Consider the following 144,179-nt stretch of genomic DNA (forward strand, 5'->3'; position numbering starts at 1 on the left):
CGTGTCTGCGCTGTCACTTGTCCACGTGCTGCTGCTGGAAATCAAAGATTTAGCTGCTCAAAGAAGCTTCTTGGCAGGTAACTGCTAATGGCACTGCAGAGGAAATCAAGGTACTGAAGCACATTAATGCAGTTCGTATTGTATTTGGGCAAGGGGCAAATATATCCCTCTACAGCCTTGATCCTTAGCTGGCATTTCCCATAAAGATTCTCTGTCTCGAGGCAAGAAGCTTGACCTTGAATCTGCCCAGACAGGGCTTGTAATTACATGTTTTGAATGATGAATACTTCATTTCTAAGTGTTTTTTACCTCCTCAGCCCCTGCACAGTAGAGATCACCATGCCCTAGGATTGCTCAGTGGAGTCCAAAAAGAGTCAGCAAATTCCACAAGAGAAATTCCCTATAATGAGAAAAGAACATTTCCTAATCAATCCTTTCATTTCAAGATCTTCTTTTACACAAACAAACACTGAACTGTATCTATTTACGCACATACAATTTTACTTCAAAATGAGATTTTAGAGATGCCTAAGCTAATAACGCATGGGTGCTGTTTTGGGCCATGCACTGAGATCCATGCAAACCTGAGCATAAAGATGGACATAGTTTGTTCCCTAAGTGGGATTTCTGGTTGAAGTTGGAGGATTTTTGTTTCAAAATAAGCACTTAGGAAGAAATGACCTCCGAGAACGGAGCTGCAGTAAGAGGCAATATTGCCCATCTGCACAAATCTTCTCAAGGGCCTCCAGGTAGAGGGTAGATGCAGGTTATTACTCCTAGCATAACTCTACAGCATCTGTCAAACTAACAGACCACGATACTCCATCTTCCTTACAAAGCTGATGCTAGAGGGATAAAAACTGTATCCTCAGAAAGATACCCACAAGAAATGTGGGTTTAGAAAAGTACCCCCGGGAGCCTATGAATGAGCCCAAACCTGCCCTATGTGGGCCACTGAAAATGACTTCTCACTTTCCAGTCATTTTGGAGCATTACAAGTGATGCTCTTTTGGCTGGATCCCTCAACGCAGATGAGATGCTGTTATTTGGCTGGCCCCTACTTAAACCCAAGCTCGCAATATCCCAGGGGATGCTATAAAGAAATTACATTGTGCAGCCAGAGCCTTCTTTAATGAATTTGATCTCTATAAATAATTAAATCTACTTTCCCATCTCCCCACTCCCATGAGCAAGCTTTGTGCTGCAACTCAGGGGACCAAAGCTCTTTGGAACCTCATGTTGGTCGATAGAGCCCAGAGCTGCTCAAAAACACTGACAGAAACCTGAAGTAACTCTAGCAAGGCTACACATCAGATCTGGGGGACTTAAACTGGATCTAAACTGGTGAACAGAGAGGATCAGGCTGTATAAATTGAGGATCAAGTCCCATATCGTTAAGTCCTTGCCACATCAAGGCATTAACTTCCCTATGCTGCAGGCTGGACAGATCACTGTCAGTAACTAAGAGGAGTGTGCTAGTACTCACATGGCTCTCACAGCCACGGTATGCAAGAGCCTATGGACACCTCTTTGACAGCCTTGGTTTCATCCAGTACGAAACCACGTGTTTTAAAACACATGCAAACCTTTTTAAACCCCCTCAGTGCCATGGGTTAGTGGTGGCCTTGGCAGTGCTGGGGTAAAGGTTGGGCTTGATGATTGTGAAGGTCTTTTCCAGCCTCACTGATTCCATTCAAAGGGAATTGCTGGTACTCTCAGGGAAAAGGGTGATCATGTCAGAGCTTCGGAAGAGGGAGGACTCTCTTAGGTTCAATGCCAGCTCAAGCAGTGTCTTTCTGCTCCCTGAGTTTTCACGCAGTCTGATGACTGTGTTGCTTCTACGCTTGAGCAGCTGTGCCACCCCACGTTTACCTGTCATAACACAGCAGTGCAGCCCCTGCCAGGATCTGACAAAACACGGGGAGCATCTCCCCACCCACCACAGACAGATGAGACCTACAAGCCCCAGCAGGCTCATCCCTGGAGGAAGGCCAGTTTCTGTGCTCCCCTTTTGACAGCGCTTCCTTCCCACCAGCTGAACAAGTAATACTGGATGTGCTGTTTGTTAACCTTCCTATGCTCTTCTCCTACAAAGTGTGGTTGGTAGAGGTTTACTCTTACCGTTCTTACCGATGCCACATCGACTCCTGCTCTGTGCCCATCCTGTAAGTCCTTCTCTTTGTTAGGGTGAAGTACCAGCTGAGCAAGCCCTGACCCATTCCCAGTGTGAGAGCTGAACTGCTGATCAAAGAGCTCTCAAGCTTTGTTGGTATATACCTGCTGATGGCCAGACAAAAGGCCAAATTATAGGTGATGAATACTGCTGCTTCAGCAACTTACTTTCTCATGGATTAGTTAACTTTTTCCTAGTCTTCTTCATGATCTCTCGTCCTCGTGATTTCTTCCTTGGTTTATGTGTTCTTGAGGTTATGTTTAGATCCGCTCCAGAAGTTCAAGCATCATCTATTTGAATGTTTCCAGAGGTGCTAAGGCACGTGCAGAAGTCAATCATTGACATGAAATGGTACCAAAGTAAAATGAAGTCAAACTAATCAAAAGCAAGGACTGGGCTTCCTGTGTCCTGTAGGTTTTTCTACATGTTTGTTTTTTCCCCTGGTCTTAAATAACACTTTCCGGGGTTCATTTTCCCCTCATCTCACTGTTATTACCATAGCCCACCACCAGATACGTTCTTCTACAATGAAGCCTATGTCTGCTCATCAAAATACTCTCATAATTGGTGTGTTTGGGACCACGATCTGCTATGCCCTACCTTTTCCATTAGATTCGGTAACCTTTCAGGCAGTGAAATGCTCTGCATCTTTCCCAAACTGTATCGTTGGAAAACCCACTATAAATACCATAAACCAGGCTACTGCCAAGGATAAATACAGACAGCTGAGCTAAAAAATGAGTTATCTGGTTACCATTAAAGTTAAGGGAATGGAAAGCTATGTAAGTCCTGCTAGTCATAGATGATCCGTGGTCACAGTAAACACTGAATCATGTTATTTAATGCACATTAAAAAGACGTGTTTTCTAACAGTGCACTTTGCCTGGTATTGAGAAGGTCCCTAACATGATCAGAAAATTCAGCACGTACAAAGCATCACGGATACAAAGCCAAACCTTTTATGAAGGCTTCTTCCAGTTAATTTATAAGCTCACTGTGGCACCATCGCCTGCCCAAGAGTTGGTAAAACACCTCGTGTGTCTGGGGTGCAGTATGCTTCATTGGTTGTAGAAGCCCCTGCACAGACAGTGGTGAGTTCTGTGAATGAAGGAGAGGTTGTTTGGAGGGGAATCTGGGTTTGTGGATTTCCCATCCATAGATGCACACTTTGTCACATATGTGCATGCAGCTAGAGAGAGGTGTTATGTCTTGTGCCCAGTACTGTGGCTTATGCTGTACATACACCATAACTTACCACCACTGACCGCCACTTATCAAGGCAGATGGAATTCAATACCAAGTAGAAGCTTGGCTATTGACAAGTCACATTTTTCCTTTCAAGAGCTAATAAAGTCCCTCTGAAAACAAGAGAACTTGTGGTCACGAATAGGACCACGGAATGGTTTGGGTTGGAAGGGACCTTCAGAGCTCATCCAGTCCAGCCCCTGCAATGAGCAGGGACATCTTCAACCAGATCAGGCTGCCCAGAACCGCATCCAGCCTGGCCTGGAATAGCTGTTTGCTGCACATAGAAACAGACTTCCAGTGCTGCTGACAGGCAGAGGTTTCACAGCTTTCCTCTGTTTGGAGCTCCCTGTCCCAGGTCTTCAGACAGCTGCCTGTAAGTGTCACAGAACCCACCAAGCCCTCTTAGAAAGCTGTCCCAGCGTGCTGAGCCTGTCACACAAGCAACATGTTTGTAAAGAGCAGTGTGTACTGCAGCAAACATCCTTGTCACAAAGGTTGAACTGAGGCAGTGATAGTGCTGTGATATAACCGAGAAGGAAACTCTGAATGCGAGGAGACACAGGGTCTACTCAAAGCTCTGCTGACTGGCTGCATTTTCTGCTGCATATGAAAGCAGCCAGGGACTGCTGCACAAACTCCATGGCAGCCCCTGCTCAGCCTCCAGTCTCCCAGGGTGAAAAATGCCACTCCTCGTCTCCAAACCAAGTGCTGTCATCTGCTAATGCATAACACCAGCCTGGTTGTTGAGTTAGACAGGGCACTAAGATGAGACCTGAACTATAGCCCTCTGTGAGACAGCCAGCCTGCTATACCCAAAGAGTCTCAGCATGCAAAGAATTGAGAAGTCAGCCAAGCCACACAGAGACATTTTTTGAGGTATTAAATCACAGGGCAGGACCTTGCCTTGGCAGAGCAGCAGGGGCAGGTTGCTTTCAGCAAGCGCAGCTACTCCTGGAAAAGGATGGCAAGAGCATAAAATGATTAGCATAGGAGACTGTTCAAGGGCAAATCACATTCACTAATGACAGCTCTGGTGTATTAGTCTGCCTCTGGGTCTGCACCAGCCAAAACCAATCTGTTAAAGGGTAAAATTATGGAGACCAGGAAGGCACAGCAGCCTGTTGGAACAGGATAAAATAGAACAGAAACACCCTTTGAACCGTATCTCACAGTGAGCACCTGCTTCTGACTTCCAGGGTTTCCAACAGGAATCAAGGAGCTGTTTCAGTTCTCTTCTGGGCTGGGCTGCATTCTGGTAGCACGGTTTTGGCAATATTCCATTACTGCTGTGGCTGGTTGCACTTGTTATTTTGCATGGACATCTATAAAGCAAAAAAAGGCTGTTGAAAGCCTTTGGGTGTTTTTTCCCCTCCACCCCGACATTTATTTTACCAAATGACCAACCCTCACTTTAGGCAGATTCTGACTTCAGATCTCACCTACAGCTGTGCAAGGAGTAGTCCATGTTCAACAATGGCTCTCCTTCCCCATGAGCTTTCTCACCATTCTCCCCATCTGCCACATGGGAAGCAGGAAATAACGCAGTGGAGCAGGATTGATTTTCCTGATTTACACAAACTCATTCACACTTCATCTAGGCTCGTAATTAGGCAGCGAAAAGACAAAGTGCTTACACTCACATTTCATTACTCACGCCACCAAAATAATGGTAAATCCAGTCCCCATTTGAAAATCACTGCTTCTGCATTAAAGAAGACACCTTAAAATGTACCAAGTTCCAAAAAGCAGGTTGCAAGCAAGTGCATTCAGCAGCTGTTACCGCAAAGCTGTTCTGTAACTGCTCCAGTAGGACTGTAGATGCTAATACAACACTAACAGCTGCCTGCCAAACCCACCACCTACCTGTGACAAACAGCAAGTTCTCATGGGATCGATGTTTCAAACATTTCTTCAGGTAATGTCAAAAGTCAGAAGAAAATTGACAATAAATATTAGTAAGGAATATGGCTTCATTGTTCTGAAATCAGTGTTTTCAGTTATCCAACAAGACATTTGTTTCTTGATTAACTTTACTCGTCTTCATCCATCTAATACTGATTCCATTACTAACTCTAATTTAAAAAGTGGTAAAGAGTTGAATATATTGTTTAGGTATAAATATTAGTGGTGTTTAGTTTAAGGGAAGAGTCTTACTCCCACCAGCACTCTGAATTGTGTCTGAGAGCCATCAGGAAACTTCGTCTTCAGAGAAGAACATGGAAGCGTCTCATTCAGACTAAACAGTGCTGTCTGAGATAGAAAAGAGAGCTTGGGTGTTCTCATAACCTGAAACCTGTGGAAGAGCAAAGAGTGTTTCAGATAGCTGGGATGATGGAATGGCTGGGACAAGGGAATACCAGCCCTATATCACGGGTTTTTGGTACCTTTATGGCTGTAAATGCCCAAACCAGTACTAATAAGTTTGGCTGAGCCTTGATTAAGCCCCTTTAATATCATCTAATTTGTCACTTTGTCCTGAAGATGCTAAGAAATATGTCAGCTTTTGTCATAGGTTTCATCATTTTGCTTTTGCCACTGCTCCAGTATTACCGTCCATTCATTAAAAGGCCAAAGGAATCTGCTGGTTTGAGTCTGCAGCAATGGAGACTGCGCTCAGACCTTGTCACAGTCACTGCCTAATATCCATGTTAAAAAGCTGCTGCTATGCAGAAATTCCCACTTGCAACACCCGATCACTGAATTTTGTTATCATTTTGCTAAAGCAAGAGGCCTTTCACTGTCAAATTTCTGCTTCTTTACGGTGTTCCTGAAGAACCACTTAACTTCCTATGGAATAAGTTAAGCTCCTTTTGCAGAATAGAGTTTCTATTAAACCCTTCTATCATTCTTCTCGTAACATTCCAGTCAGATTTTAGCATCTTTCTTGATACATTGCCAGCAAAATTGGACGACGCATTCCCCACAACAGCTGTACTCACTCCCAAATACAGAGGAACTTCCATTCTTGTTGGAACATTAACTGCTTTAGTTACAAGTTTGCTATCATCAGTTAATATCGATGCGATTATCCAGAATGACTCCCAAGATCTCCTCAGCACCATGAGGTTTCAGGGCAGTTCCTTAATTTGAGGAATTTCATCCTTCCGAAAGAGATGACTGCTTTTGATATGGATGTTGGTTATGAGCATGCAGTGTTCCAGATCACCCTGTGCCTGCAAACTGTCACCTTTACTTCTTAGCTCTCACCTCTCTGTTCCTGACTTGGCTTGATGTCAGTTTGGTTCCTAATGAAGGTATCGATGAAAATGACGTATGTACTCTATTGCCTTTCCCAGAAGGAACATCAGATGAGTGTCAGGATTTATTTCCCGTCTATTGGTACTCACTATCTCACTTTAATGCATTATTAGGTCTTGTACGAGCCTACCCAACACTTGGCCTGGAATTGATGATGTTAGCCAGAAATTATCTGGGTTATTCTATCTACATCTTTAAACAGCAATGCCTGTTTCTGTAAGGAGTTTTGAACTGCAGTACGTGCTACAGGTTAAAGCAGTAACTTCTGTGGCACAACACACCTGTGCTGATTGTACTCAAGAACGGTTAAGAAAATAACTACTCTTCATTCAAGAGAAAATGACACCTTGCAAAGGAGAGAAACCACAGCCAGGGCTTTGAGGCTTTGTGGAAGCAGCTGTTACTGCCTTCAAGTGTCACAGCAGTTCAGATGGCTTCTTAGGACTCACTAGGAACTGTCATACTCCAATATGATGTGTACGCATATACACTGTTTCTGGACTGTGTAGCATTGCTTGGCTTTCATTTACTGCAGGGCTATGAACACTAATTCCGACCCCTCATGGCGCTGAGGGGTGAGAAAATGCACAATGAACTGATGGTGGTGATCAACTTGTCTTCAGAATTTTATCAGTTTCTTCTCCTGTATCACAGATCTCTCCTGCACAGAGTTTTTACGTAGCAATGAAGAGAAGCTGTAAGTTGCTAGCTTTTTTGCACTCATTTTTAAAGGAACAAAGAGCTTCAATGATTACCTCATTTCCCAGCCACTGTGTTAATCTTCAAGCAAGAACTGATCGAGACACCTACCAGGAAGACAGTACCGGTTGACCTGTATTTAGGTTTTAGATACAGTTGCTCTCAGTCTCTTCCTGTTTTTAAATGAGTGCCACAGATCAACACACTGAGAAGTACCAGAGGCCACGTACAGTTATATTTCACAAGCACAGCCTTCCTACTGCCAAATAGTGCATCAAAATCTCAACTGCTGTGAACACTGTAGAGTGGGTTTAGCTCTAAGCAGTACCGGTTCTGAATTATAACCATCGTGAATTACATCATGGCTCCTATACAGGTCAGCCTTGAGGAAGAAAAATGAGAATCACTTTCTCCACAGTACAAACCACACGTGGAGCAGCCTGTGATCTCTGAACTGCAGAGGGTCGCTGCTCAGGGTCTGTTTGCCCCGTGGAGGCTTTATTGTCAGAGGAAAAATGAGAGACACTGATAATCATAGAATCACAGAGCCCCAGACTGGTTTGGGTTCAAAAGGACCTTAAAGCTCATCCAGCTCCAACCCCTGCCATGGGCAGGGACACCTGACACTAGAGCAGGTTGTTCCAGGCCCCATCCGTCTGGCCTTGAACACTGCCAGGGATGGGGCAGCCACAGTTTCTCTGGGCACCCTGGGCCAGCGCCTCAGCACCCTCACAGGGAAGAGCTTCTGCCTTAGATCTAACCTGAACTTCCGCTATTTCAGTTTGAACCCATCACCCCTTGTCCTATCGCTACAGTCCCTGAGTCTTCTATCTATATATATATTCTATCTATATATATATATATTCTATCTATATATATATATATATCTATATCTATATATATATTCTATCTATACAGTCCCCAGCATCCTTGGAGCCCCCTTCAGATACTGGAAGGCTGCTCTGAGGTCTCCACGCAGCTTCTCTTCTCCAGGCTGAACAGCCCCAATGTTCCCAACCTGTCTCCATACAGGAGGTGCTCCAGCCCCTGCTCATCCTCATGGCCTCCTCTGGACTTGCTCCAACAGCTCCATGTCCTTCGTACATTTGGGACACCAGGAATGCACACATGAAGTACTAATGAAGAATCCTTATGATGTGTCCAGATAACCTTGTACGGGTAGATATAACTCCAAAGGAAAATAGAGAACTTCAACTATTCCTAGATAACTCTTTGTAATTGATATGAGCCTTGGAAACCAGAGTTTGCAAGGAAAAAACCAAAAGCCTGATTAGGCAAATCTAACTGGTTTGCAATTAAGCAGATTGGAGGCAGATGCCACTGAAGACCCCTTGTAAACTTCCAAAGTACTGAGATTAACCCAGGCAGACTACTACTGCAGCCTACAGATAAAGCAGAATGCCTGACATCTCCAACTGCTTGAGTTTATTTATCCCACATCCACATGGCAAGAGGAGGCACCTTGGTCATGAATTGTAATCCTTGCCCTCACTTGGGAGCATCCAGTTATTTAGAACGACTAAATGACAAAGTAATTGAGCAATCAAAGATGTACAAACTAAAGAATTGAGATCGTTCTTATCCCACTTAGAGGTCTGAGGGTGTCTAGATAACAGAGGTAACTAAATTAGATACCTTCTCACTAGTTAGGAGCGTTCCTGTAAATCAGACGGGTTTGCTGGCTCATTACTCTGAAGATTAAGTAAGTAAATTAAAGGCAAAACTAGATAAAAAATGCAACCAAGAGGTTAATCCAGAATAATCGATTGTAGGCTCTAGTGAATGTATGATTCAGTCACAGGATGCACATAACAGGATATGGAGGGGGGGAGAACCGGGACAGAAAGAGGATTTGTGGTAGTGCCTTTCATACCAAATGTTTCTGATAAGCTGTATTACGCACAGCTTTCCCCTAAAGAACTAGAAGATCACAAGTGGATCATTCCTTCCAATGGAAGGTTAACCAGAGGATTTAAAGTCATTTCCTAGAAGAGAAAAAAGCAGGAGAATCAAGAAGCCAAGATGTTTTGCTGATTCACATTCCTCTTGGGAAGCTCTGTGTAACCAGAGTAAAACCCCACTTGCTTCAGTCATGTTCAGAGTCTGTCCTACACATCTATTCTCATACTGTTCGTGGTGTTCTCGAAACTGGCATTTACATTTCACTCCGTCCCACACAACGAGCACCTCGTACCCAACCTAAGGGATCAGGATGAAAGGAGTCTTTCCAGAATGTCCTACAAGTGCTTGAAGCTGCTCTGAGGGTTTCAGAATGGCTTAGGTGAGGGATTCAAGCTGGGGTCAGTTTTGCCCGCAGCCTGTCAGAGCAGACTGTGCACCCTGAGAGCTGTCACTATGGACCCACAGGGGTAGACAGATCTGCTCAGGGTTTATAGGATTAATATAAGATAGGAAAAAGACTGGGGATTAGGATAATGGTGAGCAGAAGTGGGAGGAGGAGGTGGAAGGGGCTGAGGCTGACCCAAGGGTTTTTGGACAGCAGATGTTAGCAGGCTGGAGAAAGTACAAGCCAGCAGCTCAGGTGTTGCTGTTAGCTTTGCTGAAGCTCTCATAATGGTAAGGAAATGTAAGGCACAAGGCTGCAGTCAAAGGAATGAGAGCTTGGAAGAAGAGTTGCTTCTAATCCCACTTGCAGCACTGTGTGCAGTGCTGGTGTCCCCAGCATAAGAAGGACATGGAGCTACTGGAGCAAGTCCTGAGGAGGCCATAAGGATGGTGAGGGGCTGGAGCACCGGTGTTACTGTGATAGATGGTACACATCTTCATACAGCTGGAGAAGGGGTATTTACCTAAAGAACATTCTTGAATCTCAGAAGGAAGACATATACATATAAAGAAATCCATTATTAACTTTTACTGGTGTTTGAAGTGTAAACTACATGAAAAAGTGTTGACACGGATGCTGACACGTGGTGCTCCTTCAGGGAAGGGACAGATTACTGTGTGTGGTGCTCATTCCTAGCTTCTTCTCCCATTGCTGACAGTCCACTGGAAACTGAGGGTGTAGAACTTGTCATACAAGCACTGAGCAGCCATAAGATAATGTCAACTTTCATCACAAGCCTGAGCTGCGCTGGCCAAAAGAAGAGAACAGACCCACTAAGTTAAAGGCTGCTAACGGTGAACTGGAACTGCTGGAGTGCTCCTGATTTTTCCTTCGAACTCCAGAACTCATGGTGTCCAATCCAGTGACGATGATGAACAAGAAATGTGGGTTACGGTTCTAATCCAAACCCCAAGGACCAGCTTCTTCAAGTCTCCTCACTGCCCTGGCTCACTGATTGCTCTTTGCACTATCCACAGAGGATGATAAAATAGGAACCTTTGATCTGCCAGCAGGGTTTGAAAGGCCCATTCAGCCTCCAGGGGCAAGAAAAGAGTTTCCCCACATCCCATTAACCTGCTTGTACAGGTAAATTTGTGTTCAACAGCTTAGTTTATCTAACAGTTTACCACCACTTCCCTTTCTTCCTACTCCTCCCTTCCCTTCTCCTGCTCTTTCCTCCTCCTTTGCACTTTCCAGTAGCCACAGTTCCACCCTCTGCCCTCCTCCTTTACCACATTTAAGCACCTCTCAATGATTTGACCCATTAGCTCACCAACAGCCACCGTGTTACTTGGTTAGCTCCCTGCCAGCTTAGTGAGTGGATTCAGTGAGCACTGAACAGCCAAGTAAACTGTGGGCATACACATCCAGGAGTGGGAGAGGGAGGCGGGATGCTTTTCCTCAGCTCCACACAGCCATTATAAACTTCTCATGTAGTATCACCCTAACTGAACACCAAGTAAAGGGTATACCATCACCCAGAGGATCCACTTCAGATTCGGGTGAAAAGGAGGAAGATAGCTACATTTTCTCACCAGAAGGGTAATACTATGAAACAAGTGTAAAATCCCCACAATCAAAACAAACCTTACAAGAAAAATAAAGGAAATCACATTATACCAGGGGTTTTTTTTTGCTCCTAGTTAATAATCACCCCTCTAAGGTAAGGGGTTAAGTAAATATATGCTGCTATGAGAACCAGAAGGGCAATGTTTGAATCTGTTGCAAAATACAAGTAGGTGACATACTCTCACAGGCATCTGGATGACGGCTCAGCTTCAGCTGCTTGCGCTGCATCACTTGGAGCTCCACACAGCAGGCGTCAGCCTGTCAGAGCCCCGGTGTTATTCAGATGACCTGCAGACGAACAGGGGACAGCTGAGATCAGCCTGAACGACAAGTGAAGAGCTTCTCTGAGCCCCTGTTTCCAGATAACAAACTCCTCACCAAAAGAAATAGGTCTTCTTCACTGAACAAAACACATTTGCAACATGTGTTATCTGCCATAAGTAATCCGATCAGCTCTGCTAACAATAGTTTTTGCATAATCTTATCACGGTTTATTTTTTCCCATTAATAGCTGGAAGGGCTTGCGCCAAACAAATTGTATATGGGATATTTTTTGCCCACTCACAGCACAGGAAGGATTGCCAGGGTCTGAGGTCATCGTGTTTTCACAGCAGCTTCAAGTTTCAGATAGATAGCTAAGCACACATGCTCATAATACACGTCAGCATAAGATCTCTCATGGTCCCTGGACCACTGTAGTAAGGTAAGCCTGAGCCTGCAAGATAGCTGAGTTCATCATGCAACTCACGGCTGCCAGAAGAGTCACAATTCCTCCATCAACTTTCTCCTCCCACTGCTGCTCTCCCAGCCAGAATCCCATTCCTTCTTACTCCCTAATCATGGAATCACTCAGGTTGGAAAAGCCCTTTAAGCTCATCCAGTCCAACCCTTACCCCAGCACTGCCAAGGCCACCACTAACCCATGGCACTGAGGCCTCGTCTCCACGGGGTGTGAACCCTTGCAGGGACGGTGCCTGCAGCCCTGCCCTGGGCAGCCTGTTCCAATGCCTGAGCACCCTCTGGGGCAGGAATTGTTCCTCAGCTCCATCTAAACCTGCCCTGGTGCAGCTTGAGGCCGGTTCCTCTTGTCCCATCCCTTGTTCCTTGGGAGCAGAGCCCAGCCCCCTCCTGGCTCCATCCTCCTCTCAGGCAGTTGTAGGGAGCGATCAGGTCCCCCCTGAGCCTTCTCTTCTCCAGACTGAACCCCCCAGGTCCCTCAGCCGTTCCCCATCACACTGTGCTGCAGGACCTGCACCAGCTCTGGTGCCCTTCTCTGGACCCATTCCAGCCCCTCAATGTCTTTGCTCCTCTCATCTCCCATCAAGCCTATCCAGCTCACTGGCACAGTGGGCACTCACGGATTGGGGGGTTAGGTTTTGTTTTGGGTTTTCAATTGCTTTCCTGGCAGATGAGTGAATTCAATCAGTTCAAAGGAGTCAAGGGAAGGAAAGTGGCTGGAAAACGTGGCTGGAAGTGTGGGAGGAGAAAGCCGTAATTTCTCTTTGCTCTGCTGAGAGCTATCAGATAAGGTTCATCTCTTCTTGCAAAACACCTGAGCTCCAGCGCTCAGGGTAGAGCTTGCTACAGGCACAGGCTGGTTAGGCAGCTTCCCAGAGGAGCAATGCCCACGCCTCGGGAGATGGGAATCAGCTGATGTAACCCACACAGCTTCCATTCTTCAGCCTGCAAACAAGAGGCTGGGCATTAGGGAAACTTGCTGAATGGTTTCACCACCTCCAGCCTCGTCCCTGGCTCTTCTGCCCCACCACGCTCCCAGCCCCGCCTGCAGGATGGCTTTCTCCTAAGGAATTCCTACTTCAGCTCTGTGCTCTAGTTTAAATCATCTGTACATTCAAGGCTTCCACCAGCAGCACCTGTACTCAGAGAAACCACTCCTGGCACTAAATGGTCACATAAATACATCTGCAAGGCCTTGGTTTTGCTCTGCAATCCTACTGAGGCTTATGAGACCCAAACACCACCACTGTTCTCTTTGTGTCCTCCAAGAGCATCAGAAGAACATGTCACATAGCGTACCTTACTATGGACAGCACAGTACGCATGTTACGCGCCCCAGGATTTGGCCCTGGCCGTGGGGTATTCACCGACTGAAACACAACCAAACTACACAACAACTAAAGGTGGTTCTCAGAGCCCTGCTAAGAATTCCCCATGCAGTTGGGCTGGGTAGGATTTAACTCTGCACTATTCTTGGAAGCATGCAGCACAGCAGTTGGAAACTGCCAGGTCGCAAGCAATGCATTCCACAACATGCTCAAGGCTCTGAGCCTGAGCACTTCAGGCTCTCTGTGGCTGCCTTTGTTTCAGTTTACGTTTTGGAAAGCAAACCAACACAATCCCCTCGCATCTCTCAGCACCCAAACGCATTCTGTTCGGCACCTCACGTGTAGCCTCACCACAGTAGTTACACTTTAAACTACTCACTGAGGGGTGGTTTCAAATGAGAGACAACAGCTTGTGAAAGCTGCCTTGTGGAGCCTCTCGCTTTCAGGGTTTCACAAACCGTTCCCAAAATACACGAGGCCAAGAACTGACAAGTGTCTGGGAACGTGGAAACGGCTATGAAAACCATGCTTAACTGATTAAAATATATAGTGTGTGTATATATATACACTATATACAATCAATAGACTTTGTCTAATCTGCAGGATTATCTGTATTTAGCACAATTTAGTGTTTATAGCTCCACTGTGCACATAGGAGACACACTTACCATGGAACAGAAGGTTTTCTACAATATTGAAAGATATCTGACCGTTAGATTTATGATAAAATACTATTAAAATAATCAACGTTTTAAAACGAATTGAAGGCAACAACCAACGGCTCTTTCTTTAGTTTGATTTTGAAGACTTAATATATTCATGGCTATGAATAGCAACAGGAAGGGAGTTGTACCAACAGAAACATAATAGTCCAAGGTTTTTCCTCCCAGGGTGTGCCTCTACTCAAGCTAGTAAAGAAGATAGAATTTAACTTCATAAAACTGTATAAAACAGATACCTGGATGTTGTTTTGTTTCAGCGAGAGGACCCAATAAATGCATTATGTTAAAGGACCTGCCTAGGAGGGAGTTACTTCTCCAGACCTGGCCTTCAGACAGAATGTCAATCCCTGCTGAGAGCTGGCAGGGGTTTGTTGGGAACTTCCTCTAAGAGCCTAAAAATACACCTTTTTTTTATCATTTCCAATATTGTGTAATTGATGGAGGAACCTGTGGCTTCTCCCTTCCCTACGATTTATCACGTATCTTTAAGCATACTGGCTTCATACAATCTGTACTCTGACTAAACTATAACAGAAAGCACCTTAAGTTGTATTCACCTGATAGCGGTCAGGCAATCCCACATGCCATTAGACTCTCAGCATTAGATTAAAGATTTGGTGACCAACAGAAACTGAGAGGCTATACAGCTGTAGACATACGAGCCATGGAAGGAAAGCAAGCCATGCAAATGTCTCCCACAGACATGCTATGCACAAGTAGTCTGGTAGCTACGTGTACCCCTAGATGCAATATTTAAACATGAACAAGTACCCACAAAGACACCCAATACCTTTACTAATTACTAATAACTTCATATATGTTTGCATTATAAATTATCAGGTATTATATATTGTATAAATATTATACACACGTTATATTTATGTATATAAAATAATATTTTGGGACAGTTGCTTTAACTTTGTCTCTCTAGGTTATCCACACTTTAAAGCCTTTTCCCCCCATTATTAACATACATTTTTCATGAAACAGCTTCCAGTTTAGCTTAGAATTTATGACTTGATGGATACATGAAAACGTCAGTTATAATATGAGAGAAATGAGGTCAAAGTAAAACAAATTCCATGTGATAGGAGCTGCTTCTGGCTGGCAGTCTTCCCCTGGACTTCAAGTCTTTTATTTACTGAGGGCTAAGTTTTCTGCCACTGAGAAGTGTAACTGTCTGAAGCTTTTTAGGGAAAGACACCAAGTAATGCTCCATGATGAACCCCAGAAAAGTTCTTTGCCCAGACAAAAGCTGTTTGCTGCTTGTTGAGCAACATTAATGCACTGTTGACTGAAACAGCTGGAAGTACTTTGCAGATTAATGGTGGAATGGCCTTTGAAACCAACCTTTGAGACAGACAAACCTTGTTTCTTTGCGGAAATAACATACAGCTAAAGAGAAAGTCTCCAAAAGAATTTGGGTGAGCAACTGCCTCAAGGCTTTAGTTGCCTATTGCCCATGGCAGGGGGGTTGGAACTAGATGATGTTAAGGTCCTTTCCAACCCTAACTATTCTATGATTCTATTTGTGTGCATTTCACCTGGAATAAACAGAAGTGGTTAGATCTTCAAATTTCTGTTCTTGTTGGTTTATTTTTCACCTTGAAAATTCCAAACCTTGGTTCTGGTTGGAGAAGAGACCATTTCTCAGTCAGTCGAGGCATCCCAGGCATAAGACCTCTCAATTGTCAAGATGCTGCAATAGACATTGTTAGTGAGGGGCCTTCAATAGAATTTCTCTCCTCTCCGTTCCTCTGCTGTCAGAGATTCAAAGGCTATGTGCAGACAGATGCGGAGTGGCAGTTCATTTACTTACTGTAAGAATACACAATCTACTTTGATATCGAGTCCAAACCACCCTTCTCCTGATTCAAACACAGCTACAGAAGGCAGCTCCTCACAAAGTGAAATAATCAGGCTCAAGATGCTCAAAAAAGTGATTCATGAACACGGTAACCACCCTTTCCAGAAAGTACAGGCCATATTTCCAACTGGTCACAATCTGGCCAACTCCATCCTCTTCAAACTCACTTTTTTGAGAAGTGAAAGCTTCTTGCTCCTTACCTTTAATGAGATGTTTCTTCTCAGAAGCAACTGTTCGCTACTACAACAATCTCTAACTCACCGCACATGTATTACCTGAAGTTAATGGCTTCTTTCAAAAGAAATCCCAGTGAAATGAGTCAGAGTAGAACTGAGGATGGCTCTGTTTGTAGAGAAGGGCCAGGGACAGCCACTACGGTCCTCGATGCCAATACTAAGACTTTGCTCTGGAAATGGGCAATGGGACTTGCATCTCCAGCTGTGCAAGCGCTTCTGTGGTCTTCCTTCTAGATTCTGGCTCAGGATATTGCATCCTTCTGAATTCCCACCCACTTTTCTGTAGGAGTTCAGAACACAACTTGTGCTTTAGATTCTCATTATTGCTCCTACATTAGGCACCCAGTGCAAAATGGAAAGGAACAGAGGAAGAAGTGAAGCCGAAAAGAATCCAACCTGCTTGATTCAGCTTGTGATACCACAAACAGTTTCTGCTGCTTAACTCAGAGAATCTGTTCAACCAAAAGAGACACAGTTGCCTGTCACAGAAACACAAGCTAACGCCTTGTTCTCCCTAAAGTATTTTAGGTTTGGGTTTGGGTTTTTTTCTTAAACTCACAGAATAGGGAGGAAATTTCCTGGTTCTATTTCTGCCAGGCATAAAGTTCTGGAAACCCTTGCTCTGCGAATCCTGCAGGCTGGAAACACAGCTGCTCAGATTCACCGATCTAACCCCTAACACTGCGGGAACTCCAGGCTTAAGGGGCAGACAAAATGACAGCTGGTCCACTTCTTCTCTTGCACGTAAATCCCATGTAAAATAGGATTAAGAGAACTGCAAAACAACCTACTGAGCGAACAGCAAATCCTGCCGAGCAAGGGGATATGTATGATTTAAACAATTTAAAATGGGCTTTAAATGCCTTCCTTAATAATGGTCACTTAAAAGGTAAGCAACATTGCAGAAACTGTCTGGGGGTTTAGGTTCGGGAACAGTACAATAACTACTTCGTGGGTCTGTGAGGATGTAACATCCGCAGTAAGGTTTGTAAAAGCATTTAAATCATTTTGGAGCATAAAGTTGGGAAAACATTTGAGATCGTAAAAATTCAAGGCGATGCGATCCCATTGGCTCTATTTTGAACTTGAAAGACTGATCTCATTTCACTCATTGAGAATGGAATCCCATTTATATCAGAGGACAGGTTCTGACCCAAAAGACACTTCCTTATTTCTGATGTAATCCTTTGCTGCTTTAAGTATTTTTAAGCATTTTGAAGTCCGCAGACACTCTTAAATTTTAAGATTAACTTCACTGAAAACAAAGACAAAATAAATTTGGGGTTTTGGGGGGGTTGGGGGGGGTGTCTATGTCAAAAATGCAATAAGGCAGGCTATACCGACTGATGAAACATTAAACAGAAAGACTGTCTCCCCGCAGCAAGAATCTATTTATTTAATTCAGTGCTGCGGTTGAACTTACTCTCAGACCCATAAACTAAAGACATTGCAATTCCCATGCAATCTGCTTCTTGATAGACCTCAGTACACTTGCCTTTGAACTTCACATTTGCTTTTATGTGGTATTGCTTTTCATTTTGGGTGCTGACCAAATGAGGCACATATTAGTATTTAAAATAGAAATATTCACTGCAGAACGAAATGGGGTCTTTGCAAGTTTGAACAAAACCTCAGGGTGGATCACAGTAGGAACAAAACATTAACGCCTCCTTAATCCCAGTGTGGAGGGGGACAGTCTGCTTCTGTATACAGATGAGCAATGACATATTAGAATCCCAGAATGGTTTGGGTTGGAAAGGACCTTAAGATCATCCAGTTCCAAAGGTGGAAACTGAAATGAAATATTGATTCCTATGGAATGATGAGCGTGGAACTTCACCACCGAACGTCGAGTTCTGTAGTGTCTTAGAATTTGCTAGTAATGACCCTGATTTGCCACCAAGGTTTAGGTCATTAACGACATGTAAAGTAACACCCCTTACCAAATGTTGCTGAGTTTAGACATCTCAATGAATTAGCAGGAGAAAAACCAAACATGCTGACTGACTGTCCCGTTGGTGTCCTTACAAAGACTTAAGTGACATGATACCAAGGGTAACACAAAGGAATGCCAGATTCACATTGCGTATTTCTGCTGTTTGCTTTCAGCTTTATCTACTTAGAATTTTTTCCACAACTGGATTTTACTACAGGCAGTTCCACTTGTTTTGCAGGTTTCCCAGGTGGATTTTGGAAGGCTGACTCCCACTCATGTAATAGGAAAGGTCAAAATGGACGCGAGCCCTTAAGGAGCACGATGCTGATTTCAGCAAAAGCCCACAGTAAAAAAACCCCTCCGAGTCAGCTGAATGGAAATTCAAATTCAGCAGGAGAGCCACTGGCATTTCAGACTCATCTTGGGCCACGATGATCCCAAAATCCTTACTTAGGCAAAGCTTCCCCCGAGTCTTAGATAGCTGACCAGTAACTGCACAGATTAACACTTGCATTCAATGACAGACCTTATTGCTAAAAGCTTATTTTACTTTAGGTTAGCAGTTCTAAAACGTTCTGTCAGCTGCAAATACAGCTTCATCTAGGAAACTGAATTAAAACTGCCATCTCAATGAAACCCATGCCATCTACAGGGCTAACATTACACCACCTTAATACACACAGGGTGAAATGAGTTTCATAAGAAACAGGAGTACTTAAAAAGTTGAAAATCACCAGCAGAATACACAAAGGGAAGAAAGAGAAATAGGAACATAATAAAAAGTTTATTTCTAGTGTGGTGCTGGAAGATTCAGTTTTGGGCATGTAACAGTTAAAGCAGCAGTGGCACGCTAACTGAGCACATTAAAACAAAGAGTTGGCAGCTTCTGAAGGAAAAGGGCTTGTGCTCCACTGTTCCAACTTGTCAGTCAACTCATGCCAGCACTCTCCACGTCTGCCTCTTCTGCACACCCTCGTTGCATGTGTCTGTCTGGATTGATCTGCTCATCTGTGCAGGGACTCTCCTGACAAGTGAAAAATTCTGCCTGCTCTCAGCTCTGGAACTGGATCAAATCACCTCGGCTTCTTCATAGCCCTACCGGGAGGCTTTTGCTTATGGTCTCAGCCTGTTTCCCTTCACTACTTGTCTGTTTTTGATTTCTAGAATGGAGGAAGCCGAACTGCTGAAGGAAAGATTCCAGGCCATAACAGTAAGTGCTTCCAGTTATAAATCACTGTATTAAAATCAAAATGCTTAGAAGGAGTATTGTGTTAATGAGCTACTGCGTGTTTTCTGAGAGTGATTTATCCCAGGACAGAAAGAGACTTGGGACGGCTTGAAACTGTTACTTGTTAATTCTGGTGTATAGCCATTGCTTTAAGACAGCAAAGTTGCCTGGGCTGACTTCATTACAGGTTGTATTGTGAATTCAGCTCAAGGCAGTGAAAGTACGTGTGCAAATCACTGCTAGCCAGTTTAAAATCCATATCACCGTCATCCCAAGTGAATGCTTGCCTGAAGGACAGCAGGTCAAAAGGCAGCCAGAGAATTCCAGAACAAATCAATTTTTTCCATTTCACAACACGAAAGATTTTTGGGTTTGTACTGTGGAATTCCGTGCAGTTTCTGAATTATTGATGATCTGCTGTAAATATTGCTGTCTGGAAAGTGAAAAAGGGTTAAGCAAATTCCTACCTGTCAGTTTGCAAAGGAAAGGATAAAAAAAGGACTAGGTGCAGTTTGGGCTGGAAGCATTGGAAAATATTCTGTTTGTCCTCTAATGGGAAATCTGCTTCAAAAGCTTTATTCTGTTTTAAAGGAGACACTCAGCTGTTTCCTAAAGAAATATAACCTAATGCAACAAAAACGGCTGAAGCCAAATTCTCCTCTGATCTGATCTCCCCTGAAACCTATCCAGTTACAAAAGAATTAAACTGAAACAAAAGTTGGCCCTTTGGAATGAGACGAAAACTGCAGGAGGATCACTGACTGACCCAGTCAATCTTCAAAACAAATTATGGGAACAAAGGTATTTCTCACACTCTTAGCATGACAGATTAGTTGTGAAACAAGCACGACTGCCTGAATAATACCTTACTGGAACCAAATACATGGCAGAGGGCAGAACTGGAAATCTGCAGGGCTTGAATAGGTTGGGGTGTAGTTATGACACTTGGTAAGAGCCAACAGGCTTTATCTGAAACCTGACTCAAACCCACAGTCTGGAATGATTTAGAGTTTAACTGCAGCAGTGTTTGAACCAGAGGCAAACCTGGACTTTGTCTCTAGCATATGGGCTCTAAAGGTAAGAAATGTTTTGGCACTCCTGGGAATTCCAGGCCCTGTAATGTTTTGCACTCCCTGGTATCCAGCAGGAGGAATGGGGCAGCAAACTTGCTGATGAGGACTCCTTTGAACATACTAGGGTTGGTGTCCTCTGGCTGCATCTTCACCTCCAGACAAATAGTGGAGAAGTATTGTCTGAAGAAACTGTGACAGCTTCCAGTGTCTTGCATTACAGGAAATCACATTTGGGTTCTGGCCATGACTTCATTTATTACACTTGCTGCGTAAAGCAACTATTTCCTCTCTACTTTCATCACTTGAGAGCGTTTAATTGCAGCACTCAGTGCATTTGTTATTATGGACTGCAGAAATTAAGGAGCCTCAATAAGGTGAAGTTACCACCAGGTTTAAAAATCTGCAGTACGAGTCGTGAAAGAAAACAACACCTTGCAATTACAATTGCAAGTTACTCAGTGGCTGTGGGAAGGTTTGTCCCTCACAACATCCCTGGAATTTCATACCTACCAGACGTATGTTGCAAAGGATCTAACAAAGGATAGCAAGGGGCACCCAGAACAGCTACACTTGCACTAAAACCTCACTGGTTTCTGTTATCTAGTGCTTGGCTCCTTTACAGCATCTGGCTCTGAGAGAGCCATTAGGGGCTTTCAAATTAATTTTCTTGTATTCTCTATGTAGCAAGTTGAAAAAGGAAAGCCTTATTATTGGTATTCTTATTATTTTGGTGCTCCCACAGCTCTGAAAGGAACCATTTTTCTCTGTTGTGTAGCTTCCACCTGCTGGTGGTATATGTACAATAGAACAAGTAAGAAAAAAGTCCTATGCATCCATTTTGTTAGAGAGGCTGCTGTATCTTGACGTACAACAGCTCTAGCATTTGCTGCGGGTAACATTGAGGCCAGACAGCCAAAGAGGAACCTTAGGCTTAGTCCTTCTTCATCAAATCCTCCATTCTAGGAGAAAACAAATCTGATAGAAGATGTAAACTGTGATTAAAGATTTGAATTATGGCATTTCTGCAGTCTCATGCCATCAGGCTCAAGTGTTCATGCCTCTAGACGAGAGCCCTCAATAACAAAGCGTTACCTTTGGAAAAGTATCTGAAAACAAAAATACACCAGCTAAAATATTAGCTGCCCTGCTGGCTTTGTCAGCGCATGGCATCTGCCATGGACCAAGCAGACCAATGTTGGTACCACTGTGGAACACTGGCAGAAACTAACGGACTTGGTACACAAGATACCTAGCAAGACACTGCTCCATGCATGCGTTTCCCTCCCTTTCAGACAGATCCCGCTTGGAACACTGTTCTTTGCTCACAAGTCAGGAAAGATGCCTGCATCTTTTAATAGGAATGAAAGTTAGGACCAAGGCTCAAGTTTTCGCTTGCATTGCACAGAGAGGAACTGATGAAGGTGCTCTTTTGTAAAAAGCAAACCTTGCCCACACTAACAACAGCACGGTAAGAAAGGCTTAGAGGACTTCTGCCAGCAACCCGATTACCTAGAGGAGCAGAGTATGAAGTTTAGTAGAAGCATGGATCCCTTAGCTAGCTATCTAGGAATAAGAAACGATACCATCAGATGTGTCGTCAAAGCTTTGTTCACCAAGACAGGATTCACAGACAAAGCACAGCAGAACGCACTGCAGGAAGTGTCCTAACAGGTTTCAGAAGTTATGCTGGCAACACAAGGTTCAAAGAGGTTCCTCATACATCTCTCTTGAATTTAGCTTCTGGCATTAGACCTGCAGCTTTGATTAGGTATATAAAAGACCAGCTATTTTAACCTATTTCATCTGGATAATTGTATAATGGATGGTTATTACCAACCAGTGAAATTAAAACATGCTAGAACACCAAAGGATATAAGCAGAAACCTTGAAGAGAAAAAGTACTGGATTCAAAAGAAACATAACAAAAGAAACAGGCAAAAGCTTCATTACCGAACAGGTTCCTTATCACACGATTAACTTCAAATCAAGTTATTTGTGCCTTTACACTCCGATTTCTTTTGCGCAGTATTTGTGTGTGCCACTCCTCATTTCAGCCTGCCCAAACTCCACTTGTACAAAAGGAATGTTTAAATTGACTTAGAATGTTTTCCATAGTATAAACCAAGTAAAAGTCATTCTTTGGCTCAGAATCTTACCCAGAACTTTAGTAAAGAGAAAAAGCAGCTTTCTTCAGACTTGTAACAATCCGAATACACAAGCTTGTCACACTCATCTAACGATGGGTTAGTTGAAGGCCGTTTATACAAGGAGATCAGGAATATTTCCTAATTAAGGAAAGGTGTGAAGGTCAAAGACCAGATGCTATGTCGCCAAAATCAGGACGGGTTGAGTAAACTCCAGCACAGCAGTTCTTGAATAGTCTCCAAAAAGGGACAGTGTAGAACAATTACGTATTGTAGTGATCCTAAATCATGTATTAAAGAACATTGGCAAAGCTCAGAACCACTACAGGGATGAAGGCAGCATGCATCTTAGAGCAAGTATGTATCTTGCCTCATTTGGTGTATTAAAAAGGCAGACTAACTCCAAAATTGTGAAGTGCAGATGGTGTTTAGAGGTGGCTACTACACGTTACAGACTGCATGACAGAAGAGATCACTGACACTCATTCACCCACTAAACCCCAGCGTACCATCTGTTGTGCTCAGCCAGCCTATAGCCCTGCCCTCGATCTCCACAAGGCTAGGTGGTTTCTTCTCCTTCCTATTCTTCAACAAAGTGTCCCTACAACCTGTGGGCCCACTGCTAGTTTCTGATTTCCAGTAACAGTGAAGTGATTCAGCCACGTACACCACAGCTCTTCCTGTTTCCACATCCCAGATCCTAGGGGAACAGTGGAGGACAACTCCCAGCTTTATGCCCAGCACTTCCTTACCAACTTTCCACACTCCTTACACACCGCTGCTTCCTTGGGTGGGCCAAAAGGACAAGTCTCCTTCCTAAACCATACCTGTTTGAAAGCAGACTCTGCGAACAGAACCCATCAGTAATCTGTTCCAACTGAAAAGAAAGGGGGATTACCCTCCAGTCAGCAAATACTTCTGCACAAGACAAGATTATTTCATTTACTTCTCTAAAACATACCAAGAAACAAGTGCAAAAGCTGCCATGTCCAGTAACAGGATTGTGTAGCATTAAGGTTGACCAAGAGCCTATTAATACAGCTTGTAAAAGTCATCTTCCTTTGGCATCATTTCTTTCCCAGTGGCTGCTGAGGACACGAAGTACTAAATCAGCATTTGGCCTCACATACAGGAGCCACAGGGACACTCCACGTGACAGCAGCTATCCAGAACCACAACAGGCTCGAGTGTTGCCAGCGTTCAGACTGTTCACCCATCACCTTTTTCCTATAATGTGTAGCAATAAGGATGAAGGTGGCACTATAATAGATCAATGTTATTTGGGGTTTTGCCTCCTCAAGTTCGGCAGCCTTTGCAAAGACAAACATCTTTAATTGAGAGATAACAACATATATGAAGCATATTAAGTTTCTCTGTGTTCACCTTTACCACTATTTGACTAGTCAAATAAATTTCCAAGTCTTTGTTTATCCCTATTTATTTCAGATGTCAGCCACAATATCCGAGCTGGATTCACTAATAGCCCATTTCACTTAGCGATGTATCACAGTGCAGACCATGCAGACTCTTTCCTCTCCTAAAGGGCATGTGGGCTGCCTTAGGACTTTTGGTCTGGGCCCATTTCTAGCTTCATTTTGCATGTACAATTGTGCTCAAGGGGTATTTCTTCCTGTTTTCTTCCCTTATCCTTGACAAAAGTAAATGGTTTTTAATTCAGCTCACTGCTTTGCTGTCATTAACATGTTTAGATGTACTTCAGAGAAGTAATAGGAACCATACCTGCGTAAGACACATAAGCTGGTGCTGCTAAGAATTCTGCCCTGAATGCCATGTAAGCTTTAAAATAAGGCTTTATTTGCATGGATTGATTTCTCCCTGCTGAACACCACCGGGTTGTTTTTAGACAACAAGTAATTTCTCTAAACAAGGTTTTATTGTTGCCTTCATCTGTAGGACAAAAGGAAACTGCAAGAAGAAATTACACAGAAACGTCTAAAAGTGGAAGAGGAAAAAATGAAACACCAACATTTGAAGGTAAGTGTTGGATTTATGTCACTGAAGATAGCCTCGAGGCATGCAGCACCAACAGAGGTTTGGGATTTGGGAATGCAAATCTTCTTGCATTTAAGTTGTGCTTTTACTGTCAAATTTTCACAGCTTTCTGGAGTCTTGCCATGACTCCATTTGATTTTAATAAGCATCACTCTTCGGAAAAAAACAAACCTACACTCAGGAGCTAATGTTATTCCATCACTTTCATGGCATAAAATGAGATCATAACCAGGAATAACTCACAGCTGAAAATTAAACCTCACAGTTCAGACTGGGTGTGTGCATTCCTTAATTCCACTCCAGCAGCCTCCCTCGGTGCAGGGTGCAGCACAGCCATGAGCTCTCACTGCACTTGTTTTCCTGGGGAATCAGAAAAGTAGAAATAGAGAATCACAGAACCCACCAGGCTGGAAAAGACCTTCAAGATCATCAAGTCCAACTGTTAGTAGCCTATTTTTATTTGTAATAGCCTGTTCTAATTTGGCCATAGCCTTTTGTCAACTTGTTCAATGACTCTGTGCTGAAATAACGATGTTCCTTTGTATATTATGGGCCTGGTGGTAAACTCAGGATTACAAGGGCCAAATGACTAAGAAACCAAAAGATCCGTGTCCGTAGACACTTGAAATTGCAGCGATTTCTACCCAACACCACCATTCTCTAATGCAATGTGCACTACATGCCATTTAGGGAGATGAAACAGAAATCTGTGCTTCTTAGACATATGCAGGACTTGGTATTTTACACACCCTTTTAATCATGTGAGTGGATAAACAGTTTCAAGAGAGATATGTTGAATCCAATGCCAGGAATGTGGCACGTGTCCTTGAGCAAATGTGGGAAAAGCATATTTACAACAGACTCCTCTTCAAAATAGGGGCTTAATCCTGGGTTTCGTTCATCCTCTTCTTTTGAGTCAAGCCAAAAAAATGAGAAGCTGTGATCAACTAGCTCACTGGGTCAGGCAAGCCAAGGCAAAAGTCACTCACGCTTAGGATTTATTGGAAGGTGACCGTAACCTTACCTAAAAGAGGAGAATAACTTTTCCCAGTCCTGGAACTAATGAGCAGCAAATGTGACTCTTCCTTCACCTTAGTACACAGTTACATAGAGGACTGTAATTTACGTTCCAAGTTTCCATGCCTGTAACTTCAGAATGACTCTTTTGCCCTTCTTTTATAAAGGATAAACTGATCTATTCTGGACAACCAGCTAACCCTTTTACTGCTACTACAGATAGAGCCCGAGGGCAGCTTCCTTACTGATTTACTACGTGTCTTCAGCCAACACTAATAGGTACAACGGAGTTAAAAAGTTAAGAAAACAAAGAGCCAAAGCCACCTTGCACTCAGTCTGAAGAGGTTTCATGGAATTTTACAGAAGCTAAAACACCCCTGGAAAAACACTTCTGACATGCTCTTCCTCTGCGAGAGGACAGAGGATGGGATTTGTTTGCTTGCTCTATGAAAAAATCATACACTTCTCATACAGAAAGGTTTTAAAATTAGTCAGATTGCATGAAGCAAATCAAGGATCTATAGACGAAATGATTCACTAGGCAAAGAGGGATCAAGCACCCAAAATGGAGACTACTTTTTCCAACTGAGTACTAAGGCACCAAATAGTAAATGTAACATTATTATATGAACATCCTCTGTTGATGCCCTAGAAGCCTTGTCCTTTAGCAGACCCATTTATGCTTCAGGCTAACTCAGGTATTTCAATGGAGCCAAACAACACAAGAATCTAGTGGAGAAATTGCCTTAAACCAGATTTAGAACTCTAAAATGTTTAGGCCCTTCAGTAGATTTCATTTCTGAGGCTCACTTCCCTAGCGAATCAGGTTGACTTCACTCATCTATACTCCTACTAGTTGTGCATGGTGAAATCTAGAGCTCCATGACCTATTTGACATTAACTCACACCTGTCCCTTAGGAAACTATCACAGGTTGGTAAATCTCACTGTGATATGGATGTTCCTGTTCACTGGATATCACTATCCTGTTCCTCATTTTGTCCTTTATTCCTATTTATAACCCTTAGCAACAGGTTTATTAAAAGGTTGTTGTTTGGAAGAGGGTGGGGAGGGTTTGGTCTTTTAAACTTCCCTTTCATAAATAGGAATCTCTGCCCTGGCTTCCCAAGGACTTTGCTGTCCCCAAGCTAAATTCTTACTAGAAAGAGACAGCTGGGGTATCATAACAGGTCTTATTTATCTGGTAGAACTATACTGGAGAAGGAATACTCATACCCCACCTGTGCACTTCAACCGTATGAAGCAGAGGACATGCAAGCAAATACACACAATCTCTGTGTATTTGCTTGGGTCCATGGGACCTGCAAGCAGTAACAGGGGCTACCAGTGAGGGTACAAGGGAAAATTCATCCTCAAGTCATTCTAGATGCACTAACAACTAATTCTTCCTCTTAATTGGGATCCTTCTCACTGAGGCAACAAGGGAAAGGACGAGAGTTGCTTGAAAAGTATAATCAACACTGATTTGGATGTGCTTTCCAAGAACTTTTCTAGTTGGGTTGATTAAGTTTTTGGCTTCTGACATGCCAGAACTCCATGAGTACTATCTTGTAGGTGCTGGTTACACACCTTTTTATTCCAGGAGTTAACAGCACTCAACTACATCATCTGTGAAAGCTGTGAAGATGATTTATGCCTCCCCCAACATACCATAAGGTGAACTGCCATACTACGGTAGAGCAAAACCCACAAATCCAACTCACCTGCACCTTCTAGCAAAGGAAGGATCTTGGATGTTAGTTGAGCCTTGTTAAGGATCACAGTGGAGTTCTGCCTGGAGCATGCGTAGGACATTATTCATACACTATACAGAATATTGTCGCAGTACTCCTGATGTGACCATGAACTACAAAAGTGATGACTTTATATCACCCTGGTCATTCCAGCATCTTATCACATCAGTGTAGAAGCATCCCTTTCCCCTAGCATACTCAGCCTAATGCAAAATGAAATGCTTTCACGTAATCCTGTAACACATGCACCACCTAGTACTGAACTTCACAGCAGAAGGAAATGCTGGGCAGCAGAAAGAGCCCCACACCCCCAAAGCAGCTGCTCCTGCACTGGCTTGTGCCCGTGCCTCAGTGCAGCAGCCCTGGAACTGCTTTGCTCAGAGGCTGTTTCCAAACTGCACAATGTGCCACTCTTTCTAAAGTGTCTCATTAAATTTAAAAGACCACATGGCATTGAGCTGGGAGCAGCACCAAACTATTGGAGGAAAAGGCAAAAATAACACTATTGTGCTATGCCTGTATTGAAGCATTTTGTTTTCTTGGGCCTAACCCCATACATACATGAAACTTTTGGTGATTTCAATGGGTGTTATCAGTTTCTGAGGTTGACAGCAGAGATTTTTGGGGACGGCAATGCTACAATAATGCCGTTCAAGCTGGAATTCAAAAAAACTCTCACTTTTCTAGGAGCTCTACTTATCTTTAAGATCTCATTAGCTTGATTGAAAAGGGAATTAAGAACCCTATTCCCTGCAACTGAAGAAAACAGGATTTTGTGGTCAGTAAGAGTTGTGCCAACACCAGCCTACACTCACCTGCCAGATCAGGTAAAACCATCCTATTAAAGTCTGCATTTATTTCATTTAACCCTAAGACACAACTGCCAGGAAGTGCTGCTAAGTGACCCTACAGGGTCAAGGCTCAAGACATCAGTCTGGAGCAGCCCTTGTTGCCCAGAGATTTCCTAGGATCCAATGCTGAGAGAGAGAATACTATCCCACAGGGCTAAAACAACTGGAAACACTCCAGTACCGTGCAGTGGCACAGAATTCCCAACATCCCTGTTTTAGCTACAGTTCCTATCACATCATGTATATCAGCCATGAAGCAAGCTGAAAATAGCCTTTAACTGCAATCAGGTCCTACGTGCATCCTCCTCATCAGCTGGGCATCAGTAATAACATCATGTAAAGTGTACAGTAAACAGAAAAGTGGAGGAAGCAACGGTTTAAGTGACTCAACACGCAGGATGCAGGCCGGGATTACAACAGGCACTGAGGTTAATGCAGCCTTCTCATCAGCGCTGGGCACAGCTCTGCCTCAAAGCAGCCAACATCCAATTTAACCTTCATCTACATCCTACAATTAATGAAACTAGATAGAGGAAAAAAACAAACCCAAAAAACCACGCATGGAAGTCAGGCAGCTCGAGGAACCTAAATTACAAATGGAAAAGTCATGGCTGATGAAAAGCCTTCTACGCATGGTTTGTTTCCGCTGTTGAAAGAGTTTTCCTAAGGAGCCCTGACTCCCACTTCTTCCCCAAGGCAGCAACTGGATTTCTATTCCCAAGTTAGTCTGAAGGGAGTTAAAAAGATCACAATGAAGTTCGCATGGTTTACAACCTCTAACTGCAAATAGGAACTCATCTCCATGAATATTTTCTTACACTAGGAATATTTTGGAAACCTCTGTTGACTTTCAGCTGCCACCTTTCCTATTGTAAAGCAGCTATAGGAAACAATCAGTGGATACAGTCATATTTTTCACCATCTGAAAACACAGCTGAGAGGTTCACTCGCCCGAACACATGTAACACACCCAGTTATAAGCCACTACTGTCCAGAAATCACTCCACAGGTACTAAACGGGTCAGGACCTAAATACGCAAGCCCTGGATAGCCCCTACAAGAGCAGTTCTAAACATGTAGCACATCTGCTGAGACAGCTACCCATGCTCTGCCTTTCCATCCAGTCCCAATCCCAACACAAGCATCTATATAAATGATTTTCCTTATAAACTCCAGAGATACCGCTGCATTACTCACCCCCTAGAGATCTCTTCCCCCTACAGCCTTACCTACTACATTTTCACCTCTTATACCTCCTCCCAGAAGCTACACAATGCCATGACCCCAGGAATCGGGGCTATTGAAATAGAACCGTGCACTTCTGACTGAAGCCTTTTGCATGAGTCTCATATGTGTGCTTCGATATAACTGTTTTGCTGTATTGAGGACAAGCACATCACTGGATCCACTAACAGATATTAATCTGTTACAGGTAGCAACGGATCAGTCACATCCTCTAGGTATTTATTGGGTGGATTAATGAGACATTGTTCTTAACCAGTGTGGGTTGAAGTCAGTCTCAAAACACAAATGTTCCTTAGTATTTCTGTTTCAGTGGTGCTCACTGCTGTCAAGTTGCCTTCTGCTAGATACAGCACAGGAATGCGGATCACACCTACGGCATCAAGGCAAATACAGTGTATATTTGAAGAGCCTAACTTTTCAAGTACGCCAACTTGTCTGTATTTTTCCCCATCAGAAAAAGGCCTTGCGAGAAAAGTGGCTCTTGGATGGCCTTAGTTCTGTCACTCCAAAAGAGCAAGAAGAAATGCAAAAGCAGAATCGGGAGGACCAACAACGAACTCATGAGCTGGAACGAGACATCTTCAGGTAGGGTAATACCCCTGCCCTTCTGTCTGGTTTAAATGGTCCCTTCTTAAAAGTCCTACCTGATTTTGTAAAAAGACATCAGTAAGGCTAAATATAGGCAGTTTGATACACAAAGGAAAGCAGCTTTGTTGTAGTTTTTAGTCTGATAAAATTAGAGAATGCCCAATGCAAACTCCCATACTGTGAATTTTGCACACAATGAGTATCTTGCAGAATACCCATTTCTCTAATCCCAGCTATCCTTCCCATGCTATACTCACACATCACAGGTCACCCATGCCTGGGTTTCGCTCTGAGTTAGCAGTTGTTGGACCAGAACTTCATAACATCAGTAAGCAGTTTTAGAAGTTCTTCAGTTTCACTAGGTCCTGCAAAGCCTTTGACACCTGATTTCTACCATAACAGCACACTTCAGAACAACACAAGCACTGTCAGTATCCTTTGCTTGACTTTCACTTATTTTCCATGCTGTTTTGTCCTCAGTTCGTTCCTGGAAGCCTGTTCCAGCAAAGGCTTTTTTCTACCTTTTATTAGAGGTGTTCCTACAAGTCTCATTGCCTCGTGCCTGCTTGCCACATGGGGCTAATATTAAACTGCACAGACAGCCTCACATACAACTCCTTTACTTACTGTGAACATGATTCTAGGTGCTTATTACTACACTTAGCCTTTCTCAAATACCACAGGGCTCCATACACAACCAACTCCTTCCCTGGGTCCAGGCGTACTGACTGGTACTACCCAGTAGCACCTACAGAAACGCTGAAGTGCTCCTGTTTCTTTAGGTTCTGGAAAGTTTCATCATCACTTTTTGAGGCTTCTTCCCCTATTTCAGTTCAATAGCAACTTCCTCCATACTTTTCCCTCCACTGTTTTCCCACACACACTCTCTTGGCAAAGCTGTCACCCAGTTATCTCCCACCCACCTCCATACTCCATCTCTCCGACAGGCAGCATCCCAATGCTAGCTGGTCCTATAATTATGCTGGCTTCTTACTTGAAAGCACCTTTTCTCAACAAAACAGCTTTTCACACACATCAGTAGAATTGATTGCAGTGGCAGGAGCTCTAAGAACATCCCAGCAGGTTGCGATAATGAAGACATGAAAGAGTGCACACCCTCTGACTGTGTGATCACTAGGAAAGAGCTGTGTGGGGAAGCTGTGTGACTGGCTCAGGAGCAATAAGGAAGCAGCTCCCCACCAGCCCACTGGAAGTTCAGCCCCCCCTCCAAGCGCTGGGAGGATAGACTGGACTTTCAAATTCCTATTGACTTTGAGTCTTTAAAGCTACCAAGTCAAAAACTTGGTTTGGTGTGTGGCTGTGTTGGAAGAAGGATGCTTTTGTTCTGACATAATCTACATTTACGCTGTTCCAAATTCCTTTGACAACACCCAGGCAAAGAACAAGCAATGCTCTAATAGTGGAGCTCTATCAGTGCCTATGCCACTAAAAAGGAAAGCTACTGAAATCCTGACATACTGCCTGCCTTAAAAACAGCAAAATCTTTTAGCAAGAAGCATACTGCATCTCCAGCATCTAAATCCAGTCTGTCCCCTCATAGCGCACTTTTAGGGCTCTCTGCACCTGAGTCACCATAATTGAGCTCCCGCAGCAATGCTGGCAGCAGGTCCCTCCTGCCCCATCGCTGGGAAGACCTAGAACGCAGGATGAAGACTTAAAACTGCTCCTACAATACTGATTCAGAGGCTTCAGCAAATAGGGTTGATTGTTTCGCTCCCATGTCTCCCAGGATCCTGGGCTTGTAACTACAGCTGTAGAGCCTTCTGATACTGTTTTTGTAATGTCTGTCCTGAATTTGTTGTCAGATCAGTGGCCTTGATTTCTCTTTCCTCAGAGACCAAAACTGAACACGTGTAGTGAGCTTCACTCCTCTGAATCTATCCATATCAACCTTTTCTTTCAGCATTACTAGAACTTATTTCATGGATGTAAATCAGCATCACAAAGGAATATTCCTTCTGCTTTAACTCTAGATTGGATCCAAAAGCTGACAAAGGATTACCAATTTTAAAGTTTATCTGAATTAGAAGTTTCCAGGTCTTTTAAAAGACACCCATAGGCATTTAAAGGAAGATTTCTAAATGTATCTTTGCTTTAAGGAAAGAGAAATTAAGGTGCCAAACCCATCATTCGTCCCCAATTGCTTTCTGAAATCACAACATGAATCCTGCAGTAACATCGCAGCCTGTCTCTAGTTTTGATAATTACAAGGAGCAGATGCAGACACATTGTGAATGAGAAGGCTGCACATTTAGTACCACATTACACAACCAAGAGCATTGCACCAAACAAGGCTGAGGCTCCTCAGCTTGTACACTTGATGTTATGTCTGAGTCTGCAACAGCCTCACTATAGACATGTGCCTACAACCTTCCCACTGGAATTTTTTGCCAGACACTTGATTAACATTCAGCATATACAAAAAAACCCATTTTAGAATTCCTTTCCCATGCAGGTGGGATGCAGGGATGAGAGGTCTCATCTGTTGTGTTGGTTCTGGTTTGCGGTTTGCCTTTTTGTTGGGGTTTATTAGGTTTAGGTTATTTTGTTTGGGTTCTTTCCCAATAGTGTCTTTTTATATGCCTGCACTCAGGAGAAATGTGTTAGGTAGGAATTCTTTTCCCACATAGACTTAGCTAACTACAAGCACAAGTAATGCTTGTCTATCTAGATGGCTGATATTCAGACCATAAACCAGCCATTTAAATGCTGCTGATAATGAAATAAAATAAGTTTACTTGCAACTGTAAGCACTGCAGTGGAAAGAAGTGCAGTAAATGTTTGTAGTTACTGGGCTTTCTCCTCTTATAAAAAAAATACTATACTTTTTCCAGCAATATAAGGCAATTTGTTTTACTACACTTGTTTAATGAAACCTGTAAACAGTTGTTCTTATTTTTTATATATATATATATACGCACTGCTTTTTCATGGCAATTTGTTCTTTTTTCATGGCAAAGTAAGCATTGTCACAGCCATTTGTTGTTACCACTAGTGTTACCAACTAACTTTTCCTGACTATGAGCTTCTCCTGGGAAGCTCCACCAAATTGTTTCTTCTTTAAAACGATTCCTACTTCTTGATGTACATCTGAAATACTTCAGATTTCTTTGTAGTGAAATGCATCAAATTGCATCAGGATAAGATGAAAAGATGAACTGACAAAGAAAATACAACACAAAATGACACGGCCTTCACTCTTACAACAACTTCACAGGTCTAATGCATTCTAGAAATGAAAGTCAGTACAGAAATGCTCTTACTTACATTTCTGAGCCACCCTGAACTAAGAGGACTTAATTTACAACTGCTGAAGTTCTTAGAGGTTTGTAAGGCCTTGATACCAAAAGACATTTTCATTACTGAGATACTGTCATAACCACGCAATCTGTACACCTTAATGTCTTTAGCAGTTTTTACCTTCACGATACACAGAGAACTCAGACAAGGACACCTGATTTTACAGGTGGAGAATGGAGGCAGAAGCACATACTTGGAGTCAAGTAGGACCTTCATTCTGAACTAGGAATTTAAGCAGATTTATTCACATAGAGTATCTTCTGTTATAAATCATACTTCTTACCACTCCTCTTCAATAGCTGTCTACCAAAGGCCTCTAGAAAAACACTCATGCTGCCTTCCAAATATCATCATATTCTGTTTAGACATACCCAGCCCAGTTTCAAACCTGCCAGCAGCAATATAGAAACCCAGTATTACAGAGCTCAGTATGAACAAAGTCCACTGAAAAGCACAAAATGTGCACCATACAGTACTCGCACAGTTCTTCTGCTAATCTATACATATCACCCAAGCTAACAAAAGCTGATTTGACTACATAGATGTGAAGTCATACCTTTAACCTGCCCTGTAAATCAAAGATTGCTAAATCGATCATGTAGACACACGTCATGCAGCAGCAGTAAGTTGTATTACTGAGAAGTTCAGTAGAATGCTTTCTTCTGGGCATCTATTAAACTTCACTTGATTCAGATAAATTCTGTCCACTCTGCTGATTATTCCAGGTGGCTTTTACCTTTAGTTGAAACATCTGAATCACTTTAAAGACTTTTTCAATACCCTTAGACCAGTCTTTGTTTCTTTCTGCTGAGAGGACAATTACAATTGCAGGCAGATTATTTACAGTGGTGGCATGGATGGGCTTTTCCATCAGCCTTCTAAATGGGACTTCTGTTTTGAAATATTCTTTACTGGGATGTCAAAAAGAGCTTATCAGTTTGGATTTGAGCATTTTTTGATAAAAAAAAAAAAAAGAGAGTTCCATTCTTTGTATCAACAACAAACCAGTGAAGAGCGAGTGCCTTGCACCATCTTGCAGACAAATAGCTGAATGTTCTGGTTATAGACCATTACCTGCCCTATTCACCCCCTTTACATGTTAGAAGTTAGTGAGCCAAGGGAGCATGTCCTTGGTTAGGGTGCAAGCTGAATGAAGAATGAGGAACTCCATTTTCTCATTTAGTCTTCAGCTAATAGCACTCACTCTTGATGGAATTAATTGCTAAACAACACACTTGAAAATGCACGAACATTATGGTAACTAAGAGAGGTGTCCCTGCCCATGGCAGGGGGTTGGAACTGGATGATCTTAAGGTCCTTCCCAACCCAAACCATTCTATGATTCTACTGGGTGTTTTCTAATTTGATAAATGAAGGTAGACTCAAGACCTGCTAAAGCATGTGACTCACCTCAAAACATGGGAGGACTTGCTAAACTGCCTTTTCCTCTCAGTCTGGTATGCTCCAGGGTGGTATCCTCCTATCTGCTTTTCATCCTTAAGCTGTTTATTTTTCTTCTGGGGTGGCAGTGGTGCCAACCCCAGCAGATCACTAGTGGCCAGCAGCAGTGGGGTATACTCTGCAGAATGTCTTCATTCAGCTACTGCTTTGGAGAGAAACCTCCAATTTAGTATCTCAGCTTCTAAAGCTCCTTCTTCTATCCACACCTCCACACCACTTATTTCCCCTCTCAAATAATGAGCACTACTGAAGGAGAGGACAAATCTCCAAAGAGTTTAATAAAACAGCTATATCATACTCCCATTTCTTTACAAAGCATAGCAGCACCATCGAAAGATAGTTTCTTATAATTGCTAGGGTAGCTGCTAGACCCTTTCAAGACATACACAAACTGTGATGTAACTTCATAAAATGCCACTTATTTAGATGCTTCTAAAGATTCAAACACATCAGAAAGATCACAGCCTAACTTCTCAACTGCACCAAGTCAGAACTCTGGGTTCAGAGTCAGTCTGAGCTCTACAGATTGCATCTTTTAAAAGGCTCCTTTCAACAAATTCCTGTGTGCACACTCCAAGCATCCTCTGAAAATTAATCCTAAAATCTACGTCTATATGCAAGTATGAATGCAAAAAGAGATACTTAAGGTGTAGATGCAATTCCCATTACAGGGGTATGAGAATTTTTCCCTAACTGCACACTGAGCAGTGAATCAGTCATGTTAATTATCATACACAGTGGGTGTTGGTATGGGTGTGAGAGCATACATAAACTTTAATAATACTTCTCCTGATCTCCCAGATAACCATATAGGGTTTATAACCTTTGATTTATTTGGGGTTGTCTCTTTTCCTCTCCCCACTCCCTTTTTAAAACCTTTCCAGGATTTTTCCTCTTCTTCCACCTGTCACTGGGAGTGTTTATAGAGTCCAGACTGAAATAAATCCATAGTAAAAGCGAATGAGTCCTCAGTTCATTATGCTTCTGTAGCTTGCAATGATTAATTTTCGTAACACTGCCATCAAGCCTCACGTAAAAATACATTTCAATGCCTTAAGGAAATACTAATCTGTAAGAAACTCAGAAACATGGCACATGGTCACTGCATTACTTATATAGCTCTCCAAGAATATTCATACAGTTTTAGCAGTTATAACCAGTACCTTTGAGCAGAGTCCTAAGGGCACCCGAAGCTTCTTGCAGAGCTTAGGTCCAAAGTGGGATCAGCTTTTCATTTTTACCTTTTTTCTTTTAGCTTTTGCTTTCATCCTGAATGCCTTTTTCCTCACATCTCAGTTCTGAGGTCTGTGATACCTTTGTGTTTCAAAAAAGAGGATATTCTCACTACAGATAACAGTCCATGTAGTATCCTATTGTTATAGCTCTACAAATATGAGTTTAAGTAAGGCGAGAGCCACAGTGTTAATTCAGCCTCCTTAAGCAGTCACACAGAAAGAGACAAATAATGCTTCTCTGTCAGCCTGCATTCAACTTGTCTGGTCTGCTTAAAGGGATGACAGGCGTCTATTCTAACCATTGACTTTGGTGCAATATCATGGATCCTGACACATGCTAAAGAATAAAGTCCAAACATCAGACAACTGTCTCTATCAGGGTTATAGGACATCGTTACTCTATTTCTAACTGGCTCAAATCATTTAGTTGTAACTCTTCTGACTGATCTCAGCAACTAGTGGTATCCATTGCAGTTGCCTTAAGTTTACAGCCATTGATTTCTGGCAGACTCAAAACCAATGGAAGATGTATTTTACTCCAATGTGGAAGGTATTGAAATTTGCTTGTTTTTCCCTTTAAGTTAAAAGAAGTTCTTCCAAAAACAATCCCAAAAAGGAAAAGGTAGATGAACCAGAACTTACCTATATAGCACCTATAAGGGAGTGCTATGTAGTGACACGGTTTAGTGGTGGACTTGGCAGTACTTGGGTAAAGGTTGGACTTGATCTTAAAGGTCTTTTCCAACCCAGTTGATTCTATGATTCTATAATGAGACATCCAGTTCAAGTCCCAGTTCAGAGTTAAATCTGAACTTGATCCTACACATTCATGGAAAAGTAGGATCAGAAGGAATCTACGGCAGGTCCATTTTTGCTTTAAAAGCAAGAATAGAGTTTCACAGCGTTTCCTGATGCATGCAAAGTGATAAGCCAATCTCATATTCCAGCAGAATCTGTCAGGGTAAGTAGAATCAGCCCCACTAATGTGCACATTCACAATGCATTGAATCTGCAATGTTGTTCTCTGCCTGGTATCAAATCAAAAGGAATTGTGATTGCAGATTGGAAAAGGAAATTGAGGCCCTGGAAAGAGAAGAAATGGAAGTCTCAGCCAAGGAAGAAGCAATTTTAAAGAAACTTAAGTCTGTTGAGAAAACAACAGAAGACATAATAAAGGTTAGTGCCATATTACTCCAGAAGTAGAATTCGTTACTCATTTATCATAATAACCACAGAAAGTGGAACTAGCTGGTTCTGCTAGTAGTCATGAGTAGTGCAAGTAGTCATGAGCACTGCAAGTAGTCATGAGCTATTGTCTGAAGTGACAGGAGTTCAAATATAAGAGGAGTTGAGATATCATACTGTTCAAGTGCCCAAATGTCTCCATTTGCTAGTTTATGGGGGTGGGAGAGCAATTCCTGTTATTCCTCATTTATAGCACTGCCACCAACCAGCAGCATTGCATCTCAGCCAGAGACAGATCTAATGGGTACCAAGTGAATACAGAGATTGATCTATTCATACCCCTTCAGGTAATGCGCCCGGCTAAACCGCATTATGCTTTTCACCCCAAGCCCCTGAGAGAGGGTATAGTGAAACACGACTTAATATTATTCATTAGTCTTTGTCAAAATGTCATTCCAATATTTGAAAACCATCTTAAATAATCTCAAATAATACAGTGATGAAACTGAACTTTATAGTTCTACAGTTGTTCATACACACAGATGCTCGCTCTAAAAGATATGCAGGGAGATAAGGACAACAGGAAAGCCAAAGTAGAACTTTGAAGTGAAGCCTTTGAAGGCAACCAGCTTGAGCCAGAGCGTGACGCTGGGTGACTGATTTTTTATGTCCTGCCTTCCCCTGTATGACCTGGCATCACACTGGCAAAAGAGACCTGAAAAATGTCCCCTTCTCCCTTGCCATGCTCCCACGGAGCAGGTTCCACTTTTAGCCCTTCTCACTGTGAAGCTGTGCTCAGGAAAAGTTAAAACTAGCAGGTAAAGCAATGCACTGTCTAGTTAACATCTTAAAACTAACTAATCACATTTACTGTTAATGGTTCTCTTTCCTAGTCTGTGAAGGCTGAAAAAGCAGGAGTTGAAAAAGGTACGTTTAGTCTAAAAAAATATTTCCAAAAGGTTCTTGCAGAAGTCAGTGAAAGCATACTCATGCTTTGTGGGTCTTCTTTATTCAGAGGCAGACTACATATATGCCAGCATACCTGACCTGCCCAAGCATTTCAGACCTTCCACACTGAGAAGTCCAGCACATGCTGCTACTGATGACGAAGAGAAGAGGAAAGGTACTGCTTATCAGGAACTTCAAAGGGTGCCAATATAGAATCATAAAATGGTTTGGGTTGGAAGGGACCTTAGGATCACCCAGTTCCAACCCCTGCCACGGGCAGGGACACCTCACACTAGAGCAGCTTGCTCCAAGCAACCTGTGCCCAACCTGTCCTTGAACACTGCCAGGGATGGGGCAGCCACAGCTTCTCTGGGCACCCTGTGCCAGCACCTCAGCACCCTCACAGGGAAGAGCTTCTGCCTTAGATCTAACCCGAACTGCCCCTGTTCAGTGTGAACCCATCACCCCCTGTCCTATCGCTACAGTCCCTGATGAAGAGTCCCCTCTCCAGCATCCCTGTAGCCCCTTCAGACAATGGAAGCTGTTCTGAGGTCTCCAGGCAGCTTCTCTTCTCCAGGCTGAACAGCCCCAATGTTCTCAGCCTGTCTTCATATGGGAGCTTCCGCAGGCCCCTGCTCATCCTCGTGGCCTCCTCTGGACTTACTCCAACAGCTCCATGTCCTTCTCATGTTGAGGACACCAGCACTGCACACAGTGCTGCAAGTGGGGTCTCACAAGAGCAGAGTGGAGGGCCAGGATCACCTCTTTCAACCTGCTGGTCACATAGAATATTCATATCAATTGAATCGAATACACTTTAAGGGAAGGATAAACATTACAGTCAGTAGTTCCTCCCTTCATATCAGATACTTTTCATTTTCTATCCGCACTTACACCTACTGGGCAGTAGTCTGGTGATTTCCCACCTCCTACAAACCATCCGAACCCTTCCAAGTGCCCAAGACTCTTCAGTCTTGTAGCACATTGAGCTCTTTCAACTGCTGTTGCCCAGCACAGCACCATGGCCCACTGTTAAACCTGGCTTTCTCAGCCAAGTTATGAAAACTGGCTCCTCAACAGCACGTTTTTCCACACAGAATTAGATCCAAACAAAAATGGGTTTTTTAAAACTTCAAGTTTTGACAGGATGGAAAAGAACATTCAAAATGAGGACCCAATATATTGGTTATGTTTGTGATACTTTCATGTGTTTGATAATTCTGACATTCATTCTCTATTACTATCAGAACTCTTTATAATACTCCGTGCAGCTGCTGCATTATCAGTTTAAGCACTCGTTTCTTTCCACAGCATTGTTTGCCATGGAAATTAAAGTTGAAAAAGACATGAAGACAGGAGAAAACACAGTGTTGTCAACAATACCTCTTCCCTCAAAGGAGTTTAAAGAGACAGGAATTAAAGTCTATGACGATGGCAGGAAGTCAGTCTATGCAGTGTCCTCAAACGGCAGCACGACACAAAATGGGGTGGATGAACTTGCTCCCGTTGAGGTGGAGGACCTGCTACGGCAGGCAACTGAAAAGAATTCCCAGTCTCCCACAGAGTACCATGAGCCTGTGTTTGCAAACAAGTTTTGCAGGCCAGTTACTCCTCAGAAAGACAACTTAGTTCCTGGACCAAAACTAGAAGACACTCACAGAAGAGAGATGAATGGATTTAGCAATCATCAGGTAGAATTCTCCTCCAAAACAGAGCCCTTTATGCAGCAGCATAGAGAGAATGGGCTTGATCTTCCAAAGGTAATACAGCCAAAGTCACCCTCTCCAGTCCTTCCCCACTCAGAGAAGAATGTGCACACTAATCCTGAGAACAGGATGATACCTAACGAAGGACGAAAAGCTGCGCTTGAGGAATTAAAACCTTCCCAGAATACCAGAGAAAGACATAATGAGACAAGGTTTTTAAGTCCCTGCCATCCTAATGAAACATCCCCTGCACCCCAAGATGAGGAAGATGCTCGCTACAGTATTGTCCAAGCTGTGCCATGTTACGTGGATGATTCTGAACCAGTAACCATGATTTTCATGGGTTATCAGCGCATTGATGATGATGATGCAGAGGCAAACCAAAAGTTATTGCAATACGATGGGGTTATCCGCGCAGAGTTAGTTATCATTGATGATGATGACGAAGAGGATAGCAAATCTGAGAAACCAGCCTATCATCCCATAGGCCACTATAGTCAGGTTTATCAGCCACCGAGCAGGAAGCCCACAGAAGTCCCACAGATGAACCCTGTGAGCAGTCTGGGCACAAGTCTGAACAAGGTACCCCACAAAAACTCTATCTCCCTGCGAGAACAAGAGGAACGCTTAAGCTCTCCAACACACCATGCTCATCTTCACGGCCAGGGACCCGGAGATGGCACCGAAGATCCCTCACTAACAGGTAACAGGAAAGGAAAATCTTGTCACTGCTGTTCGCTCATGTAGCAAACTGATACTGCTCTTCTCCACTAGCAACTGTTTCACTTGATTTTGATCGTTCCATGGACTAATACGCAATTACCAATCGTTTCCTTGCTCTTGTTCATTAACAAATGCCAGTGTGCAGTTTGGTCCTGGTGAATTATTTCATCTTTAGCAATGCACTAGTTACCAGCTCAAAATCTGGAAACCAAACTCTCTCAGAAAACCCATTTCTATAACCTTCAGAGATGCAAAGTGGTTCTCTTTCAAGTGACAATTAAAAGTTCCATTAATGCTACCCCAATTAGCAGAATTAGTTTTCATTTCTACCAGGTAACTAGCAGCATTGCTTCTTAACATTGTCTCCTCACTGGAATGTTTCTTGTGCCTATCTGCATTCTAACCAATTCAGAGATATTTGCTCCTTAAATTGCTCCCAAATTGCTCCTTAAATCAGAAAGACTCTTTAATAATGAGCTTTACTTGGCATTTCTCTGGAATCAGCGCTGCCAATCTTGCCTTGACAATGTTTATACAAGTTTTAGCATCTTTTGTTAATCTGAGTTAGGTATTTTTATAGCCTCTGAAAGACAACAAAGCAGTTTTCATTACTTCTGGTTAGTCCACATGGCCCACAGTGTCATTTTTTTTTAACACTTTTTATATTCTATTGATATTGAAGGTGTCTATTTCTTACTATAAAGTTTTATAATAAAAAGTTGACAGAACAACAGCAAGACCTTCCAGAAACACAGAAGGCTCTTCTTTAGGATTATGTTGCACTTCAACTTATACAACTGAACGGCACCTGGAATACATTTACAGAGCAGCAGATTTCAGACCATAGTCACATTCTGCTTCAGAGAAGGAACACTGTGCTTGAATTACATGAAGCTCAGGGGTCCTGAACCCACATTCTCTCCCCACTCCTCTCCACACTATATTCTGAATTATTCTGCATTTTGACAGCAGAAAAGTAAGTTTGGGTCCTGCCAAAGTTCCATTGGCAGCCCAGCATTTCTTTAAGTACAGGTAAAGCTGGGAGAGATCGTGGTCACTGCATTACCTAAGGGGTATCAAGCATTTCTGTATCAGTATGCATTGATTAGGAGGAGTTGTTCAGTAAGGAATACTCTCAGTTTAGAGGAGTATCAGCCTTGTGCAACCATGCACACAACAGCCAGAAATATTCCAGCAGTGCTTCCCAGCCTTTCTGATGAATGAGGCCACTGCACTGTTCTATCACTTGAGAGGACCTTTGCTTCCCACGAGCACCAATTCTGCCATCTGTGCACTTCCCTGTGTCCTCCAGGACCGAAGGCTGCTGCCAACAGCTGAAAGCAGGAGTAGCTGGTACAGGCAAGATAAATCACTCCAGCAGCTGTTCCAGCCAATTATATTTTGGGAATAGTCCCCTAATTCCCCCATCACATATGTATAGGCATATAATGCACAAGGCAACACTCACCCATTCATATCTAACAATTTTTGCTTATTTTTATCTCCTGAAAGAAGCATCTGAAATATCTTCATTTTCCCCTGCCCTTCATGGGCACCCTCTAAACAATCTGAGTTCTCCCTCTTCTGCAGTTAGTAGAAACCAAACACTGACTTTCAGGGGATGGAGATACATGTAAATCTAGCAAAGACATTTGAGAATCAGTATTGATTGGGTTTTACCCATTTAATTACAACTATTCTACCATGGGAAAAATAGCCCATTAGGAAAAAAAATGGTCCCAATTAAATTAAAAGCAAATTAAAAAGTTTGGCAACTGCCTGGAAAAGGCACCCCAACAGTCAGCACTGCTTCCAAGTGAGTGTTCTTAAGTGCCCAGGAGAATTTGGAACTAAGCCATATGCCTCTTTACCTCTCCACCTATTTATTGTCATTCCCTGGGACGTTTTGCTCTGTGGAAAAAGCCAGGAAGTGACTCAGTCTTTCCCCAGCAGTTCTTCAATCCTACTGCGCCTTCTAAAAGGGAAACAAAATAAGGAAAGCCTCTTAAATCTACAACAATGTATTACACAGAGTTGTTTCTTAGGGAAAGAAATTGTTTTCAAAGGCAGCCACTAGTGCAGGCCAGAAGGTTCACCCTAACTGCCATCAGTGAAAAAAGGGAGTCAAAATTGGGATTGGTACCTCACCATTCATTACTAAAACAACAGCAAAAATAACTCTCTCTGAAATGAAAGCTTTAGGAAACAATTACAGCATTTGAACATTAAACAGGCATTAAGAGAATGGAAAGGAAGGAAGCACAGGACACACCAGGGAGATGATCCCTTATGTAGCAATCTTGCTTTAGCGAAGAAATGAACCTTCAGAGCAAGTTACTGAACACGTTAGTGATGGCTGAGGACAACTACAAGGCAAAGGAATCATTCCATGTGCCAATCTATATAGAGAAAGGTCAGATTAAACTAGGAGCTTTCAGCATGCCCCCAAACTGATAGAACCGTAGGACATATCTCCTTCCATATAGAAGCAATTCTCCATTCCCCATAGGCTTGTTGCAGGACCAAAATCTCCAAGTACATGCCATTAGAAAAACCATACAGAGAGAAGGATGACAATGCTATAATTAGGGCACCAGTGGTTTGCACTATTAGAGCTTATTTCCCTCTTTAAATTTCAGTCAATGTGCAAATGTTTTGAAGATTCAATATTCGTGAAGGAAATTAAAAGTCCTTGGGGGGAAACAAAGGCTAGACATAGTGGAATGAATCAGGCAAGAAAAACTGAAGCTGAACAGGCAGTAAAACCTACTAACAGTGTGGAACAAGCTCTCACGGGGCATGAAGGTCCAAGGCTTTTGGCAGGTCTAGATGAGGTACTTTTGTTCCTTACCACTGGAAGCTGTGTAACCTTCAAACCCACACGTTTGTGTCAAAGAATAATGGACAAAAAAGCTTTTTCATTGAGGAAGATTCATGCACACCATGTTTCTGTAAAGCATAGAGCAAGGCAAAAAGGGACTAATGGCTCTCAGTAAAGCATCAGACTGATTGTTCTCCCAAACCACAAGCAGGACTTGAATCCTTCAGAACTCCCTAGTCTGCGAACAGTACACAGGGTCTTTGTAAGAGCTAAGCTTAGCATCAGTGGCCCTACGATATAAAGTTACACTCAGATGCTTCTATGATTTGCAACAACTTCAGCATTCAAAACGTAGCTCCAGTTGGGCATTTGCTGACATGCATAAATCAAGTAAACAGCTGCTTTGATGCCCCTGTCTCTCAGTACAGGGACATGTGCAGGATGAAGGGATGAGAGATGCTATTTCGGGTGACTCTTCAAACTAAGAGGCCAGAGGGCTGGAGTGGATTCGCAGACCAACTACATGGTGGGGGAAGCTCTTACATATCAAACAGCAGCCTTCTATTGCTGTTCTAAAAATAACCTTAACATTTAATCTTCTGCCCTCCACTGTCACTTTCAAACTAACCCACACTATCCCCCATTACAGACAATAGCCACACTGATGTTTGTACAGATAGTAAGTCACTCCGTCAGAATAAAATCATAGGAATAACACTGACTCACTACACTGAGAAGACAGGAGAGTTGCCTGTGAACATCAACACAAAGGAAAAACGGCTTCCAAACAGTTACAGCTCCCACTGAGGAGTTTAGATTAAACACAGAGTTTGTTTAATTATTCATGCATCCTTTGAATCAGTCAAGGACAATACCAGCTGTCTGCAATGCATTCGGGAAGGGAGCAGTTAGATAAGCTGTGCTAATCTTCAAATAGTAATACTGGAGCCATTTCTTAATATTTCTTAATATACCTCTTTCTTGCAAAATTACCAGAACTAATGCTTTCTACTGATTTCTTTCTATAATACTAAACCAATGCTTATTCTGCTGGATTAATCACCGGAGGTACGTGTAATTCTTCATTTCTCTATATGAAGATTTAGCGTCAGAAAGAGGAATTTAGTCTGAAAATGCAATGGCTTTGTTTTCTTTTTCCAGCTCTGAGGATGAGAATGGCAAAGCTGGGGAAAAAGGTGATTTAACAGCTGTAATGACATGGAAGTAAAGTTTGCTACTCAAAACAGCATAAAGCTAAGAAGAATTTCTGCAGCACACCTTTTTTGGATCAGAATGCTTGCTTTGCTCCTCTCTTTTACGCACCTGGGTTATTTTGCCCTCTGCATAACCCAGTGGACTTGAACAGACTTTTAGATTTGACCAACTGCCACACAGACACAAATCACACCCTGGATTTCTCTGTAAGTAGTGGAGAGTTACCTAAGACCATAAACACAGTGTATATACAAGTATGAAGACATGCGCATACCTGTTCCCACAGTCAGGAATATGCTGTTGCTATATACATAAAGCAGATAAACACCTATCTCCAAAGAACTTCACAGGACACTGTTTCACTTCCAAGTTTGATCTACCCAATTGCGATTGCAAATGCCATTTTGCTGGTAAGAGCATTGGTTAATAAAAAACTAAGCATGAGAGATAGGATCAGGAAGAAATATGAATATAAAACCTGGTTTCCAAGCATACCACCTTGGCCAAAATTTAAAGCATTCCTTTTAAAGTGAAACCAAAAGAAACTAAACCAATAAAGAAGTCAGTTCAAATCTTTAGCTGCCTTCTAGAGCTCCACAGTCCAGCCATCCTTCTGGTTTACACATGACCACAAAGCCATCCTCAGCCCCTGCTCCCTTCAACACCATGAGCAGCCTGACCTTCCAAGCACCATTTCCCTTCATAGGTTGCTTAGAAATCCCTGCTTTTCTAGGAAACTGGTTTCCAGACAGACAGTGCCTGGCCAGGCAGCGCAGGCATCCCAACAGAAACACTGGAGTTGCCAATGGCTTGTCCTGCAGCATCAAGAGAAGGTCTCTTAGAGATGCAGCCGCTGCCAGACACTGCAGCCCAAGGCTCCCATCAATGAGCAGGTTAATTCTTTCCACATGAGGGAGGAGCTGAGGGCCCTGAAAGCAGCCATAAGGTACAGTTACCCCTAGAGAACTACATGCAAGTTGTATTTTTCCAGTACACAGTTCTTGGGGATGAGGAAAAGTGCCTCCTAGCACTGCAGCCTTCTGCTCAAGTCAGTATGATAGGTCTTAGCCTGGTTTGAATCACTGAACAGCTAAAGCTCAGGTTGTGTTATTCTACTACAGCTGACTCAAATTATGCACCAGCAAAGAAACCAAACCACCATAAGTTTTTTGCTGGCCTTCCTCATTTCAAAGCAGGAAGCTAAAGCTACTACCTCATACTGAGGCAGGATGGTAGGAATCAGCTGATGTGTAGCCTCTGAGTACTTGGTGGCTCCCAGTCTGAAGTGGGTAAAAATCTTCAATCTTAGGACTTGTCAGAGATGGTTACCTGAAGAGTGGAATAGTAGATAAACCAAATAAATATAACTGTATCACACTTTCTCTGTGTCTGTCCTGGTGGGGTTTTGTTACAGTAAATTATTTTCCCTCATGTTTCTTCTGTTATTCTGTTATGCTCAAGAGGTTCTTAACAGCATATACCCAAAAGTGAGAGACTAAGAGACTGATACCAAGTCGTCACAAGCAGGTTTTGTAACAGTGGCTATGGATGCTCATCCACTGCCTTCCTCAATAATCTGTGCTATAAAACTTAAATGACCTGGCAAAGGGGGCAAAAATGCTGCTGCCAACATAGTATTATTCAAAGTAGCTTAAAAGAGTCTGAAGAGAAACTTTACAATGGTGAATGCGTAGTAAATCCAGAGGTGAAACTTGCTACCAATACATGAAAAGTAATGTAAACCAAATAGAACTAACCCAAACCCTCCACAGCACAAGGGATTAAGTTGTTGCTACAGACCCCTTGGCTGGAAAGCAAAGTACCTGGGCATCATTTTAGATAGCCCTCAGAAAATACCAACTCCATGCTCAGAAGCCATGAAAATGAAGAGGTCTCATTAGGGAAGACCTGGAAAACAAATCAAACCACAACTGCAGTACTTCATATTTACAATTTGAGTAGAGTTTAGTCACCCTATCTCTGAAGAGACAAATAAAAAAGGATAACAGAGATTATCAGAAATGCAAAATGGCTAAATACAGCAGCAGTCATACAGGGAAAGAGACAGTAAGGCACAGACACGAGACACCTAGAGAAACATGATAAAGGCAGGAAGGTAAAAACAAATTAGAGAGCATTAAACGAGGATACAAAGAAGCAGGCTTAAACCAAACCCAAGCACTGTCTCACAGTGACTGAGTAAATGGAGGGGGCAAAAACATTACTAGGTTTTTTTATAATAACTCATAACCCTTCATAGATAAAATCCAACCACCACAGAAGCTCATGGTCCAGCTGTAGTTTCTAGTGTAGGACATCCTTGCATAGATTCTAGCAAGTGGCAAGAAGACCTGGCTGGGAAGAGAAGAGAAAATATCACTGCAGTCTTGTTACATCTCTTGCTCTAAGCACTCATTCCTACCACTGCTGGAGTCAATATAGGGCTTAGGAGATCTCTGCTTTGCCAAAGGGCAATTCTGATGTCAAGTATATTAAAGCTATTTGGTTTGTGCCAGACGAATCCAAGCTGTCCCACACTAATACACCAGCTACATATCAGCATGCATAAAAGATCATTCGTTTGAAGGCACAGATACACAAAATGCAGCAGTCAAGAGCTGTGTGCTTCTGGGAAGCAGAGATGTTCATCATCTGAGTGCTGCAGCCCCAGAGCTTTCCTTGCTTGTGAAGCTCTGTATTAGAACACAACAACAGATTTACAAAAAGGCAAATCATCTTTTTCACATATCTCTATGGATGCCACGCAAAATTCCAATTCATCACTAAAGCCACATGATTTTTATGGTCCAGCAAGACAAAAGCGTCTGCAACAAAGCCAAACCTGGAGTCCTTCTTAGTGCAGTATTATTTGTCCAGGATGAGTGTCATAGATACCTGGTTCAGTGGGACATAGATGTTCAGCTTTTGTGGTTTACAACATGTGAAGTCACTTTTGCACAGCACAAAGATGACCAGAAGCTATAGAGTAGTTGAATTACCTCAGGTATAAGCAAAAACTGATAGTAGCAGGTGTGTTTGGAGGCATTTTTCCTGTGCCCATTCTGCATTCTCACTTCCTCAGGTAAGTGATTGCAACAGCACTGCCCTTCACACATGTCCCTGTAACCAGACTGATGTAAGCAAAGAATTCCTTAGAATTACTAGCAGATCATTCCTGTTAACCACCCTTCTATTCACTTGCAGCCTTTTGTACTTCAGCCTGCACCAAAGGTGTAAAATTCACCAAGATGTTAACTTCTGTATTGAAGTGCAGAAGCCTGCAGTTTTTCCTCAATGACTGGCATTCATCTTAGCTTTTCGGAAAGGGATGTACCCACTTAGAGCAGAGTTTACACACATCACAAAGGAAGACAGGCTGTTCAAACAAAAGCTGAAGCATAGAGATCAAGCAAACACCTATTTCATCATATCTACTTGTAGGAACCGGCTTGAATTTAAAGACTGAGTTTCTTAATAAAGCTTAAGAATTTTCCCAACTAGTTCATGCAGGAACACCTCCTGCTCCAGACATCCTTTACATGTCTCAACCTCTCCCTGCCAGATTAAAGGAAGCAAGCAGAACACAGACGCTGTTATCTGACCAAGAGCGCCACACAGTGTCACAGATCGGGAAGGAAAACAGGCAAGCAACCGCTCCCAGGCATCCCAAACCTGGGTAACGCAAAACCACAAGCATTACTACACTGAAAATGAAGCCTCCATCTCCTGGGTTTTGACAAAAAACAGAGAACAGTGTAGATTTCAGTGTAAGGAGGAGAAACATAGCACACCTTATGTCCTCCTGCAGCCCGCATGTCAGCTAGCAACATCCTATTTCACGTCAATCAAAGCAGCAGTGAATTCCATTGCAATTGAAACTATTTGCATCAGTTTTCATTCAAAACACATGCAAGAAACATGGTTTGTAGTTAAGTCAAGCTTAGATGGCCAGTATTTGGAAGCTGCACCTAACAACTCAGTCAAAACAGTAAACCACTTGTGAGCCTGAGCACAAGTTTCTACTTGACTGGGAGTGTTTGCCAGGCTAGAAGAGCCCAAACAGAAACATGCTAATGTTGATTTGTCATCACAAGTTTAAGGTGAGAGTGAGAGAACACAGAAACCTTCCCAGCTCTTCTTGTGAAGAAGCTTTCTTGACTTCAGTGGGATTCTTTTATAAGCAAGGCAGTGGAATTTCTTTTATACATTATCATTGGAAAAAATGGAGTAAAATACAGCATCTCTAGAACCAAACTGCCTGTCACCCTTTTTCTGCTGATATCAAACACTTCATAGGCTTCTTCCTTTTTCTTTTATCCAAAGGAGCATAGCAGAAAGTTTGGGAGTCACTGGAATATGCTGACACTCTGCTTCCTTTTGCTAGTCATGCAGGAGGAGGGCAGGGCTGGTGCTGTGAACAGACATGACACAAGTCTTCTCATCAAATTAGTTACACCACCACATAATATTGCTAGCCCTGGGAAGGAACAAGTTATTCAGAGCAACTGCCCATTTTGCCAACTTTAAAGCTGAATTAGATGTGCTAAAAGGAATTTTTTGTCTTCCTGAGGAACATAAACTCTGCATTACGAGGCAAAACTACTTTAACATTCAGTTTCAATACAAGTTTTTCCAGGAAGTATTTAGATAGCTTTAATTTATAAAACATCTCCAAAGAAACCAGACAATCCACTTTGCTGCTAGGCAGGATTATTCTTTTCTAGTTTCTATTTGACAGTTTTTTCGCGTTACTAAATGGGACAAAAACTTTAAGATATTTACATTCATGCTTTAAAAACCCCACGTTCGTTGTCACATGCAAATGAAAACAAAATGCAGCACAGCTATTGTATTACACAAAGAATCCAGCATTGCCTTTAATTAAAATGCCATCAATCATGCCTTGTTTGAGAGATTTTCATCTATAAACTCACAGTATACAAAACCAAAAGTCCCCCAAAACTTGAGCACTGGATGGGCCTGTGATTCGCAGACTTTTGAGACCAGAGTTCCCTGCAGATTAAGAAAGACACAAACCACACAATTAGCCATATACCTTTTGCCCTTCAGCCTGGGGTTTGCTATGTTTCTTCATAATCCTCCTTTCCCAAGCTGCACACAACCAGCTTCTGGGAGGAAGAGAGATGATTCAACTTACACTCACCTGCAGTCTGCTGCCAACAGATCAGTCCCAGCTCTATAAATGCCCTCACGGCTAAACCAGCAAGCTACTTAAGCAGCCAAAAAGATCACTGATTAAAACCAACTTGTAGCTTTCTGAGTAGGACCTGTTCCTGCAGCAGGCTACACTGTGGATTTGGGGAGATAGAGGAAGACAGAAATAAACAGCTTTAGTAAACAGAGAATGAATATTTTAAGAGCTGGCCACCAGGTAACAGAGAGATGCTGCTATACTACTCCAGGCCTCACTGTTCTGTCCAATACTCCAACACCTTCATTCCCAGGTAGCTTAGGAGCCCTAGCCTGAAGAAGCCTAGCACTGTTTGAGTTTTGGGTAAGCACAACTGGGTTTGATGCACTTACACTGCAGACATGTTTTCTCTTTATGGTTTGGAAGGACTGAGAGGATGGGACAAACAGTATCTTGAATGAGGCAAATGGTACTTCTACTAAAGGACTAAAGTTCCCAAACTCATAAGCTTGTGTAAAGCGTGCTGCTCTTAGAGCAGAGAGAATGTTCTTTGCATCTTACTGCAAAGACAGACAACAGCATTTAGCTCATGCATCGTCTGCATTTGAGAGTTTTCCACTGAGCTGGTGGTTTGGTTGGTTTGTTTTTTAATGCAAATACTGTCATGAGCAGGAAGCCTCCACATCACATGCCATTAGAACATAGTAAAGTGAATAGTTATGATAGAGTTCAGATCAATCTTTTCAGTTTTCCCAATAATATTCACAAAAGGTTTAAGGAACTGTATCAAAACAGCATTTTCAGCATCTTCTCAGTTGTCTTAACCTATAAGCTTCAATCGAGTTCAATTACTGCACTTAAAAAGCAGAGACTTCATTCCTTACTCAGGCAAAGCCTCCCATTAAAAGTCCCAACAGAATACAGCTTTGTAGGACTGCAGCATCCTTCTATAGGTTGGAATTCAAGTTCTTCCCGGCACTGAGCATGACACACATGCTGCTAATCTTCAATTGCATCTTCAAGGAGATGTTGAGGGGTAAGTTATAACAGAAAGCATTCCTTGCAGGTTTAAATTCAACTGCACAAGATTTCATCACAAAATTCTCAATGACTTCTTTCAGATTTGGTTGATTGCTGCCAGAAAGGCAATGAGGAATACTATATTTCCACAGACATAGATGGTTAACACAATCTGTTTAAATGGACGACCCTGCAAGAGAAGGGAAACCCAGAACACAGAAGTGTTGGTCTTTTTATCATTTTGAACAAAAAATCATCCCATTTTGTAGTAGTTATTTACAAAATTGTGACTTACCTCTGCTTCTGCAGATGTGAGTGACTGCAGTATCTGTACTCTGTCATACTCTATCACTTCAACTGTTAGTGGGAAGAAAAACAAAGTTTGCTCTTCAGAGGAAGGAGCGGGCTCATTTTTATACTGCAGTTGATGCTGTGACTAAGTAACTAAGTCTTATAAAGCATCAAATTTGAAAAGCACTTGGAAGTCTCACTTAACATTTCATGACCTGCAGTATCATGCTCACAGCACAAGTGAAAAATGGCTCTGGAGCTAACCTACAAGAAGTAACTTCTGGACATAGAAATGACAAAACATTTTGCCTCTTCTGCTAGAGTGAATCATCAAAACACCAAGTTTTGAGCTGAACAAGATACTTGTTTGCTCTAAACCCTTTTCCTTTTCAATTGAACACTACTAGATTTCATTAAGAAGTATTTTTTATTAGCCAACATGAGAACCTTCACTATTCAAACATTTCAGGTTCATTTCTCTATTTCTAGGAAGTAATTACTGCAGTTGAATTTAAATTCACATCTTTTATAATCACTCCTCCTCTACCTGCCACCTTACACAGCCTCTTAAGTAATCATGCTCTTCAGTTCTGCAGATGTTTCATCCCTGTCCGAGATACAGGGTATTTACACGTGTGTGGTCACCTCCTCTCAGTGACACCAGCCACTGAAGCTAAGAATTCCCAATGAATTCTCTCTTCAAGAGACTGGTTTACTGGGGTCATGATTTCACCTTCATCCCCTTGCTCACTCAAAATTGCAAGCATTTGTGCTCAGGTTTCTGATAATTTTGCTCACGCAATAGAGCCATTCATACCAGCCATTTGTCACAGTAAAACACAGACTACATTTGCATGACCTAACCTGGACTTTAGCTACCCACCTGGGATCAAAACCATGGCAAACAGTAATAGACTCTTGGAAAATACTTATACATTTCAGTCTGCCCCTATCAGCCGTGGTTTGAGAAATAAGAGGCTGCTATTTAAAATGGAACAAACACAAGTTTTCTGGAACACTTTGGTCTTGAAACCTGGTTTACTCCCATATTGGTTTATACAGAAGATATGACACCATTACTTGAGGTTATGCCCTTCCAGCTTCCAAGTTAGAGGCCAAAGAACATCTGAAATTCAATCAATCCTCAGCCCCCAAGATAATACCAGGAGTTTCACTTGGTTTTTACCTTTACGTATAAGACAGTAGCTGTGTATTTCCAGAAGAACATCAATGCCGACATGCCAAGTTACAAAAGCAATCATTGTATAGGTGTCCCAAGGGTCAGGCAGGTCAAGTGCTGTTAGATTCATTCCCAAGAACATAGTCACCACTAGGCAGTAAAAACAAGATACAGAGACACTAAACATGCTGCGTTCTCGACACCTTTGGCAACAGATTTCCCATGAACTCCCTGCAACTGCTTGGGGAATGAGGTTAAAGGAATCCATGTAGCTCATGTATCTAAAAGCTTTTATTTTTCTGGCAGTGAGGGGGAAGGCAGGGAGAAAAGGAGAAAGCCAAGATACTTTCATCCTGCTCAGTGCCCTATCACATCCCAGTTACACAAACACTAGCATTCATGACTCTACCAACAAGGCTACAGTCACCACAACATTTGTGCTTAAACTACCTGTGGAAACTTGCCACTATTAACAGAATTAAGCTCAGCTTCTGGTCCTGCAAGTTTCCCTTCTCCCATTACATAACGTTAAACTTACGTTACTGTAAGGATGCTACCCCCAAGTCTTCCATGACAAAAAGAAATTACTCAAGAACAGGTCTTCATTACAGAGATCTCAGATTCTTTTGGAATCTCTTTGTTTTTACACAGTGACTTCTTCCTAAAGCTGTACCCGACGGCCACTTCAAACTCACACAGAAGATGGCCAGCAAGAAAAGGAATCTTCAGAGATGCCTCGAATGGTTGTCCCTAGGAATTTTACATGAGCAACAGCCCAGGCAATGAACAAAATTCCTTAAAATCACTTAAAAAGTAGTTACAAGTATTACTCCTACTCACCAGCTAGTATTCTAGCTGCTGTACCAGTACTCCAGTGAAACCAGTTAAACAATTGTCTCCTACGAAGCAATGAAAAGCAGTTCATTGATTACATAGCTGGGGAAGGGGTAAAAACAATTTAAAGACATCTTTTCAATGTAAAAATGATGCTTAAAGAAACAAGCATATTTAATTTCTGTGGCTGTAACTTAAAGAGTTAGTTGTGAGTACCTTGGTGAATGACGAGATGGTCTGAAACCTGCCATAAGTGGTTGAAAGATTGCCAGTGCCATCACAGTACAGCCGAGATAGGGATGAAAACCTGCTTGCTAAACACAGGACACTTGTCTTTAATAACATATCTATATAAAGATATAGAGAACACACCAAAAAGTTGATTATTTTATTTATGCTAGTATTAGTAAGTTACAGTGGTGGAGCAGCACACTGTTTAAACCGGCAGAGGTGCAGAATACAACAAGGTGTCCTGCAGCTAGATGGAGATTGTACTCCTTGGCAGCATGAGGCACTGGTAAGTCTTGCCAGGATTTGTCCCTCTTTTTTGTGTATTGAGAAGTTCTACTATTTGAAGAGCAGAGAGCAAGATGACTGTAGAAGCTATGCTCCAAGCTCTTGATCCTCAATCCTGTGCCTTCAGGAGAGCCCTATCTCATGATTCCTCCCACCACTCATCTCTCCTCTCACCCTGTCTGTTCTGACCTTAACCCTAACCACTGTATTCAGTTTCACTAGCTCTAGCTCATACCTGTGACCACATTCTCCCACCTTTAACTCAGATACTCTCTATGCTTTCCAATTTCTGGTATCACCTCACACCAAATATTATACAGGTGCCAGCAAGAGGTATAAAATCTCTATCGAGTTTTCCAGACTAAGCTTAATCACCGGATACAGCTACATCAGGTCATCAAGTTCATCACAACACTTACTTCCAGCAGGTTTGCCATGTCAGTTAGCCATCTCATTCTCACTCCCCTCCCAAATTCAAGTAACATGTCAGTCATCAGTGAACCTCTTTCTCGTTCATTTGGTCCATCTTCTACATTCGAGTTAACAAACAAAACAAAAGCACACACTTACTTGGCTCCAACCTCCTCGGTATATAAAAGGTAACACAAAAGAAATGCTTGTGAGCATGACTGTGGTCAACATAAGCATACGATGCACCTAGAAAAGTTAAGTTTGCTTTTAGAAACTTTACAGCTTTCTTAATATACCATTAAAGTACACTTAACATCTACAGTTAAAGATGGTCTTAGTAGTCTCTGTAGACTTTGCTTTTATTAGTAAAGTAGGTGAACTTCTGATTTGTAATTGTTCCATTTGGTAAGATTAGAAAAAGATAAAAATCACATCAAGTTTAATCTCCTATTTCTTGGATCCAGTAGGTTTATGGTTCTGCTGACAATAAAGCTAGAAAATACATCAAGAGATAGGGGAGATTTTGCCCACCTGAAACCACATCTCCTTTCCAAACAGAAATGAATGAGACCAGACAGGTTTGAAGAATCGTGCAACAATGACACCAATACTAACTGTGGTAATCCAAGCAATGAACATCAGTGCTCCTGAAAATAGAAAACAAGGGAAAGGTAAGTAAATTAGCTGTAAAGACTGTGTAAGAGTTTAGTCCCTACATATATGGTCAGAATTTACAGTAGTAAGTTTTAGTCACCTGGTTTGGACTACAGCTTTATAGCATTTATCTTGCTAGAGGGAAGAAACATCCATAGAGAAGATCACCAAATTATGCCCACACAACACAACAGAGCAACTCTGGCTATTACATGTTTCATGTGCACCAGTACAGTCAGCACATAGTGGTGAGAGATGCCTGTTCTGTCACCAACTTGGACATCAGGGAATGAAAGGTGACATTTCTTACAATTTGTTTGACAAGCAATGAGTGACAGTTCTCCCATGCGCCTGCTTTAATGTCCAGTACTGTGAGACAAAACATTCTCATTAACTTTGATGGCTCTGCACAGTCAGTTGAGGGGTTTCTCATTTCAAATGAATTAAGCCAGTAATGTAACTAGGAAAAATTAAACCAGAGAGAAAAAGGTAAACAGAAATCTCTCTGATGAGGAGAGACTGAGGAGTTGGGAGCTGGGCCAGTTTAGCCTAGAGAAGAGCAGCCTGAGAGGGGATCTCATCAATGCAGATCAATAGCTCAAAGGCGGGTGCCAGGAGGAAGGTGCCAGGCTCTTTTCAGTGGTGACCAGTGGCAGGATGAGGAGCAATGGCCATAAACTAACACACAACAAGTTTCACCTCAACATGAGGAAGAACTTTATGTGAGGGTGTCAGAGCCCTGGCACAGGCTGCCCAGGGGGGTTGTGGAGTCTCCCTCTCCGGAGCCATCCCAAACCTGCCTGGGCACGTTCCTGTGTGCCCTGCTCTGGGTGGCCCTGCCTTGGCAGGGGGTTGGACCAGATGATCTCCAGAGGGCCCTGCCAACACTGAGGATCCTGTGATGTTCACTTGGTGACATGGTTTAGTCAAGGTGTAGGGCATATGGGTTGGACTTGATGATCTTGAAGGTCCCTTCCAACCTGGTAATTCTGATTCTGATGTTAAGATTATAAATTTAAGAGAAAAGGCAAATACGAGTTCATTTTCCTGGGCAAGAAGAACCTTATAGTGCTGTTCTTGAAAAGAAAGACTATTAATAACTTTGTCTTCACAGTCTCACATCTTGCCAGCCAACAGTATATATAAACATGAGTGTTAGAAAGACAAGGAAGTACCTACTCTGCAATAATGAGGAAAACAACTCTCAGCCTCAGCAAGTCTGGAACTGGAAGACAAAACTAGAAGTTGCATCTTACCATGAGCCTTGATAAGTTGTGGAGACCGGGAACCTCCAATATCCTGAGGAAGGCCTGTGATGTTGTACATTCCATTGGTGATCAGAGGCTGATGATGATGTTTGTGTATTACTCCACCTAAGTAGTAGCATAAAGTGGTTTATTTACAACTGATGAAAGCCACTGCACTTGTAAATGTGCCCACTCCTTATTTATGAATGCAAGTCCTGTTGTTACCACTGAGCATAATCATACAAACCACATTTCTGACACACAAAACGGTAAGAATCTAAGATGTCATCTGAGCTGTCTTGCACACTTAATGTACAAGAACCAGCTCACCCCTCTATAGCTAACAGCTTTCTCCACTACCAGCACAAGACATGAAGAATAATTTCCTTCGATGCTGTCCCCATTTTAGATGCTAATCTTCATTTTAACAGTATGTGGCCAGCTCTCAAGAAGCTATCAGTTCCTAGCATCAAATGGACAGACAACACATATATATAAGTTTAATGTAACTTCCAAAAGCAAACCCATGATCCAGTAAAGATGACTGGACTAAGTGCCTCAAACTTGGAAACCTTACTTCAGATACTAACTCTCAGCTACACCACATCTTACATAAGGGTTACTAACTCACGAACAGCTGTTCAAAGAGAGGCAACCATATCTAAGTCAAATTTACCTTCACTAGCTTCCCCATCTGCCAGAAAGATGTAGTAACTGGCATCCAGATCAAACCTCTCTTTGTGAGCAGGGAGACGAATACTTCTTCTGAAAGAACATTGAAGAAGACCATCCGCAAGCCTCCATGACGCATCCTCAAGGGCATTCTATGAAACAGGAGACATTCAATACCCAGTTTTTTCAGAATGTCAGAGTAATTGACTCAAAAAGCAACCAGAAGACAAGCAAAGCGCCAAGAAAGAACACCAATGACTGCGGCGGAGCGGGGTGTGTAAAAGTCTCTTGCATACCTACTCCACAGGTATGTCAGTAGGTCAAAACAGCAAAGTAAATGTTGGACTTATTACCACCAATTGCAACTAGTGTTAACAGTCTTAGCAAAGGGATAGAGTAATAAGGCACAAAGTTCCCCAGTAGAGTAAGCCCACACACACTTATTTTTACTTCCAAAGGTAACATTTCCTAGGAAGTAAGTGCCCCACCTTAAAGAATTATGGATCCACTTTACTATAAATAGCTGCTGTGCAAAATAAAAGCACAAAGCAGCAGCCCATCATTCATTACTTCAAACCTACATTGGTGGAAGTGTCTCAATTGTTTCCAAATGTACCTCTGAATCCAAAACAGGAGGACTTCGCCCCTTCAAATAGGCAGTGATGGTGTGAATGCGGTGGTCCTCACCAACACACAAATATGCATCATCATCACCCTGGAGAGTTTAAAGGAGAAAGGTATTTATAGCCCAATAAAAACAGCTACTGGCAATCTCCAAAAACTCTTTAACATATGCAACAAGACCCAAGACACATTTCTCTGGCTGTCAAGCCACTACTTTCCAGCTTTCAAACACTTCAGTTTCACAGAGGAATCACATTAAGTCAAACAGATGACACAAGCACATTATGATATAGACTCTTATTCCCCACACACACCAGAGTAACAACCATATTATCAAAAGTTTAATTATTTACAGTTCACTAAATTAAGCACACAAGGCAAAGGTGGACACTGATGCTACTTTAAAACTCTCTTCAGTTAAAAGTTGGATTTCCTTGTAACAATGCTTTGCCTTTACAGCTAAGAACCAAGTGTTCCTGAACTAGGGGCATGAATATAAGCAGCATCTTCTTTGTGCAACAGTTAGTTTACAGATTATGAATTTGTCAAAAGCATCATCCCTTGACTTCAACACCAACTATAAAAAAGCATCTCTAAACACTCTTTAAGACTGAATGGAATCACTCCTCTACAAACAGTGATGAAATGCAAATGGGTTTCAGAAAACATAGCAACTCAGCTTCTGACAGGTAAGGGGTTCTGGCTAGGTTACAAAGAAACATTGATCCAATCAGGAATCCCAGTCAGCTATGGCGCAATCATACAGGTTGGATTCTGCCAAGACAGATCTCCACAGGGAAATTCTACTTCAGACAGCTAAAACTGAACATCCATCTAAAAAAGGCAACCTGTGCCTCAGCACTATGAAAGAGAAGTCCCTCTTGTCACCCCTCTGATGCATTTCAGTTTTCTATATGCATGTTTTGCTAAAGTACCATTCCGACTTTACTGAGACCCCAAAAAGCAACTAAAGCGGAACAGGACACTCACCATCCACTGGTCATGGGACAACGCAAATGCTAAATATCCTTCACTTGGACCACTCATTTCAATAAATACTGAGCTCCTCTCTTGTTGGAAGGATAGAAAAAAACAGGAAGTACTTTCAGGATCACAGTTTGAAGGGTTCCTAATGCAGAACTTGGTCCTTCCACAACCAGATGCATTAAACTAGATAATTAAATAAACAAACAAGTCATAAGCAATGAGACTTTCCCCTCTCTTTCTTCCCTTTTTACCCCATTCTAAAAAAAAGCATATGAGGAACAGCAATGAAATGCCATCTATGTCTACACACCAATCTCTTAACCTGCTCCTAAAATTACCCCAGGACTACTAGGTGAAACATTGGTGTGTTCCAAGCTGTACTTTGATGCAAGAAAAGAAAGAGAAAGCTTGAGAGAAACTTCCTTCGGTTTCGTTTTTAAAGAGGTAAAAGCAGCTGCAGATGAGGGAGAAGCGAAGGGAAGACCAGCTTTTTGTTTCCTTTTTAAAGTAGGAACTCCACTGATACACAACAAGAAAATACATGGATTAGAAGTCATACTTATTCTGGATCAAATAGTGATGCTTGCTCAATTCATTCAAGAATCAGTAATGGAAATCTGTATCAGAAATGAGTAATACAGCTGAACTCACAGAAGGAAGTTTCTGAGCCTGCAGTTACTAAATAGGAAGTTACTAGTCAAAACCAGACTAAGTCTCTTTCCCATTTCTCCTCCCAGGTATGCACAATATTTTCTGACCATTAAGTTCTAAGTGTTCTGTCGACCTGTTGAGCCTTGTGTGCCATGACATTTAACCTACACAAGTTCAGGCTACTCCACTAACACAAGAGCTGTCTATGTCCTTAGTCTCTGATATCTAAGTCACCCATCCATCACCTCCCCCTTTCTGTCAATAGGCTTTATCAAACTGGTTTCATAAAACAAACATTAAACATTGATCACAAGCATAAAAAATAGCATTATAATTACTTACTGGCTTTGACAAGTAGGAAACAGGGTGTGAAGTTGATACAGCCTCTGATGTTGCATGCAAAGGTGTTGTTGGAGACAGTGCATTAGGCTGAGAAACAATGGGACCAGGAATCTTCACCCAGAAAGTCTTGTATTTCTTCACAACTGTGGCTCTTAAAAACAAACCACACACATGCTCACACTGTACATCAACAACTGGTTGTTACTTAAAAAAAAAAGGGGAAAAGGAAAAGCTATAGTTTGTACAACTTATTGTAAAACCCCCATGTTTAGGCAGGCCTCTACCATATTACAGATTAAAGTAGGAAAACATCTGAAATCTCAGTAGAAAAAGTAATACTAAAATGTACAACAGCATGCTCTGTTGGATATAAGTGATCTCTGCCACATGCATGAATGTTTCAGTCTCGGAGAGAGTTCTATAGTTTTTACCCATTAGTTCCCCAAAAACCTAGTAGGAGGGTGTACATACCATTTCATTAAGTACCAGCACAGAAAAAGAATCTTAATGCTGTGTGTTACAGACATGAGAAATGAGCAGTTAACTAGAAATAGTAAAGAAATGGGTCTCCAAATCGCTTTCTGCTCTCCTCACAAAAATCAAAATAATCCTCTCCAAGTATTCCCTAAAGCACAAATCTCCGCATTAATGCAGACTCTGCAACAAGCAAGATGTGTCTGCTTTTCAGGCCATTAGTCCAAGGATACTTCTCAGTTGCTGGCCAGTACTTGACACAGCAATGACACAGGTTTACTTACCTGCATTTTAATCAGCTAGAACTAATACTACATTTACTTACAGAAACTGTACCCGTTTTGGTGCATCGCCAGGAGCAATCCAATAAACTTTGATGTGTTTCTTTTTTGCTTTACTTGTGTGACTGACAGCTGAATTCTGAAAAAACACACATATCAAGACTCACATAGTGGATATGCAGGAAGGAGCTTTCAAGTAACACAGTCATCACAGGCTATAACTAAATCCTAAACTGACACTGCACTGTTACACTGCACAGAGCCACTGCAACCAGCTTCTCTCCAGTCAGCCTAAGTCCGCCACTGGAACTGACACAGATTAACAAACTGTGAGGCTAAAAGGAACAACTAGAGGTCTTTCAATCCAGAGGACTCCAGTGGCAGTGTTCAAGGCCAGGCTGGATGGGGCTTAGAGCAACCTGGTCTAGTGCGAGGTGCCCCCTCCCATGGCAGGGGGCTGGAACTAGATGATCTTAAGGTCCTTTCCAACCCAAACCATTCTATGATTCTATGATTAGAGAGAGGCCCCTGCAGCATTTATGCTGCAATGGTGTGATAACACTAAAATTTTTTTGATAGTAAGATAATGCTCCATGGTTTTGATAGTAAGAGCATGAAGGGACAGTGCAATGACTGTACAGAGAACAGAACTAGTATCCCAGAGGACAAGCCCCAAAAGTAGACTTGGGATCAGACAGTTATTTGCACAAGATAAACAAATCAGACATAGCACTGAACTAAGTCCTTGGAGCACAAAGGGCACAACCCAGACACCTCCATGGCTTAACAGCACTGATGAATGCATTAATTGGATGTCACTGAGCTCAAAGAAGACAGCACAGGGTCTAGTACAAACACCTCAGTGCCTGATGTCCCACTTCAAGACACTAAACCATACCTTGGTACGGCCACATGTCAGGAGCTGAGACACTCTCCGGTCAGCTAACATAAAAGAACCAAGTGCAGGGCTCTCCAGGTGCTCTGCATCCCTGGCTTGGATGAAGAAGCCTTCAAAAACTGGTCCAGATAGATGAACTGAAACCAGAAGAAAAATTAAGCTGAAACATTCTCCAGAGAAAGAATGAAATATTTCAACCACCAGAAGCAAGCTATTGAACAAGTATTGAATGACTGTTGAATGGATCACCTGAGCAAGATTCAACTGCTTAGACAGATCCAGTATAACTGAGTAAAGACAAGCTACACAATGAAACAGTCAGTTAAACTCTTCAGCTGTAACTGACATACCTTCTATGCTGTCCCCTGGTTTAAATTCAGTCCAATTTACTGTAATGGTGTGCTCAGGTGACAGTTGTGGAGAGCTACCATGACAGGGTATCATGCTGGTGCAGGCTTCTCTTACTTTTCCATTTGGATAGCCACCCACAGATGCATAGAAACAAATAAGCATCCAAACAGCAAAAGCAAGGCCAGGCAGCTCCATCTATAGAAAGTAAAGATTTAGAGGCAATTAAATACAATACACAAGTCATCGCTCATCTTCAAATGAGTCAGTTGAACACTACAATTTCAAAACAAGTTTTAAGAAGCATGCATGAGAAGACACCATCCCCAGCTGCACATAATGTGTTTCTGATAACTGCCAGACTTTGCAGCAATGCTCACAGATAGGATGTTTCAGGCCATCAAGGGTACAGGTAGTAGATGGATCCCTCCATCCACTGGGTGAATTATTTCTGTCATTGCATTTTGACATAACTTCTCAAATTTCTTTTGCTTACGCCTCTCCTATTCTTCCCTCTCAAAGCGAAAAATAATCCAAGTCCCTTGAATATCTGCACAGGACAGATGGATCTTAAAACATGTTTCATTGTTGTATAAATGTCCACAGTACTGAGGAACTACACAGCTGGTATCAAGCCCACTCTTTTATTAATCATAGTTCCAAATTACACATCATTATAGACTGCCCTTTGTTTCCACAACTCGTGCCTGATCCTCATATATGACAAGTAATTCCCAGATAACAAGTTCCTCTTTCTGCAGGGAAACTAAAGCTGTCAACACCAGAAGGACATTTTACACGTGCAAAAGAGTGGGAATTTGGTATAAAAATTCAGACAATGAGACATGGAGGTGCTGGAATGGGGCCAGAGATGGGCACCGGAGCTGGTGCAGGGCCTGGAGCACAGTGTGATGGGGAATGGTTGAGGGACCTGGGGGGTTCAGTCTGGAGAAGAGAAGGCTCAGGGGGAACCTGATGGCTCCCTACAAGTGCCTGACAGGAGGATGGAGCCAGGAGGGGCTGGGCTCTGCTCCCAAGGAACAAGGGATGGGACAAGAGGAACCGGCCTCAAGCTGCACCAGGGCAGGTTTAGATGGAGCTGAGGAACAATTCCTGCCCCAGAGGGTGCTCAGGCATTGGAACAGGCTGCCCAGGGCAGGGCTGCAGGCACCGTCCCTGCAAGGGTTCACACCCCGTGGAGACGAGGCCTCAGTGCCATGGGTTAGGGGTGGCCTTGGCAGTGCTGGGTTGGACTTCATGAGTATAAATAAAGGTCTTTTCCAACCCCGCTGATTCTTTGATTCTATAAAGATGTGTAGGTTTGCTTCAGACAAGCACAAGACTTTCCCTTTCCTTTCTTTTGGATACTGGACCTACAGACAATTAGACAAAAAATACCATTGCTTGTCACACTCCGAATAAGGGAGCAGTACGCATGAAAAACACGTGGGGTAGTAGGCCCAAAGAGCTTAAAACAGTTAAATGAACACTAACCCCAGCATTCATCATACAGTATTTTGTCCTGCCACAATACTGTTTCCTATAGAACTGTATTAATTGTTTTGTTAGTCAGCACCATGCAAGGTTTACAGTTGTATTGTTCACGGAACACCTTAACCAACAAGAAGAAGGGTTTGTATATCCAGAAGGCCAGAAGAACAGAGATAAACTCCCTTTCCATCCTTAGGCACAAGATGCAGGTTATCAGCTCTAGTGGAATATATACAAGGCAAGTATGTCTGCCTTCTGGAAGAGCCAGGCCCATTTTGCACCAGAGGATAAGAAGTATCAAGTTCAGAAGTTTCCTGACAGAGCACAAGTGGACATGAAGATAAGGAAGGCACAGAGGCGTTTCAGACTGAACTCTAACACCTGAAAGGCAGTCAGACAAAGACAAGGCATGTCTTTAGTCTTATGCACTCTCCAAGAGTCATCAATGTTAACTTTCCCAAACTTCTCCTACATTCAGTACTAAAACCCCACAATACCCAGGGCAATGCTACATTTGTCCTTCCAACAAAATAGCTCCTTCAGCAACTTTAGATCAGTAAACAGAAGAGAATCAGAGGGGAGGAGGGATTGAACAGTCACATTTCAGGAACTAGAAGAAAAATGGTCCAACCTCAACTCCTCCTCCCAAATACTCAAGATACCATCATGATAACATCATTAACTGCTAGTTAAAATAAGCCTTTCCTTCTAGCACAAATACTTCCCCAAACTGCCACAAGGCTCCATCAACATGATTTATTCAGGAGTTCAGGAGGCCAACAGAGAGCTAAAAACTGTGGTTCAGTACAATGGTGGAATTAAAACAGCTTTTACATCTCCCAGTGAAACCTTCAAACCCAGCTGCTGCCAGAAGAGATGAGGCTGCATACTGCAGAGACAAGAACAAGAGTAGGTTGGTGCTCTAGTTTAAGTAGCAGAGGATGTGGTAGGGATTTAAAAGGAAACAAGAAATATTCTTTGGCAGACTCAACTGACAAAAACTGGCAGAAGAGGAGGAAGAAGCAGAGATTAAAAGAATGAAAAAAGCCAAAATCTGGAACTACTGTATTGAAGAGGAATTTAGAAACATTTGTTTTATAAACAGGGTTAACTATATCAGAGTGATCTTCTCTATGTACCTCCAACAATGAGGGCTACATCCTGTAAAGAACAGTAATTTCCAGATTCAAATTTAGCCTTCCTCAAACAACACATATTCAGTTGCTTTGGGAAGTCTTTCCTCCCTTAATCTGGAAAGATGCCATGGCGTTCTCTGTTCTCCACTTACACAGCAAAAGAGACAAGAGGGAAGATGAGAAGCCCCTTTATAACACCAATCACTCTGTGATTAAAGATTCATTTTGTCTTTTTAGGAAAACATCTCCTGAAGCGTGACTGGAGACAAAGCAGTACAACAGGCCAACATGCTAGACAACATCAAGATTTAAGAAATTATTCCTTACTTCCAGATTGAAGAGCTCTGGCCTTTAACTCAAATACCACAGTAAGACCCTTTTATAACACAGTAGAACTTCATATTTAAAATTGTCATTTGGAATAGTCAAAAATAGAAGTTTGCATCCACTCATCTGCTGCCCCTAGGATCTCACTGCCTCTCCTTACCCCTTTCACAACATGCACACAAACCATCAGCCTTCAGGCAAGACCTCTTCAAAACAATCCTCAAACCAACCACAACAAGCAAGGAAACAAGGACAAACCCAGAACATACAGGAAGGAAAGAAGAGGGGAAATCCAAGAGATGCGCAGAACTCCCTCATATAGCAGGTTGTCTCCTTTAGCTCTAAGAAAGTATCTGTCACAGGAGCATGAAACAGTGTCATGCCTTGCGAATGTGACAGGCTGGCCAGAAGGGAACAGTGAGTCTAGAATGCTGAGCACATAGCATTAGGAGTTCAAAAACGAACATTATTTGAAAAGACACTTAAGGAAGTGGTTTTTAGTTAAACTAATGAACCAGCAACAAGCAATTCTGAGAAGGGACAAGAGGTACCTTTATACTCAGCCTGAAGAGCACTTATATTCATCCTCAGCCTATAGAGCATCTGCTTTGCTAAACAGGCAAAAAGAAACAAAAGCCCAACCAAAAAAAGACTCCAATAAAACAAAAACACACACCACAAAGTCAGCCACTGGCAAGCACCAAATCACTCCTACATAAAACAGTCACCTCCTTCTGTAAGGTTATATGGTTTCTTCTTTTCTCTTTGGAGTTCTATAGCCATGACAACGTAACTTCCCTCCAAGTGATGCACTCGGGAATGACTGCGTTTTTAGACATTTAGCACATAACATTATATACCACAGTGCAGAACGGTTACTGAGAATGAGAGGAGTAAGTAGCTTTAACATTCTAAGAATTACACACAGAGGTAAAAGAATCCAGGTTTGTAATAAATGAACATACAATAAGCTGCAAAATATGCCACTGTTTTCTGATATTCACCTTTGTAGGAAAAGCAGAGGAAGACAACTAAATCTCACGACTACACCCAGAAGTACAACCCGGAACAAAAAGGGGTTTGATTAATGTCACGATGAATCAGCAGACCTCTGCAAGATCATCTTTTCTAGATAAGAACATGACAAACTGCAACAGAACCTTAAATCACCAAGTATTGCCATTAAAACTAAGATTCAGAATGAGAATCTGTTAACTCTGGTTTTGAGGTGTGTAAGCTGTGGAACAGCCTCCCATTTCCTACAGCATTTGAAAATACTCTGTGTTTCCACTAGAACTTATTATAAGTTGTAGGTTTGTCCCTCTTGACAGATTTTGATGCAAGTTGTATTAAGCAGCTTTGGCTGCTGTGGCTTATTTATAACCCTTTAAAATACAACTCATTGGTGACAGCCTATGAACTAGCAAACAGTCCAGTTCCCCGTACTAAAGAGAAAGAGGAAGAACTGACTTCAGGACTGAAGCATAACAATGTTAAATATAAAAGCAAATTCCTAAAGCAGTTTTCAGCTGGCAGCTCTCCAGCATTTTTGTTAACTTACTATGGTTTGAACTGCCTTGAAGAACAACAGGGAGTTTAAGGATTTCTGCACTTTGATCCAATATAAATGCACTTAGCTGAAATGCTTGTGTTAACCAAGGGCCTGAGAGTACCCATCACCTCCTTCCTTTACCCTGCCTGCATGCCAGCTGCACCGGAGTAGCATGCAGCAGTAAATGTCCCGAAGTCACAAGATGTGCTACAGAGGATACTCCATAGTCAGAACACAATCACATAGATTGTGATTTTAGTCTTGTACTATAAACAGGGTTTTCAATGTTATATACAACTAGAGACAGTATCAGACGCAGGAGTCCTTTCCATATCCTATAGATAGAGCCACTAGGGCACATCACACTGTTTCACAGTATCGGGCAGTTATTCAAACTGCCTTGATTTGGAGTGGAAAAAAATACTTCAATACTTTTTAGTTCCATGCCTTGATTTGGAATGGAAAAAAATACTTCAATACTCTTTAGTTTGAAGCATGACTGGAAATTTGTTATTCCCCTCCTCACCCTCCCTACTTTAATCTTCAATACAAAACTCACACCAACTGGCACAAAAGAAAGCTTCAAAACAAGTTTGTTCTAACAAACTCCATCATCACCTGTAATTCTAACAGGGTTTCAAACATCATGTCGCTCTTGTGCTGCAGGGAGGGAAAGAGAGAACTGTACGCTTAAAACCATTTATAATGCAGCCCTCTAACTAACAGAAAATAAAAATATACAGAGCAACAGTCATCTTCTCATCACCCTTCCCTAACTTGTGCAAAATGCTTTAGAAGGAAGCTAAGCTTTTCCAAGGAAGCTGAGTAACTGGAATGTCCATTAATATTTACTTCATATGGAATCTGATTATAACTGTAAAATTCAATTTCATACAAAGACTGCTCAATAATAAAATAGTCTGAAATTTCAGACAATCATTTCTTGAGCCAAGTTATTCCAGATGTTTGCTGGGTAGGCCAGAACTCAGGACAGAAACAGAGCTTTTATAAGCAGCCTTTTTTGGGGGAACTTACATTGCAGACAACCCACCAGAAATTCAGAGGAAAGTCATGTAGAAAGATCAGAACAGGGGTCCCAAAGGTACTCCATATGTGGTCAGTTACTCCAACTGCAGTGGGATGCAGAACACCTATTTGAAGTAAGAGACAGCGCAAAAAATCCCACTGAGCACCTACAACAGCTATTCCCAAAAAAGTGAACTAGAAACAACCATTTCAGCTAGTAAGAATGGAGATGAAGTAGCTATACTTCATACTTATGATGGCCCATGACAAGACCAGAACACCTCTGTGGTAACCCAAACATTAGTGGTTAAAGGCCAAAGTAAGTATCTGTGTACACGGGAATTTACTCTCTGCTCATAATCCTACAGTTACTGGATTTGGATAAAAGGAGAGCAGCAAGTTACTCCCTCCTGTGATGAAAACACTCCTTCCAGTCCCTGCAGGTCTCAGCCCTGATAGCCTAACTCTTCAAGAGCACAATGTTCACACAAACTCAGAACCTCCTCATGGAAATCATCTTATGCCAGTTTTTAACAGACCTTAGCTGCAGAGTAAGAAATCTAAAGCTAGTTTGAGAGAGGAAGAGGAGATGAGAGAAGGGGCAAGGCAAACATACTGCCAATTCAAAAAACCAAAAACTGTAATGGCCAGAAGCTTTCTTGGGACCACCATCAGCCAAGAGGGCAAGCAGAAAAGTAAAAAGCTACCTAAAGGTGTATTAACAGAATTGTGCCATGTCTCTTCAGAAATACACTCTTACAAAGCAAAAGTGGGCTGCCTTGCTGTCCAAGAGTCACCTCCTCTCCAGCTTCAGAGGAAGAGCTTGGGTTAGCTTCTGCTCATTTAAATGTGGTCATAATCACAACAGTTGGATTGAGCAAGAGCAGAAAACAAGTAGTGTTCACATTCACAATAACTTATTACTTTTAAAATACAAACACACACTCCCATATCCCCCAAGATGACAAAACATACACACCTCAGCCTCTTGGTCTTTCTACTCAGGAAACATCCAAAGAGAACTCCAAGGCTTGTCTGTTCCAAAATCAGGTTTTGTAACAGTTCAAGTGTTTACCTCACAGCCAGTCCTTCTGTCAGAGTGAGCAAGTCCAAGTAAAACTGACCCTGGCTTTCTAATAGGAAGATGACTCGCATTACACTGGAACCTCTCCTATTTGACTTGCATCTAACAGCATTAACCTTTATCAAACCCAGGATCGCAGGAAGTTTGTCTGAAAGCAGAAACAGTACACACACCAAAAAAGAAACATTTCTAAGAGTGTTCTTTCCCTCAGGCACACATTTTACACTGCTCCCCAAGCTCAGCCCGTGAGACCCTACACATCAGCTGAAGTGCATGAGCTGGAATAAAGCTCTGACCCTGCAGCTTCCTTTGCTTTGGCAGATACCTACTTCCACAGAGCTCAGGCAGTTTCATATTAAGTAATTCTTTTAATTATCTTCTGGGGCAGTTAAGAAAAGAAAAAGAACTACAAAAATAACAAAAGCACCACAAAACCCAACCACAGCTTTTAATAACTTCTTCCTGAAAGCAGAAGTTGGTACAAGTTTGCAGCTTAATTTCAAAGCTTGTTAAACATTTACTCCCTACCAAAGAGACACTTTCTTACTTTTAGAAGCAGGAGCAATCCTAGAAAAGAACATGGTAAGTTTGTCTTTTTTCCATATATCCCACCAAGAATGAACAAGAGGCAAGGATTTTGCCCTGTTCAATTAGTCATCTAACTTTCTGTTGGGCACCTGCTCTGCACACAATCTTTAAGGCCGCAACCTTGCAAACTTTAAACTCTATAAAGAACCCGAAGTTACAGACTGACCTATAACAACAAGCAAATCCAACTATAGGATCAGTACCTTTACTGTCACAGCTATCCCTTAACACATTGATGAAGAAGCAAAACAAGCAAGCAATATTCACATAACATTAAGAAACAAACAATATACAAAAGGAACATGGCTGGGGTGGTTTCCAGCTAAAATAAGCCAGAGCTTACCTTTTACTCATTAAGGCAAGCAGGCTTAAGAGTTTTCCCAAAAGCAACTCAGGACTGCCTGCATGCAAGGCAGCTTTAAAGGTGTTTAAAAAGCTTCACAGCTACTACAGACACCCTATTAAGCACACCTAGCTTTCAAAACACCTACAGTCCCCACACTTTGAGCACTCCCTGGGTTAGTTTAAACGCAGCACCCTGCGGCTACAACAGCCCCGTCCACCCCACACCACCGTCACTCACTCACACCAGCCACCGCTCCCGCAGGGAATGGCAACGGGAAAAGAGGCGGGTCTGGCCGGGCCAGCCCCTTCGTCTGCAAGAGCCTCCCTCCTACCTCTCCGCCCAGAGAACTGGGATCCTATGAGTTGTGGTATGGGCACATCGCTCCTTTGCAGGCTCTAAACGCTGGGGGTGTTGATAAGTGTCCTGGTTTTGCAGCTAGAGTCTTGCCGCTGGGGGTGTTCCTGAGAGATTGTCCTTGTAGACGCTTGCTGAGCTCATGTGCAGTGCTATTCGTGTGCCTAAAGGTGTTCCCATGCACGGGCTTGCAAAATCGGGTTGTTCTTATCGAGAAAGCAAGTAAGTACTGGCTGTAACTGGGGTTTTACCGGCTGAAACTGCAGTTACTTACACAGGCTTTTGTGAGTTCGGTTTTATTTCCTCTTGTTCCTAGTCCTCAATTGCTCATAAAGCGGCACAGAAAGACAATTACTGAATAAAAATACCATGGGAATTTTGTCCTCCCTCAGACTAGAAATACCCGTATTTTCTTTAAAATCACTTCTCCACTAAAATATAACAGAACTTGCAAATGCTGTTAGAATTCTACTGATTTCTCAGTTTCTATAAAAGCAGTATTAACCCTAGAGGTTATAAGATATATATATATGAGATATTTTTAACATGAAAAACAATAATGAACTCCTTTGCCTAACCCTACAAGTGACTTGTCTGTTACACTTGTATTATCTTGCTTATGAAAGGCACTGGGAAGCTCAGACTTTCACTAATCTTACAGCAACTGAACTAAGTTTACAGCACCTGAAGAAACATAACACATACTCATAGCTTAAAGTGAAATATGGATATTTCTCCCTACCTGGGGGGAGAGGGCTGTATAATTAGGTTTATGAATGAATATTAGTGAATAATATGTGAATATGACTAATGAATTTATGAACTTAATGAATAACAAGTTATTCATAAAGTCTCCAAAATATGAGTTTGATACAATTCTAAGCCCAAGTACATCCATTAAGTGTTTGTGTTTTTCTAATTCATATATGCTGATTAAAAGCTGCCTTCCTTGCAGACACAGTATTAGTATGACAAATACTAATATACATACATTTACAGTACAAAAACTCTGGTGACCAGAGTGACCAACATTCTTGATGAACTTTAGATTCTTAATTTACAAAGATTATAGTGGAATCGATATAAAGATATTTTTAAGATCTTATTTTAGGGTCTTGGCTCATGGACAAAAAGGGGTCTCTGAGACATTGTTAGAAATATAAAAATACATATGGACATAATTTCCTCATTAATACCCACGAGGAGGCATGAAAATGCAAGTAACAATCCTGCTGGAAACTGTAATCAGAGCTTAAGGAAAAAATCATCTATCTGTGAAAAGTAAGGGAGGGAATACTGGTTTCCTTCTCATTTTATAGCTTCTCTTATTTCAGAAGGTGTTGGCTGTATTGCCGTAGAGCTATAAAGCAAGAAAACCAGGAAAACACCAAGAGAACCAAGAAAAAACAACTGCTCTTAAGTACGGAGTATGAGTACCTATACTCCTCCTGCATTAGCAATCATCAGTCTGTCTGGAAAGACTCTTTTCAATCATACTGATCTCCTGAAAAGAAAAATCGTCAGCAAGTTTTACAGCCTTAATGAAAATATTTCTATGAAAGAGTACTGCATGCTGACTTGTGAAGTGTCAACATCCAACGGGTATCAAGGAAATAAAATGCATTTTATCAAGGAAATAAAATGCTGTGAGGGTGCTGAGGCGCTGGCCCAGGGTGCCCAGAGAAGCTGTGGCTGCCCCATCCCTGGCAGTGTTCAAGGCCAGGTTGGACACAGGGGCTTGGAGCAAGCTGCTCTAGTGTGAGGTGTCCCTGCCCGTGGCAGGGGTTGGAGCTGGATGAGCTTTAAGGTTCCTTCCAACCCAACCCTGTCCAGGATTCTGTGATTAGAACATATGAACCATAAAGAGTACACAGATGCATCTTCTTTGTAAGTGTTCTGCAATTATGGTTCTATTAGTGTGTTCATAATAATTCTGGATTTATTGCAAAGCATTAGTTAGTATTTTACCCAAGGTATCAGTTAGAAACAAAGAGGGCTGGGGAGCTGGGGTTTTAGCTTCCTACAAGCCTGAAGAGAGAGAAAATCATGTAATCTGCTACTGAACTATGTCAGAGGATGACAGCTTCAAGTGGCAAATAAGCAACATAACATCTAACATGAAAAGAAGCTGATGACTTTTTTGCATAGTTTGTTACAGAACCTCAAGGAAGTAAGTGAAAGCTTATAATTTGGAAAGCAACAGGGAGGCTTCATGCCACGTACATAAAGGGGAATTTCTGTTGCTTAAGAACTGAGAGAGCAATTAAGTAAAATAGATATCATTTTGGAAATGAAATCTTGCACGGTCCAAGCTATATACTGATCACTGTGCTATTTTTTAAGCTCAAAGTAATATGGAAAACAATAAGCCATTGAAGCTACATCTGAAGAGGCCCCATGTTATTATGTGGTTCCTTGTAATCAGTTTTCCTCTGAGGTATTAAGCTACCTATACAGCAAGACTGTGGTCTTTTGGAAGGTCAGTCCTTGCTCAAGGTTCATATATGTGTGCACGAGACAAATGGTTTCTCTGTGTTACTGGAAAGATTACCTCAGTAAAACACAACTTGAGCTTAAGTCAAGTGATGTGCAAAAAGGCTGCATCCCTATCAGATTGTCTTGGTGATGGGTAGCTTAGATCTAAGAAGTTTTTGTTACTGCTGCTTTCTATTTTGATATATTAATATGTGTTTGAAAAAGTGCATTTAGATTTGGCCCAATACATGCAGGATACTGGTCCTCCTATGAAGACACCCGTATTTATTCACCTCACTTCTGTGCATCCTACACTTACAGGACCAGACTTTTTTCAAGCTTTTCCAAGCTTTTCAGCAGCATCATCTTAGCTAAATATGTATTAGGGAAATAATAACAATAATATTAGATCGGAATTTTTTTTCCTACCAAAGCAATTTGCATATGAATTTTTTCTCCAAAGAGAGGGGAATGGTGAGTCATTGAAACAACCCTGACCATCTAAAAGGAAATAAATGTCCCAGTGTAGCATCCTGAAGCCTCCTGTTTCATACTTAGGTGTTTCTTACCAACTGACTTACTCTATTTTGTAGAAATAGAGTAATGGATACAAAATAGATACATATCTCAAATAAATACATGTATCCCACTGACCTCCAGAAATACCCCTTTTTTGTGTATGCTTCCCTTTGGTCTTTCTTCCTCTCTACTCATCAGCCCTTTCTACTTTCACTACTTTTACGTTGTTTTATGTCACGTATAAAAATGAACCCTTGGAATCGTATTTATACGACGATACTTGTTTATCTAGAAAGAAAAGAAACCCGCATTTGACGGCTTTCAGCCGATTCCCCTCCCCAACCACCTGGTGGCATTAGCCACTAAGTAAATAAGCCTTTGCACTCTTGGCCACGTAGAAACTTCAACTTTGGTGTCGCGGCACACCAGCAGCTGAAGTACTCGCACCATAGTTTCTACCCAAATGTGCATCGACTCTGACTTCAAGAGGATTCTTTCCAAAAATTAATGTCTTGCTTATGTGAAGTAAAAGAATGAAGTTTGCTTCCCTGATCCAAATTTGAGCTAGGTCTGTATGGGTGCTACGATGCAGTGACAACCTGCCACTGCTCTGGAAAAGTCTCCACCTTCACTCAGGGCACAGCACAATCAAATCAAATCAAATTGGATAAAGCAATCCAATAAAGTCACTTTATATGGGCCATCACTTTATCTGATGCACATTGCTGAAGTTTTATTTGTTAACAGTACTGAATTACTCACTTTCTTGAGTTTTCTATATTTTTCACCAACATAGGAGAGTTGTGAGAAGGATAAGAGAGAGATTATTTCATCCCAGCTTTCAAGTCCTACAAGCAGCAATCCTCACTTCATGAGCACAAGGGAATATGAAGTCAGGTGTAGTGACCCAGTCCAGAGATGCTACGGAAAGCTGCCTTCCGCAGAACCAGGTTAGTACATAGTCTCTGTGCAAGTTGGTACCCCCAAGGAAATTCCAAACCTTGGAGGAACCTGCTGCACGGCAGCTGAAGTGACCCAACAAATATGTCACAGACACACTTGGAGGAAAAATATCGGTACTGTACTACTGTAGGGGACAGTGATTCCTTCACAACCAAGAATCAAGCTGGAATGGAGAGCTGGGGTTTGCACAGAGATAACATACTCTGAAAAGCTGGGTGGTGGCAGCAGTTTGTCTCAACATACAGCAGTAATTCCTAGCTCCTGGGAGTACACATAGAAGCTGCTGCCCAGCTTTGGGCAAGCTACCTCTGATCAGCAATCCTAAACTCAAATTCATGGGTAACCAAAAGATGTGACAATATCAATAAGACAAACATTAAGTAAGAACTTTGAATTTCTGGTAGCAGCAATTGGTGATGGTTCAACTGTAAATGTTAATTTAGGTGCACTGATTGCTATATAGCAAAAGAAGAGCTGTCTGAATTTTAGCCCTGTAGTGCAAACCTTTAGCTTTAGAGTGCAAACCACTCTTGCATCACCTTGCCTGCTCATGTTTAACTTGGTAGAATGTAAAAACATGTTGAAAAGAGGCCTGGGATTGAACCTGATTTGGCAATGAGAAATCACGGATTTGCTCCAAGACATAAAGATGAGGAAGAGATGAAAATTGTCTTTAAAAACAAATGCTTCCGTAGTCATACATATGGTGAAATATTCTCCTGCTGCAACACATTACAGCATGGTAGACTGTTTAAATTACTATGGCTTGAATTCTATCTGTGCTGAATGATTACAAAGCAGGCTGACAGATCCCAGCTTTCAGACAACCTCAGGTTAAGTGAGACTAGTATGTAGTTACTTCTTCACTTAAAAATCAGATACCAATTTTATACAACAGACACATGTGCTATTAGTTGTTTGCCATTTGATCTTAAAGAGCTGTTTAGGTAAAATTTAAGGATTATAATTTTAATGGACCCGGAAAATACCCACGGTAATCTCACTGTAGTTCAATATAGTAGGAAGGGACATCATAAAGAAAATGGACTGTGCAAGAGACACTCTTTAAATATTTATCTTTGAGGAAGAAATATAAAACCAAAACAGCAGATCTGCCTGATAAAACTATTAGAGCTCCTTTAAGAATAGATACTCTCAAGTCTTAAATCTCAGCATATATCACTGTAAATGGAACAATTTATGGGAAGATAAAGGTGCTGGTAGTGATTCAGCAAACTGGTATAACATGTTGCCCTTGTAAAACAAAAATTGTCCCAATACATGTGAATTTCTTTTACTCTTTACTAAGTTAAATGGTATAAGAATACCATCCAGACATTAGTTTAAAATGTTGTTTGCCAAGTCACCACAATTGCAGAAGATTATTAATATCAAATAAATGTGATGCTGTTAGCTAAACCATGCTCAAATAAATCTTAAGCAATTATGTGAAAAGCTCCATTTAACCATAGCAAAATTTTATTTGGACCTCTTTAAAGACAAATACATTAAATTTTACTAGCTTCTATTAAAAATTTATAGCAGACTAACTTTAGATAGAAGTTAAAGCAGAAAGCATTGCTTTTTTAAGGCCACACAGTAAAAGAATGGCCAGACTGGGATTAAAAACAAACAAAAAATGTGTCTGCAATCTAAAAATTCCTGATGACAACAGGTTCATCTTTGAAAGGTCAAACCAACAGTGCCAAGTAACTAGAGGAAAGGGCATTTACAAGTTCAGTAAGAACAAACTGCATAGGCTAGTGTCCTAGCCTCTCCATCTCATTTAGTCTCTTATTTATATAGACATTTTTATTCCAGCCTACTAGTTACTCACTGCCTATCAGGCTAATGCAATCTGTTTGCCTATTTAAAAGGGATTTGAGAAAAATAGGCTACAGGTGATTACTTCAATGTTCTGACCAATTTATTCTCTTAATACTAGATTCTAAGGTCCAAGGCCATGTGTAATTTCCTGCAGGGCACCTAACGTGTCTAAGAACAGCATTTGTTTTCAGCCACTGCATATGAAAGCGCTAACTCACAGAAAAGACTTCAGTCTCATTAAATTGCAGAGAGAATTTTAAAGAAAACAAGCTTTCTTTAAAATCAGGGTTGCATTTCTGGATGAGATCTCCCTGTTAGAAGAGGACAGCTCGATAGAAGAGTCAACAACTCTGAAGCTTCCTATTGTTTGAACCACAGCCCAGTGTTAACTCATGAATTTACAGGTCATGGGTGTGGGGCACTGAGAAAAACTGTGCTCTCACTTTAAATGTTATGAAGTCTCTTACACCTGCACACACGCCAAAGGAATCTGCATTTAATTTTAGTTAGCTGCTCAGTTAAGATCTCTCTCTGCTAGCTGGCTTTTACTGTTGTCATCAGGAGCTATTGTTCTGTTATTAAAACTAATTATTTCTAAAAAAGAGGACTGCTATGCAAGTACTCAAAGCTCCCACACTTTACAGTCATAACCTTTAAAACAGGCATAAAGCAATATGACATCTGACACCTAGTGAATGGGCTCCCCAAAGTGTACTGAGGCCACTGCTAGGGGAAGTGTTCTGTAATCCTGTGATGCAAAACAGAAAGCGGGAGGGGAAGGAATACTAAGAAGATGGATGTAAAAGAATGGAAGGATTTGGGTACGAATGTAATTGAAAAAGCTGGGAAATTATTTCCTGATAATGACATTGATATGGCATCCACTCTTACTTTGAAGTAACTACTGATCTTTTCCTGCTGTGGTATATCATATCCCACACAGAGAAACTGCACACTGAAGGTAAAATGGTACTGTCAAATCCACCATTTAGATGCTAGTATAGCAAATGCCATGATTGATTGCTGTTGGCTGTGTCCTACACAATATCTACAATGCTAAATGGTAGCACTTGTGCACTGATGTTTTGCTGGTGTGGTTCCCATATACAGAAAGATTGCTCAGTTTACGCCTGTTAACACAGGCCAAAGTCTGTGAGGGATGTGTCAGCGTAAGAGGTGACACTGACAGAGAAAGAATTAGAGCAATCTGCTCTGTTTTCCTGATTAAACTTCATAAACCTGCTATATTCATTCAGTATCTTTGTAATAGTAATTTTTTTCATATTGAATCGAAGGCAAATGAAATGGTACTGTCCTAGTCACTAAGTGATTCAATAGTACTCTGGGAACTTTTTTGCTGTGTAATGGATCGTATCCTTCATTTAGACTGTTGATATCTGTTTTAGCTACAGCCACAAGTGTTGGTCAAAATAACTGCTTCAGGATTTAGAACCAGGAGGCTGTGTGCTAGTTTGGTTTCCTGATGATTTTTGTCTTGAGAAACTTCAAAATCCTTTTTCACAAACTTGGATACATTCCAAAACCTGTCTAAATGCACAATATTGTGGAGACACATTTTAAAACTTAGTAGCAGTGGTGAAATTGCCTTCAGTGATACCCTTTTGGGTTTTTCTTTTCATATGCACTTTTCTTTTCAACATGCACTTTTAGGGTAACTATTAATGCAAAGGACTTGGCTACATAGGCATTATTTGCTCTTCCTCTCTTAGAAGCATTCACTGCCTAAGCGGCTCAGGGAATTTCTAAATCCCACAATAACAGAATGCAACAGGACAATAGCAAGCCTGGAGGCAGAGACTCTTGTACAAGGCTCTGTGGCAGAGAGTCATTTCTGGCTGCTGAAGCCTGTTGAAGACCACAGCAAAGAGATGGTCCAGATCCCTTTCAACGATGTCTGTTGGTTTTATTCTTAAAACTCCCATACCTGTTGGAACATCTTGTGTTTCCCATTCCTATGTTATATCTTCTTTGCTAGGACACATCCTATTCAGAGAAAACAGCCAGCAAACCAGGAGAGGTGGGCTTTTGCTAGGTGCAAGTCTGTCCTTGTATACAAAGTACACAGACCTGAAAGCTGAGTAGGAAAAAGGGAGGCAAGGAAAGACAAGGAAGATGGGAGAATCCTACTGGGCCCCAAGGAAACATCCATGTAAAATAATCCAGATTGAAAGTATCACTTTTGAATCCTATCTGAATGAGTCTCACTGAGGTGAATGTTAAGGGAACTGCACAAACACACAGCGGGGCTTTTACTAGGAATTTTCCCCCAGTCTCTCTAGGGACTGTAATATTGTTGGGATATAAAAGCTGACATATTCATCACTTACACCAACATGAAAACCCCTCTCAGCAATACCAGAAAAAAGTGAACTGTAATGAGGAACAAACAAACGTTCAGAGAGAGAAGCAAGTGAAGGAGGCAAGGCAAAAAAACAGCTACCAAAAGGTAACAGACTCCGTCTGAACTGGGTGGAAGTGCCTCCATGCATATCATAGAATCACAGAACAGTTAGGGTTGGAAAGGACCTTAAGATCATCAAGTTCCAACCCCCCTGCCATGGGCATGGACACCCCACATTAAACCATGCCACCCAAGGCTCTGTCCAACCTGGCCTTGAGCACTGCCAAGGATGGAGCATTCACAACCTCCCTGGGCAACCCATTCCAGTGCCTCACCACCCTCCCAGTAAAGAACTTCCTCCTTATATCCGACCCTAAATGCATCGTAATCAGGTGAACACACTGGAGTATGACACAATTAAAAGGCTATGCATGGGATGACTGGAAGTAAAATAGTTGTCTCAATTGTTTTCCAGGCTCCTCCCAAGTCCACAAAATACTTTGAAAATAAAAAAGCAATAAACAGTATAATGACACGGTGGCTGTAAATTGAGAAGGACTTTGTTGGTGGTGTTGTTTCATTTTAGGTAGTTCTAGGCAATAAAAACAAACTGACATTCCGAAGCTGCAAGGGTGACCTTTGCAGTGGGGTGCAGTAAATGACTTAGGTGGTGAGAGGCCTGGAGCAACAGTTCCAGGTATTCTGCAACACAAAGCAAGGGGACGGGCTGTCTGGTGCCCAGGATGCTCCAAAACGAGGAGGGTGGGTTTGGGGGTCTGGAGTGGTGTTCGTATTTAAAACCACCTTACCTCTTGCTCAAAGACACATCCCCGCAGCCCCTTTCCACACCCTATACATAGCACTTAAACGCTGACTGACACCATGTTTGTTCTGCAGCGCAGCCTATCAGACAGCAGCCGGCCGCCGTGTGCCCGCGGCGCGGCCTCGGACGCGGAGGGGCGGGATCCGCCGCGGAAGCCCCTTGGAGCGGCGTTTCCATCGCCGCAAGGAGCCACTCCAGGCGCCGTTTAAAGCCACGTTTTCCTCAGCGGAACGCCCGTTAAATCACACGGAGCGTTGGTCCGAGCCCCCGGTGGTGGGCGGTCCCTCACGCTGTGGCGGTGGCTATGGCTGTAAACGCAGGGGCTGGAGATCGGCTTCCTGAGCGCCCTGGGGCCCTCCGAGGCCCGGCTGGCGGAGAGCTCAGCCCGCCCGCAGCCGCTCCGGGCACGGAGGTCGCTCCTGAGATAACTCTTCCCTCAGGTCGCGCTTCCCGCGGCGGCGCGGGTCCCGCCCGGCCTGGCCCAGCCCCGCACCGCTGCCGGGGCGGGCCCTGGGCTCTCGCGGGAGCTGCGCAGGCGCCGCCTGCCTCCGTGTGCGGCCGCGGCGGAACCGATAAAGTTTGTGTCAAGAAAAGCAAGGAAAAGGGAAGGAAAAAGAGCGGTCCCGCAGCGGGCGAGTGCGCGAGTGCCTGCCCGGCCCCCCCGCCGCAGCCCCCGCCCCGGCTCCGCTCGGCCTCGGCGGGGAGCTGCGCCTCCGCCGCTCCGCGGGCCCGCTCGTGAGTATGGAGGGGCGGTGAGGCGGGAGCCGCTCCGCGCAGACAGCGCGGCCGTGAGGGGCCCGGCAGTACCAGGGCGGGCGAGCGCAGTGACAGGTGTCAGCCCTGCCCCCCCGGGGCTCTGGCTGCGGGCCGGGCCGCGCTGACGGACGGGGAGCGCAGCCGAGGTGCTGCTGGCGGCGGTGCCAGGGCTGGGTGCCTCCTGACAGCTCCCTCGTACCCTTCTCCCCTCGTCCCTGCGCTCCCCCGGCGCTGGGGAACATGTAAGCGGGAGCAGCGGCGTGAGGCGTGCCCAGCGGCCGCCGTCCCCCGAGGGTCGCCGCTGACCTGTGCGGGTTTTGTTTGTGTTTCCTTATGGCAGGGCTTGCTTTTCCGTCCCCGAAGTGAGTTTCCCGGTGCGGGAGGAGCTTTGGGCAGCCGGCCGCAGCCATGCCGGGCGGTAAGGAGACGCGGCTGCTGCACCTCGGCGAGATGGAGAAGCTGGACAAGACTCTCTTCAGGCTGGAGCAAGGTAGGTCGGGGCCAGCGGCCTCCTCAAACACTGCCTGTATCTCCTCCTTCTCCTTGCGGGGTGTCTCCGGGACCGGGAGCTCACCCCCGCCTTCGGGCAGCAGTGGGGAGCTCAGGCTGCGGTGGGGTTCGGGTTTTGCTGCTGTCAGTCTCCAGGGAATGAAGTGCAAAGCATTTACAACGTACTTAAGTGACTCGAAAAAGCCTTTATAAATCTAGTGTTGATCTGCAATGTGTTATGTTGCACCCTTTGTAATTTTGAAATATGTCAATAATACTAATACCTTGTAAAGTCAGAGGTAATGTTTCAGAATATGGGCTTTTTAGGCCCTCCTGAATCTTAAGTTGCCTGTCAGATGTCTTAGAGCTGTGCTGTGTTAGTGTTCTGGCTGCCTGCTTGTAAGAACTTAATGTTCCCTCTCTCTGAAAGCGTTCTTAAGTCTATTTGGAAGCACACACCTCAAAAACCCACTAAGAAACCAAACCAAACAAGAAACATCCCCACTAGTTGGTCCACCATTATGCTGCTCAGCAAATTCAAATTATAAAGCTAAAGCCGTCTCTAGAAACCACCTTTAACGATGCAATGATTTTTACTGCTCGTGAAATTTTGTGGGTTTTTTTACTTCGTGTTACTGATCTAGGAGCCTAATATCAAGGTGGCTTAGTGGAGGAGTAAGATTTTGGCTCTTAGGAAGAAGGCTTCTCTTCAACTGTATGGATGTCAGTTTCCTGACAGTCTGAGCTAAGGAAATGTCAGTAATGAAGGTGTGCAGCGTTGACCCTAACCTCTGTTTGTAACTCATTGTGTGAGTTTTGTTGGAGGGAGTTGCACATTGCATGGCTATCAAAGTGCTCTGCTGGTGGCAGTCACTGAGAGGGCAGAGGTAGTTTTAAGCACAGTATTCCTGATGTCAGTGGAACTGTTACAGGAAATAAGATATCAATGGCATATACCCCTGTCTTCTAATTTTAGTAATCCCTGCAATGAAATGTCAGGACAGTGCTGGGGAGAGGCTACTGAGCCTTCCAAAAGTGATTTTTTTTCTTTTAAGATTTTTTCCCTGTGTAAATGAGCTTCATTTTATCTGACAGACATAAAGATCCTAAAACAACTGCTTTACACAGTGGGATTTGGTGCAGTGGTGATTACGTTAATAAGAGGAACTGTGAGCTTGGTGAGACTTACATTTGATTGTATTCAGACATTGAACTCTGATGTTAGAGCCCCCATGAATTGCTCTTTTTCAACTTAAGATAGTGGAATTTGCCATTGTTCAGGGTTTTTTAAACTTTATAATTTGTTATCTGTGTATGAAGAACTTTCTGGTTTTGCAAATCCTCAGGTTTCTCTTACAGTTTTGTAGACTGCTCCAGCTAGTAGGTGTTTTACTACAGTTAACTACATGGCTGGCATGTAATGTAATAAAAGTTACTGTGTGAGCACTTACAGCTGTTCCAGTCACTTGAAGGGGCCCTGTACTTAGCCATGCACACAATGGTGGCCCTGTGTCTGAAGGTGGAAACTAATTCTGAAACCTATTGACCAAACTGAATAGTTCATTTCCAACTTAACAGACTACCCTATAGGTTTAGGTCCTAATAGTTCAACTTAATTTTGTCCCCAACATGAGTATCTTCAGCCTGAATACTGCTCTTTCTATGTGTGTGTGACCTGCAGCAGATATGCAAAACCCCCTTTGGTTTCTTGAGCTCTCTGAAAGTTTAACAACTTGCTTGTATGCTGTAGATGACACAGAAGTATATATCATTCTAAGATTAAAAGCATAAGGAATTTAGCCTTGTTTAGTGAACCCTCAATAGAGAATGAAGGGATTTGAAATATTTTCTGTTTTGAAATGTGTTCCGTATTTTTTTTCAGATGCTTTCATGGGTCAGCTTAATACATGGACTTGGTAAACTTAAATACTTAAATACTACATAATCCAAAATCTGCATGAAAGTTTGTGTAGCCTGATGATTGTTTTGCTGAATTTCATTTTTAAGGCTTTTCATACAGCAAAGAGGAACAAACGGGAAAGCAGTTGAATAGTGCCATCTGTATAAGTAAAGGACTATATGTAACATGTGCAAAGAACAATGTTAGGAAAGTAGGGAGTGGTGATGCTGCAGAATTACACCATTATGCAAATTCTTGGCAGATATGTTTATGCCTTTTCTTCTTAATATATTATCAAATAGTGATTTTTACTTACAGAATAGAAGTATCTAGTCTTCCTGATAAAGTGGTTTTTATCTCTTGAGGCTTTGAACTACAATTCCGATTGGGCCCAACTCTTCAAGGCAAGCCCGTGACTGTGTACACAAATTATCCAGCTCCTGGAGAAGTGTTTGATCGCCACAAGTTCAGGACACTATCGTGGCACAATCCCACAGGAAAAGAAGATGACTCTGACAAATACTGCAAGCTGGATCTCCAAGTTTCTGGGTCATACCAGTACTATTTCAGTCTTGGGTAAGCAAAATTATACACTTGCAGCCAGATGCAGTCTGCTGCCTTGGTTTACTTTTTAACCTGAAGAAATCACAGTTAAGAATAAAAGCATTTTTTTCATGCATTTTTCAAATTGCAACCATGGGGCCTCTCTGCATCTGCTAGTGAAAGGCAGTAGCTGTGGTGCTTGTTTAATACTTTCTGATGCATAGATACTCTGGAGAATATACAGAACAGACTCTTGGTGAGTGTTGGAGAGCCAAGCCATTTTTACAAGTTTTCAAACTCATCGGCATTCTGACTATTTGGATGATTAATTTGTACTTTCTTCACTGACTTTGAAAGTTGTTTTCTACCTTTCTAGAAAAAGGTTCTGACATTCTTTACTTCCCACTCTTTATTTCCTTCTTTGTTTCAACAGGACAAGTGCAGAAGATATACCAGTATCTGTAATGATTGTAGTCTGGTATTCTGAGTTGGGTGGTCCAACTCCCTTAAGCTTAAAAGGGCCAAAGATGGTGCTCTAAATGGAGGTCTTTGTACAGAAGATGGGCAGTCTTACTTTCTTTGTGTCTGTTTATATCCCACAAGGAGGAAGAAGTACTCTGCCTCAGGAAATAACAAGGGCATCTCACTTTTGCAGAGAGTTTAAAGCTCTGTATCCCAATTGTACTCTTGTAAGCCTAGTAGAGAGATGATGATGCCTAAGAAATGAACATCTCTTCAGTGTCTCCTCTTCAGGTGCCCTGCAGTCCTGTTCCCCACCTCCCCCCAGCCACTGTACTGGGTTACTGTGGTTTTGAAATAATTGCGCTTGTTGGATTCTCCTTCTGAAACTGTCTGATACAATGGATGTTTACCATAGCTATGAAAATGTTTGGGGTTTTTTTTCCCTAGAAATGAAAAAAGTGGTGGAGGTTACATCGTTGTGGATCCTATTTTGCGTGTCGGAGCCGATAATCATGTGTTACCTTTGGATTGTGTTACCCTCCAGACGTTCCTCGCTAAGTGTCTGGGACCGTTTCATGAATGGGAGGATAGGCTTAAAGTTGCAAAAGAAACAGGTAATGCTCACACATGTATTAAAGGGTATACTTTTATCTTCTGATCAAAACCCAGAGTTACGCTGAAGAGCATCAGTGGGGACGGCTCATTTGTTCTTCAGTTTGTAGACTAAATATTTCCCACTAGATTCAATGCAGGTAACAGATTCAGTGAAATGATTGAAATATGCGAGGAGGTGTAAAAATTCAGGGATTTCTTAAGATGGGAAACCTCTTTTGTTTTATTGTTTTGATTTCAGATAGACTTGGAAGTTTGTGGAACTGACAGGGTCATTTAAAGCTAAAAGAATTTCAAGGGGAAGATGTAGATCATTTTACACTGGTTATTCCAATCCCTAGCTGTAACTAGTTATAACTGCGATTTATTATGCTGCTTTCAATTCACTTTGACTGAAATCTGTTTTTCTTACTAAATAAATTGCTTCTTTAATATGTAGGTTACAACATGATTCATTTTACGCCACTGCAGAAGCTTGGACTGTCGAGATCATGTTATTCACTGGCTGATCAATTAGAAGTAAATCCTGAATTTTCGAGCCCTAATAAACAGTGCACTTGGAGTGATATAGGAGCTCTTGTGGAAAAGCTGAAAACAGAATGGAATATGCTTTGTGTCACAGATGTAGTCTACAATCATACTGGTAGGATTTTTTTGTGTGTGTTTAATGACCAGATTGGTCCTATAATTGTATTTCATTATTTACCTTAACTTTACCCCCTTGAACCCGTCTTCTAGTAGCTGTTTTAAGCAACTTACTTGTCTTTGCCTTTGAATCTCTCAAATCCAGGACAACTCTTTAGAATTATAACTGATGTGTCTCTGTGACAGTGTAAAAGAATTTAATTATTGTTAGTGAAAGAGTCAATAGAGCCCTTCTTAAGAGAGAATTAATGAGCTGTTCGTGTGTCTGTATTTTTATAGTATGGTTATTTTTATGATCTGCAGTGTGCAGTTCCCACATAAATGAATGGCATCTGCAGTATGAATTTTTGGGTGAACATGAACTGAGTACTCTCTTGTTAGACAGGAGATTAGTCTTGTAACTGCTTAAAAGTAACTGTCCAAATTTGGATCTAACATGCAGACAACAAACAATAGGGACAAGAGGCTGGGATTAAGTAATGGAGGAAACATTACAGCTCAGTTTGTGTGTGTGTGTGTGTGTGAGATAGCTTTGTTTGGGGGGAGCGGGGGGGCGGGGAGAGGTTAAGCATATATAAGCCAATGCACTGAAGGCTTTACTTCAGTGCTTGAGGAACAGTGGGTTTTCTTCAGTATGATCTGATAAAACTTATGGTACTTCATCATTTGTAGTTTTGCTGATTACTTGGATAAGTTCACTTTGATTATGTTTATAATGCACTTGTCATTTTACACTGCAATCCTAAAGATCATACTTTTCTGTAGTAGAGTACAACAAATAGATATGTGTGTTTATGTTGCAATCCTTTGGGGCTTAAAAAAACCCTAGTAAGAGATACCTGTGAATTTGAAATTCACTTTATTTGCTTTAGTTCTTTGGTGTTGACTGTTGCCCAATATCCTTATCAGTCTGTAATGCAGCGTGGGCCCTGTGTTTGCCGTATCTGTTTGCTGAGAAGTTACTAAGTATAGTTATTGGCTCTGTGTCTGAGGGAATTTTAATCAGTTAAACATGAGGCCTTTTAAACATCCTCCCAGTTTCAGATCAAAAACTTCTTGCATTTTGCCACCTGGAAAATCCAGTTTTGTTCACATGTGCTTGAGATTCTGTCATCTTTTCACTGTGTATATTTGCATGCTGACAAGGAGAATGTTTTTATGGACAGAAATACCTAACTATTAGGCTCCAAAATATGTTTGAGAAGAAAAATGTCACTTTATTTGGCTACATTTGTAGAAGGGCTTTTTCAGGTTACATTCAGAGTTTGAAATAACCTTCATTGGGATGGACGATTGATTTGTACTATGGTCAAAGGATGTTTAGGTGTTTAGGTGTTTAGAAGTCTCTAACAGGATAGCAATATGGCCAGGGTCCTGACTTAACATCATTAAGCAAGATCTACTTTGATGCCTTTGTTTCCTGCTTTCACACTTTTAAATTCCTATTTCCCGGCCACCTTTGTTGTGTAGAATCAAAACATCTTGATTTACAACTGATTCCAAACTTAAACACTAAATTTGGCATAAACAGAAACATATGCTGAGAAATGTGTCAGTAAGCAATAATGTTGTATATGCCTGTAGAGCTTTTTTGGGGTATTTTGAAATAAGAAAATAGGCACGTAGTTCTGGAGGTTCTTTTTGTCTGAGTCTCGATTAGGTGGATATTTAACTTTACTTTTGTTTTATTGAACAGCAGTTTCAAGTAGTTAAATTAGTTTATTCCTGCACATTAGGGTGGTTTAATAGCCCCATTTGAATGGAAAAGACACAAAATGTGTAGGCAGTTACTTAGACCGGATGATGGGTGCTTGCACATTGTTATTAATTCTGCAGAGTGTCTGCATTAAAGCTTAAGTTGTCTCACGGTAAATCCTCTAACACTGGTAATTCTCACAGCTCATGACCCCTCAGCTTACAGTGGCTGTATCTGTGGGTAGTCTCTGCTTTCTAGATGAGACCACTGTGTAAAAATGGCAGTGTTTCTTCTGTGTTCCTGCTGGACGTCAGGCAGCTCACTCTCAGCATTAAGCAGTTAAGGTGTTTGGTTTCCACACTGGAGTGGAGAACAGGCTGCGTGAACAGCGGACATCAGTGGGAGTCAGGCTTTGATGGTAATGTGTCTTTTAGGCTCTAGTGAAAGCCAGCATCTATGGCCTGGCTTGAAAACTGAAGTAGATGCATGTACTAATGTTAAATATAGATGCACCTTTTGGCATGTTACCCTGAGTAGCATAGATAAACTTGCAAACCCTGGCTGGGAACTGGGTAGATGTGTCTTTTTAGGGCTGCCATTTCCTTTGAGGTGTTCAAACACCCTCACATAAGAAATACTGTGTTTGCTGGCATTTAATTTTCACCAGGAGACGGAAAAAGGAATGTCGCTTGGGTGTTCTGAGCTTTCAGTAGCTACAATGGATCACATGAAGTAATAAAAATGGACTAAAATAAATTATATCTTGCTTTGTCTTTCAGAAGAGGCTACTACTGTATAATTGGACTTTATCACTTGTGCAAATCCTACTTTAAGCACTTGAATAATCACATCAAACACCTTTTCTCAGCTTCATAAAGGGGAGGAAAAAAATGTCGCCTTGGGCAATGAGCAAACTTAGTTTATACAACAATGTCCTTTGAAAAATATGAAATACAGTCCTTTGAAAAGTGAAATTATTTTCTTAAATAAGAATGCAACAGCATTGAACAACCTGAGCTTGTTGTTGCTCTATGTAACTTTGGAATAAGTAAGGTATTTTTAGTTGTAGGTGGCATTTGAGCCAGGAGGATCTTAATTTCCACCAATGGTTTGACCTTATAAACGTGGAATTTTGCCATGCTCAGAATGGTCTTGGAGACATAATGTATGAGATTGCTCAGAAGAGCTGGTCATACTATCGACTGAGAAGGGATTCTCTTTTCTTTCCCGTTAACATTTTTGTTTGAACTTCTTTGAAATAAGCAGTTTTGGGGTTTAGGTGCTCATTGTTTGCTATAATTTTGGCACATTAATGGCTCTTCATGTTTCCAATATAAGTTTTCACTTGTGTGAAGCAGTACTTCTGTTTTTCTCTGCTTTTCTAACGCAATGGCCTAGTAAGATATGTTCTATGAGAAGCGATTATCAACAAAATAATTATAAACCCTGAGTAAAAGCCGTATTTGTTCCTACGCATTCTGTGCTTTTCACATTTAGTTTTCAGATTGCAGATATTCATCCAAAGGCATATATAAAAAATATTTTCAGATGAACAGTGTTTAGGACAGTTCCAAAAATGGAAACAAATGAGCTGCTGGATTTTTTTTCTTCGATGTCATACTTTCAAATTCAATCCTCTCTGCTGTACATGTATTTACTCATGCTGCTACAGGCACACTACTGTCTGTATTAGAATCATAGAATCAACCAGGTTGGAAAAGTCCTTTAAGATCCTCAAGTCCAACCGTTCTACCACTAAACAATGTCAAATATTACACCCATTTTCTAGCGAAGACTCATTGCCTTCTCTAAGTTTTATTGTCCAGTGCATCTTCTGGTGCTTGTTGATAACTACAAGGGGAGTTTAGAAGGTAGAACAGTCAAGTGGAGTGTTTGAGCTGAACTAGTGTTCCCTTTGTATGCACTCATCTTCCTGTGTAAGGCTCGATGGCATTGCTGCCCACTAGTCTGCTACTTCCTATGTACACAACAGGCTCACAGCTAATCCTTTCTAAAAAGCCCATTTAACTACATTTTTGGGCAGTGTGTGTAGCACTCTTGCTCTCTGGCTGTGAGTGTAACATCTGATAGGGTTAAGAATATTAAAACCCCAAAAACTTGAGTCATCTTAAATCTTGGCTTGGGATGTATGTTTAGCTTTTAATGCACAAAGAGCATTTCATGGCCATTGTTTGATGTATTTCCTGCAACAAAAATGTGATTTTGGTTTTTTTAGTGGTTTAGAGTTGTTGGTACTATTGCATATTTTTATGTAACTGTCAAGGTTTCTCTGTGGCCTCTGCAACTGTATTTGTTGCAAAACAACTGCTATCAGTAATGTGCACCTGCATAGGACATGGAAAACTTTAGTTGAAACATGAGCTAACTATACATGCCATAGTACCTTACCTTCTTGGTGCTAGGATGTTTGTACAAAACAGCAAAGTGTTCAGTGTGTGTACTTACTTTGTTTTCTTCCTCCCCTCCCTTTCTGGAATAAGCCACTAACAGTGAATGGCTCAGGATGCATCCAGAATGTGGCTATAACCTTGTAAATTCTCCTCACCTGAAGCCAGCTTGGGTCTTGGATAGAGCTCTGTGGCACTTAACCTGTATGGTGGCTGATGGAAAGTATACTGCTAAAGGGGTCCCTCCCTTGATTGAAAATGATCATCACCTGAATGTAAGTGACTGATAACTAAGTATAAGCTAATGAACACTATAAATAGCTCCATAAACCTGTAATATTTCCAAGGTTGTGGAAATGCATTAAAAATGGTACATACTTTACAGTTATATTTAATGAAATAACTCTTTACTCCTTTTTTCCTGAACCATTTATATGAGCACTTAGCTTTTCTTAATTCTATCAGTTATCAACATTATTAACTAACATGACTTTTATTCTTATAGTGTATCCGTAAAATAATATGGGAAGATGTGTATCCAAAAATTAAACTATGGGAATTTTTCCAAGTGGATGTTAACAAAGCTGTGCAGCTATTTAAAACCCTTCTAACTCAAGGTAAAGTAAAAGTATGTTGCTGAAGCATGTGGACTATGTATGTATAGTTCAAGAAACTTATTGGTAAACTTAACAGTAAGCTGGAGAACAGACTAATACCAGTTTTTGCTACGTGAGCAATCTACCACGCAGATCTAAGCAGACAAAAATGCTCTGAGGGCTAGTGAAGCCTTTGAAAACTTTGCACCCCTTCAAAGCCTTTATCTACCTGCATCTTGCTTATGCCAGAAATAAGAAAGTTGTGTCTCTTAAATTCCTATTTCTATGTTATGGTGAATACTCTTTTCTATCCTGTTCTTAGGCAAAATGAGCACTAAATCTGATCCAAATCAACATCTTCAAGTAGTTCAGGACCCTGATTATAGGCGGTTTGGCTGCACTGTAGATATGAATATAGCCTTGGCAACATTCATACCACACAGGTATTGTATTATTGATTACAAGTTATAATCACAAGTGAAGTTAAATTTGTAAAACCAAATAAATGGAACTATTTTCAGAAATGGGAAAAAAGAATTTTTTAATTTCTTTTAGTTATGCATAGTGCATATTTTAAAAATAAACTATTTAAATTGCTCTCTGCTTTCAATGTCCTGAGAAGTAATGGACCAGCTGCAATAGAAGAGTGTTGTAACTGGTTTCGCAAGAGACTTGAGGAACTGAATGCTGAACAACAGAGACAAACTCATCACCATCAAGAGCAGGTCTTATAATTACTTGTGTTATAATGCTGAATTGTTTTAAATTGCAAAGAAATGTAGGAGTTTCAATAATGTCTAATTTAATCACTTCTAGGCTGTCAATTGTCTTGTGGGCACTGTGGTTTATGAACGACTGGCTGGTGGTGGTCCTAAGTTGGGTCCTATCACTAGAAAATATCCTTTAGTTACCAGGTACGTATCTATTTATTTTCTTTTCTTAATTATCAGAATCTTCCAGGGAAAGTGACTTCAAAGTTTCTTAAAAGTATATGTTTATACCTACAAGTGTATGTTTTGTTTCCCATGGAAAAATGCTTCCTAATGAATTGATTGTCTTTTTTAAGCCACAGTGGTAACTTATGTGACCAGGGCATGAAACAATACTCAGCACAATGAAGTCATATTTAGTGGAAATGGCTCTTGTAGGTGGAAGAGGGGTGAACTGGGGAAGCTTACACCTGTCAGGTTTAATGCACTTGACACCATTCATGTATCTGAAGAGCTAGGGTTTTAATTGTGTGCTACCACCTTGGTGGCACTATCTTGGTGGCAGCACCTGTCTTTTCTCCTTCAGGGCATGCTACCAAACAGGAAGCTCTCTATCACTTATAGTCTAGTCTGTATCTGGTTTATCTGGTTTATGTAGCCAGTTCATAGCAGGTGTTTTAACTTCAAAACCAAGTTTCAGTTTAGGTTACTTCATGTGGTTGGCTTGGTTTAATTGCCTGTCTGTTCTGTAGGTATTTCACTTATCCATTCAAAGAGCTTAGTGTGGAGGAAGAAGAAACTATGATGCATCAACCAGATAAAGCCTGTTATTTCATGGCACATAATGGCTGGGTTATGGGAGATGATCCTCTTAAAAACTTTGCAGAACCAGGTTTGTAAACAAACTTTAAATCATCTTATAAACCTTTTGATATTCTAGCCAAAGCAGAAAGGGTTTTATTTAATGTACCTTTTTTCCAGGTGTATTCCTGTGAAGCTGCAGAATAGCAGACAGTTTACAGCAGTTTATTTCCCATTCAGCATGCAGATCAACTGTAAGAACTGGGATTTGAGGTGCAGTTTTGCAAGATTTGAGAGGGAAATAACCAGCTTTCTGCCACTGAAATGGGGATATCCTGCCTCCCTGCTTTTGTCTTTGTCTTTTCTGCTTACTTTGTACTTTGTTCCAACACCACTGCTTGTTTGCATTTCCATAAGACAATGGCAGCAGCCAAAAGCTAATGCAATAGAAAGGTGGATAGTGTTTTACTGCATTAGTGAGCAAAAAGTGGATACTTGAAAAGGCCACTTAGTGGCAGTCAAGAGATGACCCAGTTCATCCAAATTAAGAGTGCAAATTACTTGTGAAGGGAAGACAGGGTATAAAATAACCATGCACTAAAGTTCCGCATTCTAACTCGTTTAGGGGAGCACTGGTATCCGATAAAAGCAAGTTTGACAACTCTAGTTTTCAGAGTAGGCATTACTTTGTAAACTGAATCAAACAAAGGTCAGTTTAATTCTAATTTAAGAGTTACAGTCTGCTTTAGAAGCTCATCTAATTGATATTCCAGAGTGCTCTGGAGTTTGCAGATGCCTCACTTTTGCAAAGTAATCTACAGCCCTTTCACTGTTTTTTATTTACTGTTTTGTTTTTGTTTGAGTGGTTTTTTAACCTGCTTTACAAGGATGAAGATAATACATGTGTCAAGGGTGGGTTTTGTTCAGTTGCCTTTCAGCTAATTGCCCTTTCTTCTGGCAGACTTTCCTTCATTCTCTGGCTTTAGTTAGCATTCGTAATGTCTGTTACTGAGTTTTCTCTCTTGGAATCATACAATCCCAGACTGGTTTGGGTTGGAAGGGACCTTAAAGCTCATCCAGCTCCAACCCCTGCCATGGGCAGGGACACCTCACACTAGAGCAGGTTGCTCCAAGCCCCTGTGTCCGACCTGGCCTTGAGCACTGCCAGGGATGGGGCAGCCACAGCTTCTCTGGGCGCCCTGTGCCAGCGCCTCAGCACCCTCACAGGGAAGAGCTTCTGCCTTAGATCTAACCTGAACTGCCCCTGGTTCAGTGTGAACCCATCACCCCTTGTCCTATCGCTACAGTCCCTGATGAAGAGCCCCTCTCCAGCATCCTTGTATCTCCCTTCAGACACTGGAAGCTGCTCTGAGGTCTCCACGCAGCTTCTCTTCTCCAGGCTGAACAGCCTCAGTGTTCTCAGCCTGGCTCCATACAGGAGGTGCTCCAGCCCCTGATAATGCTCTTAATTCATCTATAGCTTTTTGAATCCTTTATACTTGTGTTATATCTTTGGTTTGTGACACATGTTACTGAACCTGAGAATACACTGTGAAAATATGATACATAAGGGTACAAATATAGGACTTGCAAAACAATTGTGGCTAGTTCTGTAAATGACCCTTAGAAAAATAATGGTGTTCATCCAAAGGAAGCCAGCTTTTCTGTCCATGTGGCTGTGTTGCCATTAGTGAAGATAAAAGTTCAGCTGTGCTTCAGTGAATGCTTTTGGAAGGTCTGGTCAGTTACGGTCCCTGCTCTTTATTTACTAGCTTGCATACTCTTGTACATCTTACATTGTGTAGGCCCAATCAGTAAGGTGTCCATAATGTGAGCTTAGGAAATCAGTGAGGCTGAAAAACCATCTCTTTGCCAACATAGGATTACTTTTCAGCAAGTTTCTTGGTCTAATTCAAGCTTCAACCACTAAAATAACTTGTGATGCATCAGTATAGCTGGGCTGGGTGTAGCAGAAAGCAATGGAGTAGCTGTGTCCTACCCATCCTGAGTGGTGCTGACCCTGTTTATGCTTTGATCAGGTTTAGATAAGATGAATATAAATAGACCTTCAGAACACTGATGGCTCAAATACAATTGTATTTCTCTTATGTGGGTCTGTATATTGACATTTCCATGTTTGTCCTGGATATTACGTGTTGCAAACAGTGTGGGGTTTTGGTGTTTGTTTGGTTTTTAAGTGCTATTGCTGCCCTGTCAGATAAGTGATTTATATAGGCCAGAAATCATTTGGTTTAGATCTGACTGATTATTTAAGTCTTTGTCACAGTTATATCTCCATGAGTACGTTCTGTGCAGTAAGTACATTACAGATGCATTCAGATTTAAAGATTTTTTGTTATTGATTGCATCAAAAAGAAGGCAAAAAATTTGTATGTGAAACTAGGTGAGATGAAGGATAACTATTTTCATACATACAAAAGCTATTTAGGAACTTTGTCTGTTTAAGTGCCCTACCGGCCTAAGTACTTTGGAAATTTGCCTTACAGCATCAGTCTGCTAGTAACAGAAATGGAATCTGAATCTGGGGCTGTGGCAGTTTCTATATGGTAACACAGAGAGATGCTTTTCAATTTGGCTGGTATAAACAACCCAACTACTGATTTCCTTCATTTGCTTGCTGCCTTTTTCTTCTTTTTTTTTTTTTTTTCCCTCAAGTACAGATTTTGTATTCCTTTGAAGAATTAAAAGGAATTTTATTTCAATTTGAGGAATTCATATCACTATAGAAGTTTATTCCCTTGGAGTACTCTGAAATTGTGTGTCAGTGTAGACTACGTAGATTTTGAGTTGATATGGTTATTAGACTCTTTATTCTTCATCGCAGTGTTCTAGGAAATGAAATCTCACTTTCTGGTTTTGGTACATGTTCTGTACTATACGTATACACTATAATGCATTTATTTCCCTTGCAGGTTCAAATGTTTACTTGAGAAGAGAGCTCATTTGCTGGGGAGACAGTGTGAAGCTGCGTTATGGTAATAAGCCTGAAGACTGCCCATATCTGTGGGCTCACATGAAAAAATACACTGAAATCACTGCCAAGTATTTCCATGGTGTTCGTCTTGACAACTGTCACTCAACGCCCATTCATGTAGCTGAGGTATGTAAAATTAGGCATGTTTGTTGTAAAGCAGGTTCTGCCTTTGAACTCAGTCCTGCACCATTGCTGTGGAATTCGCAGGATCTACACAGCAGAGTTCAGGTGTAAATGAATCTTCTGCATAGCATAAGCAAGGTTTCTTGACTGGCGATGTTAGGTATGGTTTCAGCTCCTTTAAGCAGGTCATAGAGTGGTGTAGCTATTGTGTCTTTTACCTCTCTGCTTTAGCTGAAATACTACACATGCAGATGGACCTGGCTAAACTTTCCCTCACATAGCTATGGACTATGTGCAGTGACTGCCAGGGTGCAGTGTGTCAGTTTTAGCTGGGTTCATTGCCAAGACATGGTTCAAAGTCTTAATGTGTCTTTGACGTACATATTTTTGCTATTGCTGAATTAATCAGAAAGAGGTTTACTTCCCAGAATTGAAAAGTTGGGAAAGAACACCTGCAAGAAGTTGTCTGGCAAGCTTATTGCTACGATTAGTGCTTCTTGTTTACTATGGTGCTGACTCTATCCAGACATTGTACTTCCCTAGGAAATGAGCTTTAAGTAGAGTTTGAGTAGTACAGCTTGTCAGTGCATAGCCTTAGCTTGGTTACAGAGCTTACCTACATCTATGAAGAACTCTCTAAAACAAGTTTGAGTTGCGCACACAGGAGCTCTTAAGTGCAACCATTTCCAGACTTCTGCCATTCTTTCATTTGCTGTTACTGGATTTGCAATGGTAACTTTGAAGGCTAAAACTGAAGTCTTTACAGGTATCGCTTTTATCTGACCTTTGTCTTTCCATTTTGAGCTAAGGTTTTGTTTCAAACCAAAGTTGTAATTAGCTTTAACTCCTTAAAAGAATTTCCTAGAATGAATTGTAAAATACAGATGTGCTTTTATCCATCTTAACTGATAGGAATTTCTTTAATGAACAGCATATATGAGTTACTTCAGTTTGGTTACCATTCGTGTTCATGATTGCATATATATAGCTGACAATGGATGTCTTGCATTAAAAATGTATTATGATCTATAGGAGATGCTAGCAACAGCCAGATCAGTCAGACCTAATCTTTATGTGGTAGCTGAACTCTTCACGGGCAGTGAGTACATTGACAATATTTTTGTCAACCGCCTGGGAATTACCAGCCTGATCAGAGGTACAATAAGCAGATGGAAATGATGTAGGATTGTCATGTATGGTTTGGAGTTTTTAACGTGAAACTAACATTGGTATGCCTTTTTTTTTCCTTACGTATCCATGTTCTTTGCTTATGCAATTACCTTTTCTTCATTTTCTATTTAACTTGCCTGTGTTTTATGCTACTTCTTGATTTTTGCTTACATTTGTGTGTCCTCTTCTGTGTAACACCTTTTTTGTTCCTTAATTTTGCCTGTATCTTTGCTGCATGGCATTTTCCTATTGTCCACTCCCTGCCTAGCTTTGAAACTTGTCCTTTTTTGTATCTACCTTTCCCCCCTTTCTGTGGCTTTTTTGGCTGTGCTTTTTGCAGTACATGCTGGACACAGCTAGGAAATTGCGAGCCAATTTGTATGTAGTGGCTGAGCTGTTCACAGGAAATGAGGAGCTGGACAATATCTTTGTGAATAGGCTGGGCATTACCTCCTTAATAAGAGGTAGGCTTGCTGTGTGTGTGCTGTGTTCCCAACAAGAGATTATAGATGACATACATGCTTGTTCCAAGGAAAGGTTGCTTCTGCATTATGCACTACGAATTTCATACTCTGTGCAACCAGAAGTACTTTTTTTGTATTGTGACTTCCTTGATACTTCAGCAGAAAATACAGTACTAGCTGTAAAAGACATCAAGACATCCTGCATCAGTTTACTGAAGGTTAAATATTTCCCTCTTATTCTAGTGAGGGAAGAGGTGGTAGCACAGTTCTGCTGTGCAGGTGCTGCATCGTGTCTGACTTCTGTTGTGTCCGTTTCTTAAAGCCTATGAGGAACAGTTTCAGATCTTTTTTGCTCCCTTTTTCCCCTTAGCTTTCTCTACCTTAATCTATGGCACTGAATAGCTCAACAACTCCCAGGTTGCACATTCACACTGGAGCATATTGTTATATGCAATTTTTGTACTTTTTTAATGATTGAACACACCAAAGTAACAACTGTGAAGTGCTGCATTAACATCTTTGTGCATGTTTTACTCCATGGTAGTTACTCCTATGCAAACGCCTACCTGTTTTGTTCTGTAGAGGCAATGACTGCTTATAATAGCCATGAAGAGGGAAGATTAGTTTATCGTTTTGGAGGTGAACCCGTTGGCTCTTTTGTTCAGCCGCATTTGAGGCCTTTGATGCCAGCTATTGCTCATGCACTCTTTATGGATATTACCCATGATAATGAATGTCCAATTCAGGTGAGCACCTAAACAAAACCCCAGAGTTTATATTGAATGTTTTCTGAATTGCTGTTTCTGAGCCATGGGAGGGCTCGGTACAAGCTGAATGTTTTCCCTGAGCAATATTGAGGGAAAATGTGTTCCAGTTCTTCAGGTTGTCATGCAGAGAATAGAATTTTATCACAACTCCCTCTGACGCTCAGGATTTTTTTCTTTTAAGGGAAAAAGTGTATAAAGCTACTTCATGAGCTGGTTTGATTCTTTCATTTCAGCCACTGTAAGTGGTTCTGTTTCTGCTTCTTAACCTGTTCTCCGAAGCACTCTACAGGAGAGAATGAGACTGTGGTGGGAACTGGAGTGCTTATTTTTGTGGGTTTCTCTTAAGTTGCTTTTGTTAATGCATTTGTAGTTAGTTTTACTCTTTTAAACTGAGAAGATCTGCATACTGAATTGGGAGGGATGAATTATGTCTTTGTTCCCCTGTGTTTTTAATGTAGCACCGATCCGCATATGACGCTCTTCCCAGCGCAATGATTGTTTCCATGGCGTGCTGTGCTACAGGAAGCACCAAAGGCTATGATGAACTAGTACCACACCAGGTGTGTGTCTGCGATTGAACTCCTCAGTTCTTTATAAATATGTAAGCTTTGTTCTTGTCCTAGGACATACTTTTATGCTGTTTATTTGAAATCCCAAGCAGTTAACTAGCTGGCGTTACTTTGGATCATCTGATTTCATATAAAACTTGAATTGATTGTATAGAATCAGCCAGGTTGGAAAAGACCTTTAAGATCATCAAGTTCAGCTGTTACCCCAGCACTGCCAAGCCTACCACTAAAGCATGTCACCCCCGGCTGTTTGTTGTTTTGTTTTTCCCGAGTAGCTGATATTTGCTTAAATCTTAATTTCTCTACAGATCTCCGTGGTATCTGAAGAGAGGTTTTATGCAAAGTGGAATCCAGCAGCACACCTGGCTTCTGGTGAAGTCAACTTCCAAACGGGAATTCTAGCAGGAAGGCTGGCCATAAACAGGCTGCATCAGGAGCTGGGGGCTAAAGGCTTTAATCAGGCAAGAAGTGAGAGTACCACTGTGATTTCTCTATATTCCTGTTGTGAGGGAGCACAGTTGCAATGGTCTGTCTTTTCTAGGTGTATGTAGATCAAGTTGATGAAGACATAGTGGCAGTGACAAGGCATTGCCCTAACACACACCAGTCTGTTGTGGCTGTAAGTCGAACTGCCTTCAGGGATCCTAAAACTTCATTCTACAGTAAAGAAGTACCTGAAATGTGTATCCCAGGTAATCAGATTTCTTTTAAAGAGATGGCAGGCGTACAAAAAATTCAAGTTATTCTCATTCCATGCTTTTTATGCTGATTTCATGTGTTTCAGGTTGAGAATTTTCAGTGTATAACACTCTTTTTATATGTAACCAACATGCATCCACCAGAAGTGGTTAAAGAAACTGTAAGAAGCTTACCTTGCTTAGGGTTTTCAAAGGCATTCATGTTCAGTCTGCTTTCTCTTAGAAGCTCTCCATGAGGGTGTGCTTTGGTTTGCTGTCTTGTTTGTGAGCTGGTAAGAAACAGTTAACAGCAAGAAAATTAGTTGTACAGAGCTGGGGCAAGGATTGCTATAAAGTGTTATATTGTGAAGGCTAAAATATTATCATATTTATCAGTAGTTGCTGTTCAGCTTCCTTGTATATGACTATTTTCGTAGTTTTAAAATACATATTAATAAGATACAACTTTGTAGTGCATAAGTTAATGTAGAGATAATATTATGTATGTATTACTTACGTATGCAAAGTATTTACTACACTTAATAGCAGGAAATTATAACAACTTCTATACACTACCTGAACACTTTTCTGAAGAGAAGCTTTCCAAACTGGCTTTTTAAGTATATTCAGTTGTTTGTGTACATGTGCCTGTTTTAGTCACATTACATGTTAAGACATTTACAAGTGGCTGCAAGACCTGTATACCTTAGTTTGTAGTTTGCTGAAAGGATAGAAAAAGTTGGACCGTTTGAATATTAATGGTAGCTGTTACACTTTGAAGGCAAAAATAGGATCCCAGACTGGTTTGGGTTGGAAGGGACCTTAAAGCTCCTCCAGCTCCAACCCCTGCCACAGGCAGGGACACCTCACACTAGAGCAGGTTGCTCCAAGCCCCTGTGTCCAACCTGGCCTTGAACACTGCCAGGGATGGGGCAGCCACAGCTTCTCTGGGCACCCTGTGCCAGCGCCTCAGCACCCTCACAGGGAAGAACTTTTTATATCCAACCATCTGTAGCTGCAGTTTGGAAACCATTCTTATGGTTTCTCCTATAAGATAATAGAGACTAACAGATCAGTAGAAGTCAGTTTGTAATTCACTAATTGGTGACTGATTTTATGGTTCAGTTATTATGAAGTAACAAAACTTTTAAATACAGTGCAACAGTGAGTGTGTAGTGAGTGTTTATAGGATATTTAAAACACTTGCTCCCATCTGGTTGTTCTTTAGCTGGAAAGCAGAGACTTGTATTTTGAATATTTGAGGGTTTCATTCTGAGTATTTGAGGATTTAGGTTTAGATTTTGCTTCATGTTTTCACAAGAACTCCTTTTCAAGTATCTTAACAGCTATAATATGATTTAACTTTTCTTAGGAAAAATAGAAGAAGTAGTACTTGAGGCTCGCACTATTGAGAGAAGTGCCAGTCCTTACAAAAAAGATGAACGTTTTGTAAATGGATTGCCTAATTTCACAGTGGAACTCAGAGAGCACATCCAGGTAGGCTCCTGCACCCATGCTCTCATGTAATACTTTGTCATTCGTGTTATTTCACCTTAGAAAAGACATTGAATTTCTGTTGCAAATGTGTTCTCTTTTCAAAGATCAAGGACAGTAAAATCATAAAGCAAGCGGGAACCGCCATCAAAGGGCCGAATGAATTTGTTCAAGAAATAGAGTTTGAAAAACTGACCCCAGGGAGTGTAATAGTGTTCAGGTACATTGTTACAGCTGTGCAATGGCTGTGTTAGCAAACAGAATGATGGGCTGCTTTGCTCTGAGACTTGGGAATAGGTATTTGAAGTGCTCAATTTCTCCAAGTGATGCACTTGTTTTTACAGAGTTAGTCTTGACCCAAAGGCACAAGAGGCTGTTGGTGTACTCCGCAATCACTTGATCCAGTTCAGCCCTCACTTTAAATCTGGAAGTCTTCCTGATGATCATTCAGCACCCATATTAAATACGCTGTTTTCCACGTGAGTATGCTCTAAGTTTCTAAAGTAGAACCGAGAGAACTACACTTGGGAGCAAAGAACGCTCTGTAAACTCAGTGAGGATTTTGTTGTTGTTGCTCCTGCGGGTAGATTTGGATTGTCAGAAGGCAATAAAAACTCTGAGAGATTCTTTTTGTGTATAATATAAGCAGGGTTAATACTTCAAAACTTCCTGGGCTCTTTGGTTCACGTTCTGTATAATTGCTGCTTAAAGTGGACATGCTACAAGGAGTGCTTGTCAGCGTTGGGGTTTGACTGTTCAGGGTTTGTACTTAATACTATGTTTCTAAATAAATACTGAAACATCAGAGCAGAGCATCTCAAAATTTAGGCTCTTAATTTGCAGGATGAAGCGGTCAGTTATTTTGATTGAAGTCTGAAGCAGGCATTGTTCGTGAAATCCTCTTCTCTCTTTCCCTACTGATGCTGCTCTTTGGGTTTAGAATTGTTTTTGTTTTCTCCACTGTTTTTTCAGTATTGCATCTAAACTGACTTTGGCTGACCTAAATCAAGTGCTGTATAGATGTGAGGCAGAAGAGCAAGAAGACGGTGGAGGTTGTTATAATATACCAAACTGGTCATCACTGAAGTATGCAGGCCTCCAAGGTAATACTTCCAGCATTCTTTTTTCTGTCAAGTTAATAAAACATCACATAGAGCTGCCCAGTCTAGCTCATACCTTAGTGCTGGTTTATGACTAGTGCCATTGTTTGGATAAAAACATAAATGAGGGTTTTTTTCTGCTTGACCATGCTACTAATCAGATTTGTACCCAGAAAAATCATATACTAAACCAGAGCTCCTCTCTCTTGATACTCTGGGCTGCAAAATGAAGTTTCAGTATGTGTTTTAACCCCAATGCCATTGCTTTTACAATAAAACCAAAATACATATATCTCCAGTGAAAAGTCACATTAATGAAACTCAGCATTACTAAATTCTGAGCACTGTTGACCACTTACCAAATGTTTGAATTGCATCATGCTGAGTTATTCCAGAACTTTCATAACTGTGTATGATGTGTGCTGTGGAAACAACTATTGGGTTGTATCTTACCTCATTGTGCAGACCAAGAGAATGCAGTTAAATTCACTTGAAGCACAGAATCATAGAATCACCTGGGTTGGAAAAGCCCTTTAAGCTCATCCAGTCCAACCGTTCCCAGTACTGCCAAGGCCACCACTAACCCACGGCACTGAGGCCTCGTCTCCACGGTGTGTGAACCCTTGCAGGGACGGTGACTGCAGCCCTGCCCTGGGCAGCCTGTTCCAATGCCTGAGCACCCTCTGGGGCAGGAATTGTTCCTCAGCTCCATCTAAACCTGCCCTGGTGCAGCTTGAGGCTGGTTCCTCTTGTCCCATCCCTTGTTCCTTGGGAGCAGAGCCCAGCCCCTCCTGGCTCCATCCTCCTCTCAGGCACTTGTAGGGAGCGATCAGGTCCCCCCTGAGCCTTCTCTTCTCCAGACTGAACCCCCCAGGTCCCTCAGCCGTTCCCCATCACACTGTGCTCCAGGCCATCTATTGCTGTGTACCTTTTCTTCCTGAATTGTACTTGCTATTTGTGATAACAGCGTGTCTTCTAATACAGAGTTGGGTTTGTATCTTCAGGGTTAATGTCCGTGATGGCAGACATTAGACCAAAGAATGATTTGGGTCATCCATTCTGTGATAATTTAAGATCTGGTGACTGGATGATTGATTATGTCAGTAATCGCCTGATTTCACGTGCAGGAGCCTGTGCAGAAGTGAGTAAAAGTACTTACTTGGTGACCTTGGGGTTTTAAATGACTAGTTTGTTTCCTTTTCAGTTGCTGCTCTGTTCTGAACTTCAGTCTGTCTGTAACACCTTTTGTCTAGGCATGTTCTTCTAGGACTTCCAGGACACTATTTTTCTTCCCTCTCTTCAATCCTGTTTAAGAACAGACTGCAAAAGGAAAGTGAAAACTACCTAGGGCGTGAAGGGGTGGATAGCTCTGGGGTAAAGGCTTGCAGGGTCCTTCTCTGTTTATTACTTTTCCTCACATAAAAATGAAGTAACTTGTTATTTCTTTATGTACTTTCAAAAGAAGGCCTAAATACCAGGGTGTACATTATTATGATAGAGTTACTGTAAGATGGCACAGTCAATCACTGAGAAGACAGGGATTACTGAGATTCAGGTTACCTGTATGCAGTCCTTTACTTTCTTTGTCATATTTGATTTTCCTGCATGGCAATTACTTTTAGTTCACAAGATGACCTGATTTGAGTAACTTTCATAATGAATATAATAATAAAGGCTTTAGCATTCTTACTTCATTTTGTTCCTGAAGTCAAGTGTAAGAAAGCAGAAGAATGGATAAAGCAGCTGATGTACTGAAGTGAATGTTGAATTTGACTTCACAGAGCTTTTATAGAATGGAAGTTGCTCTGATACTTGCCAGATTTACTGCTCCTCAAAGACTATTGCTTGTTTGTTCCTGTATAGTTTTTGAGTTCTTTTGTAGCGTCTTACTCTGTTTTGCAGAAAATATAAAGTACCTATAGCAATAGATACTTTCCCTTCCTAATTTCCAAGTTACAAGAGCAATGTCATCATGTAATACATTGACACTTACTTTCTTCATCTGCAAGGTTTGAATCTTGAGTAGCTTCCTAGTAGGTTGTCACGATGCTTTTTTAACAGGAGAAATACTTCCCATGTGTTGAACACTTTACAATGACACAGAGGTGGTGAAGCTCCTGAATCCCAAGCCCTAGGCCCAGATCTGCAGTCATTTTCCACTAGTGGCTGTAAATAATTCAGCCTTCTCTGTCTCAAGCTTCATCTCTTCAATCTTGTCTTTAAGCAATGAGAAACCCTTCCCATGGGTTGTAGTGATGCTTTCCAAGTTGCAGCTTTCCTTTGCTGCTCAGTTTTGATAACTTCTTTGTGATATTTAGGGTTTTCCTACGAGACTAGGAAAATATAATCTCTTTCTATAGTTGGTGGTTTTGCCCATTTATGACATCGTAAATATAGTACAGATTTTTCCCTACTACTTTAGGAGCAGGAGGGTGCAGAGTTCCACCACAAATATCTGTCATGGACAGCTTTGAAGATCGAATGGTTGCATGCTGGTGGTGGTGTTAGTAACAGAAGAGAATCTCATTTTTGTGGTAGCCAAGCATAACTTGGGTGTTATAAATGTACACGTACTTCAGCTAGCTGGATCCTGAAAGCACTGGTTTTGAACCCTAGTGTTATCAAGTTCTAATTATCTTGTGTTTTAATAGGTTGGTAAATGGTTGAAAGCCATGTTTGTCTACCTAAAGAGAATTCCACGTTACCTCATCCCATGTTACTTTGATGCCATATTAGTGGGTGCATACACGACACTTCTGGATGTGGGATGGCGTCAGATGTCTAGGTATGCTGGGCAGATCAGAGCTGTAGAGGTACCTGCATGTATTTGCACCTTTTCAGTTTTATCTGCTGGAGAATGTGACACTGGACAAGTATGATGAGATTTAAATCAAAGGGTAAAATGGGTAATGAATATCAAATCCAAACTGGTGGTGGTTTGGAAGGCTGAGGGTTTGCATGGCTTGAATCTGTAGCTCCTGTTGGTGGTGTGCAGCAGGAGGAGGAAGCCTTAAGCCAGCATTTCTTTGCCAAGTTTCAGAAACCTTTTTTTGCTGTAATTTTAGTATAACTGCAACGATTCCTGAAGTTCAGGGAAAGAAAAAGATAACCAGATTGTCCTTGTGCTGCTCCTTTGCTCAACGTTTCTAACACAGCTGAATAGCCTTTGTTATCTGAGCACTTTTCTTACTGCTTCAGACAACTGTTTAATCTTCAGCATCTGCTTCTCTTTTCTCACTTAGAAAGGGAAGGGAGATGGGTTTAATGGAGGCTTTATTCTAGCTATGAGCACTCTGAACAAGTCAGGTTTGGGGTGTTTTAAATACAGATGCTAAAATGGGACTAGAATTTGGTATGGCAGTGAACTCCTGTACAAAGGGGTATATTCCATGAAAAAATGTTTGGGCCTGGACTTGTCGGGACCACAGGCTGCATTAATTTAGACAGTGTTCATTGATCTATACATTTTTATGTATGATAATATATATTAATATGTGGTGATCTTTCTTTAAAAAAACCCAGGTTTGACAGAGCTCTTGTTCATGATAAAACGTCTTTCCTCATATTTTTGAGGTCTGAGGTCTCTATGAAGGCATCATGTAAACCAAGCTTTTGGTTTTGCCCTTTTCCCTAGAAATATTTGACATCAATACTCCCACTGCCATTGTTAAATTAAATTTTAAGGCCAATATTGGGCATCCATTTTGGGGGGGAAAAATTGATTTACAAACTGAATTTTATGTACTGCAAAATAGAAATATTAACCCATTGTTAGTTTATTATATTCATTATGCCTAATACTTACGTAGTCATTGGTAAATGAAAAAGGATAGGTTTTATAGATTGACGTTGCTGAATGTGAGTTTATTTTAATTGAATTATGTTGCATTGCAGCTTTGTGCAGAATGGATCAACATTTGTGAAACACCTTTCCTTGGGCTCGATCCAGATGTGCGGCATAGGAAGATACTCCTGCCTGCCGGAACTGTCTCCTTCTTTGCGTGATGTTCCCTGTAGGCTGAATGAGATTACGAATGTGAAAGAGCAGTGTTGTGTTTCCTTGGCAGCTGGTAAGTGAGGACAAGGTTAAAAGTCTTCCAGAATAGTTCAGCTGTCCTTAGTAACTGTATTTGACAGTGTCTCCGTTGTGTTTGGGATCCGTATGTCAGCAACCAGGAATAAAATATAGGTAATAAAACGTAGGTAGCAGTTTTACTTGCCTTTCCCCTGGGTTTTAACTTTAAAACTATGGAAGCTCTGTCTAGTGGTACTACTCTGAAAAACCCATTTTGTTACTGCCCTTGGGGGATGGGAGATGGAGCTTATAAACACTTTATTTAGTGGATATAGATAAAAATATCTTTTTTTATCATATATGGAGATCCATAAGTGTGTTCTCTCTTTCCAGGAGACTTGCTTGAGATGGACAGACCTGGTGGGATAGGCTTTAGTTTATCTTCCTTTAAACATGGATTTAAAAACTGAATTGTAATGAAGTACAAGGGTGAATTCATTTTTCACAAGTTCTCAGAGAAGAAGAACCATTAGCAGAGCAAAATGCCTGATCTGAAACTCTCCAAAAGGAAACGGCATAAAAGCAGTTCAGCAAATAGTGCTTATAGCTCCTGATGTTCAGCCAGCATCTTGCAGTCTTTGAACAGGGCACTTTCCTATGTCCGAAGTATTATGTTCTGTGTTTAGTGGCCTAGAATGAATTCAGTTTTGTTCCGAGCTGGCCCATTCCTTTTCTGCAACCACAGAAACTTTTCACATCCCTGGAGTCTGTGGCATCTGTGTCAATGGGGTGCTTATTTCCTCCTTTCTGCCATCTGTCATGGAATTTTACTGCTGCTAGTTGCTGGGTTTTAGTTACATTCCATCCGCCTGCTTTAGTGTTACCTAGCAGGAAAAGAGGCACAGTGTTCCCTTAAACTGGTCATGAAGATTAACTGCACCAAAGGGTTTGAGTTTACATATTCCCTTCACATACTCACTGGTAGTTGTGTCTGAGATTTTGCCGTTGTACATGGATTGTCATTCTCAAGTGTTCCTGTCATGTATTGTAAAATCCACAAGTGTGAAGGGAGAATTTAAGTGTTAACCAATACTCTGGACAAGCAGGTGAGGGAAGTTAAAACGTTGTTGTGTCAAGCATGCACCAGAGGCTGCTGGTCTGAGACTTCAGCAAGTGGAATTTATCTAGTAAGTTAAACTTTCAGGTTAATAAATGGAAGTAAGCACAAGGATGGACCCTCCTCTTGTACTTATTAAGCTGTTATCAGTCAGAATGATAAGTTAGGTATTATAAGTCTGCAATAAGATGTAGTCTAGAAGCTGCTGGAAAAGAGAAGCACGATTCATTTTATACTGGCTGAGAACAGTTTTGGCCTGAACAAATTCATAGCGCTCCAGTCTTGTCCCCTTTATACTACCGAGATGCATGGCCCTCCTACAGTAACCCTGCTGACAAAGCAGTGTAAATTCTCACATAGTTCTGGCTTTTTGGTCGTTAGTTTTGTTCCTGCCCCTGTAGTTAAAAGGGTGGCACTTGGTTAAGTTACAAAGTGACTTAATTAAAAAGGGACTCTTACTGAGGTGAGAATATCTGTGGCATGATCTCGAAATTCTAGCAGATGTCCTAAATGAGGTTTTATTTGATTCTCTTCAGAACTTGGTTGGGGGAGGTTGTTTCAGTATCTTCATCTAGAAAAATCGTGATAAATGTGAATATAGTCTTACTTGCCGTTATTTTGTGTGTGCGTGGAGGTTTCTGCTCTATCAACAAATGAGATGAACAATGACCTTTCTGTTCAGGTTTACCTCACTTTTCCTCCGGAATTTTCCGCTCCTGGGGAAGGGATACCTTTATTGCACTGAGAGGTCTAATGCTGGTTACTGGGCGCCATCTAGAAGCAAGGTAAGACTGGCTTAGACTCGGTTCTTCCTGGGTTTGCAGTTAGGAAAAAGGCATGGTCTCAAAGCCTGAGATGACACACAGGCGGTTAGGAGTAGTTGATGTGCAGTATGGCCCTGGATGGATTTGGGAGCTCTTCCTAAGTGAAATTAAATACTACTTTAGTGACTTTCTCTTGCTTGCTTAGCACCGTGAAGCCAGTGTTCTGTATCGGTTAAGGTAGTTCTAATTCCTGTAACACTACTTCTTATCCTTAAACAAAGTTGCTGTGTTTCACATGTACCTGCATCATTGTTGCATTGATTTGATACTCTGTTAATATTTAATTTGGACAGAGATTGCCACTTGATACAAACATAAATATTGGCTTAAAACTTGCTGGTTTAAGTTGGCATTTGTTCGTGCTGTTGTACATTTAGCACAGGCTGCCAGGAAAGTGATAAATGCTCCATCCCTGGCAGTGTTCAAGGCCAGGTTGGACAGAGCTGTGGGTGACCTGCTCTAGTGTGAGATGTCCCTGCCCGTGGCAGGGGCTGGAACTGAATGAGCTTTAAGGTCCTTTCCAACCCAAACCAGTCTGGGATTCCATGATAACTATTACCTTTCTCATGCAGTAAGATCTGCAGTCTACTAGTATGTTTATATTCCCTTCTAAAGCTATATGGAATTCATGTTTTCCACAAGGTGTGTGCAAGGGTTCTCAGATGAAACTTCTCATAACTTCAGTTGCCATCACCTCTTTGTATCTTAATAGGAAATGCCCATCTACTCCTGCCCTCCATCCCCATTTCACCTCAAACCCCCCATCAGAATGAATTCCAGGGTAAACAATGTCAATAAAATCCTTCCCTGTGACCTTGGTGGGATTTGGATTTAGGTTCTGTAATGTTAGCTATGAAAAAGGAAACTAGCTTTGTCGTATCAGCAGATGTTGTATGTTTTACACAGACTGCCTCGAATGCATGCGTGTTGGGGAATTGATAGGAAACGGAGGTTTTATTGTAAAAGAAGTAATGCCAAATGAAGTAACTTGTAGCTTTCACCAGCAAACTTCTGGCATCTCTCTTTAAGATCCTGTGTGTCTCCTTGACCCACCTTGCTAAAAACTTGTATGCTTTGTAGTTAGTACTCAGCCCAGTAAGGGCCTTGAAAGTAACTTGGTCAAGACTGTGTTTTTGTTTTGTTCTAGGAACATCATTTTAGCATTTGGTGGGACTTTAAGACATGGTCTCATTCCCAATCTGCTTGGCCAGGGGACACATGCGAGGTACAACTGTCGAGATGCTGTATGGTGGTGGCTTAAGTGTATCCAGGACTACTGTACAATTGTGCCAAATGGATTAGACATTCTCAGGTGTCCTGTTTCTCGGATGTACCCAACAGATGACTCTTCTCCTCAGCGTGCAGGCGCTGTGGTAAAGATCCCTTCTGATTTAAGTATTTCATTAGGAAGATGTAGCTGTGTTAAATCTGGTGTTTATGGTGAAATTTGAATTCCATATTTTAGGCACTTCTTGCTATATCTGCATCACATGATTAGACAAGTGCGGGGATTGGGATGGAGGGAAAAAATTGCATGAGCTTCTAAATTTGTTCTTTGCTTTTTGTCTTGGAAAGCTAAAAGTATTAAAACTTGTATGCAATGTATTGCCATTGACAAAGATGCTGCTGAAAATGACAGATGGGGGTTCCTCAAACTGGAGGCTAAGAATTGCTACTTGTTTGCATATTAGAGCCTTTCTGCTCGTTTTTCATCTTGCCTTTCATGTATCATCCAAACATGCAACCCATCTAGGATCAGCCACTCTATGAAGTAATACAGGAAGCAATGCAACGGCACATGGAAGGCATAAATTTCCGAGAAAGGAATGCCGGTCCACAGATAGACCAAAACATGAGAGATGAAGGTAACAGAACACTTGCTATACAATTCAAAAGATGCTGGTTATGTCTTATATTCGTTTAGGTCTTGAGTATGTTTCTGCGAAACTAAGAATGTTTAATGCAACTAAAACTATATTTCTTTAAATACATTTATTATCAGCAACTGTTACTTGTTGTGGTACAAGTTATCCTTAAATAAATCTTGACTCAAGTTAAAGTTGCTTCAGAAACCCACCTCAGATCTGTTGTTTGGGGTGGGGGGATTAGTTTATTTAGGAGGTTTGGACTGGGGAGGAGGGGAGAAGTTGGGGTTTTGTTTTGCTTACAATATGACTTCACGCATGATACTCTTGCTTGGCAGGTTTTAATATAACTGCAGGGGTTGACCGTGAAACTGGCTTTGTCTTTGGAGGGAACCGTTTCAATTGTGGCACTTGGATGGATAAAATGGGAGAGAGTGAGAGAGCTCGCAACAAAGGAATTCCAGCTACTCCAAGGTGTGAAGTCCAGGCTTTAAACGTGGGGGGTTTTTAAACTTAAATTCTCCTGCAGAATCATGGAATCAGCTGGGTTGGAAAAGCCCTTTAAGCTCATCCAGTCCAACCCTTACCCCAGCACTGCCAAGGCCATCGCTAACCCATGGCACTGAGGCCTCGTCTCCACGGTGTGTGAACCCTTGCAGGGACGGTGCCTGCAGCCCTGCCCTGGGCAGCCTGTTCCAATGCCTGAGCACCCTCTGGGGCAGAAATTGTTCCTCAGCTCCAGTCTAAACCTTCCCTGGTGCAGCTTGAGGCCTACTGTGCCTTCCGTTAACACATCTGAGAGGTGATCTCTCAAATATTCTAACAGTTCGTGCCTACTAAAATGTTAATGCTATTTTTTTTCCTTTTGCTCATTTGAAGTAAAATGAAAGATATGTTCTTAGCAGACGCAGCCCTCAGCTTCTAGCATGGTCTTTGCTCCCTGCAAAGAACTGACTTTGGAATTCAAGTAGTAAAATGTAATTTAGGAAAAACTGTGTACAAGCAGTACTAGCAGTACTTTGTTATTTAGGCATACTAGAACAGATATCTGTTGAAAATTGTATTGTTTGAATACTTGCTATTTACAATTCAAAAACACCTACCACATGATGAAGGGACTCTGCATCAGGAACTGTAGCGATAGGACAAGGGGTGATGGGTTCACACTGAACCAGGGGCAGTTCAGGTTAGATCTAAGGCAGAAGCTCTTCCCTGTGAGGGTGCTGAGGCGCTGGCACAGGGTGCCCAGAGAAGCTGTGGCTGCCCCATCCCTGGCAGTGTTCAAGGCCTGTGGCAGGGGGTTGGAACTGGATGATCTTAAGGTCATTTCCAATCCAAACCAGTCTGGGATTCTATAATTCTATCTAAATTCTTGAAGTTGGGATGAAACATGTTAAAAATAAGCTCTTAATTCTGTGTTCACAAACTGCTGCAGGCATCCTTGCTTGACTTTGGATGTGAAACTGATGCTGTACTATTGCCATCTGTGAGTGAGAATTGAAAGAAGACAAGTTAGGCAATTGAATTGAGTACTGGGGGAGATTGAGGGAACTGCCCCTAAAGAGGCTAAATCAGTGATGCTGCTGGAGAGAAATTTTGCATCAAGCAGGCAGTAAAACTCAATATGATATGAGATCTATGCACATGGTGATTATTTGAATATCATCTGACAAAAAGGCAAGTCCAAGAAGTGCTTATTTTAATGCTTCACTTTTGACTTGAGTAATCTAATACAGCAGAAACACTATCCAAGTTACCAAAGCACACTAAAGTGAGCGGAGAAGCAATGTGTTGAACACAGTTTTAACAGCAGAGGACCAACTTGTTTGAGGCTGATCCTTTTTTCATGTTCTTAACCACATGTTCTTAGTCACTGGTATAAAATTATCTTAAATCTGTTCAAATTAGCTGGGTATGATAAAAAAAGTATCTCTTAGGCAGTTTGCAATCAAGCTCATTTCCTTGCTCTTAGCTGATAGAAAACCTCACCTGTTTTCCACCCTTTCCTCCATAGTTTCTTCGTTGGGTAGAATCCTACTGATCTAAACAAAAGTAAATTAACCCAGCCTGTATCTTTTATTCTCGGCCCGTCATGAAACTCAAAAGTGCCACATAAAACTGAGCATTCTTCAAAGTGGCAGATAAGCTTCAGTGTGGATGAAGTTAAGGTGAAGTTTGCATTTAGGGCAAAAATAGTCTAAACCATGCCTATACAATGCTGTCAGAACTGAGCTACCATGCAGGAAAGCGATTGCTGGCTTTCTGAAATCATATCTTAGTGTAGAGCAGCAGCCAAAAAAGCTAATAAAACCCAGTAACACGGGGTGTCATCAGTAAAGGTTTTTAGAACAAGACAGAGGGCATTATTCTGCCTCTTTGTGGAACTTTATATCTGCAAGATACACTTGTATCTTGAGTGTTCCGTGTAGTGCTGCTCTCAGGAAAGGCATGATAAAGGTGGTACGGAGAAGGGCAGTGAAAGCTCAAAGGGATGGAGTAGCTGCCTTGCAAGGAGAGACTGGAGTGTCTAAGAACTCCTCGTTTTCAATTCTCATTTCATAGGTGGGAAAGGTCTGACTGCAGTTTAGGAAATGATGAGTAGTGATGATGATGGAGCCGTTATTCACAAATCACTGCAATCCACATAACACTGCAATACTGTAGAACTTTGGGATGCTCACATAGGAGAAATGGGGGAATAGCAGAAGAATAGGGGGAAATTAAGTGTCTAAATAAGATACAGATGTATTTTTTTCAGTTACCTATTGCTTTGAGAGGCTATTAAAGTAATTCTTGCGCTTTTTTGTATCATTACTTTAGAGATGGCTCTGCTGTGGAAATTGTTGGCTTGTGCAAGTCGGCTGTTAGCTGGTTGCTGGAATTATCTGGGAAAAATGTGTTTCCATTCCGTGGAGTCACTGTAAAAAGACATGGTAAAAACAAGCACATCTCATACTTGCCTTACTGGAGTATCAAAATAACCAGACTGGTGCAATCATGGCCATATAGCATCAGGGATGATTATCAAATTACTTAGGAAGGCTTAAGGGAAAAAGGAGGAAAACTTGGGAAAGAAACTTGTATGATTAAAACCTGTTGTTACTAAAAAAAGAAAAATGATTGAGTTGACAGTCTGCTCTATTTCAAATACTTTATTCTATATATCAAGGTGTGGGTTACAAAGGAATCTCGGAGTCTAATAAACGGTTCTCAAAATGGATGCAAGTTATGATGTATATGATGTATAATGTATAGTGTATGTTATGACGTCTGCATCACTCTTTACAAGAATGCCAAGTCAGATGTCCAAGACACTCTTTCTGTCCCAATGTTCACAACACAGAATACCATTTCCTCTGAATTTTTACATAAATATCTTTAGCTGTCACATATTTTTCAGAGGGATGCTGCTCTGTTATACAGAGTTACTTTGAGCTTACCCAGCCCAAGTGGATATACGTGCCATGTAAAGCTTTCTTACTCTTCAGTGAAGGAGAATATTGGACAGCAGTTAGCTTACTGGTTCTTTTATTCTCTTTTAGAAACTATGAATGTGTTTTCCTGTGAGTCCTAGACAGGACAGATTCTTAGGTCATGAACTTACCTGTCACCTCAGGATTTCTTCAAATACACAGCCAGAGCAAGACAACTTAGATTTCAGTACACAGCAATATTATAACCTGTAGATGCAGAAATGTTATTTATAGGAGTTGCCTTACCTTTTCTGTCCCAGGGTTGTAAGCAGCTTCTTTAGATTCAGTTTGATTTGTGGACATTCCCTGTTTTTTCTAATCTCATGTGACTGGGTTTAAACTTCATTCCTCTGCTATTGAATCTATTTTAAAACTATATAGGGACTATATGAAGAGAAAGCTTTTAAGTGCTACTTATCCTAATGTTTTGAGACTGTCTTTGAAGTGTCCAAAAGAGCAAGAATATGTATACCAAGGACTGTAAAAAAGCTGACATGTTACCATGCCGCGATGTTAAGTATAGATTTTAAACTTAATTTACTATTTACTGTAGTTCACAGTACCTCACGCTGTTTGCTCTAGCTAGCTGCGTAAAAAAGTTGTGCATGTGTTGGAGTTCACCTGCAGTAGAATTCAACTTCTAGATAGTAACTCTTTGCAATGCTACTATGGCCTTTCTTGTGTTAGGATATTTTATGTAAAACTTCAATAAACAGAACAGTAAAAACCAAGACACACACACACATACACTGCTGGTGTTACCACTGTGGCTGTTCTCACAAAATAACCCCTGTATGTAACATCTTTCAGGAAGGGAGGAGACCATCACGTATGATGAATGGAACAGAAAAATCCAAGAGCACTTTGAAAGGCTCTTCTTTGTCTCTGAGAACCCAGCAGATCCTAATGAGAAACATCCCAATCTCGTTCACAAACGTGGCATTTATAAGGACAGCTATGGAGCTTCAAGTCCCTGGTGTGATTACCAACTCAGGCCAAACTTTACAATAGCCATGGTTGTGGTAAGTGAAGGGCAGTGGGGGGAAGCATTTGCACTTAAAATTCTCTTTATTATTGAACTGAGCTTGCCTGGTAAGGTCCATTTGCTTGGCATTATATTGCTTAGAATAACTTCGAAAGCTTTTCCATGCTTTTAATATTGGTCCATCTTGGAGTATGTCCTAAGAAATACATCCTTGGCTAGACTTGCCTAAATGAACCTGCTGTCCAGGGTATAGCTAGGGTCAATTTGGAGTGTTTGCTGTATTCAGAATGTCTCTTTAGGTTAGGTCTGGGAGGCTGCTTTTCCTGTCAAACTGGCTAAAAACCATGGGTTGTTTGTCTTTATCGGGTTTGTGAAGAGCAATAATACTTGGCAAGTTAATTCTTATTTTAAATGCAGAAAAGCATTGATGGCTTCTGTCTTCTTGCTTACTCTGACCTGTAGGTTCCAGAAGTTGATTCAGTAGTATAAAACCGGAGCTTTTTGTGCTCTTCTACATTTGTATGCGCAGTCTTACATGTGTGCACGCACAGAGTTTACTCATTAAATGTTTATTATTTGATTAGGCCCCTGAGTTATTCACACCTGAGAGAGCTTGGAAAGCTCTGCAGATAGCAGAGGAAAAGCTACTTGGTCCCTTAGGCATGAAAACCTTAGATCCAGAGTAAGTATAGTAAAGTGTTCATTATAGAATGTGACAGTGGGAATTACTTGACACGTGGGGGTAGTATTTCTTATTTCTTAACCTTAGATCCAGAGTCAGTATCGTAGAGATAAGTGTTCACTGTAGAACGTGACAGTTGTAATTATTTGACACATGGGGGTAGTATTTCTTATTTCTTATATACCTGTGAAATAAGGCTCCAATAAATATTTCCAGAACAATTCTTTTACTGTTCTAAAAGCCCATGAAATTGATGTTATTCCTGTAGACAATCACCTGTGGTTTTGGATGCCACACAGTAAGCTAGTCTAATTTGGTGTCATAAGAGATGTTGAACTTGTATCTTGACACATACTTACATACGATACAGTGAACAGCACTACAGTTTGAGCAAACATACAAGGGTAAAATTGTTAGTCCCAAGTAGGTCCAAGACTTTAACTGTTTTCCTACAAGTTTAAACTGTATTTGGAATTCCATTGTCACGCAAAACACAGAACCTGGCAGAGACCTCCCTAAGTTACCCATCCTTAAATGTAAAAAAAGAAACAAATTTTTGGGTCACTTCTGCATTCCATTTTTATGTATCTTTACTCTTAAGGCTTTGTATAATTTCTTTTTTCTTCCTTGCAGTGATATGGTTTACTGTGGAGTGTATGATAACGCTCTTGACAACGACAACTATAATGTAGCCAGAGGTTTTAATTATCACCAAGGACCTGTAAGAGCCAGTTTCTTCAGCTTTAGAAGAAGTGCTGTTACCTTTTCAAACTGACAGCTCTAATCATCTCTCTTTGTTCTTTGCTTAGGAATGGCTGTGGCCAATTGGCTATTTTCTTCGTGCCAAATTGTACTTTGCCAAGCTGATTGGTCCAGAGATCTATGCAAAAACTGTAGTTATGATTAAGAATGTTCTTTCTCGACACTATGTTCACCTTGAAAGGTAAGACACCAACTAACACAGATTCCAAGTGCTCAGTCAGCCTACTGGTATCCACTATCCAATTGTGTCTATACCAACGTATAATATGAACAGCATCTGTTTTCTACATAGAAAGTTCACTGCTGTAAGTGCTATTGCAGATATCAAGTCAGGTTTTAAGTACAGCTGGGATCTAGTGCTTTTTAGAGACTGCAAAATTACTAACACTTACCCATGTAAAGACTGGGTGAAATAAACCTTATCTAAAAATTAGGATCTAGTGTCATACAAAAGTTAATTTCACAAAAAAAGTTGGTGAGTTGTTTTTTAAAATAAAACATATTTCCAAACAACCTGCAAAACAAAATCATGAAGGGGCTGGTAGTGACAGATAAAATTGGGGCAGATCAGACAGAATCATCAGTGTTGGCAGGGCCCTCTGTAGATCATCCAGTCCAACCCCTGCCAAGGCAGAGCCACCCAGAGCAGGGCACACAGGAATGTGCCCAGGCAGGTTTGGGATGGCTCCAGAGAGGGAGACTCCACAACCCCTCTGGGCAGCCTGTGCCAGGGCTCTGACACCCTCACGTAAAGTTCTTCCTCATGTTGAGGTGAAACTTGTGACTTCTTATGTTAGAAATGAGGAAATCAGCATGACAGGATTTCATCTTCTGAGAGGGAAGGAGAACTTACCTTTGCATTTTGAGTTCTCTCTCAAACCAAACCACCAACCCCACACTGTTTTATTCCCTTTTTCTGTTATATTTTTAATTCTTAAAGATTTGAGACAAATGAAAACAAACACACAAAGATCTTGCCCTTGATATCTCTTCCATACAGTCTGTTCTGCAGTACTTCAAACTTGCATTTATTTGTATCCATAAAAGTAACTCAGCAGAACTGCTCACGGTAAAAGGGTTTTATTAAGCAACTTTTTGCACTACATAGTGTCTTGTCCCAGTGTCTTGTTTTGTAGTAGTACCAAATAATCCACCATAATCCACTTTCAAGTGTAGCTTGATACCATTCAGTTATCTCAAATATCATTACTGTTCTTCCAACTGCACAACTACGTGAATGACAAAGAGGAGCAGCATGACAGCAGTGTAAGTTCAGATATTACTAGTAGCAGAGAATCTACCTTGAAGGAGAGGCACCCGCAAAAAACACAATTCTCAGCTGCAGGAAAAAAACCAAATCACTACATCAGTTATTAAAGTACAAACTGTGCCTGTAGGACAAGAGACCTTTAGTCATGGTTTTCAATCCCTACTAGGTAACTTTCTGAATGGATTTTAAACTGAAATGTTCTATTAATTTCAATGTATAATCTAACAAGAGTACTTGTTTGTTTTTTCTTTTATCAGATCATCCTGGAAAGGGCTTCCAGAGCTGACCAATGAAAATGGACAGTATTGCCCTTTCAGCTGTGAAACTCAGGCCTGGTCTATTGGAGTTATCCTTGAAATCCTTTATGACCTGTAAAAGTTGATTGATTTTTTTTTTTTTTTTTTTTGATCAAACTTCTGTGGTCTTATTATTTGGCATAAATGAACACTTGGCTTATACTGCAGGGAAATGTCCTATTCTGCACAACCACTGAAGCTGTGTCCTGACTTTCAAAGATGCTGAATGCCAGCAGCTCCCTTGCCTCTAACTGTGTGGGGCTTGGGTGGTATATTTGAAAATCAGGCCACGTCAATCAAACAAAACTGCAGTGCACACTTAATGCAGAAACTTTTATTTCAGGAGCAATTTTAAGCATATGCACAAACTTAAAAGTAGCTTTGTTGTTTTTAGACTTTTTGAATCAAAATCTTAATGTAACAAAGGGAGCTCTTTGCTGAGCTAAAAATGAGTAGCACAGCTCTGTTTTTGTTTTTGTCTCATAAAGAGTAAATGGCTGTTTTGCAAATGCATGCTTAAAGGGGTACACACTAACGTACAGCTTTGAGTTTTGTATGGTTTGTGATGTGGCACCATACATTAATGAAGGCATAAGTTGTTGTCTCTCTGTTGAACTATATTACAGGATGGTTTTTATGTGTTCAATTGAACACTCCATTAAGCAACCCCAGAAATAAAATTTACAAATGCTGTAATAAGCCAACCTTTGAAGTTATATATAAAATTTTGAAAACTTTTAAACTACCTTGAAAGTTAACTTGAGCAAGAATAAGGTAATATCCTACACTACTCCATTTTTCCATTTATTTAAAATACTGTGGGCCATGCAGGAAACCTTCTTCTTCATTTAAACCTGATTTTCCCCATGAGGAATTCATAAGAAGCGTGTACATGTGCATACAACACATGTTGGGGGAGGCCAAGGATACAGAAGTCAATGTGCTCAGTTGCTTAACTTATGGAAGTGGTATGGCCCTTTATTCTTAGGAAGATCCTAGCTCTATTGAAGCAGGTGGAAACACAACAGTAGCGAGAAGAAAGGTTAGCAGTAGGCTACCAGAGAACAGAATGCTTCTAGGCCTTTTGAAATTACACCAATAAGAAAAAGCATCCTACCTCTATGTACTGTTCTTCGGGAACGGCACCAGTGAACATGATGCAGCCCCTGTTTCTGTCAGATTTGGATGCCTGTATGCCCTAACAGAGTTCAGTTCAGTGTTCCCACATGGAAGGGTGTTTGACAGGAGTGCAGCTGGTGATTTTCAACTCCCTGTTGATAACCTGTGATTCTGTGAGTTTTCCATTTTAGTAGAATAAGGAGACAGCGAAGATGACAACACTTCCTACATCACAAGGGAGGGACAGCAAAACTGTTAATGGCATTTCTTAATGTTAGACAGCACAAGCTGAAAAAATATACACAGGATGTAATTATAATGCACTAATAACACATATACCAAGTTCTTACTATATCCATATTTTAAAGTTTCTATGCGCTAAGTACAGTGCAAGTGTGCTGTCTTGTTCTGGGAGATGTGTTACAGGTAGATACACTTAAGGGCCAGTTAACAGGCTGAAAGTAGATGAATTGTAAGAAGTGGCTGTATTTAGACTTTGAAAGGCTAGGAAGCATTTGAAGTCCCTTCTGAAGCAAACAGGCAAGGCCTGTATTGCACCTCAGTTTGAGTGCTGCAGTACACGGCTTGGAAAGCTTTTATTTTCTCAGCACAGTGCATGAGAGATGTCATGAGAGAGGTCAGCCACAGATTTACTTTTGTATTGTGAAAGAGGCATATGAAGTATTTTTCACCATTTACTGAACCTTCCAAAGTTCTTGATAATGATATTGAGGTATACCACTACTTTTTACTGTTTTTCTTGGGCTTTTTTTCTCATTTGTTATTTGAAGGTATGTTTTTATAGCTCCTATGGCTTAGAAAGCAGGAACAATATGGCAGGAAAAGTCATTCTGACTTGATGAAACCATTTTAAAATTGGAAGTGCATCTTAAGAGCTATTGAGGGCTTTTGAAAAAGATTTTAAATTGTATACATTGGCAATAACCCTCTTTCAGTGTTGGAAAAAGAAGTGTTGAATTAATCATCAAGGCCTTCCTGTGTTATTCCAGATGACCTTCCACTGCTTTGCAAAGCACTGCTGATAGAGACTGCATATTTGTCACTGCTAGGGTTTTTTTTTTCTCATTCACTAGTACAATTTTAAAGCTAAATCACCACTGTGTACACCAAAGTACGTGTTATGGAACTTCTCGACATGCCCATTTATAATGTTGCTTCTGCACTGATTTGTTAAGCATAGCTAAATAGGAAAAAATATGTATCCTAGTGGTTGACTTTGCTGTTAAGTAGCAACAGAAGATTTGAGGTTGTAACTGTTGGGGGGTTTGGGAGTGGTGTTTATCACAGAGCTACTCAACACTGTGTTGAAACAGTGTAAAAATGAAGAGGGAAGAAAGCAGTGTTAGATCTAACACTCATGGGCTCGTATTCATCTAGATGAACTCTATACCTAAATCATTATCACCTAAAAATAGCTGTGACATGTTGACTGATCCTGAACTGTATTTTCATTCATTAGCATCATTTATATTACACACTCAGAAACTCAGTAATGCAAAGTTATAATTACTAAAACGTGTTTTAGAAATAAGCTAAGTAACTCGGTAAGAACTGTGAATCCACGTGTTCCAGTTGGTGTTTCTTGATCTATATGGTAATGACACATCTGTCTTCTCTTCCTCTCAGTTGAAATAATTTTGACTGTTTCCAGTGTTCGTAGTTAATAGCTCTTGATTTATTCAGAGATTATTAACTTGAATTCAGGTGAAATCAGGTATCCTTCCACGCTGCATGTTGTCATGTAAATGGAAAGACAAGTTTTACATGTGTCTGCCTAGCACAGCAACACCTGATTTTAGATGTCATTATTCACTTATTTCTGAAATGCACAAAATAAAACTCTTTCTTTCAGACAAAGTAACCTTTTCATGTGGTTATTTGGGGGGCAGGGCAGAAAGCTAAACATTACTGCTGCTGCTTGTTCAGTTGTTGCCCGTTTTACACACATGGGAGAGGTAATGAACTTCTCGGGTCAAATGTTAGTAAATGCTAACAACAATTATCAATTCATTTAAAAACAAAGCAAAATCTTAACTCAAACCCTATACACGGATTCTTATGTATGTGCCCATGTTGGCTGTCCCAGCTGGGTTTGAACTGAACAGGATCGGGCTACAAGTCAGTGTGTGATTTGAAGCTGATTCCTCTGCAGATTCCTCAAGGATACTGCGCAAGTGCTACATACACAGTTATTAACATGCAGTGCAAAATCCCTGCGGCTAGAGAGAAGGGATTTCACTTTCCAGCCTTGCACAAGTGACTGACAGATAAAATGGGGTTTGCACCTACCCCTTTTCATGGCATACTTTATAAAATGGGGGTTCTCCTAATCCTCTTTTCAAGCATTTCCTTCAAGAAAATAATCTCAGTTGTTGAAAAACTGTTAAGGAAACGGAGAAGTGACCAGCGGCTGAGTTGCTGATGGACGGAGCTGGTACTCTCCGAGCTGCCAGCCCTGGGGGTTCCTGTCACCTCCAGCAGCTAAACGCGAGTCAATGGATGAAGCGTTATCGGTGACCGGCCTCCTGTTGGAAGCGCCTCGGGAGGCCGCTCTGACCTTGTTGTAGGTCACCAGTGACAGCTCACCCCATGGCCTGAGGAGGGGCTTCCTCCCCGGCCCGAGCCGTACCTCACGGGAGGCCCAGGAGCCCGCAGCGCGGCGACGGGCAGGAAGCGGGGCCTCAGTGGCGGTACCAGCGCGCAGCCCAGCTAGCGCGGAGCGAACCGGGTCGTGAGGAGAGACCCGGGTGCAGAGGTGTGAGGAGAGAGAGACCCGGGTGCAGCGGTGTGAGGAGAGAGAGACCCGGGTGCAGCGGTGTGAGAGGAGGCCCGGGTGCAGAGGTGTGAGGAGAGAGAGACCCGGGTGCAGCGGTGTGAGGGGAGAGAGACCCGTGTGCAGCGGTGTGAGGGGAGACCCGGGTGCAGCGGTGTGAGGAGAGAGAGACCCGGGTGCAGCGGTGTGAGGAGAGAGAGACCCGTGTGCAGCGGTGTGAGGAGAGACCCGGGTGCAGAGGTGTGAGGAGAGAGAGACTCGGGTGCAGCGGTGTGAGAGGAGGCCCGGGTGCAGAGGTGTGAGGAGAGAGAGACCCGGGTGCAGCGGTGTGAGGGGAGAGAGACCCGTGTGCAGCGGTGTGAGGGGAGACCCGGGTGCAGCGGTGTGAGGAGAGAGAGACCCGGGTGCAGCGGTGTGAGGAGAGACCCGGGTGCAGAGGTGTGAGGGGAGAGACACCCGTGTGCAGCGGTGTGAGGGGAGACCCGTGTGCAGCGGTGTGAGGGGGGAGAGACCCGGGTGCAGCGGTGTGAGGGGGGAGAGACCCGGGTGCAGCGGTGTGAGGGGGGAGAGACCCGGGTGCAGCGGTGTGAGGGGGGAGAGACCCGGGTGCAGCGGTGTGAGGGGAGAGAGACCCGGGTGCAGCGGTGTAAGGAGCTGCTCAGCGCTATGGCGGTGAGGCCTCGTCCGGGGGAACGAGCGAGTCCCGGGCCCTGTCCGAGGCGGTCAGACTGGCCCTGGCTGACAGAAAACTTGTCGTTTTGCTTTAAACAGTAGGAAGAAAAAGGGATTTGCCCATGAGTGTGTGCTTTGCTGTGCTTCGGGGCTTATACACCAGGCGTCTTAATGTAACGGCATGAGGGAGAGTTCAGCCCTCGAAGCTACCGCAGCCAGTGAGACCTGCCTGTGCGTGGTAGATCACTGAATTAAAGCAGAGGCTTCCAGCTTCAGAGTTGTGCATTAAAACGGGTGTTCCTTACTTCGGAGTTGTGCATGAAAACGGGTGTTCCTTACTTTGGAGTTGTGCATTAAAACGGGCGTTCCTTGCTTTGGAGTTGTGCATTAAAACGGGCTTCTTACTTCAAGCGTAGCAGTCCCATTGGAACACGGGCAAAGGGGATGCTGATTGTAGAGCAGGAGCAGCGAGTGCAGACCTTGACCAAGGTGCAGCTTCTTGTGACTTGTTTTAGGAATCACTGTTTCTCACAGGGTTAAACTCCAGAGCAGAATTAGGACATTTCAGAAGCTGTGGTGGTTGGAAACGAACCTGAGAGCAATGCAGAAAGAGAACTGCTCTTGGTGGTCAGTCACTATGAGCTATCTGTGCTGTTGTAGCCTCTTGAGTTGCTGTAGGCACTTGCACACTCCTGTGGCCCGTGGTGGGTTTGTCTCGTGCTGGGATGCTCCCTAATCTGCTTCTTTCAGAAATCATTCTCTTGTGCTACATCTGTGCTATCTGCAGCCTTTCACCCACAGGCGGCTGCTTCTCCCCCTGCGTAATAATCTGAGTACAAATGATGCTGGTGTCATTGACTGTGTTTGACAAGCACTGTAGCTGTTCACCTCAATTCATGTGATTTGTGAGACCCAGGAGCGCTTCCCTTCTCTGTGCCTATGTGTGTGCTGCAGCAGTATCTCCGTACAACTTCAGGCAGAGACACTGTTCTCTCTTTTACAATGAGAATGGAAGGTGGCCACAAGGGAAGACAACTGTGCTGCATGCGGCCTGGCAAGGGCCTTAAGCTGGATGATCTGAGCTCCAAGCACTAGTAGAAGTAAGTTCCCCATATTGCATTTTCTAACATAGAGTTCTATATTGCTAACTCTGACTTTGGCAAATAAACCCTGGCCTAATTTTGTGTAGTGATGGGAAATGTAAGATGGCATCTTCTGATCGTTCTGAAGGAAGATAATTGCAGCCACTTATGACTCACAGGCTTGCATGTACAGTTATTTCAAAGCATGATGCCATAAGGTGGAGTTAAATGGTAATAGTGGAAGTCTCTTAAGTGGTTTTTTAGGGTCATGATCATATAAAAATTCAGTAAAACGGAAAGAAAGATCTATTTCTTGCAAGTGACATCACAAATGAAAGTTTTCTGCAAAAGGAAAGATCTGTTCATTTGTGGGATACATTCAGGAGCTGTGTTTTACATTTCTTTGTGATTTTCTTACAGCCATTGTCTATAAGGATCCTACATACAGCCTAGACCTGGAGAATGGTACCTGCTCTAATAATATGCAATGAAAAATTGCCTCTAAATGCAAAAGTAAGGCTCACAGTTGCTCACATAACACCTCAAGAGTAGCAAACTAAAGAGGTTATATATTGTCTTAGCAAGAGCAGGCATTGGAGGGCATTAGTAGGCCAACTATTGTGGAGAAGTTTTGTGGAATTATGCCTCAGAAAATTTGGAGTAGTATTTTGACATAGGCAGCTATGTAAACTTTGTGGATGTGAATGATTGGTTTAAACATCACGGGTGACATGATGTTAGAAAGGGTCTTACTTGAATGGATGGTAACCTGGAAGTCAGCACTGTAGGCTGGCTGGAGGTAAACATCTCAGTAGAAAGCTGAAGGTGATAGATGGGGTAAGGATAATGCACCTTTAAATCATAGCTGGAAAATTAACATGTTCATAGCAGTTCAAGTTCAGACTAAAACTAGGCTGGGCCATTCAGCTGTCTGGGTCTTCCTTCTGAGGTAGGGGTGTTTCTGTGCGACCACACTCGCTTGTCTGTGGTTTAATGGCTGTGTTCCCAAAGGTCAAAATAGGATTTTTAGATGTTTAGAAAATGTTTTGGCAGCATATTGCCATGTAGAGAAAAACGGATATCCGTCTTTGATAGTTTGATGTTTTAAAGAGAACAACTGGGGCTGTTCAGCCTGGACAAGAGAAGCTGCGTGGAGACCTCGGAGCAGCTTCCAGTGTCTGAAGGGAGCTACAAGGATGGAGAGGGACTCTGCATCAGGCACTGTAGCGATAGGACAAGGGGTGATGGGTTCACACTGAACCAGGGGCAGTTCAGGTTAGATCTAAGGCAGAAGCTCTTCCCTGTGAGGGTGCTGAGGCGCTGGCACAGGGTGCCCAGAGAAGCTGTGGCTGCCCCATCCCTGGCAGTGTTCAAGGACAGGCTGGACACAGGGGCTTGGAGCAAGCTGCTCTAGTGTGAGGTGTCCCTGCCCGTGGCAGGGGTTGGAACTGGATGAGCTTTAAGGTCCTTTCCAACCCAAACCAGGCTGGGATTCTGTGATAATTGCAGCTAATTAGTAGGCTACAGTATTAAGAAGTTAAAGAATCTATTTATCTCCTAAAGTGCAAGGAAACGCAAGGATGTGAAACCAGGTGTAAGTTAGACATTTATTTGTGTCATAGTTCATCTAATGGTTCTGTAATTGTTCACATTTGTGTCTGCCTCCTATATGTTTTGTTTATGTACAAATAAACATACTATGAAACCTGCAGTATTTCTGACTGGGCAACCTTTCACTCTAACTGTGGTGATTTGAACTGAAGTATTTTGTTATATTGGTTTCTTTTAATGGCATTCAACTCGCACACAACAATTTTCCAGGACAATCACTTGCAAACAGTGAGGAGCGAGGGTCAAAATGATTGAACCATAACTGAAAATGAATCATTTGGGACTCAGAAGAAACTGTGGTGCTGATATTTAGTTGCAGCAGTTTGCTTTGAAGCCATTTATTCTCACAGAGTACGAAAAATCCATATGTCTGAGATTTCTGTTGTGATGTTGTTAGTTAAGGATTGTTGTAAGGCTGTACTCTAGGAATGAAAGCCAGTAATGGAGAAGTCTGGATAAGAATACCAGCAGCAGGGGGGAATTGGGATGGACTCAGGCACTAAGACATGGTAAGAATAAAGAATGAAGAGTCACATGAAATGGTAAATCAGTGGCTCAGAATAGCTTTAGATAAAATACAATGACAAAAGCAAAACCACGGAGTGTGCGGCTGAAAAGATTGAAGTTACAGCCATCAGCTTTATGTACTTGTAACGGCCCACATTGTCTAGCAGTTGTTCCACTTGCTGAAGCTGGGTGGGAACACCACATTTTCCAGCTAATTTTGTAATCTGTGAAGCCTATAATCAGACTTACTGTGACACCTATTTAAAGAGGTGGTTTTGTTCTCTTGTAATGGCTAGCTGGCTAGTGCTGCTCCATGTTTCTCCCCAGGCCTCTGGTACAGTTAGGTTGTTCCAGAGTTTTTCCCCAAGCCTCCAGGCATCACTCAGTTAAATTTAAGTACCAGATGCTGTTATCAGCTGGATCAGAGTAAATACAGGGTAATTTAATTTCCATGCTTTGAGTAACTGCAGGTTTACCTTTGCATAATTTTGGGTTTAGGCAGCATATACAGCTTTAGACACAGCAGTTAAAAGTAGAAATCAGGACTATCAATGCTCTAAACTATTGTTTGTTCCAGGGGAGGGGAGCCTGTGCTGTTATTTGATATGTTGCCACTACAGGTCATTTAAAATAGTCATACATAGGGCCTTCTGCCTTCTTTGAAACACGAAGTCGGTACTTTCGTAGGACTCTAAATGAGCAGACTGCTGTATTCCCCAAAAGCTGATAGGATTATGTACTTTGGGTTTATCCAGTTGGAGAAGACATTCTCTGCAAGAATATTAAAAGCAAATAAAAACTAGTTGATACTAAGGTAGCAGTAGTCAGGTGTTCATCTCATTCTTTCTGTTATAGTTTCCAAGCTGACCTTTGCACAAAAATTCCTTAAAAACATGAAGGATCTGGACATTTTGTACTTGTGTTATTAGAAAGTTTTGTTCTGTTGCTGCTGGAAGGTTGACTTGAGAAGCTTGAAAGTTGGAATGTTCACTAAGGAAATGTAGGTAAGATAACAGTCCTTCAGGCAGGCAATGAAAGCTTTCTTCCAGATCTCGGCACATACTTGTTCTCAGTGATGTCTTAGTTGTCCTAAACTGAATGTTGCTGTTAAAATGTCATCCTTCTCCCTGAGTTCATTTACCATAAAAGGCCCTGTTTAATTGTAGGGGGTAGGTGTTTCTATGTCTGCTTGCCAGGGTTTGAATTATAAAGCACTTAAAATATTTGTTGAGAGGGAGAGCTGCTGAGTTGCTGTTTGGAAGAGAATCTCTAGGGAGATAGAATCCCTGTGTTTCGGGCCATGCTTCAGTGCTTCAATTTTAACTTCAGACTGATTGAAGAGCAACCTGCTGCTTGGTGGTTAGTGAATCCTTCAGGGAAGTTAGAGATGTGGTGATGGTTAAGGGCTGGATATGAGAGAAGGGCTTCTATGAGGACACCAAAGAGGGACAAGGAGGGTGTTTCCTCAGCTGTGAAGTGTTTCAAAGACAGGAGGCAGGAGAGAGGGGCCCCTCTGGTGTCTTGTGTGGCTGGATGCAGCACTACAACAAAAATAATGAAATGGAATTGAATAGCCTCCTGTTCAGCAGTATAACAACAAAGGTTTATTATGTTCTGGGAATTACGAAAAAGAGCAGGCATTTTACTGTGAGTGTTATTTGTGGGATTTAACTGTACAAGAATGTCTTGGCTCATCACCTTCATGTTATACAAAAGAAAAACAATTAACACAGATTCTGTTAGACTGCTTAGAGATCTGTCTGTAATTGTTTTCATACTACAAAGCCTTTCGTCAGAAAGATGCTGACAAGTAAGTTAGCTTTTATTATTGAACTCTTCAACTCTATCCATTTTGGATTCTCTAATCCTGTATAAACTCCCAAATTATTAAACTGAGGTTGCTTAAACTACTTGTATTAATGTTGCATTAAGTAATCACTTTTATTTCTTTAATAGATGAATTTTGAGATGATTCTGAATACAAAAAGCATGGGCTTGGGTTACAACTTAGGAGAAACCTTTGCAAAGAAACTTTTTTCAACAATTTAGAAACAGATTTTTTTTTTAAAATCTAGGTAGAAGTTAATTTAGGGTTTTTTTCATAATTGTATTTTTACTGTAAGCAGAAAAAAAAATCCTGTTTTGCTCAACAGGAAGCACAGCATTCAGCCTGGAATAAAATAATCCATGTGTGAGACTCAAGAAAAAGTCAGAATGAAGAACAAAGAAGAGTATTCTCAAGTTTTCATGGAGCGTTCATTAATGTATGGGCTGAGGCTATTCAACAAAGGTAATCTGTAGTCTGTTACCATGATAATAAATGTAAGAATTGAAGAGTCCCTTTGTTGGACACAGCTGTCAAACAAGTAAATGAGCTATATTTCCAGATCCTGGAAGATGGAGGAGGAGGAGATGGTGGTGGTTGAGGTGTAGCTTGAAATGGAAATACTGCCTGGTGAGATGTGTGATCCTAAGGACATTATGTCCTATTTTTCCATCTCCCCAGCTGCACACCGTATGTCCTAGCAGGTATCAGCAGTCACAGAGCTCGTGTGATATTAGACCAGAATGAAATAGTAGTCTTACTAGGAGTTCTGGACCACAGAAGGGAAGAGCAGCTTGAGGAACTAATTGTAACCACGGATGCATTTCCATACCTATTCCAATTGTGACCTGTTTCTCACTTTTGAAAAACAGATCCTTTTTCATATTGAAATCTCAGGGGACAAAGAACTCCTGTAGAGGCTGAAAGAAAACATCTTCCACCTGACTGCTCAAAATTCTGCAGTATTTGGCCAGCTCTGTCTTTAGCTCTTCCACCAGCTCGCTATAGTGAGGTCACTTAGAGAGGACTCTCAATTTCTCTGTCCTTCACTTCACCTTTCTTCAATGTAGCTAAAGTACTACTGTGAATTCCACCCAGAAATCATCAAAACCACTGGAAACATAAGTACTACATCAGACTCCAAGGTTTTATGTGCTCAAACGTCACGTTTTAAAGTCTTTTGATGTCATATACAAAAGTAACTCATAATAATAATTACTATAATAGTAACTTTTGTCTCATAAAGTTAATTCTCAGCGTTCTCAATTTAACTTACTGTAATTATATACTCAATGTGCTGCTAATAAACACAGTCTTTCAACATGTATATATGTCTGATGTATATGTTTCCAAACATGGGGGAAAGCAGTAGAAGTCAAGGATACTACAACATCCTTAGCATTTTTTAGTACTAATGCTTTATTAAGTTCTGTATTACATTAAAATTGTGGCATGAAACTCAAACACGAGGATGCTTTGAAAATCTAACAGTTGTGACAGTAATCAGTACACCCCACTAGAACTAGTTTCCTGTGTTTCCAGTGCTATGAATTTAAGGATTGCTTTGAATTAACTGAAGACATCTGCATAGTAGGTAGGTGTCTCTCTGACCTAAACCTCCTTTCTTGAAAAACTGTGACTCTTGTACCCTGAGAACTTTTGGTAGCTTCAGGCCATGCAGATGTGGAGGAGAGCTGGTTCTAGCTGGTTAACACACTTCATTGAGGAAAGGTTTGATTTTGGTTTCCTGCTCCGTCATTTTCACTGCCCTTCCCACTTAATCACTAATGGTTTTCTACTGAAAACAAGAGTGCTGCTAGCTGAACTTCTGCTTGGCTCAACAAGTAGCTTCTAAGCGAAGAACCGTTGCTTTTGCTGCTGCTGTTGGTTGTGATCTCTAAATATTGCTGCTTCTGTTGGTGGTGGTGCTGTTAACAGAAAAACCCTCCTCTTGTCAACATATGGGTGGGGGTGACTGGTAGGGTGTCATGTTCTTGCAGAGTGTCAAGTTCAGCACAACACAGACATTTAAAAACAGGAAGTCAGGAATTAGTTTCCCATTGTCATGGTTTAGGCCCAGCAGGCAATTAAGCACCACGCAAAAGTATCTCACTACCCCCAGCGGGATGGGGAGGATCATAACCAAGGTTAAAGCCCTGGGTTGAGATAAAAACATTTTAATAGTTAAAATAAGGTAGAATATATTACTACTACTAATAATAATGAAAAGGGAAATAACGAAAAGTTGGCCCCTCCCAGCCAACTCCCCCCAGTTTCTATACTGAGCATGACCATGCTGTGGTATGAAGTATCCCTCTAGCTAGTTGAGGTCAGCTGTCCTGGCTCTGCCTCCTCCCAGCTTTACGCACTGCAGAGCATGACAGACTCAAAAGTCTTTGATTTGAATAAGCCCTACTGCGCTACAACTAAAACATGGATGTGTTATCAACACTGTTCTCAGACTAAACACTAAAATACAACACTGTGCCTAGGAAGAAAATTGACTCTATCCCAGCCAAAACCAGGCCACCCATCCACACAGCGTTAATTCTGCCTGTCGGATCACTCACACAGTGTAGCAGTTAACACTGACATTTATCTGAGCACGGCACTCATCAGGAGATACTTATCTGTCCTATTATCATGACTGTCATGAGGAGTGGTAAAACCTTGGATTCACCCTTCATAAGTGCTTGATATGTCATCCTACTGTACATGTGCCAGGGATTACACAGCCGTTTACACCATGCCCAGTCTCACAGAGCTTTGCAGTAGGCCTGAAGGTCAGCTTGAGTGTGTGCCTTTAGACGGCTCTACCTATAGTTTCTGAGTTCGTGATAAATACTTATCTCCTACAATTTACAGCTCCTTTGCTGTCCCATCTGTCACGTCATATCATGTTTAGCCATCAGGAAATCACAGCCTATGCTCTAGTCTCTGACCTAACCGTACACAGCCTTCTGGGCTCTGTTTCAAGCATGATCTCCAAATTGAGTTCTGAAGTGTGTCACGAAGGTTGTCAGAAGTCCAGGACAGGTCTTTCTTTGCATCATTGTACGGCTTTATATGATGGAACAGCTCAAATATCCATTGATCTTCATTTGGAGATGTTATTCACCACATTGCATTCTGCAGAAAATGACGTGGCATTTGAGGAACTGATGTATAAGAGTTATATCTAGATATTACTTTAATGCAGGCTGAATGATTATTCCACAATTTAGATCTTCAGATGTGAAGGCCACAGATTTATAGACTATGATAAAACCACCAGTAACTATTACTGGAAGTCACACACTCCTGACTTTGTTTTACTTAGACACTGACGGAGAAAACGTTGGAAATGTAAAAATAAAAGATTCCTTAGATTAACAATGGAGCTTGTCTTTCTGTGAACTTAGATGCAAAGTTGAAAGTACCCGGCTCCACAGCTAAATCCTGTGGAGTTATGAGTTACCTAGTTATGAGATGTATTTTTTTCCCTCAGCTACTTCTTCTGACTTGAGGTGTGCTCCTCTTTTCGTTTTTTCCCTTTTCCTATGCTGTTTTTCACTTCTGTTCGTTCTTTATTCCCAGCTGGATTACTTGATTTGAATTAACATTGGAAAACTATGCCCAGTGACGTAGTTTCAAGTATCTAGTTAATATCTTACACTGTGGATGTAGATGTGGTTTAACTCTTTGCAAAGACATACACATGCATCAGTAGTACAACCAATAGTATGACAATGCAGCTATAGCAGACAGTATAAGTTACTGCAGAGTTTCTTCATCAGTGCTTTGTGGATCACTACAGGGTGCTGAATCACTGCCAGGTGGTCCTTAGACATCTGACCTTGAACTGACTCTCCAAAACATTTTCACTTGCAAAACCTAATTAAAAGTAACATTAAGGATATTTATATCACTGTTTCTCTATAATTACAGTTGCCTCAAGGATGCTATTCTTTTGTGAGAGGGTAGTAAGATGTTAACAAATAGTCTGTCTTTCGTACTGTGGATAATATCATACTAAGCTTGAAAGTTTTTAAATTAATGGATTGTAGTAAATTAATACTTCTCCGTAAGGATGGTTATCTATTATAATTGCATTTAAATTTATTGCAAAAAGAATGCATTATGTAAGGAACCCATTTAATACGTGAAACATCAGATTGGAGGAACTCAAGAAAATTAATGTGCCAGTCCTCCTGAGCAGGAAATCTACCTGATCATAAGCATCTTTGATGGCCCAAAGAAGGCTGGGCAGGATTCTTAGGGCAGAGCAAAAATGCTAAAAAATGCTGGAAGAATAAGAGGACTTAAAGTTCTATTTGCCAGGCATGTCACACCATAACTTGGCTTTTTGTATACCCAGTCACTACAGGTCTAGCACAGCTGAGAGGGACAGCATAGCTGCCAGCAACAGCCTTGGTGATCAGCAGGTCCTCTGTGGAACTATCATAACAAAAAAAGCCCCACTGAAGACCAGAAGTGACCTATGACCTGAACTCAGATTACAATCCAGCACTGCTCTAAAAAGCCGGATTTACGCTACTTACTACTAAGAGTATTCATCACCATCTTACTACCATTTATCTTCATCAATAAAAGCTGCAGAACATTGCATCATCTTACACCTACTCACAACTGAATCGGGTATTTTTGGGTCTTCAAAGTGCTGCGTTTAGCATTAATGTAAGTACAGGTTGTAGCAAGAGCAGGAATTCATGCAATGTGGAAAGTTAAGACAGCTTTTTAAAGTTAGCATGAGTACCACTTTGTTAGGATAAGAACTGGGTATGGGCCAACATTAATAATGACAGCTGAGAAAACATGGATTTTTTTAATGGTTATTAAAATATAGGTGTCAAATTAGGCAGAGAACTAAGAGCACTTGTAGTTGTTCTTGGAGATTGCATAAGGTTGTGGAGCTGCAACCAAAAGAGTGAGATCTATGTGTTTGGGGTGGTGGTGTTTGGGTTTTCCTTGTTTGGTTTTAACTGGACTAGGAAGAACACTAGAATGTGTGAAATTCTTGCAGCTTTTTCATCTTGTTAAGAATAACACAGTGGTTCTTAAAATAACTTAAGCAGCCTATACCTGTGCAGCACTACTTTTTCTTCCTTTACATATATATTCAGAAACTCTGCCTTTTAGCCACAAATATTTGGGAGATAAAACAATATTTTTCTTGTAAAACTTGAGTCCTGAAATTATGTTGATACATGCTGATTTTTATATATTTACACATGTGTATATTTATCTATGCTGATACCATTACAGACTTGTAGTGTAACTTGTTGGATTGGAAAGCAACAAATCACTGTAGCATGAAGGTATCGTGAGTCTGTCAGAAAACAACCAAAAAAACCAAACTCTTGTGCTAGCAAGGTAGGGTTGAGCAACGTTTCTGGGAATGGCAGAGTTCAGTGGTCAGTAGGAGCATGAAGCATTTGATCAGAACTATCATGGAGCTCAATTTTTTGTTTATTTCCAAATTATATTGTATGTGATGGATATACAGGGCTTTCACACTCCATATGAAGGGCTTTTAAATCTTACATTGTGAGGTTAATGCCTAGTGCTTCTTTGCCCTTGCAGTAGAATACTCTGGGGATCTGACTGTTCCCTCCTGTAGTCACCTCCTTCCCCTCCCTGTCCTCTGGCTAAATGGAGGAGTGGATTACCAGCAGAGGAATGTAACACTTCCAATTTGCCATGTAGGTGATAATTGCTGCATTCCGAAGAGGTTATCACAGCAAAACGCTCAGAGATAGGTGTACCTCAAGTAGAAAGAAAGTATAGCTTCACTTCCAGAGTTTGTTAAACGTGTTTTATTTATGCCATATTTAATGTGACACCTCGTACACTTTAATTTGGCTATTTCAACTTCAAGAAAAACCCAAACAAATAGGTATCTGTTTCCTTGGGTGGCCAGCTTCTCACACTAGTTTTCCCTATCACTCCTAATACAAAGTAATTATTATGAGCTCAGCCATTTCCTTTTCCTCACCTTCCCATTTTCCATTACCTAACTATAATTATTATTGATTATACCTAATTAGGATTCATTGTGCTTCAAAGACATCATACTTGGTCTCTGCCTCCAAAAGGTGATAATCCTACATTTAGGCTTAACATCATGAGTTATAGCAAGAGACAAGGGGACAATTAGATGGAAGGACAAGAGCGACCACTTCAAAAACAAATGATCTTTGCCTTAGTTAACTAGCTAGGTATTTGTAGTTAAGTAAACTCTGAGCTCAAAGCATTTTCATAACTAGGATATGGAAGGGAATACTACTAGTGTGAAGGCTATTTGTTATAGAAAACTGTGTTATCTTGAGAGCAGCTGTGCTTGTCCAACGTACAGAGCACTTGCACTTCACCAGTCCTGTGAACTGAATGGACTGTGTACACAACAGGGACTCCTTTCTTCAGTTGCACAGAAGGGTACCCTGTGAGTCAGGCTTCCCTGTCAACAGCTTCTGTTTACATGCCTGTCCCTCAGCCCTTTGGAGTTCTTTGTTTGTCTTCAGTTCACTTCTGCACTACGCTCAGGTCTTTGTGTGCCCCTTCTACCCAAGGTTACGTGATAATGAAGCGATGGTAGGAATTGGATTTCTTTGTTCTGCTCCATTCCCACTGTCCTCCAAAGCAGATTCTCCTCCTCAAAATACTAGGAATTGTGTGTATTCTCATGTTGTGATTTCATTTAGGAAATCATGTCTGTTGACTTGCCACTCAGTACCTGACTTTCGAGTACTTGAGAGAACATGGATTCCATAGTCTAGTAAAACTTACATCATCTCTGGCTTGGTCTATAAGATGGAGAATTTTGGATATTCCAAGGTTTGTCAATCAAGCCTTGTCAGGATTGAAAGCTTTGCCAGAAGAACATGAAAACACATAAAATGACTTTGCAAGCCAGGAAGTCAGAATAAGTGACAGCTTGCACAGGAAGACCATGTTCTGTCTGATGGAGGAATTGGTGATGTTGTAGGAAAGGGATTAAGAGTGAAGGAAAAAAAAATAAGGTCAAAAAGCAAAAGGTTATGAGGCCTCAGTAGGAATGTTTTGTCTCCAGCCTTAAGTCCTTCAGTTTATGCTATCTGTAATGAGCAGTCTTTGCAAACCAGGCTCTATAGCTACTTGCCCTACTAAAGTGTGTATGATGTATTAGCTGTTCTGAAGCTTTATCCATTACCAATTTTATATGTTACTGCACTTCTGTCTGTTGCCATGCAATGAGAATGCCAGTCAGGTGCTTTCCTTTTGTGGGGGAATTGGTGGACAATGTGGGGGTAATGTTGGTAGGCGTTAACTGTCTATCCCAGTCAAACAGATTGGAGAATATAGATGTGCCTGAAAACATAGGCATACTAAATATACAGCACTTCTATTTGTTTCAGATATGATTCATGCTTAGCACTTTGAAACAATGTGGAAGGCATTGTTCCAGGTCTGCGGAACTGTCTACAGAAAGTAAATTGATTTTTTTCTTATAGTAGTTTTCAAATTTACCATGAAAAAATGTTAAAAATACTGAAAAGAAATTGTTACCTCAGTATTCCTTATAGTGTTATCTGCTGAAAGTGAAACCCCAACCCCTGTTACATAGCATCATGAGAGCACATCCTGCCATGACTTCTCACTGCTATGCAGAGTGAAAGGAAGGGCTTGGGAAACAGTCAGAGAATGCCTTTGGAACTGGCTAGACTCTGGCTGACTGAGAAGTCCTGAGTGCCAAGACATACATTCCAGTCCTGGCACATCTGGAAGAGACCTTTGAATATTAAACTATAAAGATCAGCTCATTGTACTGAGTAAGGCCATAGTTAAAAGAGTTTCTCTGTGGGCTTCTCTTGCACCTTCAAAGTCCGTATCAGGATATTAATTCTATCTATTCTATTAAAACAATATCTAGAAGGCCCAAGAAGGTGTTCATGTGCTGAGTATGATGACACAGCAGTCATGACCCTTGCCTCCAGGAAACTTACCACCTCTGATCAGACATAAATTTTTTTAATTTATTTAATAGGTGTCCTTTCATTTTAACAAATTTAAAGTCTAAGTGCTTGAAAATGTCAGTTCCTTAACCACCGAAATCAAAACCTCTTTAAATGAGTCATCTAGTAGGAATTTAGCCAAATAGACACATGCAGCATCTCCATGTTACCTGCTCACTGTAGCTCATCAATAGCCTTCTGCAAAGAAACACGAGAGAAGTCTTTGCTCTGTGTCTAGGTTACAAAAAAGAGATGCTGACTCAGCATAAATAAGGACTTTGTGGATCAGGCAGAATGGAGCACAGTATATTGCCAAGGCTAGATGCACTAGGATGAGAACTGTAAAGGACCTTAAAAAAAGAAGAATAAGATAGATTTTGCTAAAATAAAGAATACAAGTGCTTGAGGAGTGATGTGAAAGTATACTCCTAGTCTGAAATGCAGCATTACTATTGGTCCAGCCAGACTTTGCTTAGGAGAACTGCCTGAGCCTGACAGCTGTCCTAATCTGTGGTCTATTCTGGATTTCAGTTCACATTCTCAGATTCTATCTTGAATCATTAAAATCTCATTTATTTTTGACAGAAGTATCGCTTGACAGTGACATATTTGCTGGGTTTGTTAGACACGTTTCAACATGTTTTTGCTCAGTCTTTGGTATTTGGACTTTTAAATCTGGAGTCAAATTTACCAAGCATATTTCCTTCATCCGATGGAGGCAGGCAGGATGTCACAATGGAGATTGCAATTTTCAGGTAAATTCTGCATCTTCAGGATTCTCAGGAGAGGAGAGACAAGGAATGGTGTTAGGTGATCACATCCACATTCTTTCTACTGCAATTATCCATAGCTCTTTACTAAATTCTTATTGAATTAAGCTCAAGTTAAGCTACTGATGCTTTTAGGAGTAGGTATACCTTTATGAATCTCCTTGATTTATAAAGATTCTACTGGTGATCATTTAATTTAAAACAATGAAGCATAAATAATTTATCAGAAGTAACCAGGTAACAATGATAGCGTTGTTCCCAAAATCGCTAATGTATGAGTAGGGATCTTTTGGATGCTTGTTCTTGGACTACTCTGTTGTAATTATGATTTTGTTTCTACATTTTTCTCTAAAATGTCATTGTTACTGTAGTGAGAATGGAATACCTCTCTGAGAAAGAAGGCCCTAACAAAACCATATTCTTTCCTCTGGGGTTCCAATTGCAGCCAAAACAAAAGCCTGTAACGTCCTTTCCAACCCTAACTATTCCATGATTCTGTGAAGTTATGCTTGCCTTATGAATGCTTGGTGAAGATAGAGGTAGAAATTGTATTTCCTGAGTGACCATTTTATACATTGGTTTTAAAAATGTGTCAAATTAGCGCCAGTGTATGATTTCTTGCATAATAACATTCTGTTGAGTAGTCTAGAAGTAGCTCACTTCTGAGGATGTCAGGAAATTGACTGTCAGCAATAGTAAATCTTATTTATCTTAAGTAAAGATATAAGTACTTTATGTAAGTACTTTGTGTAAGTAAATCTTGTTTTATTTAAGATGTACTCGTACCTAAAATGTGAAAGTAGCTCACATCCAAGAAATAGCTCTCATTCCAAGTCACTGAGAAATCTTCACCTATATTAAATAGTTGAGCCACCCAGCAAGTTTATTCTTGTACTGCTTCCAGAAAGATGAATAAATGGAGATGAATCAATTATCATTGTTCTCAGTTACCAACCGAAGCATGATCAGATATTGGTATGTGTCAGACTTCTCAGAATTTATCAATATAGAATATGTTCAGGGTGATGAGGTGCTGGCACAGGTTGCCTGAAGAAGTGGTAAATGCTCCATCCATCGCAGTGTTCAAGGCCAGGCTGGACAAAGCCTTGGGTGACATGGTCTAGTGTGAGGTGTCCCTGCTCATGGCAGGGGGCTGGAACTGGATGATCTTAAGGTCCTTTCCAACCCAAACCATTCTTTGGTTCTATGAGTAAGCATCTCATGTGCAGTGCCACTGCTCAGTGCCACCTGCCTCTTCCTCTGTCATTTGTGTACTTCCTCATCGTTTTCTGAAAGTACATCTCCTGTCATCGTCTAGCTGTCAAGTGCTTTGGATGAATCTGTTTCAGAATTGAAAAAATGGTTTAGGTGTACAGTTGAGAATGGAGTTCTGATGCAATGCCACCCAGTCAAGCCCTTGGAAGTAATTATCACAGGCCTGATTTCAGTGTAGCAAGCTATCTGCAGAAATGATAATAGGCATTGCTCAAGCCTGTCACACCTAACTTCTTGTTTCTCAGGCCATATAAGTAAATAGTTGTCTTTGCATATATAAGGGTATCCACGCCTCTCCTGTCGCATTTCTGAGCAAAGAAGGGTCCTTCATTTAGATTAGCAGACAGATTGAAGCAGACACCCTCCTACTTTCATAACACTAGGTATCATTTTGATATGCTTGCAAGTGGGGACGATAATTACCATTGCTGTACTATCAGTGACACTGATGTTACTGGTTCCAAAACTTCATTTTTTAGGAACCTGGTTTTATTCAGTACCAGAAAAAACAGCTACTTGAAACTTCACCTCGGTTACATTTTCTCTCACATTCTATTCAACTTTTCATTATTTTTTAGAAATATTTTTGTTAGCAAAAAAAATATTCTAAGAAATAGCCGTAGATTCTGTATTTAGAATTTTGCTTCTAGTCTTTCCAATATTCTGAATGTGCTCATTATGAGTTTTAGTTTTGTTAAGGAAAGTTATCTTAGGCCCTCATACATGCAGTATATGCTGTGCTTTTAGTTTTCACTCTTCATTAGCACTTCAGTTTTGTAGGATCCACTGTCTTTCTGCATGTAAAACAAACAATTTCTTTATAGGTTTCATTTTCTTCTCATTGTAAGCTCCAAAATAATATCAGTAGGTCATAGGTCCTTAAGTAGGAAGTAACTCAGATTACTAAGGCTCGTTACTAAGTCCCTAGCAGAACAATTCAAGACTGATGCTATCATCTGGAACTTTGGAATGCAGCAAGTAAGTTGCTTTATTGACTGTTGACGAGCTTGGAAAAGGTTTGTGGTCTAGAAGTATCATCAGCTGAGTGCGAGCTTCTGGAGCACAGAGCCAGGAAAGAGCAGGTATCCTTAGGCTGCTGCAAGATCGTTCCTAAAATTAATTATAGGGTAAGCCTAATGAAACTGTTCAAAACAGGATATGGTGAAACACAGAGCACTCCCTCTCAAATCTCTCCCTCCTCTTTATATATTCTGTCCCAAAATAAATAGCTATGGCTAGTTGGAATCAGAGTGCCACTAATGCTACACTTTCTGGTTTAATTTCTAGGTTGCTGTGGTTGTTAAATACTGGAAACTGAGACTTACATAGATTCATCCATCTCCCATCTTTTTGCTCTTTTTCTGATTTCAGAGACTATCTATCTCACAGTTGTTACCATTCGTGTTTGCTTAGGTACAAATTCACAGTCATAATGGACCAGTATTTCTTTAGGACTCTGAGGACTGAGCCTGCTCCTATATTGCAGTAAGAAACTCCCAGATGCACCCTGTTCCAAACTTTTCACTGTAGTGAAAAATGTCCAGCTTAGCAATGCTGCAGCCTGTGTAGACTCTCTAGGTCTTGTATTACCCAAAAATTCAAAAAGCTTTATTGCACTAGATTTCTGATAGACAAGAAGAGGGTCAAAAAGGCTCTGAGCCTACCTAGAAGTTTGTGTCTTGAAGACATTTGAACATCTGCTTTCTGCTTTAGAGGTAAGTGGAAAATGCTGCTCTAATTTACTAGCATTTCTTAAATAGTGTAGCAGTTTTAAGGAATGAAAGGTCTCTCTCAACAACTTACAAGAAGTCAGGTTTCTCATTTCCACAAGCAGCATTGCAGATAAAGAGCTGTATCATGCCTAACAGTCTAAGCCAAAACCACTGGCCTAATCTCAATTTTGGAGTAAGGTAGTTCTACAGGAGGAGAGTCTTCTCTTTAGCTAGAAAAGCAAAAGCACTGTGATTAGATCCAGCACTGCAAATTTAACCATACAAAACTATGAGGTTTGAAAAACAATCACTGTTCTCAGTACTTAAAATACAAATTATGTTTTCCGTTACTTTGGGGGGGGGGGGGGGCATAACTACAGTGAAAAAAGAAAGCTGATACTCTGATGTGGTCACTTTTTTTCTGGCCCTAAATAAATGCATTATTGAATGACAAGAATTGCCAATACTGTGTTGCTCTAATAAAAGTGGATTCTTTTCTTTTGCAAAACCTATTAAGTTGCATGCCTTCAAATGAATTCACCCAGATTTTCTGTTGTGGTTTTTTATTCCTGCTTTCCACTTGGTTTTGCATGAAGCTGCCACAGGATACTTAGGAACATGTGTATCCCAACTAGCTCATGTTTCTGTAGCGAGGGAATGAGAATTGAGGTTGCCATTAATCAAGAGGCCAGAAAATTGTGTGATGTGCCTCAGCCAGCATCATCATAAATTAAGGGATATCCCAGTTCCCTATGGCTCCAAGTCATCACCACACAGGTCACTGTCAGCCCTTAAACTTTGGGTTGCACCCTTCCAACAAAGTGGCCCTCTACAATTAAAAGACACTTAAACACTTGCAAAGTATAAATTATAAATGTATAAAACGTTAGGTACCTTGCAGCTAACCACAAAAACATTGCAATTTGAGGTTTCTTATATATATGAATTACAAAGAAAGTTTTCTAAACTTATTAACACCATACATTGCAAATATGAATGAGAATGAAAGCTAATTTTTATGCTCTGAAATGATAGATTTCCTATAGTTACCCATTAAACATTTAATATTAATAGAGGAAAAGGAGCAAATTTCATTCAGAATGTATGGCTAGGCCACTGGTCATTTTGTTGGTTATCTAAGACCTGCTCTTGTAACTGTCCATGCTGGGGGTGGGGGGAGTTACATGGGGAGAAAATAGCAAGCTCCTGACTTTCGAAGGCCTGGCATTGTTCTTACCAAATGGGAAAGAGCTGATTTGAAGGTACTTGTCAGGATCCTCTCAGTCCTTTAGAGCTACTTCAGGCTCACTCAGAGCTGAAGTTTTGAAAACAAACTGGGAATTCTGTAGTGTTTACCATTCTTACTGCTGGGATTCAGTCCAGTGGAGGACTTGCTTCTCTGGCTTCCTCTCTTCCCTTTTACTTTTCTCATTTCAACCATTATATGCTCCTACCTTCTTAGCAAGGCACAAGATTTTGTGCAATTGAAGAGCTCTGCAGTCTTGGCACAGTAGTTTCTGTAGCTACATGGGGTTGTATGTCCTTTTTCATTTCACACAGTTCAGATTAGATGGAAAGAAGCAACTGGGGAGTTTGAGAAAGGCATGTGACATGTATCCTTTTTGTCCACTCATATATCGAAGTGCATATCAAGAGCAAAATTCAGTGGGAAAAAGTAATATCTAACTTCTTCCTTTAGTGTTTTAAATGCCTCTTCACATGTTCCTGAATTTGCATGAATTTGTTACAGACATTCTTCTTCCTGACGCTTCTTTTGGAGTGGTTTATTTTCACCTTTGTTAGTGTACCAGCTCTGTGGTACCTTGTCCCTGCACAGTCCTTCAGTGAGCATTTCAGTAGAAGAAATAGGCCAAATTTTAATACTCTCGACATTGCCCAATCCAGTTTATCCACTCCCAGCTGTACATCTTCTAATGCCTACTTTAGTCATGCCAAGCTCACATTTTTCTCCGCTGAGTGATAGGTTCTGCTGGCAGACACTGCCTTCCGAGTTAAAAGTAGGGCTCATTCTCAGCTGTAAATCTCTGTGTTGTTACAAGTAAGTGTATATTTGTACAGACCTGTCTGTGATGTCAGCTTACACAGTGTAGTTACTGCATTCCTTTTGCAGAAAGCAGATATTTGGAACTTACATGTCCTGATTTAATTTCAAACCCACAGAATCTGGAGCATAAATACATACTAGAAAGCCCAGCTTTAGTGGATGATCATTTTTAGGTGTTGAATATAGGCCTTATCAGAGTACATCTGTTTTTCAGTAATCTGCAAAACAAGTGAATCCTTCTTAGTTTAATATTGGAGTAAAGTTAATCCAAGAGTTTTTGAAGGTTTAATGCTGTCTCTTGTACTGTATCTGCTATGGTTTGTCTTTAGAATGCATAGATATTAAAATTATTCTTGTTGCAAAGGCTTACAAGAGCACAGAATCAGGCTGAAAACACTAAGAGAACAGGAGCAGACCATTCACATACTGTTACATCTAATTTGTAACCTTCACATCATAATTCATAGTTTGTCATCTACTCAGTGTACTGCTACTACCAAGATTTGCCTTATTCAGTAATGCCAAGCAGGAACAACCACAGGGGTTCTGTGTTAGAAGTTTCCATTTCAGCACTCATTTGTGATCGAGTTTTTTTAAAATGCTATAGTAAATGGTGAATTTTTCTTCTTTTTAGGACTCTGACTGAGTCTCTCATGTGTATGTCCCAAGGTGCTGGTTGTAGAACAAATATTTTAACCTGTTGAACCACGCTGTGGATTCTGGCCACTTACATATCATAATTGGTCTTTTGTTTTAATAGGGTTGACATGAAGCAAGTCATTTGGTGGTGGAGCTCAATGCCAATTGGATGAATTAGATAGATAGGAGCAGTTTCTAGTGCCACCCCCATCAGAAGACTTTATTTCTGCTATGGTTGTAACAACATTCCTAGTAGTACCATGAAAGCCATGCCTTCACTTTGAGAATGTGTTACATAGACAGTGATACAGGAATAGCTTTCCCTGTCTCTTCTATACTGTTTTCACTAGTACATAACACTGTTCTAATTCCTTGTCATTTAGTAACATGCATTTGGTGAAAGTGAACACTTGATTAAGTTCATTTTTCTAGTGAAGAGATGGCTTGTTGTTTCCTTTAGTCAAGGTACTGGCTGTGGATATCAAGAACTTGTTAAGGTATCAGTAGTGGGGTATTAGGTACTTGCAAACAGTTTATATATGTTTACTTCAGGTGACCTTTTAATTTGAAGAGGAAATCAACACACGTCCATTGACATTTTACCAACACTAAAACATCACAGAGGATTTAGGTAACCAGTATTAACCCCTTTATCAAAAGTTAAATGAGGATTGCTATGGTGGTAGCAGAACATCAGTTTGAAGTTGTTGCCTCAAAATAAGTTACCGGTAATTTGTCAGCATGAGTTAATCGAGGCTGTAGGAGTTAGTCATGATATTTTTCATGTTACGCTGTCCAAAAGCCGTATAGAAGAGTATTTGATGTCATGGCCTTTTCTCAAAGGAATATAAAACAAAACCAAAATCAGGAAATATTGATGAGAAGGAGAGAGAGGACAGGACACTGGAGAGAGGTGAGACTTTGGGAAGTTAGAACTGCTGAGTATGTGTGTCTAACAATAGGTACCTACATGCATACAGTAGTTCCAGAAAAGGTTATGTGGCTTTTGCTAGAGATTCTAAACATCTGTGGTTCCCACTGACCAAATTCATTAATTTTCTTACTTCTTTTTCACATATGCATTCAGAAGCTGTAGTTGCATTCCCATCTGAGAGTATGTGAATGCCAGTCAGTTCAACACTCATTGTTTGCTAGAATATCAGAGGAAAAATCAACAAGAAGCTAACATCTGTGCTATTGTCTATGACTCGGATCTGTCACATGGTGGGATGCACTAGTCTGTAGCAGAATTGAAAGCCCACAGGCATGTTTCTAAACCTTTGTAGGTTGATGCTTGCAGTTAGATTCTAAGCCTAGAAAAAGGATGTGTCATCCTCTGAAGAAGGTATCTCCATAGACTTACCAATTCATCTTGACTTTGGGGTCCAGATAGTGTGCATAGATAGCGCAAGGGAAGTAAACCACAAACTTCTTGGTGACTCACTTGATTAGCCAGGCTTGTCCGTGTAATGCAGAATTGTGATATTGATGTGACAAAGTGACTCTCCTAAAACCTTCCCACCAAGCATAATCATGCTATTACTGTTTATACTGACAGCAGCTTCCTTCCATCCAAGGAGCTCAGCACATTTCACAACCATTAAGTCTCCCAATGAAATAGTTAACCAGCATTATCCTATTTTCTAGATGAAGCACATGCAGATTAATGGCTTGTTAGAGTCACACAGGAAATTTGTGACAGAGCAAGGGATGGCAGCTTCCCCAGCCTATTTTTTTTGGTTACAAACTGACTCTTTCTGTCCCCAAAGAAAAGGTACTACCTGCATTTGGAGCAGCACTACTAATGTATGAACTGAAAAGGTGGGTGATCAGTTAAAATCAGTTAAAAAACCCCAACAAACAAACAACCCAACCCAAACCAACAGCAAAAAACCCCACAAAACACAAAACCCGTAAAAGCAGCTCTGCTTCTTTACTGTTAATTTAATGAAGAAATTGAGCTATTATTGGTATAGGATTGCTTTTAAGTAGAGACGGGTTATAAAGATGCAAGAATCCTAGCCCTGACTTTGAAGAGGGTGAGGGAGGGGAAGGGGGATTTCAGCAGTTTGATGCAGCACCCAAAATCCAGTGTGACTAGCACAGAAGAAACAGCCGATAGTCTGGTCTGGAGGCTTGAACATACTGATTCATTCTTGTGCTGCTTGGTTTGGCTGTGGCCGAATGTCAGCATTTCTGTTTATACTGAGCAAAACGCAGTGTTCACTGTGTGGGTCACAGGGGATGATGGTTGTGTTTCCTCTTCCCCAGCATGTGAGAAAGGCACAGATCACTTCCGTGACCCGTATATGTATCCACGTTAATTCATTTGCTGTGTATGAAGAGGCTCTTATTCAATTGCTGACTCATGGGATATGCCCAGTTTCTCACTTTGCAGATTAACACATATAAAAGAGTAATGTTTCTGTCTTTCCCCATCCAACACAGCTCACTTCCCCTAGTGGGTTAACCAGTCTCCACAAATTCATACTATTCTTTTACTTCACAGAGTTGGTCGCTCTGTTTATTGTCTGCCATGTTGAGCTTACAAAAAGACCAGCATTCAGTGGAAAGACTGTTCCCCAAGATGCATCTGAAATGTAAATTATAATTATATAAGTTAAAAGTAAATTAAATTACAAAAGGTATTGGTGCCATCAGGCTCTTGTGAAATTTCAGAGTATTTAACTTAGCAAGCTGTTAAACTATTAAACAGTAAAAAAATACAAATTATATTATTATGTGCACAATGTAGAGCTTCAAAACAACAGGTTCAAGGTGTTTGTTCAAATACAGGAACAAAACAATCAAGTCAAGATGCTGTGAAGACATTTCTTCAATTAAACGAAAGTTTGATTGAAGATGAGGCTCAGGTTTCTGCTTTACCAGCAAGAAGGAAAGGATATGATGTGCCCTTAAGTTTTTCATCACCCAAAGACATCACCCAAACTAAGTACACAAACTGTTCTGATACACAAACGCCCAGTGAAATAATAATATGTGAAATACATCACCTGCATGCTTACACACAAAAATATATCAGAGATTTTAGTTGGAAAGTTAGTGTAAAAGTGAAATACTTTAGCATGTGGGTTTTAGTTTTTTAAGATTATTCTATCTATTTTTTACTGTAAGGATTGTATACTTACAGATTTCCAGCTGTAGTACAAGTGTCTATAGAGGAGGTATTCTGCTATTTATGATTTGTCTGTATGTGTATATATATATACACACATACAGTATGACACGGATTGTGTGAAACTTGGAGCTGATTTATATTGTGTAGAGAAGGAAGGTAGGGTTTTTACAGGCAGGAGTAGAAATTGGAGATTTGTGCCCTGAGAGTGTTCTAAGAGAAATATGTATGTATCTTTGAAAATGATTACTGCAGATATATTCTTGATCTATTTGTACACTATCATCCTGCCTAGCTACATAGTTTTAAATTAGAGATGTCCATAAGGAGGAATTCCTGGCAGGGATGAAAACAAAGCAGAATCTTAGAGATAATCATGGGTCCTAAATGAAACATCAGGAAAGCCATTAACTAGGGATCATGCTCAGCCTGACTCTGACCTGGGCTGATGGAGTTTCTTCTTTCAGTCAAGGTTAGGGTGGAAGATGATACTTACGAAATCTTAAAGATGCTGTCCTACACAGAGAAAGGGGTTGAGTGAACTCTTCAGGGAGTGTCACTGAGTGCTGACAAGGACTGATGCATACCGTGAGTGGTAGCAGACTTTCTATGTGACCTTGGCCGAGTCACTTAATCCCTCTGTGACTTGGTTTCCTCATCTGCAGAAGTAGGTACAAATAATAATACTTCCCTGCCTTACAAGGAGCTGTGGGGATTACTTCATTACTGTTTGCCAGGTGTGTTCAGAGACAAACAAAAAAGATGCAGTGAAAATGTGATTAGTTATTGCTGGAAACCTGTGCAATCTCAAACACCTTGTTGATCGTGTCTTGGAAAATACATTCTTAATTAGCTGTTGCTGGGGAATCCTTTATTATCAGTAACCACATGAGCCCATCATACCATCTCTGTTTCCTCTGCTGCCTTTATGCTCTTGTATTCAAGTAGTTGTGCACATGTATGTTGGCTGCTTTTGGCTTCTATAAATGATGAACCTGAGACACCCCCCCTCCAAAGCTAAAGTCCCATTCTCTTACCTAGGAACTTCCGTACAGATTGATGTAAAAGTAAGTAATAAACTTCCTTGAGTTACAGCTTCCAAGAAGTGGATCCCAAGTGTTTGATTCTGAAGTCCAAAGGAATGTCCATTAGTGTGAGCATCTTTCTTTTGGCCAGGAGATTGAAAGAAACTCCTACAAGCTGCAGCTCTATGCTTATTAGTACCAGATGTGTGCGTTTTCTCATCACACAGGATATCAGTTATGGATATGCAACAGCATTTCTCTCAAATTAGCCAAAACTCCTTCAGCCTAAGCAGTCAGCATCTTTGAATTCATGACACTGAATCAACAAGGTGAATTTATACCAGTCAGTGTTTTCTATCATGCACCTATGATACTTTTGACCCAATAATGGCATGTTGGTAGAAGCTCTGAAGCTAAACTTACATTAATGAACCCCAGCTGAATGAATGAACCAATATATGCATTGCATTAGCTCCACTATCCAGGTGAATCCTTTAGGCCACAGGAACTTAGAAATAACTTGCAAATCTGTTTCAACTGTGCTTGAAGTCTTCTGGATCCAAAGATGCAAATTACATACAAAGAGAATTTTAGAATCATAGAATCCTAGAATGGCTTGGGTTGGAAAGGACCTTAAGTTCCAACCTCACACCAGACCATGTCACCCAAGGCTCTGTCCAACCTGGCCTTGAACACTGCCAGAGATGGGGCAGCCACAGCTTCTCTGGGCACCCTGTGCCAGCACCTCAGCACCCTCACAGGGAAGAGCTTCTGCCTTAGATCTAACCTGAACTGCCCCTGTTTCAGTGTGAACCCATCACCCCTTGTCCTATCACTACAGTCCCTGATGAAGAGTCCCTCTCCAGCATCCTCATAGCCCCCTTCAGACACTGGAAGCTGCTCTGAGGTCTCCACGCAGTTTCTCTTCTTCAGGCTGAACAGCCCCAATGTTCTCAGCCTGTCAGTAGTACCAGTAGGATGTATGTTTATGTTTAAGAGATCATTTAGCTTCTCTGTGACTGTGAAAAGGGTGAATTTTGATTGTTCATCTTACGGCTTCTGTTTTCTTTTAGACTGTGAATCTCAGTAGTGGGATCCCTCTTCTACAGTGTCTTCTGTCCTATGAACAGATGTTTACATTTGCTTAATGATGCCCATGGAGTCTGGTAAGTCACTAACGAATGGTAGTCACAGTGGCTTATATGAAGTATTGCCTATGTTTGCAGCCACACCCAAGCACTCACCTTAAAGCACATAGGACAATACTGTTTGTTAGCTTGCACAATGCACGAGATAAGATGGTGCAATGTTCACATATCATTGCTGTTGTGTGTGCTGTCCATGTCAGGTGTTTCTCCTGAGCAGCACATAAGACTATGGCATTGATAAGCTATGCACAATCTTTTTCACCATCTACTGTGGCAGAAAAGGTTCGGTAGAAATAATCCATTTGTTCACTCCCTTTCTCCTCTTTTGTAGTCAAGTCAAACCTTTTTTTTGCTCTCTAATTCTCATTAGGCTCTCAGTGACATCATCTAACTAGGACTTTCGGGGTGTGGACCATTG

The 144,179-nt window shown here is 41.4% G+C and overlaps 3 protein-coding genes across 26 annotated transcripts; 2 read left to right on the forward strand and 1 right to left on the reverse strand.

The window, feature by feature from the left end:
- Positions 1 to 18,907: 18,907 nt before the first annotated feature.
- Positions 18,908 to 69,168, reverse strand: FRRS1 (ferric chelate reductase 1). 18 transcript variants are annotated; one of them, XR_013957349.1, is made up of 20 exons: positions 68,799 to 69,028; positions 67,763 to 68,015; positions 61,254 to 61,449; positions 60,904 to 61,040; positions 60,050 to 60,144; positions 59,251 to 59,401; positions 58,261 to 58,440; positions 57,263 to 57,361; positions 56,651 to 56,798; positions 55,984 to 56,100; positions 54,605 to 54,720; positions 54,233 to 54,319; positions 53,363 to 53,460; positions 53,153 to 53,211; positions 52,319 to 52,462; positions 51,137 to 51,198; positions 49,604 to 51,031; positions 38,869 to 38,979; positions 34,786 to 37,154; positions 18,908 to 22,868 (listed from the first exon to the last, which is right to left on the reverse strand). XR_013957349.1 is itself a non-coding variant. In XM_080622714.1 (18 exons), the coding sequence occupies exons 4-18, from the start codon at positions 61,447 to 61,449 to the stop codon at positions 50,939 to 50,941; spliced, it is 1,782 nt and encodes a 593-aa protein (XP_080478840.1). In that variant the 5' UTR covers positions 66,809 to 66,908; positions 67,763 to 68,015; positions 68,799 to 69,028; the 3' UTR covers positions 49,183 to 50,938. The 18 variants fall into 18 exon arrangements, 13 of the variants coding, with proteins under 13 accessions (XP_080478835.1, XP_080478832.1, XP_080478840.1 ...); XR_013957350.1 differs by lacking the exons at positions 18,908 to 22,868; positions 34,786 to 37,154; positions 38,869 to 38,979 and adding an exon at positions 48,942 to 49,080 and having other exon boundaries at positions 49,604 to 49,682; positions 49,834 to 51,031; XR_013957351.1 differs by lacking the exons at positions 18,908 to 22,868; positions 34,786 to 37,154; positions 38,869 to 38,979 and adding an exon at positions 48,942 to 49,080.
- On the forward strand, positions 24,106 to 48,744 carry PALMD (palmdelphin; the record flags this gene model as incomplete). Its single annotated transcript, XM_080624058.1, has 7 exons — positions 24,106 to 24,135; positions 24,502 to 24,582; positions 29,921 to 30,051; positions 37,133 to 37,247; positions 38,150 to 38,183; positions 38,272 to 38,379; positions 39,516 to 48,744. 7 exons carry the CDS (start codon positions 24,106 to 24,108, stop codon positions 40,655 to 40,657), a joined length of 1,641 nt encoding a protein of 546 aa, XP_080480184.1. The 3' UTR covers positions 40,658 to 48,744.
- Positions 69,169 to 78,687: 9,519 nt separating the features above from the next.
- On the forward strand, positions 78,688 to 117,374 carry AGL (amylo-alpha-1,6-glucosidase and 4-alpha-glucanotransferase). 7 transcript variants are annotated; one of them, XM_080622588.1, is made up of 34 exons: positions 78,688 to 78,859; positions 79,221 to 79,370; positions 81,635 to 81,845; positions 82,722 to 82,888; positions 83,326 to 83,529; positions 87,729 to 87,910; positions 88,141 to 88,252; positions 88,554 to 88,674; positions 88,854 to 88,956; positions 89,048 to 89,145; positions 89,694 to 89,833; positions 92,676 to 92,863; positions 94,371 to 94,494; positions 95,077 to 95,240; positions 95,720 to 95,821; positions 96,139 to 96,291; positions 96,372 to 96,522; positions 97,880 to 98,004; positions 98,109 to 98,221; positions 98,346 to 98,480; positions 98,974 to 99,104; positions 100,106 to 100,242; positions 101,753 to 101,886; positions 102,996 to 103,171; positions 104,916 to 105,018; positions 106,205 to 106,430; positions 106,811 to 106,922; positions 107,261 to 107,396; positions 109,743 to 109,855; positions 111,206 to 111,417; positions 111,965 to 112,062; positions 112,696 to 112,783; positions 112,872 to 113,005; positions 114,352 to 117,374. In XM_080622588.1, the coding sequence occupies exons 2-34, from the start codon at positions 79,289 to 79,291 to the stop codon at positions 114,467 to 114,469; spliced, it is 4,593 nt and encodes a 1,530-aa protein (XP_080478714.1). In that variant the 5' UTR covers positions 78,688 to 78,859; positions 79,221 to 79,288; the 3' UTR covers positions 114,470 to 117,374. The 7 variants fall into 7 exon arrangements, 6 of the variants coding, with proteins under 6 accessions (XP_080478714.1, XP_080478717.1, XP_080478719.1 ...); XM_080622589.1 differs by lacking the exon at positions 78,688 to 78,859 and adding an exon at positions 78,882 to 79,122; XM_080622590.1 differs by lacking the exon at positions 78,688 to 78,859 and adding an exon at positions 78,905 to 78,955.
- Positions 117,375 to 144,179: the final 26,805 nt, after the last annotated feature.

The sequence above is a fragment of the Psittacula echo genome (assembly GCF_963264785.1).
Source record: "Psittacula echo genome assembly, chromosome: 7".
Lineage (NCBI taxonomy): Eukaryota > Metazoa > Chordata > Aves > Psittaciformes > Psittacidae > Psittacula > Psittacula echo.

Excerpts from the sequence above, each read along its gene's own strand:
- AGL (XM_080622588.1), top strand. The coding sequence starts at position 79,289 with ATGCCGGGCGGTAAGGAGACGCGGCTGCTGCACCTCGGCGAGATGGAG. Across the intron at positions 95,822-96,138 it reads ATGAACTAGTACCACACCAG|ATCTCCGTGGTATCTGAAGA; the intron begins GTGTGTGTCTGC and ends ATTTCTCTACAG. Across the intron at positions 96,523-97,879 it reads ACCTGAAATGTGTATCCCAG|GAAAAATAGAAGAAGTAGTA; the intron begins GTAATCAGATTT and ends AACTTTTCTTAG.
- FRRS1 (XM_080622706.1), bottom strand. The coding sequence starts at position 61,449 with ATGGAGCTGCCTGGCCTTGCTTTTGCTGTTTGGATGCTTATTTGTTTC. Across the intron at positions 53,461-54,232 it reads ACCGAGGAGGTTGGAGCCAA|CAAGCAGGTTTTCATCCCTA; the intron begins GTAAGTGTGTGC and ends TCCTGTGTTTAG. Across the intron at positions 52,463-53,152 it reads AGCAGCTAGAATACTAGCTG|TGGTGACTATGTTCTTGGGA; the intron begins GTGAGTAGGAGT and ends TTTACTGCCTAG.